We start from the raw sequence: 144,179 nt of genomic DNA, 5'->3' as shown, positions 1-144,179 counted from the left end.
CAGAAAAAATATTTATCTTGCTACTTGCTGCACATGCAGCACATTTTATATAGGCAAGACTAAGAATAGTTTGAAACAACAAATATATCAGCATAAATATAGCATAAGAAGGGGGGGGCAAGAGAATTGCATTGGCAAGGCATGCTGCATGTTGTCAAAACTTCAATAAGTGTTTTTTTTTTTTTATACTTGAACAAATTACAACACCATTTTCAGGAGACTGGGAGAACATTTTATTGCACAGGGAAATGTGGCAGATTAGGTTAGATGCAACTAACCCACCACGGTTAAATGAACACATTTCAATTTCAAGTGAATTGAAAAAACGTTCACTTATATTTTAAAGTATATGAAGCATCTATTATATTCAGTAACTGAATCTATTATAATCTATTATAATTATAATTATTATAATATATATATATAATTATTATTATATAATTATTATTAATCTATTATATTCAGTAGCTGTAACATCTAGTTACTGTTGCTTTATTTCTGTTTGCTATGTTTAATTGGTTGGTTGGTTCTATTGAAGGTTTCAAATGGATGTGTCTTTGTATTATATTTAAAAGTTCACTATTTGTCTTGGTTCTGAGGATGTCTTAATGTAGATGAAAGCGCTTAACCAAGTGGATTTGTTACTTTCAAGATTTTTAGATTAAAACTGTGTTTTGGCCTTCTTGCTGGCTTCATCATCTTTATTATTGGAATTGTTTCGCAGCCTGGATACTTGTGAATTATTTCGGATAACATGTTTTTACATATAGGTACATATTTAGTTTAAAAAGAATAAGTTTTCTGTGGAAAATATTTTTGTTGGCTGGCTGTAAAATGTTTTAAACAATATGAATGTTTTAAACAACATAATTAATTTAATACATTTATAATGGATTTGTAATCAAATAAGTTTTTTTATTTTAAATATGTAATGAGTAGGTCACCTGATCTTTTTAGAGCTGTATTTAAATACACGAATTTTAAATTTCATTTTATCTGAGGAAGTCCAACGATTCAGTTGGACAAAAAGCGTTTAATAATAAAGTGTGTTGCAGAGTTCGTACAGCTTGGTGGATTTTTATTCCATTGTTTGTTCTTGAGTTTTTTGTCATTTTGGAAGTGAGTTTGGTGCTCCGCCATGGCTAATAACACTCTGAATTCCACAGCTGAACTGTTTGTAGATTCCACTACTGAATCTGAAGCAGTGGGGAGGTTAACAGCACTTATTCAACTTTTATCACAAAAGGTTGAAACGTTGAACAACCGCTTAGATGTAGTGACATCCAGCCAGCAGCAACATCAAGGTACCACACCCTTACAACAACCGAGCCAGAATGTTCAAGCAGGTACCCCTCCTGATGAAAGGAGAATGTTTAATGTACAACAAAACCAGCCTAAAGAACCCAATTCAACACAGACTTTCACTACTATTGTTGCGAACAATTGGGAAGGTTCAGTGGATACAAGTCGGGTGCCCGAATTACAGCAGGATGTACAACAGAATAGCCACTCAAGGCTTATGGGGTCACCAGTATTAAAAGACTGGCTTGAATCTCCAGTTGGTCTTTTTACTTCTAATGTCATTCAAGGGGCAGGTAACCCGGCCAGAGTTAATACATCACTTGCTGATTCTTTAAATCAATTTGAGAAGAACATGTTCAAATATAAAAAGCTTCACTTGGAAGTTGAATACTTCCAAGAGTGCATTAGGCTGGAAATGGTGCCGAAAGGGTTAAGGATGTGGCAGTATCCTACTGGATTAATTCCAGATTCAGATTTCCACATGGAATTAGTTAACTTATTCAATCAACAGGGTTTACAATTACTACAAGTCATTGTGAAACATTACAACTTAATGTTAGAAGAACTTATGGTTATAATTGCAAGACTGGATAACCAAGTCAAATCTCACTTGGACTTTGAAAGATACAAGTATGATTATAATCGTATCTTTCAAAGTATAGATCAGCATTTGACAAAAATTAGATTAACTAAATTTAAAAGGCTAAACAGAGACAGTCTCCAGTATCAAACGGGTGTAGCGTATCCACAGCCACCACCATCTCAAGCATGGGTTTCTAAACAGCAAAGCAACAAGCCCGAATCGGCTACTGCCAATGATGACATCAACACATCAGCATCTGCTATGCCCCCTTCTTTTTCCGCAGAGGACTAGAAATGAAACGAGCAATTTTTCCGACAACCAGGAGGTAGAAAATGTAAGGAGAATTGATCGTATTAGAGACCATAATGGAAATTCTAATAATAATAAACAACTAAATAACCAGCAGCAAGCAGCAGCACAGTCTTCAAGGCAGGATTTTACCAGGGGCAGGCCTCGCAATTATTACAACAAGCGGAGGAGGAGGAACAACAGGAGATAACCACTGCTAACTTGCTTAAAAAGGACCTGTGTGTTATTAAAAACATAGAGAAGGATTTTTCTATCTATAACTATTTTTCGTTTAAAGTTTCTGAGGATTTAGTTAATATTCTGGTTAAAGGTTTGTCATTTATTCCTACAAATAGAATGAATACAGCACAACTAATTTGTGACCTTAAAATGTTTGTCAGAAAACTAAATCTGCATCAGCTTTTGGGTGCACAGGGTAGCACTGTTAATGAATTTAAAGTATCTAGTTGCTTTAATCCACCACTACATAATTTATCCATTTTTGAAAAAATGTGTGAGTTGGATTTTAGATAACTGAGCAAATCAGAAGCTGATTTTAAGTTTAATTTAAGTAAGGAGGAAAAAGATTTATTTAATTTATGTTCTGCAAAAGTCCGTGTAATGAAACCGGACAAAGGAGGCAGACTTGTTTTTATGGATATTCATCATTATATGAAAATCCAAACTATTTTGGAGTCTGATGCATAATCAGAAGCCTCCTTAAATGAATGGAATATAGCAAATCAGCATATTAGAATTTATCTGAATGATTTATTTATAGAAGGTAGAATAGACATGCACATATACAACTACCTACAAACACTTTCACCAAGGACCCCTTATATGTTTGGAGTCCCTAAACTTCATAAAGACATAAAGGACCCCCCCCCCCCACTTAGACCAATAGTGGATGGGAGGGCTTCATCTACATATGCTTGTACTAAGTTCGTGGATTCTATAATGAAAAAATATGTTACAACAGAGGAAGTTATTTCTAAGGATTCCTGGTCATTTTTAGACAAGTTAAACACCTTAGATTATAGAATTGGGTATAATTTCCTAACGATAGATGTTAGAGACCTTTATACCAGTATCCCTCACAAACAGGGTATCGAGTGGGCTAGTATGAGAATGCGAGAGAAGGGTGCCCCAGAGCAAGAAATTTCATTAGTAGCAGAACTATTGCACATTATATTAACTAATAATTTTATATTTTTTAAGAAGAAGAAGTTTGTCTTTCGGCTTTTCCCGGTTAGGGGTCGCCACAGCGGAATTCCGGTCTGCTAATGATTGGCAGTTGGTTTTTATGGTGTCGAGTTGCCAGCCCGACGCCCAACCTTCAACGAAGGCACGCCCATCCAACACATGTCTTTTGAATGCCCACTCGACCACGGGGAGGACATGCAGACTCCACACAGAAGGCACTCCCAACCCAAGACGAGAATTGAACGGGAGAACCTCTTGCTGTGAGGCAACAACGCCACCGTTGCGCCACCACGGAAGTCCAAACTAAGGGAGTAGCAATGGGTTCCCCATGTGGCTTCAGCTACACAAATCTAGTGAAGTCACACTGGGAACATATATATATTCTAGGGAACCAGGAACGTCAAAATATTATTAAATTTTACACAAGATACCTGGCTGATATCTTTATGTTAATAGATGGAAACGAGAACACAGCAAATAGTTTAATCCAATGGTTAAATACTACATCAGACTTTCTGTATTTTACATATGCTTTAGAAGAACATTCCATACCTTATTTAGATGTTGAATTAAATAAAAACAGGGAACATAACAACTTGGAAGCTAAGATTTTTAGAAAATTTTATTCCAACACCTTCCTGCACTACACAAGTGCACATCCTTTTCATCAGAAGCGTTCTGTAGTGAAGGGTCAATTAGTGCGAGCTGAAAGAATGACCACCACTGAACAGGACTTCTTTGATGAATGCATTAATTTAAAAAGGATGTTTTTAAGAAGAGCATACCCTGTTAAATTGTTAGATGACTTAATAGAGGAAGTCAAACTTAAAAGAAGTATTGGACAATACAACCCCATATTAAAACAGAATAGACAAATAAATAATGTTGATAATAATTTGGTTATAACATCAACTGAAGAACAAAATAAAGGGGTAAACTTTAATTTGGCATGCATTTTGACCTTTTTTCTGGATATTAGAAATATTAAAAACATTATTATCAAAAATTGGAGTATATTTAAAGAAGACATGTTTTTGGCATCCAAAATGGGTGATACTCCTAATTTTGTGTTAAGAAGAGGGTTAAATTTCAAGAACCTGTTAGAGAAGCAGAAAAAGACATCCACTTCCAAGATAGGTATGACCCAGTGTGGCAACTGTCCCTACTGCAACATAATGGAGCAAGGAATTAGTGCAAACATCAATGGTCAAAAAATAGCTAGTAAATGTAAATTTAATTGCAACTCTAAGGGAGTGGTTTATGTGGCAAAATGCCAAGTTTGTCCATCATTCTATATTGGGAAAACAGATCGTAAATTAAGAGAGAGAGTGTATGAACACTTGTACAGCATAAATAAACACAAAGAGGAAAGTGCTTTAGCAAGGCACATATCTGTTTTCCCAGATCATAAATTCAAGTTTAAGGTCATAGATCAGATTAATATTGACCGTAGGGGTGGCCCTCATTCTCTATTATTAGAGAAATTAGAATTAATTTGGCAAATAAAGCTTAATGCCTACACATACTCTGGCCTTAATGATAAATGTTCTATTATGTGCTTACTAAAATTAAAAAGTTTAGAGAGGTGAATTGTATATTTATACATAAGTATATGTGCATGTAAGTATACTGATTTTCTATTTTTTGTATATATACATATACATCTTCCTTTTCATTGTGCATTGTTATTTTGTATAAAGGTATGCATGATAAGTAGTTAGAGGGTAGAGTATATATATATTTATCTGACCAGAATCAAAATAGTTCAGATGCTTAAAACATAGAATATCTAGTCTTGTATATGTTTAGATTCACAAAGTCATATTCCATAAACATATTTTTATATTTATATGTTTACATAACATGTTTCTACATATAGGTACATATTTAGTTTAAAAATAATAAGTTTTCTGTGGAAAATATTTTTGTTGGCTGGCTGTAAAACGTTTTAAACAATATAAATGTTTTAAACAACATAATTAATTTAATACATTTATAATGGATTTGTAATCAAATAAGTTTTTTATTTTAAATATGTAATGAGTAGGTCACCTGATCTTTTTAGAGCTGTATTTAAATCCATGAATTTAAAATTTCATTTTATTTGAGGAATTCCAATGATTCAGTTGGACGAAAAGTGCTTAATAATAAAGTGTGTTGCAGAGTTCATACAGCTTGGTGGATTTTTATTCCATTACATATCATTTGTGTTATAGTTCCATCTGGAATAGCCAACTACTGTTTAGAGCCTAGTATTCAGAAGGGAACATAGCCAGCCAATTTCTTCAGAACATGGTACCAACAGATGATGCGGAAATATGCTTATTGTATTTGAGTGTAAGGCTGAAAAACAGGAACATTTAAGAACTGTGTGTGTCAGCCTAATGGCCTCATTCCTCACAGAGAACTGCAGAAGGCATACAAGCACCTCACTGCTGTTTACTCCAGCAATTACACAAAACTACAGAATGAAATGTTGTCTCACCCTGGGGATAAATACCATAATTAGAACTCATTGTATGCATATGTCGACTTTCTCAAATAAGAAAACAGTACAATCCCAACTACATGACCTGTTTTATCTGGTCAAGAAGCAACTGCATTCCAAGAACATTTCAGCTAGTCATGTATTAGAAGTGCTGGTTATAGAAACCTTTTTTTGCAGAGACTACCTAATCGTTTCAAGAGATTGGTTAGTAGCCAAGCTGCTATTTCTAAGGAAGGGATAGGAGAATGTAGCGTAAGCTACAGAAAGGCAAGTTCGTTTGGCAATTCCAGCCAATCAAGAGAGCAAAGGCAGATGGAGTAATGAATCTGATATTTTGATTGAAGGCTGAGATTTGCAGTTTTACTGTATACAATGCTATTTTTTTATAAGAGCTTTGGATAGTATCTCATCATTGTGGAAGGAAACTGGAAACCCCATTGAAACACAGCTCCATACAAAGTGTACCCAGCTAAGGATCACACTGGATAACCAATAGCTGCGGGGCAGCAACTTATACATAGGTTCATAGGTAGGTACTAGGCTTTGCCATGACCCTACCTAGTCTTCCTTCCCTTTATGTACCCTCAAAAGGACCATACTTAGTACCTCATTACACCTCTCTCTCCAATGTGTCTACTATGCATTTGCATAATTTTATACAAACAAAATTTTTTTATTGTTGACCTACTGAACTATATCAATGTAAAATTGTTACTTAGCTTCTTTTTAATACAACTTTAACTTTATGCATGTAACCCAACATATGTGAATCTTTTTGCTATAACTGCTATTATATCAATATTGTTTAAAATTGTACTTGTTTTAAAATGTATTACTGGAGCTTTTCTCCTCGGGTTTCCACTGAAAATAGGCCACAAGCCCAGTTGGACAAACCCGGTTAACAAATGTCAATAACTAAATAAATAAATATTAGCCCTACGGCCTATATAGGCCTATTCAAAAAGGTAACCTGGCTTTTGCCACCCAAGAAAATGATTTTCCTGTGCCCCTGTCGAGCAGAGCCACAGAAGTGATCCCCGGGGTGAATTTCCTATCTCCCATCCAATCATCAAGATTTTTCTTGAAGAGTGCTAATGAGGAGCTTTGTTTGATATAGACAGGTAGTTTGTTCCAGAGTATGGGAAGTCTCTGGGACAGGAATCTATCCCTCCAGCATGTTCTTTTAATTGTGGTGACAAGGTTTAGGTCCCTAGAGTGTGTAGCTCAGAGGGATTGGGATTTCTTTAAGTGGAGCCTGTCCAACAGCTCTGGGTTTGACATAGCTTTGCATGTTAGGCAGAGATCGCCTCTGAGTAGGCGATATGTGACGGAGTAAAGAAAGAGTTTTTTGAGACGGTCTGCGCAGGGCATCTGTTTGAGGCTGGTAATCCTCTTTGTGAGGTTTTTCTGCGGCCTTTCCAGTTGTTGTAGATGTCTTGTGAGGTACATACCAAAAGGGGTGCTGTATTCTATAATGGGTCTAATGAGTGACGAGTAGAGGGGAACAATGACCTCTTTTTTCCTGGATGAAAAATCTTTTGTGAAGAGGTGTGCCACATAGAAGGATTTCCTGACTACTGTGGCAATGTGATCGTCAAAGGAGAGACTACTGTCCACCTGTGTCCCAAGGTCGCATCGCATTTTTGGTGTTAAGTAGACTACCGCCTATGTGGTAGTTCATGGGTACATAATTTTTACCAAAAGGGAGGACAATGCACTTTTTGGCATTGAGCTTGAGGCCATGGCTTTGACACCAGGCATCTGTCTCAGTGAGGCCCTTTTGTAGGATGTCCACATCATTAGGAGTTTCGATTATAGCTCCTAGTTTGCAGTCATCTGCAAACTTCATTAGCCAAAGACCTTTTGTGTTAGCCTGTGCTTCAGAGAAGTAGATACCAAACAGGACAGGACCCAGGACTGAACCCTGTGGTACTCCACTTGTCACCAGTCTGAAGTTGGATTTGGAGTCTGCTACTTTCACAGTGTGGGTTTTGTTAGTGAGCCAGTAGGCAACCCATCTTGTGACATAGGAATTTATAGCTAGTTTAGTGAATTTATCTATAATTCCAGAGTGGGCATGGTGTCACCAAAGCTTTGGCGAGATCTAGATAGGCTGTGTGAACCACCATACCCTCATCTACAGCTTTGGTGACTGCTTAAAAGAAGTTTATCAGGTTTAGCAGACATTATCTGCCCTTTACAAACTTGTACTGGGTGAGTTCCAGAGTTTGGAGATTACCAATGTCATTGTTTATAAGTTCCATGATGATATGTTCCATAGCCTTGCAGACCAGGCTTGTCAGGCTAATGGGGCGGTAGTTCCCGGGGTCCATGGTGGCTCCCACTCCACGTGGGATAACCGTCACTGTGCGCCATTAAGTGGGCACAAAGCCTGAGGTGAGGCTATGATTGAACATGGTGTTTAGGTGGGGTGCCAGTTCGTTCTGTAGTTCATATAGAATGCAGCCTGGGATGTTGTCAGGTCCCATGGATGCTGTGTTCTTGGCTTTGGAGAGTGTGTTTTTTACCTGTGCAGCCATGATTACAGGAACTTTGCATTCTTCCGGTATAGAGATGGGCCCCTTAGGGGGTGAGAGGGGGGTAAAGTTAGCACTGAACCTATGTGCCAGGATGTTGGCAATATCAGTTGCTTCTGTATATTTAGTGCCATTGTGCTGTAACTCAGAGCAGATCTGAGTGTTGCCATTGAGATTCTTGACATAGCTATAGAATGCTTTGTGGTTGTCTTTAGAATCAGTGGTGATTTTGTTTTCGTAACTAGCTTTGGAGGATTTTATGAGGGATCTCAGCTTCTTACTGAGGCTGACCAGGGAGTTCCTCCAATCATGGGATTTTACTCTTTTTTTGTAAGTTTCTTTCTTCTGTTGTAGAGTTTGTTTATTGCAGGGGACCACCAGATTGGCTTCCTTTTTTTGGAGGATAGCATCTTGGTTCTGTTAGGGACTGCACAATCCATGCACTCGTGGAAGTGCATTTAAGTGCTTATAAAGTGCATCTGTGTAGGATTCAGCAGTCGTACCTCTATTGTCCGTCTGCATGGGTTTCGTGAAGTTTAACACTTCCGTCTTAAGAAGTGTGAAGTTGGCTTTGGAGAAATTTTTTATGGTGGTTTCCCTAATGGGGGGTGGGGGCGGGATGTGGATGTCTAGGGTGATTAGCTTGTGGTCGGATCTGACCAACGAGGAATTGACTTCTGGTGTGGAACACCAGTTGCCCATGTTGGTAATGACCAAGTCTAGGATATTGCTGCCCCTGGTGGGGGTGTGGATAAGTTGATCCAAGGGTTGGAATTTATGAATTCCAGAAAATGTTGAGCAAAAGCGTTGGTACATGAGTAGTTTTCCCAGTTAATGGTGGGGTAGTTGAAATCGCCCATTAGTAGGATATTAGGTTGTACCCTAATATTTTCCAGTGTATCAAGAAATGAGGAGTGGGAATCCTGGGGCATGGTGGGGGATCTGTAGCAAGCTACAATTTGGATTGTGGTCTTGCCCAGAATTAGTTGCACTTGGATAATCTCGGCTGCATTATGCTGAGTAACTAGCCTGGAGGTGTGGATATCCGTAATGAATATAGACACACCTCCACCTTTAGTGTTTCGGTCCAGGTTAGGTGACCGAAAGGTGTGGTAAGGATTATAGCCTGGTAATGCAGGGGTGCTCTCTGGTGCCTTGAACCACGTCTCTGTCACTGCACAGATGTAGATGTTCTCAATTTTAAGGAGTGCCTCGAATGAGTGCATTTTGAGGTTTAGACTTCTAGCATTGAGTAGCATTACCCTCAGATTTTGCTTGCTTGTACCCGTTACAGTGGTGAATTTGTCATTTGAACCTTGCCTAAAAAAAGGCACTATAGGGGTGGCAAGAGCCTTAGCCAGTATCCAGAATCCCAGGGGCGACAGGTGCAGGCCATCTCTGGCAAAGCATCGTGGTCTGTCGATCATGTCATCCCAGACAGACAGATACTGGATCCCCTTAGAATGACACCAGAAACTTAGCCAATCATTTTGTCCTTGTACTGTGGTGTCATTCTGGGTGATGGCAGGATGCTACTCAGGGCTAGGGTCATACCTGACTGGGCTACAAGATCGGACAGCTCCTCCATGTCTCTTTTCATGTAGTCCAGGGAAGTATGTCTCAGGTCATTCACACCACCATGGACAGTGACAGAGTCATATTTGTACTTGTTGTGGAGTGACTTGAGTGGGTGCGTTATGTGGCGGATCCTGGCACCCGACAGGCAGCTGACAGTAACTTTCTCCTTGTTTAGCCTGGTGAGTGGAACATCAATGTGCCTGACTATAGAGTCACCTATGACTAGAGTGTTGGGTACGTTGTTATGCCTTATGGGCTGTGGTTGAGTGTCACACTGATTTTTGTGGGCTATGTGTCATTTAGGTTGTGTTGGAGGGTGGAGGTTGCTTGCGTATCTGCTTTGGAGGTCCCTGTTGCTTGGGCAGATGTTTATTGAGAGCCTCCGTGAATGTAGGTGTGTGTTTTGTGTTTCTGTGTGTGTGTTTTGGTGGTGTAGGTTTTGAGGGACTATGTGATGAGTGTGGTGTGGTGCAAGTGTTTACCTTGTCCTCTTGATTGTCTAGTCCAGTCTTGGGTGAAGAGAGCTTTGCTTCCAGTTTGGCCATATAAGTGCATCTCTCACAGGTTGTAGTATAGGGTGGTAGGAGGAGAAGGTTATCTGTGTACATGAGGCAATTGCTGCATTGCCCCAAGATGCCCAGATTCATCAGGTAGACAGGAGAAAACACCGGGAGATGACCCCTTAGACATGCCTGGATGTGTGCCTATTTATTAAGTACTAAAAACTGTTTTCCTCTAGACAAGTGAGGAAAGTCAAGTGCTGTAGTAATTTGTAGCTTATTTAGTTCTTACGAGTTCTGAGCAAGTGCTGAGCTCAAAGAAACAGATTTGATTGCTAAAACTAAAAAACTGGCTAATTCTAAGGGAAAATTCTAAGAGCAGACTTTATGGCGCCAGGAATCTTTTAACCCTAGCTAAGCGGCGATGCATAACGTGTTTTTTTTTTTTTTTTTTTAGATAAGCTACCTAGTGCTTACCACTCCCAGTGATAAGCTAGAAGGCTTCCCTCCAACACAGAAAGGCTTGGGGGCTCAGAAACTTACAAACAGTCCTGGATACAGTAAATCTGTATCTGGACTAGACTACTTACAGGAAAGGCAGGAAACAAACTTAGAATTTTTTTTTGTGAAGTGGAAAGGGAGAAAGGAGGAGCAGAAGATAATCCAAGGTTAAGAAACTAAGTGGGTTGGCCTTCTCAAATGTTCTCTCTGTATTAGGTAGAATGAGGTAATGACACTAGACTGGAAAGTGTGTCCCAGATCAAATTTAAAATAGGGGTGGGCAACTGCAAAGCCACCAAGTATAAGAACAGGATACCAATAGAGAGGGAGGGTGGAAACATCAGAACAAATTGAAACAGATGCTTAACAAATGTAGAAAATTTCCAGTTAATACCTCACACATAGTGAAACTAGCTAGAAAAGTATTCAGCAGACAATAAAAGTGCTATAAATAACTCGTAAAAATAAGCAAAAAACAGGATACTTAATGTTATATATCACAGATCAGTTTTCTCAGTGCCCTTCCTCTGATTAGCTCAGTGTGAAATGGCAGAAACACTCACAAGTTAACTTCTTAAAGGGGCACTGGCTCAGATTTTTTGCTAGAGGAGTTTGTTTACATTTTAGTACTCTGTAAGTCACATGTTCAGCTAGAGGCAAGGTTTTCAAATAGCCTTTTTAGCATACTGCAATTCAGATTACACAAACTCTCAGAGGGGTTTTTTAGAGGAAATGCTTAGAACTTGCAGCTGCAGTTTGTCCTTTTTTATTTTCCTTCCCCCACTCATGAGCAATTAGTTTAGCTGAATGACTGGATTTTACTCAGCTAGAGATGCTATCTTCTTGTCACACATAGATCTGGAGCCTCTTTAGCAATGAAGTGATAGCTACTTTACTATGTACTTGCTTTTGCAAATAAGTATTCAAGCCTAGGCAATAGTATTTTTCATGCTTGTTGCTACAAATGTTTTTCCCTCCACTATCAATTATTTTTCATACAGTGTGTTCTTAGTGTTGCTTGTTTGTGTGTGTGTGTGTGTGTGTGTGTGTGTGTGTGTGTGTGTGTGTGTGTGTGTGTGTGATGATGTAGGTGCACTTTTATAGTCATACATATTTCCCTCATTTTGCAGCACAGCATTGCTTTGGACAGTTGTGCCTTGCAAAGAAACACGTTGACTAACAAATGTCCAAATATTCTAAAATAATAAAATGTTTTGCATCTTTTCTATAAAAATGTCATGCAGCTTTGGAACTGAATCTAATCACTGCTCTAAAAGTATTTTCTCATTAACTGATGCTCTATGTTGTCCTTCAGAAATCACACCATAACTATTTGTCTAATAGTGATTCCATCCTACTGGTTTTCTTTTCTCACTTTTTTTTATCATTCATTGTGGTAAAATGTTTTCAGCTTTCACATCTTTCCTGCCTGTTTGACTGAAGTACAGTTAATTTGCACTGATTAGCATTTGAAAGCTGAAGCAAATGCAGTCTACACATTTCCCCATATACTTTTCAGTACCATTCCTAGTATATTATAGTAGGTAATTGCAGGGGTACTTTTACTAAGGCAGTAAAAAGTAAGTGCTGCAACCAAAAATCTCATGCCATCTATAACCTTATATTTTGACAAATAGCTACTTTTCTATGTATGTATGCATGCATGCATGTATGTAACACAATCTACATTTATATTCATGTGGTTTGAAAATAACATCCTCTTCGTGTGTTACTGACATACTTGAAATTCTAGGCATTTTTGAATGTCTATAAATTTTAGATATGATACATATCTAATAATGCAGATCGCAGTTCACAGACCTATTAATCACGTCTGTACATCGGTTACATGATAGCATCACATAACACACTGTTTAGTACAGAGAAGTAACAAAACCTAAAAACTTATACAGATGCAGTACTGTCATCTTGGAAGACTTGGCAGGACATGAGTGAGCAACAACATTTACATAAGGCCTGCCAGTACACTTCTAGATGACCCAAACCATACAAACACACCCCAGGCCTGAATGAGAAATATTCTACTGACACAAAGTGTATTGTCTAGACAGCTAGACTGCATATCTCATGCCAGTGACAGAACAGTGTTCCCACTCAGTATGTCACCTCTGGTGATGCTCTCATTGCTATGCATTGATGATAAGCCCTACAGTGCTATACCCCAAACCTGAATGCATCAAATGAAAACAAGGACATGTTGTCTCAGTCCAAGGATAGGACTGCCATCACCTTGTCAAATGTCCGCAACAGTACACACAAGGTATGGTCAGTGTGTTGATGTCACATTTTAGGTCTATGCAAATGTCTGACATAATGCTGAGGGTCAGTTGAACATTAAAGGGTAATGTAGCCATAGTGACGTATTATGGAGTACAATAATATTATGCCAGGTAGTACAACATTCATACACTGTTTACATAGTTTTCTGTCATTTCACTTTCTCAACAATACAAACAGTTCTGCTGTTATCCTACAATGTGGAATTATACTTTTAGTACATCTGGGTGCTGACTAGCCTGCATCACATTACTGTACTGTCCTACTCTGTTATCCACACCCTCATTTGTGTAACTACCTCTAAATGTAATCAATAATGTGTTCTGAGCATATATATATTGGGCATAATACACAAACACTACAGATATAGCCAACCTACTGGCAGGCAGGTTCAGTGAAAACTTCACCCCCCTTTCCCCCATCAGTAAACCAGGGCATCCCCAGCACCTGCCCTCTCAAATGCAAAAAGTATGGTCTCCATGGGACCCGATAACATCCCTGGCTGCATCCTGCATGAACTCAGGCATGAGATCTCAGCTCCATTAGACACCCTATTCAACCAAAGCCTGAGCACCAGCTTCATCCCAGCTGAATGGAGGATAGCAACTGTCATCCCTCTACACAAAGGTGGAGCTTCCACTGACCCAGGCAATTATAGGCCCATCAGCCTAACTAGCCTGATCTGCAAGGCCATGGAACGCATCATCATGGACCTTATAAACAAGGACATTGGCAAGTTCCAAAAGCTTGACCCCACACAGTTTTATTTTGTCAAAGGGAGATCATGCCTGTTAAATTTGGTTAACTTCTTTGAAACAGTCACCAAAGACATGGATGAGGGGAAGACGGTGCACAGCACCTACGTTGACCTCGCCAAAGCCTTTGACACTATTCCTCACTTGGGCATAATAGATAAACTCTCCCAGCTAGGCATCAACCTGTATGTTACCAGATGGGTAGCTAACTGGCTCACTGATAGAACCCACTCAGTCAAAGTAGGGAAAGCCACCTCTAGTAGACTAGTAATGAGCATTGTACCCCAAGGATCGGTCTTGGGGCCTCTTCTGATTGGGATATACTTTTCTGAGGTGCAAGCCAAAACCAGTGGTCTGTGGCTGACCAGGTTTGCAGATGACTGCAAGCTGGGTACTGTCTTAAATTCCCCTAGTGATGTGAACATCCTCCAAGAGGGCATTACCCAAACTAATGACTGCTGTCAGAAGTATGGCCTCAAACTGAATGCCAAGAAATGCATCATTATCCTCTTTGCAGAAAATGTCATCCCTACTAATTATCAGATTAATAACAATGTATTAAGCATGCAATCAGTTGTGAAGGACTTAGGCACACAGGTTGATAGCAACCTGACTTTTGACCATGACATTGCCTCTGTTATACGGAAGGCTTTCTATATGGCTCACCTCATAAATAAGGGTGTTTCATCCAGGAACAAGTTGGTCAAAACATCCCTGTACTCCTCCCTTATCAGACCCATTATCGAGTACAATGCCCCCTTTGGCATGTACCCTGACAAGCACATGCAGCAGTTTGAGAAACAACAGAGGTTCCTGACCAGGAAAATCCAGGGTCTAAACACCTATCCTATATAGATAGGCTAAAACTCCTGTCGCTCTACTCAGTCTCATACAGACTGCTCAGAGGTGACCTGTGTCTGGCATACAAGGCCATTTCAGACCCAGCCTTGACGGAGTTCCTGCATACCCATAAGACAAACTCCACTCATGCAACTCAAAAGCAATGCCTTAACCTGGTCTGTAACATTAATAGAACTTGTTGGTGGGATAGATTTGTGTCCCAAAGACCCCCCCATCTGTGGACTAGACTTCCACTCAATGTTAAGCAGAGTACCTCTCTAGCCCTCTTTAAAAGGAACCAGGATGACTGGATGGGAAACAGAAAATATACCCCTGGGATCCCAACTGTGTCCCTGCTGGACAGGGGAAACAGGTGTTGACTTAGAGAGAACATGGGTGAAATTCTTAGCTAGACTTATAAATGCCTCTGGGCCAATAGCCTAGTATCAACCTATGATAGAAAATTATATACATCTACAGTATATCCATCTCTCTATATATATATATATATGTACACACACACACACACACACACACACACACACACACACACACACACACATACGATGTGGCAGGACTGAAAACCTACAAACTAACAAATTGTGTAGAATGTAAAATATATTCCCCAACACAACAAATAAATACATTAAATACATTTACAAAATGTTATTCAGAACAGTTTTGGTTGCACTAAGGTGGTGAGAAATTTTGCTAATAATATCCCGTTAACTTTGATGCTGAAATTAAATTAAATTACATTGAAAAATAAATACGCACATTGGACACAAAGTACAGGGATGAAGTAGAATTAGAAACAATAACCTGAGAACACTTTGGCATGGAATGACAGTATCACTGTATTTGTTATTCACTAGGTTGTTAAAGTATGAGGACAGGACACTGTCACCCATCGACATGTTGCAACTAGAGGGTCAGCCTGGCCCTCCTACTCAGCCCCCACCACAGCCACCTTCGGAGCTGTGAAGGTGCAGTGGTGACTGCACGTGGGTGGGGTCCTCAGTCCCACTGTATCCACTATGAGGCTCATGGGATTCCAATTTCCAAACACCCCTCCCCATCAAGGTGTTTACCCCCCACATGTCATATACCACCCTTGTATGCTGTCTTGTCTCTCTTGTCTGTTATCCTACCCAACCTACCTCCCCAAATATACCTACTATCCCTCCCCAACATCCCACTCTCACCGGAAAAAATAAAGGGCAATCTGTTCCAAAAAAAAAAAATTTCGCCCCATACATAGTTGTCCATTTCACACATGTCCACTGGATACATGTAATCTGGTCTAACTGGCTTCACAGCATATTGTTGTCCTCACTCCTCTCTCAGGGGTTTGAGTGTACAAATCTATCTCAAAATTCAGTGTATATGCACAGCTGTTGCTGTAGAAGAAATGGGCAGCTGAACTTCCCTACACCCGTCCTGCATATCCCTAGCTATTTTCCCTACTGTCTTTCTCTCTTTGCGACCCTTTTTCACCACTATCCTATCAACCCTTTTTCATTTCTTTTAAAGAAATTAGCACGGGGGTAAGCGGAAGTAAGCACTTTTAAGCAGCAGTAAGTGGGTTTAAGCCTGTTTGCGCGGGGGTAAGCAATGCCAACACAGGTTAAGCAATTGAGAAGCTACATCAGTATAAAAAACTGTAACCAGATGTTAGCAGTGCTTACCTACATGCAAACCCTCTTTCAACTGCTTAAAACTACCTTAATCACTGCCTATATATATATATATATATATATATATATATATATATATATATATACACATATGCATACATCTATAGATATGTATGTCTACATATATATATATATATATATATATATATATATACATACATACATATATATATGTAATTACCTGTATTATATACAGATATATATCTATAGATATAAAAGAGAACAAAACAAATACATATATGATCAAAGTCAGCGTTAATGGGACTGAGGGGGCCCAAGCTAAATACGTTTTGTAAGTATTGATATCACCCCTCCCCACAGCAAAACGCATCTACCCTGCAATACAATACCAAGTGTTGCAAGTCCCATACCCAGGATCCGACACAACATGGGCACAAGACGTTAACAGTAATCCATCCAACCTGTATGATGTCAGGATGGTATCAATGACATATCATGCAGTACACTCTGACCATAGGGAATGTACAATGTGGAAGCAATAAACATTCCAAAGATACATACACACACACACACACACACACACACACACACACATATATGCATATATATATATATATAGATAGATATATATGTAACTACACATACACACACATAGATATATATATATAGGAAGCTACATATTTAGAGGGTGCACACCATACTGAACAGCCAGTATTCCTACAGTTGCCACCTTATCAAATGGACAGTGTATGAGTCACCCATACAAAAGACAATTGTTGCCTGAAACATATACCCACAGAGAAGTCAAAGGATATGTCACCACACACAGGTTTGCATACATAGGGAAGTTTTATTTGTCTACTGTCACATTTGTATATGCCATGTCATATGGCTGTTTATACTTTGAAATGCATACAAACAGATTAATGCAACTCTCAAGCAGATCATTTAATACCGTAATCTGAAAGCATGCCATATAACTTTTAGTTATGTACTCACCATAACTTCAGATGTTTGGGATCCATCTCGCCTACATTCTGAATGATGGGTTCGGAGCCGATCCCTCGGCTCCGACTCGGCACGCTTATGCCAAAGAGCGAAGTCTCTTATTGGCTGAGCTTACTATATCCCAGGATGCACCACCAACAGTCCCCCAGATCTAGTTTGTCCGCATACATGCACACATGCATACCCTGCTTATATAACATCGTCAGATGAAACAAGATAAAAACAGTGGAGCTCAAAACCGTTCTATCTCTTCTGATCTGCAAGGCAGGGGGAAGGAGGGTGGGTATCAGGAATGTAGGCGAGATGGATCCCAAACATCTGAAGTTATGGTGAGTACATAACTAAAAGATGTTATGTGATCCTATCTCGCCTACATTCTGAATGATGGGACAGCGTCCCTAGCACCTGAATCCTGGGTGGCTCACTGGAAAACACTCCTGAGTACCGTGGAACCAAATGAAGCTCGTCCTTTAGATGCCACATCCAATTTGTAGTGGGAAATGAAAGTGTGCGGGTTGGACCAGGTAGCCGCAGCACAAATTTCCGAAATAGCGAGCTTGGAATGAAAAGCTATAGAAGTAGCCATAGCTCTGGTAGAATGAGCTTTGATAGATGATCTTGAGTTGCTTATTTGAAGAAGAATAGGCCTGAGTTATGCAATCTCTGATCCATTTTGAAATTGTAGCTTTTGTGATGGTTTGGCCCAATTTATTATCTGAGAAGGACACAAACAACTGGTCTGACTTACGAAGTTGCTGGGTCCTGTCTAAATAGAAGCGTAATTGCCTGTGAACATCCAATTTATGGAGGGTGTATTCTGCCTCATTAGAGAATTTTGGAAAGAAAACTGGTAGTTCTAGAGATTGTTGAAGACAGAAACTAGAGCAGACCTTTGGGACAAAGGATGGATTAGGCCTAAGAGATACTCTATCTTTGTGAAAAATAAGATATGGTGGTTTAATAGACAGGGCTTGAAGCTCTGAGACTCTTCTTGCTGAAGTAATAGCCACTAAGAATGCCGTTTTCCATGACAGATATTTTAATTCGCAAGTAGCAGCCGGTTCAAAGGGGGGAGATGTTAATGCGCGAAGCACTAAATCAAGATCCCACGGAGGTGCAGGATGAAATACTGGTGGTCTTAACAGACTCGCACCTTTAATGAATGTTTTGCATAGCCTGCTGCTCATCAAAGGGGGATCCGTGGATTCATGGAATTTAGAGATAGCAGCTAGTTGAACTTTAATAGTTGAGACAGAAGATCCCTGATTAAATAGGGATGTTAAGAATTTCAAAACCTCTGGGACAGGAGCAGTGATAGGGTCTAAGCCCTTGAGTTGAGCCCAGATAGCAAACCTCTTCCACTTACTGAGGTACAATTTGTTAGTGGTGGGTTTATGGGCCGAAGACAAAATGTGAACAACTTCCGGGTCTAGTGTGTGGCTTCTGACTAAGGTCGGAAGTGGAGGAGCCAAGCTGTCAATTTCAGAGATTGAAGGGACTGATGCCAATGTCCCGACTGATGGATTAGCAAATCCGGGATCAGGTCTAAGGTCCACGGATCGTCCACCGCATGCTTTTTCAGGTAAGGAAACCATATCTGACGAGGCCAGTATGGGGCAATCAGAATCATTGAAGATCTTAGCTGAAAAGCTTTTTGAATGACTTTGGGAAGGAGTGGGATTGGAGGAAAAGCATAAAGCAACCCTGTTGGCCAGGGTTGAGCTAGAGCATCCATGGCGGTACTTCCTGATGTGGAATCAAGGAGAAGAACCTTTGGCACTTGGTGTTTTGTGGAGTCGCAAATAGGTCGCAGCACGTCCCCCATCTCTTGAAAACCTGGGCTGCTACCGTGCGGTTTAGAGACCATTCGTGAGGAGAGAGAATTGTCCTGCTTAATTTGTCCGCCAATACATTTGACTTTCCCGGGATGTGGGTCGCTACCAAGAAGCGGTTGGTAGCTACAGCCCATTCCCACACTCTCATGGCCTCTCTGCAAAGGGGATACGATCTGGTCCCCTTGTTTGTTCAGATACCAAACCACCGACATGTTGTCTGTGTGGATGGCGATGATACCCTGAGGAAGGAACTTGTGTAAGGCCTGTAGGGATAGAAGTACAGCCCTCATCTCCAACACGTTGATGTGGAGAAGAGCTTCGTCCGGGAGCCAGGAGCCCTGAACTAGCCTGCCCAGACAATGCCCCCCCCACCCTATCTGGGAGGCATCTGTCGTCAGGGTAACCGCTGGAGGGGGGAGAACAAAGGGTTTGCCCTGATCTAAGTTGGATGTCTGAATCCACCAGCGCAGGTCCCTTTTGCATATTTCCGTAATCATGATGTGATGATTGAGGGGGAGATCTTGAAAGGACCATTGAGTTGATAAGAGCCACTGAAGAATCCTCATGTGTAACCTTGCTAGAGGAACTAAAAGTACCGTGGCAGACATTGAGCCTAGAACCTGTAGGACCATCCTGGCTGGGGCTTTGGATCTCGAGATCAGAGCTTGAACTTGGCCCTGTAAGGTTCGGATCCTGTCGGCCGGAAGAAAGACACGCATCAATCTTGAGTCTATCTCTGCTCCTATAAACTTTATGCGCTGAGAGGGCAGCAAGACAGACTTTGACCAATTGAATGTAATCCCCAGGGAAACACCCAGGAGGCGGTGGCTTTGAGGTTGTCCATAAGTAGATGCCTGGTGGTGGCAGTCAGGAGCCAGTCGTCGAGATAGGGAAACACTTGGAATCCAAGGCTCCTCAGGTGAGCCGTCACTACTGCCAAACACTTGGTGAACACCCTGGGGGCTGTGGTGAGACCAAAGGGCAGAGCACAAAATTGGTAATGACTGGCTCCCAGGCTGAAGCGCAGATACCTCCTGGACGCCTGATGTATCGGTATGTGATAATAGGCGTCCTTGAGGTCTATGGAGCACATCCAGACATCCTTCTCCAACAACGGGAGAATGGATTGCAACGTGACCATTGAATTTGGATTTCGTAGCGGATAGGTTCAGTCTGCTGAGATCCAATATTGGTCTCAGGTCCCCTGTCTTTTGGCACTAAAAGAACCTGGAGTAATTTCCTGATCCGATTTGGTCTGTGGGGACGGTTGGATGACTCCTTTTGTAGCAGCTTTGAAGCTTCTGGCTGCTATTTCCCTTTGACTGGGTGGTGGGTCCGGGATTCTCTTGGATGGAGGGGAGTATTTGAATGGGATGGTGTAACCTCCGGCAATTATCGAAGCACCCATCTGTCCTGAGTGATTGACTCCCAGGCTTTTAGGTGCTTGGCAAAGCGACACCCGACTGGCTCGAGCAGCACAGCCGGGCAATCCCTCATGTCGTGTGGGAGGCTGAAGAGCCACGAAAGGACTCGCGGTCTCCAGAATTGCGGGGCCCTCTGCCGCCTCTGGGGCGGCGTCTCCCTGAAAAATTTCACCGGCCTCTGCCTCTGGACGGGGAATCTTCCTGCTGTTGGGAGAAAGACTTGCGAGATCTTCGGAACCACATTTTCCCCCTCCTTTGGCCTTGGGGTAAGGCCGAAGGGAGTGGAATAACGGGCCCCTCGGCAGATGGCGTTTTCCCTCTTGCACACAGCGGGTAAGGGTGTCTTTCACCTTGGGCCCAAACAATGAGGACCCATCAAAGGGAGCGTCGGCGAAGGAAGACTTGAAAGCCTCCATAAACTGACACAAGCGGAGCCAGGCCTGTCTCGTGAGCCACGCCTGTGCCTGCCGCTCTACCGCCCTTCGGCCGCATAGGATATGAGCCTCATGGACGAGTTAGCAATTGGCGTCAGGATAGCCAACTGAGAGCTAACGGACTGGGCTAGCTGCTCAGGTAGGTTACCGAGAGGGAGTCTGACAACTCCTTGACCAGATCCCTCTGAAGCCTAGTAAAATGTGCCAAATAATTCAGAGACCTTAAGGTAAAGGCCGCTGAAGTCAGGGTGCGCTTCCGTACCTATCCATACTCCTAGACTCCTTATTAGGAGGATGGATGGACGTTGAAGCCTCTGCCACGTCCTGCTGTGTAGCAGATGCCACCACCATGGCATCTACAGCCACGCCTTTAGTAAGGAACTCCTTCTCGGGGGGAGCAGATAAGAATTTGTTCGGACGAGAAGGGACTGGTTCCACAGTATCCGGGTGTTCCCACGCCCTTGAAAAAACTAAATCCAAAAGCTCGTCGAAGGGCGGAGACACCCAGGAGGCGGAGGGCTGAGCCCCAAAGGCCTTGAGGAGCACTGATTCGTCCGCAGAGGGGGTTTGGACATCCAGCCGCCTCGTTGTTTGAGGATCTCTAAGATGTCTGCAAAGGAGACATCATCAGAGGACGACTTAGGGGACCCCTCTGCATCATCCATATCCGTGTCGATGTGATAGACTCGGGGGAGTCCACGTGCTTCCTCTTGCACGATCTCTTCCTTGGGGTTCCTCTGGAGATGACTCGAAAAACCCTCAGGAAGAGGGAACCCCAATGGGGTAACCTCAGGCCTCGGGGCTCCGCTGGCCACAGACAGGGAACTACCAAAGACCCAGTCTCCACGCCCAGGAAGGTGCTGGTAAAACCGGAGAGATGGCGAAGAGGATTTGGCCAAGGCACTCCTCATGGCTCTGAAAGCGGACCTCCAGAATCCTGGGGCGTCCAGTCTCGGGCCATGATAGTAGAGCGGAAGTCCCGCGAAGCACCGAGAGGAGGCTCGGAACCGAAAGCATCGGTCCCGAAACATCACCCTCGGGTCCAGCCGAAGAAGTCAGCGTACCAAACTCGGACCCGAGGGCCCGGGTTGGAGTAAGGGTCGGAGCCGACCCTGAGATCTCCACCGGCTCCAAGAGCACCTGCTCCGGCGGAGCGAAGCAGTCGGAGGAGGAATAGCAATGGGATGGGTCATGGCCATCGGCTCCGAAGCCAACTGGGTCGGAGCGAAACAAATTTTGGAAGACTGGGGACTGGAAAAGTCTTTGGAGCACCCTGTCTATATCAGAATCCGACATTCTCAGACCGAGAGGAAACAGAGCGGGTTCGAAGACCTCCTCGGCCCCAAGGGACTAGGGGACCCGGCTCGGCGACTCGATGAGAATCGGCGCCGAGGAAACACACACCAGATTCCATCGGTGCCGAGGTAGACTTGGCCGAGGAGGAAGTGTCTGGCGGGTGACCCTTGTCGGCTCCGAGAGCAGTGGAGCCGGCGAAGGTGACCCGCCTCGATGCCCCAGCAATCGGCTCCGAAGTCGAGTCGATGCTGGAGGCATCGAGGCAGACCGTTCGACCTCGGCTCCGAAGTCTTTGGAGCGAAGGAGAGGCCTGCCTAGGTCTCTTGGCAGTCGGATCCGACGGACTGGTCGGAGCGAAGCCCTTTTCTTTTTGGCAGGAGTCGGAGCGGAAGACAAGGCTTCTTCAAAAGAGGGTTTAATCAACCCTTTAAGAATTAATTTATTTTTCCTCTCCTGGAGGACCCTAGAGGAAAAAGCGTGACATACGCTACATGACTCCTGCAAGTGCTTAGCCCCTAAACAATAAACACAAAGTAGATGGTCATCAGTAACAGACATCTTAAAAGCACATTTAGTACATTTCTTAAAGCCCGAAGGCCTAGGGGCTTGAGACATAATGTTAGCAATTCCTGACAGGAAATTTAACCACTGTAGAATCGGTTAGACAAAAAAAACCGAAGGCTTACATAAACTGTGTAAACACAACCTTAGGTGTACAAACCGGGAACTTTAACACAGTAAAAAGTTCAGTTATAGAGTTTAACCGAAAAGGCCCTGGATTGAAAGGGGCGCCAAAACAAACTCTACCCAATCACACACAATAAGTCCAGTACTCAATCGAACACAGCAATAGCAATAGCAAAGCAATAGCAAAGCAATAGCCGTTAAAACGGCTTTTGTGAAATATAAGCACAAAACTGACAGAAAAAGTAGTAATAAAAGCTACTCAGCCCAGCCAGCTCGAGACCACGTCCTTGCAGTTAAGCGGCAAACGAGATCTGGGGGACTGTTGGTGGTGCATCCTGGGATATAGTAAGCTCAGCCAATAAGAGACTTCGCTCTTTGGCATAAGCGTGCCGAGTCGGAGCCGAGGGATCGGCTCCGAACCCATCATTCAGAATGTAGGCGAGATAGGATCACATAACATCATATGTTGCTGTCTAGGCCAAGGCCTGCAAAAGTACGACTGTAAAGACAGACTGGGCCACAAGTTAACAATCAATCAACAGTAAGTAATGCAGATGTATAGTCCAGCACTCTGTATGCAATCCTTAGGAGGAAAAGACATAAGTTGACACAATGGAACGTATCTGTTACATAACAATGCATAACTGAAACCATCACAATCACACTGACAAACAGAACAGTCTGTATGGCAGTACGCAGTAGGCCAGCAATTTTCCCAGAGTGTAATGTGTGATAATGTACACCCAGATACCTTAAGGCAGCTTATTCCTGATATCCCTCACATGTTGTAACAGCCTAGGTTATTTATTGTGCATACCCCCCCCCATAGACTGACTTACAGGGGCATATAACACTGTTACATACACTGACCTCTGGACTGCAGAAGGGCACTCATGTTTTGATCAGATGAAGCCCAGATATATATGAACCCAACCCCACAATATGTGTGGGAGCCACAACAGCACTGGAATGATGGCAGGAATGGCAGCATGACATAATCACAGGCCACTACATAACAACCCCTGACTGAATGTCATATGGACAAAGCCTGGTATGTAGGTGTAGGATAGTGGCCACAACACAGGCCCATATGTGAAATAGTGTTGTCATACACTGAGCAAATTGCTGTTGTTACAGGATAATGTTAAGTTGTCATTCTCGCCTTCATTCTTGCTGGATGGGTTCGGAGCCGATCCTCGGCTCCGACTCGGGCTATACTATAGCTCGAGAGCTATTTTTTTACCAGCTTGAGGCAGCCCTATATCCCACAATACCATGCGCTAACTCCCCAGATCTCGTTTGCCGCTTCGCTACGAGGTTGTCTTTTTTTACCGGCTCAGGTCAGTAAGGAGATTTACTTAATTAAACTAGTTATTTCAGGTAGTTTTTCCAGTAATTATCATTGTCTATGTCCCTACTAATTACCTTATTATTGAATTCCCTTTTTTTTGTAGCCCTTCTTCCCTTCTTTAGTTAATTTTTTATCTTGGGCCTACAGGCTTTACCTCAGTTTCCCCACCCCTTCCTATCTGTGTGTGTGGGTTTAGTCAGTTCCCTTAACTATTGTTATATTTATATTTAAATTGACTGTGTGTGTGTGGACTGACTGTGTTTTTTTACTGTGGTCAGGACTATGTCCAAAGACACTAAGGTCTCGGGATTCAAGAAGTGTGACTCGTGCTGTCAGAAAATGTCTCTGACAGATGGTCACACTTCTTGTGTCTATTGCTTGGGGCCTTTACACCTGCAGGACTCTTGTTCCGTTTGTCACAGATTTAGTTCAAGGGTCCTGCAGGAGAGGTGTAACAAGCTTATTCTAAGGGGCTTGTTAAAGCCTGATGACTCCCCGTCCAAGTCTGGTTCGGGGAAGTCATCAAAAACCGCCAAACCCTCGGCTCCAGCTTCTGAGTCGAGGGCTGGCGTTATCGAGGTGGCTCCGACCTCGGTTCCGGCTGGCTCCGAGGCGAGCAAAGTGGTTTCCGCTCCGAAACCATCATCGGAGCCGACCCCAGCGTGCAAGCGTTCTAGGTCCCCCTCCTTAGAGTTTGTTAGATCGGCTCCGAGATCCCCTCTCTTATCGGAGCGGAGTCATAGGACTCATTCATCGAGGTCATCTAGGCTTTCTGACCATGACATCAAGAGGGTGGTCAGTAGACTCATAAAATTTCAGGCACTGGCCCAAATGCTCCAGAGCCCATCTCACCAGACTGTGGCTCCTTCAATACAATTATCTCTTCCTCCTCCGACTCATCACTCAAGCTCGGAGCCGGAGTTTCTCGGAACCGTGACCTTGCCTACGTCAGAGCCAATACTTCCTCCTTCGGCTCCGGTGTCGTCGGCTCCGACCTTTTCATTGGTTCCGTCCGTGGAGAGGTCCGGGCACCGAGACTCCATTGTCGGCTCCAAGGGGGCGAGTGGCATCGGACCCTTGTCCGACCCCGCTCTCCCTCTCGGAGCTTCGGCTCTGGTTAGTTCGGCCCCGACATCATTCTCGGAGCCTTCTCTGTCGGCTCCGGGGGTGGTTCCGGTCTCTTCGGAGCCGGTGCTACCTTTGGTGTCTGATGGGGGAGCCTTCAAGGTGATGAGGAGTGTGCTGGACCCAGTGTCCACTCCAAGGTTAAGTTCTGTGGCTCCTCCCTCCATAGTGCCTGTTACGGTCTCTGGCCATTCTCTTGCACCTGTCAGCAGAGATCCAAAGCATGGGGTACCCACTTTGGGTGTCTCCTCCTCTTCCGAGGGCTCCCCTGAAGTTTTAGGGGAACCCCCTAGGAAAAGAAAGTGCAAGAGGAAGCACATAGACTCCCCTGAGTCTGTCACGTCGGACACCGACTTGGATTAGTCGGAAGGTTCCCCCAGGTCCCCCTCTGAGGATGTCTCCTTTTCAGACATCCTGGAAATCCTAAGACAGAGGGGAAATTGGTCCACTCTCAAACCTTCTGAGGACGAGTCGGTTTACCTTGACGCTTTTGGATCTCGCCCTTCCACCTCCTGGGTGTCTCCCCCTTTCGACCCACTAATGGAGGTAGTGGCTAGAAAGGCGTGGGCAGCTCCTGATTCAATGGAACCTACCCCTAGGAGGCCTTCCAAATTTATTTCTGCACCAGATGATAAATCCTTTCTCACCAAAGGTGTTTCAGTTGATGCTATGGTGGTAGCAGCAGCCACTAAGAAGGAATTGGCTGATCCTTCTGTATCTGTTCATCCTCCTAACAAAGAGTCCAGGACCATGGATAGGTACGGCAAGTGGACCTTTGCTTCAGCGACCTTTTCTATGCGATCGCTGAACTATTTATGTCATTTCACCCGCCTTCAAAGAGACTTGCTCAAAGAGCTGGGTGAAACGGTACAGGATCCTTCTGCTGCGGGGTTTAAGGACAAAATAAACTCTCAGCTGGTTACCCTGAACTCCATTGTTAACTCCTCCATGCGGCTAATTTCTTATGCAGCTGATGGAGCGAGTAGGGCCGCTGGTACAGGCGTTGCGTTAAGACGTCACGCTTGGATGCGACTCTGTAACTTTGCCGATCCCTTCAAGGCGTCCTTCACTAACACCCCCTTTGACGGTTCGGAATTGTTCGGACCTCAGGTTCATAGGTTCATAGGTTCATAGGTTCATACTAGGCTATCTGCCCAAGGGCATTTATAAGCCTAGCCCATAGTTATGTGGCTTTCGCCACCCCTTTAGTTTGAATAAAAACTATGCCTATCATTTTGCTGTGCCTCTGTCAAGCAGTGATACTGAAGTAATCCCTGGGGTGTATCTGCAATCTCCCATCCATTGGTCAAGATTCCTCTTGAACAAGGCCAGAGAGGTGCTCTGCCTCACATGTAGGTGAAGAATACCCTCACCAGATGCGAGCAAGATGGTAAAACTTTCTCTGCCGTGGGAGTCCGTTTTTCCACGCCTTCTAGACCTTATCCTAAGGGACAGAAGGGGGGAAAGATGTGATTCCACAAACCCCAGGGAGTCGCACCTGCCGCACGTGGTGATTTTCCCCCTAGAGGCAGAGGGGGAAATAACAACAGACGCCGCCCCAGGGGCAGAGGGGGTCCTCAGAACCAGGGTTCTAGGGAATCTTTTCCTGATCAACCCTTTCAGCATCCCTGAGAAGCTGCCCGACTGTCCACCTTCGGAGGCAGTCAGGGGAAGATTATCTCTGTACCCGGAAGCCTGGCAATCCCTCTCCCAAGACACATGGGTACAGAAGATCATATTCGAGGGTTACAAAATCCCCTTTATCATCCCCCCGGTACAACCGCCAAAACCCCTACCAGATGTACCACCCGCACAAAGGGGTCAGGCTCAGCTAGAAATAGAAAAGCTATTAGCAAAAAGAGTCATCCAGGCAGTCCCAGCAGATCAGCTAGGGTCCGGAATTTACTCCAGGTTCTTTTTGGTACCAAAAAAGACAGGAGACTGGAGACCTATTTTGGATCTCAGCAGGTTAAACAAATCTGTGCTAAAGACAAAATTTCGGATGGTAACACTGCAGTCCATTCTACCCTTTTTGGGCAGAGACAACTGGATGCGCTCGTTAGACCTCCAGGACGCATACTACCACAAAGATACACAGGCGCTCCAGGAGGTTTCTCCGCTTCTGGCTGGGAGTCAGTCATTTTCAATTCAGAGCCCTGCCCTTTGGTCTCACCACAGCCCCCTGGGTGTTCACCAAATGTTTGGCAGTGGTCACGGCTCACTTGAGACAGAAAGGATTCCAGGTGTTTCCATACATAGACGACTGGCTCATTTCCGCTACCACCAAACAGGATCTCATAATGGCCAGGGATTACACTATTCAGCTTTGCAACAGTCTGGGTATTTCTATAAATTTTGCAAAGTCCTCCTTGTTGCCTTGTCAATGTATAAACTTTATAGGCGCCGTATTAAACACCACAGAAATGTCTGCAACACTACCACCCCAGAGAGTGGCAGACATAAGGCGGAATGTTCAGACCCTGTTTCAGCCCAACAAAGTCCAGGTCAACCGAGTACTGAAAGTATTGGGCCTCATGGCGGTGGCGATTCTTCTACTTCCATTAGCCTGCTTCCACATGAGGCTCCTTCAGTGGATGCTCTTTTCTCAGTGGTCTTTTCAACAGCTACCAATGACCCACAACATTTGTATAACCCCATCTTGCAAGAAACATCTCTCCTGGTGGATGGTTTCACCTCTGCTTTTTCAGGGCAGACCCTTCGTTCTCCCCCTTCCAGTTGCCACTGTCACAACGGATGCCTCCCTGATTGGGTGGGGGGGCATTATCAGGGCAGGACGGTCCAGGGCACTTGGCAACAGTCAGAATGCCACCTGCACATAAATGTCCTGGAGATGAGGGCGGTGCTTTTGACTTTGCAAGCCCTTCAGAGCTCTCTTCCCATGGGGACTATAGCAATTCAGACGGACAATATGTCTGTGGTGTGGTACATAAACAAGCAGGGTGGAACAAAGTCCTATCCCCTCTGTCGAGAAGCACTCAGACTTTGGCAATGGGCGATTTCATCTCAACGGTTTCTGATAGCAACGCACATCCCCGGGAAGTCCAACGTCATAGCAGACAGATTGAGCAGAACTATCCTCATGCCTCACAAGTGGTCTCTAAATCAAGCGGTAGCAGATGGAATCTTTCAGAAGTGGGGCCAGCCTTGCTGCGACCTTTTCGCAACTCCCCAAAACAGCAAGTGCCTCGACTTCTTCACACTTTTTCCTCTGCCAGGCCAACCCCTCAGAGACGCTCTTGTTCACGTTTGGCCCCGGGGTCTTCTCTATGCTTTTCCTCCTTTTCCTTTGATCCCACAATTAATTCAGAAAGCAATCGCATTGAGATCCAAAATGATCCTCATTGCCCCGTATTGGCCTCGACAAGTTTGGTTCCCGTTCCTGCACAAATACCTACTGAAACAGCCTTGGCATCTGGAACCCCTTCCGGATCTATTGACCCACCTCACGGGCAAGCTGCATCAGTCTCTACATTCCATCAACCTCACAGCTTGGTCGCTCCACTTCCAGCCATAGCCAGGCTTCCCCTCATCTCTCCTCCTGTCCGTGATATCATTCTGGCCTCCAATAAGTCCAATACTAGGAAGACTTATGCTAGTAAATGGAAGCGTTTTTCATTCTGGGCGCAAAATAGGTCCTTAGATCCTTTTCATGCACCCATTCATGAGGTCATTATTACATAATCCAAAAACCCCTGAAAAAAAGGGCCTTTTGACCCTTTTTTTTTTCCCCCCAAAACCTCCCCCCGGGGTTTTTTTTGGGTTTTTTTTGGGGGGGCCCCCCAAAAAAGGGTTAAAAAATTTAAAAAATTTTCCCCGGGAAAAAACCCCCTTTTTTAAAAATTTTTTTTCCCCACCCCGGGGGGAAAGGGGGAAAAATTTGGGGGAAAACCCCACCCCCCCTTTCAAATCCCCCAAAAAATTTTTTTGGGGGGGGGTTTTGGGGCCCCCCTTTTAAAAAACCCCTTTTTTTTTTTTTTTTCCCCCCCCCCCCCCCCCGGGGGGCCCCCCCTTCTTTTTTTTTTTTTTTTAATAAATTTTTTAAAATTTTTTTTAAAAAAAACCCCCCCCCTTTTCCCCTTTTTGGGGCCCCCCCCAAAAACCCCGGGCCCCAAAAAGGGCCCCCTTTTTTGAAAAAAGGGGGGTTTTCCCCCCCAAAAAAACCCCCCCCTTTTGGTTTTTCCACCCCCTTCCCGGCCCCCCCCCCCCTTTTTTTTGGGGCCTTCCCCCCCCCTTTTTTTTTTTTTGGGGTTTTGTTTTTTTTTTTTCCCCCCCTTTTTTTTTTCCCCCCAAAAAAAACCCCCTTTTAAACCCCGGTTTTAAACCCCCGGGGGAAAACCCTTTTTCCCCCCCCCTTTTTTTTCCCCCCCCCGGGCCCCCCTTTTTTTTTTTTTAAAAAAAAACCCAAAAAATTTTTTAAAAAAAGGGGTTTTTGGGTTTCCCCCAAAAACCCCCTTTTTTTTTTTTTGGGGGGGTTTTTTCGGTTTTTCCCCCCCAATTTTTTAAAAAAAATTTTTTTTCCCCCCCTTTTTAAACCCCCAAAAAAAAATTTTCCCCTTTTTCCCCCAGAAAACCCCCCCAAAAAAATTAATTTTTTTTTTAAAAACCCCCCCTTTTAAAAACCCCCCCCCAAAAAATTTTTTTTAAAATTTTTGGGGGGAAAAAACCCCCGGGGTTTAAACCCCCCCGGGGGCCGCCCCCCTTTTTTTTTTAAAAAAGGGGGCCCCCAAAAAAACCCCCTTTTTTTTTTAAAAAAGGGAAAAAAAAAAAAAATTTTTTCAAAATTCCCAACCCCCTTTTAAAAAAGGGCCCAAAAACTTTCTTTTTGTTCTTTAAAAAGGTTTCCTAAAAAAAAATTTTTTGGGCCCCCCCCCCAAAAAAGGGGGAAAAGGGGGGGGGGGCCCCCCCCAAAAAAAAAAAAAAAAGGGGGTTTTTTTTTTTAAAATTTTTTTTTCCCCCCTTTTTTTCCCCCCCTTTTCCCCCAAATTAAAAATTTTTTTTTTTTAAATACTTTTCTCTTTTTTTTTTTTAAAATAAAATTTTTTGGGGGAAAATTTTTAAAAAAAAGGGAAAAGGTTTTTTTGGGGGGGGGTTTTTAAAAACCCTGGCCCTTTAAAATTGTTTCCTTTTTTTTCCCCCCCGGGCCCCCGGGCCCCAACCCAAAAAACCCGGGGAAAAAATTTGGTTTTTAAAAAAAATTTTTATTTAAAACCCAAATAAAAAAATTAAAATTTAAAAAAAGGATTTTTTTAAAAAAGTTTCCCCCCCCCCGGGGGGTTTTGGGTTTTGGGGGGGGGGCCCCCAAAAAAAGGGGGGAAAAAAAAAGGGGGGGGCCTGCCCCCCCAAAAAAATAGGAAAAAACCCCAAAAAAAAAACATAAAAAAAAAACCCTTTAAAAAAAAACCCCCAAAAAAAAATGGGGGGGGGTTTTTTAAAAAAACCCCCGGGGGCCCCCCCCGGGGGGAAAAAACCAAAAAGGAAAAAGGGAAACCCCCCAATTAGGGTTTTAAAGGGGGCCCCAAAAAAAAGGGGGGAAAAAAAACCCCCCTTTTAAAGGAAGGAAAAAAAAAATTTTTTTTTCCCCCCAAAAACCCCCAAACCCCTTTTTTTTTCCCATTTCTGGGGGGGGGAAAAAAAAAAAACCCCCAAAAAGGAAAGGGGGCCCCCCCCCCAAAAAAAAAAAAAAAATTTTTCCCAAAAAAACCCCCAAAAAGGGGGGGGGTTTTTGAAAATGGGGGGAAAAAGGGAAAGGGGGGAAAAAAAAAATTTTTTTTTTGGAATTTTCCATTTAAAAGGGGGGGGGGGGGGGAAAAAAAAAAATTAAAAAAAAGGGGAAACCTAAAGGAAAAGGGAAAAAATTTTTTTTAAAAATAAAAAAAATTTTTTCCCCCCAAAAAGGGGGTTTTTTTTTAAAAAAAATTTTTTTTGGGGGGGGAAAAAAAAATTTTAAAAAAAAAAAAAGGAAACCTGCTTTTTAAAATTTTCCCCTTTGGGTTGGGGGGGCCCCCCCCGGGGGGGAAAAAAAATTTTTTGGGGGGGGGGGGGGGTTTTTTTCGGGGAAAAAATTTTAAAAAAAATTTTTTTAAAAAATTTTTTTAAAAAAAACCCGGGGGTTTAAAAAAAAATTTTTTAAAAAATTTTTTTAAAGGTTTTTCCCCCCAAAAAACCCCCAAAAAGAGGGAAACCCTTTGGGGGGTTTTGGCAAAAGGGGGGGAAGGAAGGGGGGGGGGGGGGAAAAAGGAAAAAAAAATTTTTTTTTAAAAATTTATAAAAAACCCGAAAGGGGAAAAAAATTTTTTTTTTTTTAAAAAAAATTTTTGGCGGGGAAAAGGGGTTTTTTTTTGGGGGGGGGGGAAAAAAAGGGGGTTTTTTAAAAAAAGGGGGAAGGGGTTTGGGGGAAAAAAAGGGGAAATGGGGGAAAAGGGTGGGAAAGGGGGTTTAAAAGGGGAAAACTTTAAAAGGGGGGGGAATGGGAAAAAAAATTTTGGATTTTTGGGAAAGGGGAGGGGGGAAAAAGGGGGGGGGTTTTGGAGGGGTTTAAAAGGGTTTTTTGGGGAAAAAGGGGGAAAAAAGGGGGGTTTTTAAATTTTAAAGGGGTTTTGGGGGGGAAAAGGTTTGGTTTTTAAAAAAAAACGGGGTTTTTTTTTTTTAAAAAGGGGGTTTTCCCCCAAAAATTGGGGGAAAGGGAAAAAAAAAATTTTTTTAAAGGGGGAAAGGGGGGGTTTTGGGGGGGGGGGGGTTTTTTAAAAATTTTGGGGGGAAAAGGGGGGGGGAAAAAAAGGGGGGGGGGGGGGGGAAAAAGGGGAAAAGGGGGTTTTTTAAAGGGGGGTTTTGGGGGGGGTTTTTTAAAAAGGGGGGGGGGGGTTAAAAAAAAGGGGTTAAACAGGGGAAAAAAGGGGGGGGGGGTTTTTTTGGGGGTTTGGGAGGGGAAAGGGTGCCCGGGGAAATGGGGTTGGGGGAAAGGGGGGGGGGGGGTTTTTAAAAAAGGGGGGGGGGAAAGGGGGGGAAAAAAGGGAAAAGGGGAAAAAAGGGGGAAAAGGGGGGGGTTAAGGGGGTTAAGGGGGGGGGGGAAAAAAAAACCCCAAAAAAAAAAAATTTTGGGGGGCAAAAAGGGGGGCCCCCAAAAAGGGGGGAAAAGGTGGGGAAATGGGGGAAAAAAAAAGGGGGAAAATTTTGGGAAAAAAAGGGGGTTTTGGGGGATGAAAAAGGGAAAAGGAGGGGGGGAAAGGGGGAAGGAAAAAAGGGGGGGAAAAGGAAAATTTTAAAAAAGGGGAATTAAAAAAAAGGGGGAAAATAAAGGGGGCCCTTCCCAAAAAAAGGGGGGAAATTTTGGGGAAAAGGGGGGGTTTTTTTAAAAAATTTTTTAAAAAAAAAAAAAGGTGGGGGGGGGAAAAAATTTTTTTTTTTTAAAAAAAAGGGGGGGAAAAAAAAGGGGGTTAAAGGGTTTCCCCCCAAAAAAGGGAAAGGGGGAAAGAAAGGAAAAAAGGGGGGAAAAATGAAAAGGGGAAAGGGGGGGGGAAAAAAAAAAAAGGGGGTTTTGGTTAAAGGGGGGGGGCCAAAAATTTTAAAAATTTAAAGGGGGAAAAGGGGGAAAAAAAGGGTTTTTTAAAGGGTTTTTTTTTTTGGGGGGGGTTTTTTAAAAAAAAAAATTTTTTTGGGGGGGAAAAAAAAATTTTTGGGGCAAAAAAGGGGGGAAATTTTTTAAAAAGGGGGTTTTTTCAGGGAGTTTCTTTTTGGGGGGGGTTGGGGTTAAAGGAAAGCAAAAAAAGGGGGGGGTTTTTTTGAAAAAAAATTTTTTTGGGGGGAAAAAGCGGGGGGGAAAGGGGAAAGGAGGAAAGAAAAAAAAAGGGGTTTGGGGAAAAAAAAAAATTTTTTGGGGGGGGGGGGGGGAAGGGGGGGGGTGTTTTAAAAGGGGGAAAAATTTTTTTAAATTGGGGGGGGGTTTTAAAAAGGGGAAAAAAGGAGTGGGGGGAAAAAAAAATTTTTTTTTTTTTTAAAGGAAAAAAAAAGGAGGGGGGGGTTAAGGGGGGGGGGAAAAAAAAATTAAAAAAAAAATTTTTTGGGGGGGGGGTAAAAAAAAGGGGGGGGCCGGGGGAGGGGGTTTAAAAGGGGAAAATTTAAAAAGGGGGGGGGGGGTTTTGGGGAAAAACCAAAAGGGGGGTTTTTTTGGGGGGGGGGGGGGGGGGAATTAAAAAGGAAAGGGGGGCTCCCAAGGGGGGGAAAAGGGGTTTAAAAAAAAGGGGGGTAAAAAAGGGGTTTTTGGGGGGGGAAAAAAAAAAAAAAAAGGGGGGGGAAAGGGGGGGGGGGTTTTTAAAAAAAAATTTTTTTTTTTTTAAAAAAAGGGGAAAAAAATTTTTTTTTTTAAAAAAAAAAAAATTTTTTAAAAAAATTTTTAAAAATTCCCAAAAAAAAAATTTAAAAATTTATAAAAAAAAAAAAAATTTTTTGGTGTGGGGGGGGAAAAAAAAAAATTTTAAAAGGGAAAATTTTAAAAAAAAAAAAAAAACAAATTTAAAATATTTAATAAAAAAAAAATTTTTAAAATACAAAAATTATAAAAAAAAAGGGTTTAAATTTTTTTTTTTAAAAAAAAATTTTTTTTTGGGGGGAAAAATTTTAAAAATAAAATTTTTTTAAAAAAAAGGGGGGCCCTTGGGGGTTTTAAAAGGGGGGGTTAAAATTTTAAATTTTTTTGGGTGGGGGGGGGGGGAAAAAAAAACCCCCCAACCCCAAAAAAACCCCCCCCAAAAAGGGGGTTTCCCCCAAAAGGGGCCCTGGGGGGGGGGCCCCCCGGGGGGGCCAACCCCCTTTTAAACCCCCTTTTAAAATTTTCCCCCCCGGGGGGTTTTTTTGGGGGGCCCCCGGGGGGGCCCCCCCCCGGGGGGGTTTTAAGGAAGGGGGGGTTTGGGGGCCCCAAGGGGGCCCCAAAATTGGGGGGGGAGAAAAAAAGGGGGGGGGGGGGGGGTTTTTTTCCCAAAAATTTTTTCCAAAAAATTGGGGGGGAAAAAAAACCCCCCCCCCCATAATAAACCAAAAAAAAAAGGGGGAATCAAAAAAAAAAACCCCCCCCGGGGGTTTTTTTAAAAAAAAGGGGTTTTTTCCCCCCAAAAAGGGGCCCCCGGGAAAAAAAAAAAAATTTAAAATTTTTTAAATTGGGGGGAAAAATTTTTGGAACTTTTTTTTATGGGGGGAGCCCTTTTTTTAAAGGGAAATTGTTTTAGGGGAACCCAAAATTTAAGCCCCCCCCGGGGGGGGGTTTTTTTTAAAAAAAAAAAAACCCCCCCCGGGAAAAACCCCGGGGGGTTTTAAAAAACCCAAAACCCCGGGGACCCCTGGGGGGGGCCCAAAAAGGCCGCCCCCCCCAAAAACTTAAAGGGCTTCCCCAACCCCCCCCCCCCAAAAAGGGGCCCCCCCCCGGGGGGGGTTTACCCCCAAAAAATTTTTTTTGGGGGCCCCCAAATTTTTTTAAAAAAAAAGGGGGGTTTAAAAGGGGGTTTTTTTTTCCCCCGGGTTTAAAACCCCCCCGGGGGGGCCTTTTCCCCTTTTCCCTTTTGGAAAAACCCTTTTTAAAGGTTTTTTTGGGGTTTTGTTTTTTTTTAAACCCCAAAAAATTTTTCCCCCCCCCCCCTTTTTTTTAAAAGGGGTAAAAAATTTTTCCCCAAACTGGGATTTTTTTTTTTAAAATTTAATTTTTGGAAAAATTTTCCCTTAAAAAATTTGGGGTTTTTTTTGGGGGGCCCCCCAAAACAGGGGCCCCCTTTTAAATTTTAAAAAAAAAAAAAAACCCCTTTAAGAAAACCCCAAAATTTTGGGGAAAAAAGGGGGGCCCAAAAAAAAAAAGGTTAAAATTTTCCAAATTTCCCAAAACCCTTTTAAGCCCCCCAAAAAAAAAAGGGGAAAAAAGGGGCCCCCCGGGAAATTTGGGGGGGTTTTGGAAAAAGGGAAAAAAATTTTTTTTAAAAAAAGGAACAAATGGGGCCACCCCCCAAAAAAAAGGGTAAAAACCCTTTTTTTTCCCCCTTTTAAATGGAAAAAACCCCGGAAAAACCCCCCCAAAAATGGGGTTTCCTGTAAATTTTTGGCCAAAAGGGGCCCCCCCCAAAAAAGGGGGGGCCAAACTTTTAACCCCCCCCCAAAAAATTGGAAACCCAATTCCCTTTTTCCCTTTTTTTTGGGCCATTTTTTTTTTGGGGGAAAAAAAAAACCCCCAAAAAAAGGAAAAGGGGCCATTTTTTAAAAAAGGGGGGCCCCCCCAAAAACCCGGGGGGGAAAAAAGGGTTCCCCCAAAATTTGGAAATTTTTTTTTTAAAGGGGGGAAAAATTTTGGGAAAAAGGAAAATAAAAAAAAAGGGGAGGGGCCCCAAAAACCCCCCAAAAAAAAGGGGGGGAAGGGGAAAAAACCCTTTAAAAAAAAAATTTTTTTTTCCCCCCCCCCCCCCCCGGGGGCCCCCCCCAAAAACCCCCAAAACCCGGGGTTTTTTTAAAAAAAAAGGGGAAAAACCCCCCCCCCGGGGGGGGGAACCAAAAAAACCAAGGGAAAAAAAAAATTGGGGGGGGCCCCCCCCCCCCAAAAAAACCCCCCCCCCGGGCCTTTTTTTTTTAAAAGGGGAAAGGGGGGGTTTTTGGGGGGGGGAAGGGGGAAACCCGGGGGTTCCCTTGGAAAAACCCAAAAAAGGGGGGGGGGGGGGCCCCAAAAATTTTGGCAAAAAGGGCCCTTTTCCCGGGCCGGGGGGTTTTTTCAAAAAAAAAAACCCCCAAAAAAAATTTTCCCCCCCGGGGGCCACCCCCCAAAAATTTTTAAACAAAAACCCCAAAAGGAAAAACCCCCCTTTTTTCCCCTTCCCAAAAAAAAAAAAAATTAAAAAATTTTAAAAGGGAAAATTTCCCCCCTTTTTAAAAAAGGTTTTAAAACCCCCCTTTTTTAAACCTTTTTTAAAAAAAAAAAAACCCCCCCATTTTTTAAAAAAACCGGGGGGAAAAAAGGGGGGGAAAAAAATTTTAACCCCCAAAAAAAAAGGGGGTTTTTAAAAAATTTTTTGGGGGGGGAAAAAGGCCCGGGGGGGGGGAAAAAACCCCAAAAAGGGGAAACCCCCCAAAACCCCAGGTTTTTCCCAAAAAGGGGGGGGTTTTAAGGAGAAAAATTTTTCCCCTTTAAATTTTTTGGGGGGGGGGCCTTTTTAATTTTAAAAAACCCCCCGGGGGGGGGGGGTTTTTTGGGGGGGAAAAAATTTAAAAATTTTTTTGGGAATTTTGGGGGGGTTTTTTGGGGGTTTTGGGGGTTTGGTTTTTTTTTTAAAGGGGGGTGGGGGGTTTTTTACCTTTTTTTTTGGGGGGGGTTTTGGGGGGTTTGGGGGGGGGGGGTTTTTTTTAAAAAAGGAAAGGGTTGTTTTAAAAAAGGTTTTTGGGGGGTTTGGGGGGGGGGGTTTTTTTTTTTGGGGGGGGGAAAAAAAAAAAATTTTTTTTTTTTTTTTAAAAAGTAAAGGGGGGAAAAAAAATTTTTTGAAAATTTTTTGGGGGAAAAAGTTTTTGGCTTGGGGAAAAATTTGGGAAAAAAAAAGGGAAAAAAACCCCTTTAAAAAAGGGGGAAAACCCCAAAAATTTTTCCGGGGAAAAAAACCCAAAAAAAAAAATTTTTTTTTCCCCGGGTTTTTTTTTTGGGGGGTTTTTAAAATAAAATTTTTTAAACCCGGGGTTTGAAAGGGGGGGGGGGTTAAAAAAGGGGTTTTTAAAAACCCCGGGGGGGGGTTTTGGGGGGGGGGTTTTTTTTTAAAAATTTAAAAAAATTTTTTTTTTGGGGGGGGGGGGGGGTTTTTTTTTTTTGGGGGGAAACCCAAACTTTTTTTTTAGGGGGGGGGGTGTTTTTTTTTTTTTTTTTTTTTGGGAAATTGGCCCCTAAAATTTTTTCCCCCAAAAAAAATTTGGGGGGGGGAAAAAATTTTTTAAAAACCCGGGCCCCCCCCCCCCAAAACCCCCCCCCCCCCCCCAAAAATCCCCCCCCGGGGGGGGTTTGGGGCCCGGGGGTTTTTGGGGGTCCCCCGGGGGTTTTCCCCCGGGGGGGGCCAAACCCCAGGAAAAAAAAGGGGGAAAAAAACCCCCCGGGGGGGGGGGCCCCTTTTTCCCCCTTTAAAAACCCAAATTCCCCCAAATTTTTTTAAAGGGGGCCCAAGGGGGGGAAAAAAAGGGTTTGGGGGTTGGGGGGGGGCCCCCCAAAAAACAAAAAAAAAAAAAAACCCCCCCCCCCCCGGGGGGCCCTTTAAAAACCCCCCCGGGCCTTCCCCCCAAGGGGGTTGGGGGGAAAGGGCCCGGGGGGGGAAAAAAAACCCAAAAAAAAAAAAGGGGAAAAACCCCTTTTTGGGGCCCCCCCCCAAAACCCCCGGCCCCGGGCCCCGGGGGGGCCCCCTTTGGGGGGCCCCCAAAGGGGGAAAAACCCCCCCTTAAAAAAAAAACCCCCCCCCCCCCTTCCCCCCAAAAAAAAAAACCCCCCCCCCAAATTTTTTGGGGGTTTGGGAAAAAAAAAACCCCCCCCCCTTTTTTTCCCCCCCCCCCCCCCCCCAAAAAAAAAAATTTTTTCCCCCGGTAAATTAAACCACCCCCCCAAAAAAAAATTTCCCCCCTTTTTTAAAAAAAACAAAAAAAAATTTTTTCCCCCCCCCAAAAAAAAGGGGGAAAAATTTTTTTTAAAATAAAAATGTTTTCCCCCCCTTTTTTGGGGGGGGTTTTTTTAAATTTTTTTAAAAAAAATAAAAAATAAAAAACAAAATTTTTTCCCCTTTAAATTTTTTTTTAAATTTTTTAACCCAAATTTTAAAAATTTTTTAAATCCATTTAAAAAAAAAAATTAAAAAAAAAAAAATTTTTTTCCAATCCCAAAAACTTGAAAAAATTTTTTAAAAAAAATTTTTTTTTTTTAAAAAAAAAAATTTTTTTTAAAATTTTCCCCCCTTTTTTTTTTTTGAAACCACCTAAAAAACCCCTTTTTTTTAAAAAAAAAAAAAAAAAATTTAAAAAAAAAAATTTAAAAAAAAAAATTTTTTTTTTTTAAAAAAAAAAATTTTTTTAAAAATTTTTTGGAAAAACTTTCCCCCTTTTGGGTTTTTAAAATTTTTTTTTGGGGTTTTTTTAAAAAAAATTTTTAAAAAAAAAAAAAAAAATTTTTTTTTTTTAAATAAAATTTTTTAAAAAAAATCTTTTTTTAAAAAAAAATTAAAAAAATTTTTTTTTTATTTTTTTTTAAAAAAATAAAAGGGGGTAAATTTTTTTAAAAATTTTTTTTAAAAAAACCCCCTTTTTAAAAATGTTTTTTCAAAAAATTTTAAAAAAAAGGGGGGAAAAAAAAAAAAAATTTTTTAAAATTTTTTTTTTTAAAAAAAATTTTTTTCAACCGGTTTTTTTTTAAAAAAAATTTTTTTTTTCCTTTTAAATTTTTTTTTGGGGGTTTTTTTGGGGGAAAAAATTTTTTTTTTTTTTAAAAAAAAGCTTTTTTTTTTTCCCCCAAAAAAATTTTTTTAAAAAAAGGGGTTTTTTTCCCCAAATTTTTTTTTAAAAAGGGGGGTTTTTTCCCAAAGGGTTTCCATTTTTTAAAGGGAATGCCGGGGGTTTTTTTTTCCCCCCTTTTAACCCCCCCCCTTTTTTCCGGGAAAAGGGGAACATTTTTGGGGAAAACCCCCCCCCCTTTTCCCCCCCCCCTTTTAAACCGGGGCCCCCCCCCCCCCCTTTTTTTTTTTGGTGGGAAAAAAAAAAATTTTTTTTTGGGTTTTTTTTTGGGGGTTTGGGTTTTTTTTTTTGGGGGGGGGGGTTTTTTTGGGGGGGGAAAAATTTTAAATTTTAAAAAAAAAGGGGGAAAACCCCAAAAAAAAAAAAAACCCCCAAAAAAACCCCTTTTCCCGGGTTTTGGGGCCCCCCCCTTTTGAAAAGGGGGTTTTCCCCCCCCTTTTTTTTGGGGGGTTTTTTTTTTTTTTTTGGGGGGGTTTTTTGGGGGTCCAAAACAGGGAAAAAACGCCCCCCAGGTAAAAAAAACCCCCCCCCACAACCCCCAAAAAAATTTCCCCCAAATTTTTTTAAAAAAAAATTAAAGGTTTTTTTAAAAAACCCAAAAAAATTTAAAAATTTTTTAAACCCCTTTTTTTTTAAAAAAAATTTTTGGTTTTCCCCAAAAATTTTTAAAATTTTTTTTCCCTCCTTTCCCCGGGGGGCCCCCCAAAAATTTTTTGGGGGGGGGGGAAAAAAAAATTATTTTTTTAAAAAAAAATTTTTTTTAAAAAAATTTTTTTTAAATTTGGGGTTTTAAATAAAAGGGGGAAAAAGGGAAAAAAAGGAAAAAAAATTTTAAATTTTTTTTAAAACCCGGTTTTTTTTAAAAGGTTTTTTTGGGTTTTGGAAAAAAAAATTTTTTTAAAAAAAAAAAAATTTTTAAAAATTTTCCCCTTTTAAAAAATTAACCCCAAAAAAAAAAATTTAAAAAAAATTTAAAAAAAAAATTTTAAAAAATTTTTAAAAAAAATTTTTTTTTTTAAAAAAACCCCAAATTTTTTTTTTGGGGTTTTAAATTTTTTTAAAAAAATTTTTTAAGAAAATAAAAAAAAAAAAAAAGGGGGAAAAAAAAAGGGGGGTTTGGGAAAAAAGGGAAAAAAGGCCCCCCCAAAAAAACCCCCCCCCCTTTTTTTTTTAAACCATTTTAAAGGTTTGGCTTTTTTAAAAAAAGGTTTTGGCGGGGGGTTTTGTGTGTGTGTGTGTGTGTGTTTTTTTTTTTTTAAAAAAAAAAATTTTTTTTTTTGGGGGAAAAAAATTTTTTTTGGGAAAATTTAAAAAAAAAAAAAAAATTTTTCCAAAAAAAAAAAACCCCTTTTGGTTTTCCCCCCTTTAAAAGGGGGGGGTTTTTTAAAAGGGGGGGCCCCCCAAAAATTTTCCCGGGGGAAAAAAAAAGGGGGGTTTTTTTTGGGGGAAAAATTTTCCCCGGGGGGGTTTTTTCCCCTTTGGAAAAACCCCGGGTTTTTTCCCCCCCCCTTTTTTTTAAAAAACCCCCCCCCAAAAAATTTTCCCAAAAGGGGGGGAAAAGGGGGTGGGGTTTGGGGGGGGGTTTTTTTTTTTTCCCCCTTTTTTTTAAAAAAAAGGGGAATTTAAACAAATTTGGGGTTTTTTTAAATTTTTAAAGGAAAATTTTAAAAAATTTAAATTTTTGGGGGGGTTTTAGGGGGGGGGGTTTTTTTAAAAAAAAAAAAATAGAAATTTTTTTTTTAAAAAAAAAAAAAAAAGGGGGGGGTGGGGAAAATTTGGGTTTAAAACCCCCTTTTTAAATGGGGGGGAAAAAAATTTTTTTTTTAAAAAAAAAAAAGGGAGGGTTTTGGGGGGGGGGGGGGGCCCCGGGAAAAAATTTTTTTAAAAAAATTTTTTTTTTGTTTTTTGGGGTTTTTTTTAATTTTAAAAAGGGGGCCCAAAGTTTTAAAAAAAATTTTTTTTTTTTTTTTTGGCCCCGGGAAAAAGGGAAAAAAAAAAACCCCCGGGGAATAAAAACCCCAAATTTGGGGGGGGTTTTTTAAAAATTTTTTTGGGTTTTTTAAAAATTGCTGAAAGGATACAAGGAAAACTAAAGCTGATCAGCAACAGTGAATTTCTTTCCTTCATCATAATTTCTGTTCAAGCCATTATTGGATGTAAAGGTTGTGTAAAAAGAAAAAAAAAGAAAATGCATTTCAAAGCATGTAGAAAGTTATGGCTTCCTGAAAAAGCTGAGAGTAAGGCCACATGTGAGAAAAGGAAGAAAAGCGTAATGTGCATGGTATGGGGAGCCCAAAATGGGGGGTGTGTGTGCGAGGGGTGTTGAAACAGTAGGCCTAGTCATCACTTCATTTAAGTCCAGACCTTTACATACAGTTGTTGTAATATATCATTGTTACAACTAAATTCCAGTAACTGTAAGTGTCCCTTTGTTAGACAGGTCAACAAAGTGTGGTATATAGGCCTGTTGTAATTTAAGAGCTTGTAGCTACAGGTCTGTCTGTGCGTACTACTCCTAAAAGTCTGCAACACAAACTAAAAGGTTTCTTAGGAGGTGGGGCATTCACAGGATGATACTTGTACTGGAACATTTGCTGGGGGCCCCCAAAATGCTAACACCGACCCAGATAACCAAAATCAGTTATAGTGGAATGTAGGAAAAGGTAGGAGTCTGATTAGCACCAAGCTTCTCTTTAAATAAGGCACACCTTACTTGGGCTAAGACATGCTTGTGTGATTACATTCTATGTAGCTGTATGGAGTGCATCTACATTACATTTATGCAATGTCATGCTATTTACTTTCGAGTGCATGGGCATTTTCCTAATGTGGTTTGGCCAGTCTAATATTCTTCCCTGTATAGAGATGTTGCATTATTCTTTTAACTAGATTACCCCTCAGAGCTCAACAATATTTTAGGCAGTCTTGGTGTGCAAGCTCCTGACATGACAAGCTTATGGTCACAAAATTGAAAATGACAATAGCTGGGAACAGATTAAGCTTCTGGAATGCAACTGAAATAAGGCAAAATTAAATTGCTGCCTGTGGCAAGATTCCTAGATATTGTGCATACTGCATTGGGGCAGTAGACAGGGAGTAGCCATTAAAACCACATACATACCCATCTATAAATATAGTGACATTATAATTTAAATTCGTAAGTATACTTATAAAGGTGGTATATTTTCAGTCAACCGAGAACTCCTATCACTGCAGTGTTATAGGAATCAGTGGTGCACTAAATTCCAAATCAGATGACATACGTATATACAAAGACATTCAGCTATAGCTTTGAAACCTCAGTACTATACTAGGCTTTGAGAGCAACCACCATTATATCATATCCTCATGAAGAACTAGATGGGCACCATGTAGAACGGTCACTCCAAGGCCCCAAATAACATCCCAGGAGGTTTTACTAGTGCTGTACAATATTCTCTACTATAGGGTTTGTTTACCAGCTATGACAACTATCCAAAGTGGTTCCTATTCAAATGGAGGGTCTACTGCTTCCTTTGGGAAGTACCAAACCATTAGTGTAATCAGTAAAATGTGCAAGGTAGAAGAGGAAAATTGTACTTGTTCATGTAGGCATGGGTGGCCTTTTGCATCCGGATAATAATCATTATGTAATTATGAAATAATATGTCACTGGAAAAAATGGTATCATGGCATATCAATAAATACACATTAATGACAATAAAAAATGTGAATGAAACCAGACAGTGAAATGAGCAATGACATTTGGTCATTACCAATATGGGTCAGTTTTGCACCCCACCAACTTTAAGGTCCTCTATCCTCAAATCAGACCACAAGTCATAATTCTTAAAATCTTAGTGCAAGAAATCAGAGCAAAGCCTAAAATGTGTAACAACAGCATATAAATGTGGATTGTATTTTAAATTTTGCAATTATAAATTTAGAAAAGGTTTCTCGTCCATGAAAAAAGAGGTTATTGTTCTCCTCTACTCGTCACTCATTAGACCCCATTATAGTGTACAATGCCCCTTTTGGTATGTATCTCATAAGACATCTACAACAACTGGAAAGGCCACAGAAATACCTCACAAAGAGGATTACTGGCCTCAAACAGATGCCCTACGTAGACCGTCTCAAAAATCTCCAGCTTTACTCCGTCGCATATTGCCTACTCAGAGATGATCTCTGCCTAACATACAAAGCTATGTCAAACCCAGAGCTGTTGGACATGCTCCATTTAGGGAAATCCCAATCCCTCTGAGCAACACGCTCCAGGGACCTAAACCTTGTCACCACAATAAACAGAACATGCTGGAGGGATAGATTCTTTTCCCAGAGACTTTCGGTGATTGGATGGGAAATAGGAAATTAACCCCTGGGATCACGTCTGGGGGCTCTACTCGACAGGGGCACAGGAAAAAAATTTTCTTGGGTGGTGATTTTTTTGGCTAGGCTTATATAGCTTATAATTTAAGGAATATATATGATATGATATGATTATATATATATATATATATATATATATATATATATATATATATATATATATATATACACATACATACATCTATAGATAAGTATGTCTACATATATATGTATGTATGTATATATATATATATATATATATATATATATATATATATATATATATATATATATATAATATAGTTACATTCATATGGCTTATATGGGCCCTAGGGCTAATTAGCCTAGTACCTACCTATGAACCTACGAACTAAATGCAATCTTGGGTAATGACTAGTACCTCTACTGTATTACACTGGGTTTAAACGGCTAGGTCAAAAATGACCTCCGGGGCAATAGTCTAGTAATCGCTTATGATCTCCTATGATTCTATGATTATGCCGACCAGGGGCACAAACGCACCAGATCTTGTCCTCACTAATATGGGAGAATGCTGCAAATCACTTAGTGTAATGTCCTCTGTGGAATGGTCAAACCACAAGATGGTCTCCTTTAAAGTAAAAATATAACCCAGAAACCCATCTAATCCTAGAATGTTCAGGCACTATTCTAAGGCTCACAGGCCCATACATGCTGTTACCTGATAATGTGACAACATTTCAAGCCCCTCACAAACCCTGAGAACTCTGCTGCCTCTGGACAACTGTTCACAGAAACATTATACAGGTATGCTAACAGCTGCATAGAGAAAGCTGTACCCACCAAGTATAAGTACAGAAGTAACTTAAAAAAAAAGCCACTATGGTGGAATCACAACATTGGGATGCTCTATAACAGAAGGAAGAAAATCATGGCAAAAATTAAGAGGTGTACTACCCAGCAGGATAAAAGCACTCTCGACTTAAACTACCCAGTGTAAAAATAATGTCTACTAAATACAAATTTGAGGTAAAGTTGGCCTCCCAGACCAAGGGCAACCACAAGACATACTGTAGCTTTATCGGTAACCTGAAAGACAATACACAAATGTGTGCAGAGCTCATTGTTAATGCAGCCACATATACGGAGCGAGTAGATATAAAAAACTATTGGCAGACAAATTCAGGTCTAATTTTGGCCCTCTCTCCTTCTAAAAAATATCAAATATAACTGCCATGCTATCACTAGGAACAGGTCTTCAATGAATGCTGTAAGGCCAAGAACAATGCATTGATGGGCCCAGGCATGAAACATGATGTATCAGGCCCTCTGGATTGCTGTTTAAAATGTAGCCACCAAAAAGGCTTCATGCCTAATGAATGCTGAGTAGCAATAGTCATCCCTCTGTCCAAAGGTGGGCCATCTACAGACCCTCAAAACTATAGCCCCATAATCTCACTAGTCTCATATGCAAATCCATGGAAATAATTATCATGGAAATGATCAATAATGACACAGGAAACCTATAGACATTAGACCTAAGCCAGGTGGGTTTCGTCAAATGCAGCTCTTGCTTACTCAACCTGGTGGACTTCTTTGAGAAGGTCACCAAAACAATGGATGAGGGCAAAATGTTTCACACTGCCTACCTTGATCTGGCCAAGGCATTTGACACAATACCCCACTCAAGCATTGTTTGACAAACACAAGATGTTAGATGTAAACCTTTATGTTATCAGGTGGATACCCAGCTGGAGCAAACGAAGACCATTTTTAAGCACCTACATGCATGTGTGTGTGTATGTGTATTTTACATATAATATACACATGTACACACACACACACACACACATGCATATATATATATATATATATATATATATATATATTATATATATATATATATATATATATATATATATATATATATATGCATACATGTACATACACACACACACAAGTGTACATACACACTGCCCCATACAGTACTGATGGACAGATGCAGCTCCTAAATGCTTTATCCTAGGCATGGCCCAATTCAAATTATCTATGGTATGATCCCAGTCATTCTCATTAGGGGTACTATGTAATTATCAACCATGGGACATGTAAGGGCAGTCTATAACCAAATGGGATAGATGATTTCAAACACAAAAAAGAAAACCACCCATGTTCTTGTGTGAAGTGCACCATTGTTTCCTTTGAGCCAGCAGGAAAACCTGCGCAGTATCTGAGCAATAAAACATGGTCAATATCACTTTCACATACAGCACCAGGAGGTAAAGTGACAACTCTGTTTTCACAACCCCTCAACAAAACTAATTCTAAACTTATTGTCACTATCCACAAAAGTAAAAGACAATAAATATTGTATAAAAGTACATAACTAATAAGCCACACTAACCTTAAGAAATTAATATATATTCTTAGTAGGGCTTAAACCCTGCAGAGCAAAGCAAAAAGATCAAGGTAAACCTCCTAGAAAACCATACCACCAAGCAATCAGTTGAAAAATAGCCAGTAAGCAACGGAGATAACACTCCTTCATTAACACAAACACACAGTGAAATTACTGCACTCATAGTGCAGGAAAACTAGCAACCTGTAAAGAACTCAACCTATAATACAAAGCTTTACACTATTTAAACCATGCAACATGGAAACAAAAAGTACATCACATACTGCCAACTTAAATTTCTCCAGTAATGAAACCAAACATGAGATGTCATCAATAACACACAGTTTAAATCTGAATTTCCCAAACATAGAAATGTTCACTTACCTGTAATGTACAAGTGTGAAGTCTTAAGTCCCATTAATTCTTCAAACAGCCATCTCCCTAAGTTAACTGCTTCTCCAGATGGCTTACATAGACTTTAAAGAACAGCTTAACCAGCAATGTTAAGTTGTCATTCTCGCCTTCATTCTTGCTGAATGGGTTTTGGAGCCGATCCTCGGCTGTCTTCACTCGCCTATACTATAGCTCGAGAGCTATTTTTACCGCTCGAGGCAGCCCTATATCCCACAATACCATGTGCTAACTCCCCAGATCTAGTTTGCCGCCACTGAGGTTGTCTTTACCGGCTCAGGTCAGTAAGGAGATTTGCTTAATTAAACTAGTTATTTCAGGTAGTCTTTCCAGTAATTATCATTGTCTAGGTCCCTACTAATTACCTTATTATTGAATTCCCTTTTTTTGTAGCCCTTCTTCCCTTCTTTAGTTATTTTATCTTGGGCCTACGGCTTTACCCTCAGTTTCCCCCCCTTACTATCTGTGTGTGTGGTTTAGTCAGTTCCCTTAACTATTGTTATATTTATATTTAAATTGACTGTGTGTGTGTGGACTGACTGTGTTTTTACTGTGGTCAGGACTATGTCCAAAGACACTAAGGTCTGGATTCAAGGTGTGACTTGTGGTTGTCAGAAAGTAAATGTAGCTTGAGCGGTCACACTTCTTCAACCTCTGACAGACGGGTCACACTTCTTGTGTCTGTTGCTTGTTCTTGGTGTCTGTTGCTTGTTTTACACCTGCAGGACTCTTGTTCCGTTTGTCATATCGGATTTAGTTCAAGTGTCCTGCAGGAGAGGTGTAACAAGGTTATTCTAAGGGGCTTGTTAAAGCCTGATGACTCCCCGTCCAAGTCTGGTTCGGGAAGTCATCTAAAACCGCCAAACCCTCTGCCTCCAGCTTCTGGAGAGTCGAGGGCTGGCGATTACGCTCGAGGTGGCTCCGACCTTGGTTCCGCTGGCTCCGGAGGCGATAGCAAAGTGGTTTCAGCTCGAAACCATCATCAGAGCCGCACCCAGCGCACACAAGCGCTTCTAGGTCCCCCCTCCCTAGAGGGTCACTGCTAGATCGTTCGAGCATCCCCTCTCTTATCACCCGGAGAAAGCCAGAGTCATAGGAATCGTTCATGGCTGAGGTCATCTAGGCTTTCTGACCATGACATTGAGAGGGTGGTCAGTAGACTCATAAAATCTCAGGCACTGGCCCAAATGCTCCAGAGCCCATCTCACCAGACTGGGTGGCTCTTCTATACAATTATCTATTCCTCCTCCGGCTCATCACTGAGGCTCGGATCGGAGTTTTCTCGGAACCGTGACCTTGCCTTTTACGCCGGAGCCGATACATCTCCTCCTTCGGCTCTGGTGTCATCCGATGGAGAGGTCCGGGCGCTGCGGACTCTACTTCGCTGGCTCCGAGCATGGCGAGTGGCATCCGGACTCCTTGTCTGACCTCTCGCTTTCTCCCTCTCAGAGCTTCGCTCTGGTTAGTTAAACGCCGGTCTAACAACATCATTCTCGGAGCCTTCTCTGTCGGGTTCGGGGTGGTTGCGGGATCTCAGAGCCGTGGGTGCTACTCTTTGATAGTGCCCGATGGGGAGCCTTCTTCGAGGTGATGAGGAGTGTGCTGGACCCAGTGTTCACCCAAGGTTAAGTTCTGCCCTCCTCCATAGTGCCTGTTACGTCTCTGGGCCATTCTCTTGCACCTGCACAGCAAGAGATCTGTGGCAAGCATGGGGTACACCCACTTTGGGTAAGTCTCCTCTCTCCTCTTCCCGAGGGCTCCCCTGAAGTTTTAGGGGAACCCTTGGAAAAGAAAGTGCAAGAGGAAGCACATAGACTCCCCCAAGTCTGTCACTGGACACTGACTTGGGATGAGTCGGAAGGTTCCCCCCAGGTCCCCTCTCTGAGGATGTCTCCTTCAGACATCCTGAAATCCTAAGACAGAGGAAACTTGGTCCACTCTCAAACCTTCCGAGGATGAGTTGGTTTTACCTTTGACGCTTTTGATCCTCTCGCCTCTTCCACCTCCTCCTGGTGTCTCCCTTCACCCAACCTTTTTTGGAAGTAAATTTCTAAAAGGTGTTTCCTTTATTTTGGAACCACCCTAAAAGGAAGGCCCTTTCCTTTTATTTTCTCCCCAAAAAATCCCCAAACCCAAAGGTGGCAAATTGGGGCCCTTTTTTAGCGACCACTAAAAAAATTGGGTGAACCCTTTTATTTTTTCACCCCCTTCAAAGAGTTCCAAAAAACCTGGGGGAAAAGGGACGGGAATCCTTTTGCTTTAAAGGGCCAAAAAATTTTTATGGAACCCTGAACTATTTTTTTAATTTTCCCCGCCAAAACTTTGCCCAAAGGAGGGTGGGTTAAACGGGACGGGGTCCTTTTGCTCCTTTAAGGGACAAAATTAAACCTCAGGTGGTTTCCCTAATCCAAAAGGGAAAACCCCCTCCTGGGGCCTTTTCCCCCTTTGCCACCAAAAAACAGAAAGGGGGATGGGTTCCCCAAAACCCAGGGTCACCTGGGGAATTTTCCCCCTTAAAGGGGTTAAAAACAAACCCCTTTTGGGCGAAGGGGGTTTGGGCCCAGGGTTTAAGGGGAAAACCCTTTAACCCCAGATCCCAGAAGTGGAAAAATTCCGGGGGAGTCCGGGGGTTTTTTTCCCAAGCCTTCAACCCTTTCCCAAAAAGGGACAGAAGGGGAAAGAGGGTTCCCCAAAACCCCAGGGGGCAAACCGCCAAACCCCCCGTGGGGACCCCGGGAGGCCCGAGGGAAAATAACAAAAAAGTCCTCCCGGGGGGAAGGGCCCAGAACCAGGGGTTTCTAGGGTTTTTTTTCCGACAAACCCTTTTTGGATCCCCCAGAAGGTTCCCCCCTGTGCTAAAAACAAATTTTGGGGAAATTATCCTTTACCCGGGAAGCCTTTTGGCCAATCCCCTCCCAAAAAAACACAGGGTCAGGGGGTTTTTTCTGGGGTTCAAAAAATTTTAATTTAACCCCCCCGGGCCCCAAAACCCCTTTTCCAAATGTTTGGGAAAAGGGGGCAGGCTCACCCGAAAAGAAAAAATTAGGGCCCAAAAGAGGTCATTTTTTGGGACCCCAAAAAAGGGTCCTAAGGGCCAGAATTTTCCCATTCCTTTTTTCCCAAAAAACGGGACTAAAATTTTGGAAAACCCCCGGGTTCCTTGTCAAAGAAAAATTTTAAGGTTTTAAAACCCAGTCCACTACCCCCCAGAGACAACTAAGTGTTTAGACCCTTTTTGGCCCAAAAAGTCCAGGCCCCAGGAAAAAATTTTGGGGCCCTGGGGCGATTTTCAATTCCCAAACCCGCCCTTTTGGGGGCCCAAGCCCCGGGTTTTTTAAAACCAAATGTTTGGATTAAACCCCCCCTTTAAAGAAAATTTCCGGGGGGGTTTCCCCTTCTTTTTGGGGGGACCCTTTTTTCTCCCCCCCGTTCCACCAAAAGGATCCCCCCTAAAGGGGGGGATTACACTTTCAGGGCCCTTTTTAACAGTCGGGATTTTTTAAAAAATTTTGGAAAGGGGGGGCCCTTTTGCCTTGCAAGTTAAACCCCTTTATGGGGGTTAAACAAAACAAAATGTCTTTTTTCCAAACAAAAAAACCACCCCCAGAAAATCAGACTTTTTAATGGGTTTTAACCCGGGTTTTTTAAACCCCAAAAAATCCCAAGGGCCCAACCGTTTTTGAAAGATTGGGCCCCCATTGGGGGCCCCGATTCTTTTAAATTCCCAAACCCCCCTACAGAGGTCCTTTTAAATGGGGATTTCTCCCCTTTTTTCCAAATGGCTTTTCAAAACTTTTTTTGCCCCAACCCTTTTTAAACCCCTCTTGCAAGTTTCCCGGGTTTATGGTTTTTCCCCCTTTTCCAGACCCTTTTTCCTCCCCTTTCCCATTGCCCCAATTGGTCACAATTTTGGTTCCCTGCTGGGGGGGAAAAATTTTCAGGGCAGGAATTTTGGGCATTGGCCCCCCCTCAGGGGAATGCCCCCGCCTAAATTCCTAATAAGGGGGGTTTCTTTTACAAAAGCCCGGCCCCCCCCAACTCTTTCCCCTGGGGATATAGGCCCCCAATTCCAAACGGAAATTTTGCTGTTTGGAACATTTTCAACGGGCGAAAAAGGGCCTTAAACCCCCTTTTTAGAACCCCCTTTAGATTTGGAATTTTTGGGCTTTTTATTCCGGTTTCGGATACCCAAACAATTCCCCGGAATTCCAACGTTATTCCCGAACAAATTTAGCCCCCAAAAATTTAAAAACCCCAAGGGTCTTTTTTAAATCCGGGAAAAGATAATCCCAATGGGGACCTTTGAATTTTTCAATCCTCACTTTTTTCCCCTTTTCCCTGCCCGGGCCCCCCTCAAACTCTTTTTATGTTTTGGCCCGGGGTCTTCCAAGCCTTTTTCCTCCTTTTATTTGGTTTTTAATTTAAAGAAAGGGGAATCCAGAACCCAAAATTTCCTTTTTCCCCCCAAAAGGGTTTGAACAAATTTTTTCCCGTTCCTGCCCCCAAATACCAAAAGAAACAAAATTCATTTTTGGAATTTTTCCCCAAATTTTTACCCAACCCCCGGGCAAAAAAATTGAAAACAGTCCCCTTTAATTTTTTATCAATAAAAGGGGTTGGTTTGTTCCCTTTTCCCGAAAAGGGGCCCCTTTATTCCTTTTTTGGTTCCGGGAATTCCCTTTTGGCCTCCCATTAAAGGGGGCCAAAAACAAAGCTTTAAGCAAGGTTTAAAAAGGGGCCCTTTTTTTTTCTGGGCCCCCAAAATCCTTTTTTTGTCTTTTTTAATTTCACCCCAAAATGAGGCTGGGTTTTTTGGGTTTTTTTTCTGGATCTTTTAATTGGGCCCCCCAGGGGTAAATTAGGGGGGCCTTCCCAAAACCCCGTTTGGGTTAAACAAATTTTTATGTCCCAAAACTTCCTGTTGCTTTTCCCCGGGGGTTTTTTTTCCCCCCTCCTGCCCCTACCTGGGACTTGAATTTAGTTCCCTTTCCTTTTAAATAAATTTGCCCCTTTTTGGAACCTTAGGTTTCTTGGGTTTTTCCCTTAAAATTTTTTTTTTAAAAAGTTTTTTTATAGCTTTTTAAAAAATCTGGGAAAAAGGGTGGGGAATAAGCCCTTGTTGGCCGGGCCCCAATTTTTTTTTCCCAAAAAGAACAGGGTAACTCTTAGGAAACAAACCCCTTCCCTTTTAAAATGCCTTTTTTGAAAAATTTTAAATTTAAAATTTAATTACCCTTTCCTGTCTTTTTTCCCAAATTACCAACCCGAAAATGAAAAAATTTAAAATTCAATTTTAAAAAGTTCTGCCAATTCGGGAATTCCCTTTTGACGGACAAAACAACAGAAAAAAAGAAGCCCCAAAATTTTTAATAAAAAGGGGTTCCCCCCAAAAAAAAACCCCTTTTTCCCAGATGGCCCCGACAAAACTTATTTTACCCTTGGCTAAAGAAAATTTACACGGCAACCCCTTTTAGGTAAAACTCATTAAAGGGCCATAAACATTTTTTCGCTTTTAAACAATTTAAATGCCCATTTGTGAAAATCAATGGGGGCCCAAAACCAAAACTTTTTTTGCCCCCATTCAAGGTTGACCTTTTTCCTCCGAAAAAGGACCCATTTTTTCCCGTATTCCCGGGGTCGTTTAAAGAAAACCAAGGATGATGTAGGGAAATTTTTAATTCCCGCAAAAAATTTAAGGAAACAAAATTAAAATTAAGTTATTTTTAATAAAATTTTAAAGTTTTTGTTTTTTCTCTGTTTTTCAAGGGGTTCCCCCCCCGCCCCCTAAATTAAAAAACTTCAGTTGAAAACCCTTCCCTTTTGGGGAACAATGGGGCGTTTTTTCCTGGAAAACCAGGGGACCCACAAATAAACTTCCCCCAAAAAAGGGAAAAAATAATAAGGAAAAAATTTTTAAAACATGTTTATTAAACGGACGGGGGGAACTGGTTTTTTAAAAAGGGGTGCTTGAAGCAATATAGGATAGCCAGGAAAAGGTTGAACCCTTTCCCCAAGGGGGGCAGAAGAAACAATAAACATGGGAACGTTAAAAGGTTGAATAACTTCCCTTTTATAAGGAAAATTTGGGGAAAATTAAATTAAATTCAATCCCTGTGAAACAGTCCCCCAGTAAAAACCCCCTGGGGCCCAACCCGTAGTTTAAAATTTAAAAACTTCCCTTTTTTAAAGAAAGGGTGAAACCCTTGAAATGACTGGGAGTTTTACAACAAACAGGGTTCTTAGGGCCACACCTTTTAAAAAGGAAAAAATTAAGGAAAAAACCCGTTGTCCCCCAGGGGGCACCAGGGTTCTTGTTTTACTACTTTTAAAGAATTGGCCCCAAAAAAAACCTGGCTAAAAAATTCAGGGTTTAAAAACATTAAAATTGAAATTTCATTTAAAACATTTTCTGGCCAACATTTAAAATGGGCCTTAATTAATGAAAAAAGGTCAATTTTCCCCCCCGGGAAACCCTTTATTAGCCCCCTCACAAAGGTTTTGAATTGGGGCCAATTTTCAACCCTCTTTTGGCCCCCCATTGTTTAAAACCCTATGTCCCCAAATTTAAAAATTTTAACCCGGAAAAAAAAGGATTTTCTTTTCCCCTTATTTGGAATAAATTAACAAAGCCCCAATTTTGACCCCACTTCCTTCAACAAAATGGGGAAAAAAGTAACCCCAAAAAAATTAAAAAATTTTTAATGGGAAGTAAAAAATCCCAAAAATAATTTTTGCAATGCCAATTGACATTTTGCCCAAAATGTTAAACCCCCTTTAAATTTCATTGAAGAAAAACCCAAAAGGGTTTTAACCCCACATGGAACCCAAATAAAAAATTTTAAAGAAAATCAGGGACCTTCAAAAAACCCAAAACTGCCCAAGAAGGGAAAGCCCCCAAGAAACAGAGGATACTGGGGCCCTTTTTTCAAGACAAACTTTATAAAAAGGGGGGGAAATTGGGAAAAAAATGGGGGGACTTAATGGGCCTATCAAGGGGGACAGAATAAAGGTTTGACGATGCCGGGTAACATGGGGGTTTTTGGGGCCCCGGGGAAGAATACAATAGAACCCTATAGAATTCGTCTTGGGAAAAGGCTTGATTTTGTTAGGGTTTTTTATTTGGAAAAAAATTTTTGGGACAATCAGGCTTTAAAATTTGGGGAAAACCCCAGTAAACCCCGAACCCACAAATAAAAACAATTTTTGCCACATCAAATTTTGGGAAAAAGTGGTCAAACAAGGTTTTTTGGGTTCAACCCCAAAAAGGTTTGGGCCAGAAAATACTTGGAAAAAGAAATCACAACAGGGGGCAACTTTTCCTTAAAGGGGCTTCCCGGATAAGAAAGGAAAGGAAAAAGGTTGAAAAGGACCAAATGTTTGTTCCCCCAGGGTTTAGCCAAAAGGGGTTTTAAAATTTTTATCTCTTTTTAATGACCAAATTTAAGGCCCAACACAAAAAAAGGGATTGGTGGAAAAAAAAAATTTCCCGGGCATAAAATTTAAAACTAAAAAACCCCTAAGGGAATTTGGAAACCTTTCAAAGGCCCCAAAATTTTAGACCAAAGACGGTTTTCAGGAAAAGGCCTTTAAAAAACAATGGGGCCCCCAAAATGTTTTTCAATCAAAAAACCCCCAAAGAAAACCCAAATTCCGGGGGAAAACTTGGGGGGTGGGAGTCCATGGGAAACCCAAAATTTTAACAAAAATCCAAAAGAGGTTTTCATAACCCTTTTTACCCCCCATTGGGCCCCTTAGTGGAAAAAATTTCTAAAGTTTTGGGAACCCCATTACAAAAAATTTTTTGGGAAAAAAAGGGCTTTTCTCCCTCCTTTTTCCCCCTATTTAGGCCAATCATTAAAACAATGCCCCAATTTTCATGCCCCCCACCAAAATTTTTTCAAAAACTGGGAAAAAGGCTGCAAAAGGGGACCCCCACTTAAAAATTCCAGGTTAAATTTTCCCAAAAAATGGAAGAACTTTAAAAAAAACCCAAAATTCTTGTTAAAATTTTTGCCTTTTTTAGAGGCTTTTCTGTTTTTTTCAAAGGCCATGGTTTAAAACCCCCCCTTTGGAAATGGGTAATCCCGAAGAAACCCCAAAAAAACCCCTTCCCCCCAAAACATTTTAGAACCTTTAACCTTAAACCACAATCAACCCAAAAATTCCTTTTTTGGGGGGGCCCCGGGTTATAACCCGGACCTTTTTTCCCCATGTAAAGGAAAAAGTCTTATACATTCCAAAAAGGGCAAACCCCAATGGTTTTTTCAAAAAAACTTTTAAAATTTTTTGGGAAAAGAAAATTTCCAACCCCTTTTTGGGGACACCCCCCATTCCCCTTTCTTTCCACAGGGAAATTAAAACAAAGGTTTTTTGGGGCAGCCCGATGCCCCAGGGAATTTTCATGGGGTAAGGCCCCTTTTGTTTCCCCCAGGTTTCAAAACCAGACACCCCCTTGAAACCCCAAAGATATCCTCTTCAACAAGAACTTGGGGTTTTTCTGGACAAAAGGTTTCCTCCCAAGGAAATTTTATTTTGGGGAAAAATTCCCAGGGTTCAAAAACCCGGGGCTTTTTCCAGTAATACCCCAAATCAAGAAAACATAAATTTTTTTGGGTTTCAGGGGCTTTTTGAATTTTAAATTAAATGTTAAATTTTTTGGTTTGGGGATCTCAACGGTTTTTGGAAAATGTTGCCTTTTATCCCCAAGAATTTTGGGGGGAAAATTTCTTAAAGAACAAGTGCAGGTGGGATTAAATTTTGCCAAAAAAAAACTGGGGTTTTTGGTTATCCCAAAGGGCCAATCTCCAATTTAATTGGAAAATAGTTTAGTTTAACACAGAATTTTTTTCCCAAAAAGGGGTAAAGGGGGAAAATAATTTAAAAATTTTAAAAAGGTTTTTCCCGTTAAAAAACCAAATTTTTTGACTTAAAAAGAAAAAAACAACAGATTGGGGTTTTATTCCCAAATTTAAAAAAAACGTGGACTTAAATAACCCGAATAAACCCACCCTCCAAAAAAGGAAATTTGGATCTTACCAAGGGAATAAACGGTTTGGAAAAATTAAAAATGAATTTTGCGTTGTATCTCCAAAAACCCGAAAAACTGGGGACCCCCGTACCTGTTAAACTCTTTAAACCCCAAATAACCCGCATAAACCCGGGAACTTCAAAAACCTGAAGAAACTGGGGATAAAATACCGTGCCTTTTACCTCCAAAAATAAAAAATTTTTAATTCCAAAATAATACAACGTTGTTTTTCCCAAAAACCCGTTGTTTTAACCCGCCCCTTTTGGGCTTGCTGGTCAAAAAGGGGAAAAACTAAGAAAAAGGGGCCAAATTTTTAAAAGAATTTTTTTGAAGAACCATTTGGCTCTTTCCCTTTTCGGGGAAAATTGGGGTGTTGGTAATTATTTAAAAACCCAAAACTGTTACAATTTTTTGCCCCCCACCAATTTTTTTAAAACTTTTCTTAAAAGCATTTTTCTGGGGGCCCTGGGCCTTTCTTTAAAGGGGGGGTTTTACTGAAGAAAAAGTTGGGGTAATTTTAACCCCTTTCCCAAAAAAAAACCAAAAAAACTTGTTTTTTCCCCCTTTTTTAAATTTAAAAATTATTTCAGAGCTTTTTCGTTTGAGTTTTTAAAGGCCCTTTTTTTGGGTAAATAAGTTTGGAAGTGGAAATGATCTTGAAAAAAGCCCGTCCCCTTTTTACCCTTAAAAATTTTTTCCTTTTTATTTCCCAAACCCCGGGGGGGCCCCCCTTTTAAAACCTGATTCCCATTTTTTGTTTTTACTTTTTGGGCTTTTTGAAAACCCCCCGGAGGGGCTCTTAAGGAAAGGAAACAATTTGTTTTTCTTTAATTAAATTTTTTAATTTTTCCCTGATTTTTTTTTTTTTTTTTTTTTTTTTTTTTTTTTTACTTTTCTTTTTTTTTTTTTTTTTTTTTATTTTTCTCTTTTCTTCTTTTTTTTTTTTTTTTTTTTTTTTTTCTTTTTTTTTTTTTCTTTTTTTTTTTTTTTTTTTTTTTTTTTTTTTTTTTTTTTTTTTTTTTTTTTTTTTTTTTTTTTTTTTTTTTTTTTTTTTTTTTTTTTTTTTTTTTTTTTTTTTTTTTTTTTTTTTTTTTTTTTTTTTTTTTTTTTTTTTTTTTTTTTTTTTTTTTTTTTTTTTTTTTTTTTTTTTTTTTTTTTTTTTTTTTTTTTTTTTTTTTTTTTTTTTTTTTTTTTTCCCCCCCCCCCCCCCCCCCCCCCCCCCCCCCCCCCCCCCCCCCCCCCCCCCCCCCCCCCCCCCCCCCCCCCCCCCCCCCCCCCCCCCCCCCCCCCCCCCCCCCCCCCCCCCCCCCCCCCCCCCCCCCCCCCCCCCCCCCCCCCCCCCCCCCCCCCCCCCCCCCCCCCCCCCCCCCCCCCCCCCCCCCCCCCCCCCCCCCCCCCCCCCCCCCCCCCCTACTTTTGAGCATTTTCTGGCTTGTTAAACTACACAACCTAGAGCTGATTACTGAATTTCCTGCCTGCACTTATTTTTAAAATTTTTTTTTGTTTTTTTCCCCCTTAAAAACCTAACCTTTAAGACACACAATGCACCTTCCAACATTACCTTTTGTTGACTGGAGCTTCGTGCATGTTTGATCACCTGGTACCTTGTTGGTGCTCTTCCATGTGAATGGAAACACACATCTTATACATCACCTCCGGAACCATGGTGACATTACCTATAATGTATTCTGATACAAAAGGTATAACATGTAAAATTTGTGTTAAAGCCCAGATTATGAGATTTACACTGAAGCCGCACAGTTTGCTGAGCTGTACACCCTTCCATAATCCTTACTGTTGCCTATTCATGGTGATACTTACACCAAGGGTTCAAATGGCATTTTTGACATGTGCAGTTCTTTCTCTGTATGCCATTCTTCAGCAGGCAGAGTGCTGTTCATCAGTAGGGTACATGGCCCATTTCACCCTGCTTGACCTCTTACAGCTCTGCAAAACAGACACCACCTTGAACACACACAACAAAGACTATAACCTCTTACAGACACAGAACTGGAACATGCTGGCACAAAAGATTTCCATCCCAAGGAATCCTATACTTATTGAAAAGACTTCCTATGCATGTCAAGCAATACTACACAAGGTCTGCATTCAGTAATATTCTAAATGCATAGCCAGGAAATCATAAATCTTCTTTGGCATATATAACATGGTGCTTCTTGACCATGGAGCTTAACTCATTCAACAGTGCTCAGGATTAGCTGGTTATGCATCTCAACGGTCTTTTGAACTGCTTGCCTAGTATATACCTATGACTTTATCAGCCAAGTATACAATTACCAAGTACCTTACACATGTGCATGCTGCATATAGAATATATATGCAGACAAATACATCTGTTTATTGATGAATGTATCCCTATAAGCCATCTCTCTTGAATGTCATTGTTACATAGTTTAGTTTATACACAGTATTATTTTTTCTTTCAGAATATCCCCCACTGTGTTTTTTGTCCTGTAAGGGTACCAAATATATACACACATAACAAGGTACCAGTAAGCAAGCATTTAACTGTTTACTTCAAGAAGTAAAGAAAACAACAAATAGATGTGCGTTGTACTCTCCAAAGTACCATGAATGAAACTGTGTTGTACTCTCCAAAGTACCATGAATGAAACTGCGTTGTACTCTCCAAAGTACCAAGAATGAAACTGCGTTGTACTCTCCAAAGTACCAAGAATGAAACTGCGTTGTACTCTCCAAAGTACCATGAATGAAACTGCGTTGTACTCTCCAAAGTACCATGAATGAAACTGTGTTGTACTCTCCAAAGTACCATGAATGAAACTGCATTGTACTCTCCAAAGTACCATGAATGAAACTGCGTTGTACTCTCTAAAGTACCATGAATGAAACTGCGTTGTACTCCAAAGTACCATGAATGAAACTGCATTTTACTCTCCAAAGTACCATGAATGAAACTGGGTTGTACTCTCCAAAGTACCATGAGTGCAACTGCGTTGTAGTCTCCAAAGTACCATGAATAAAACTGCTTTGTACTTTTTCAGACTTGATGGCTGCTGGTGAAGCACCCACCAAGAGGAGAAAACGCTGAGAGAAGAAAGGAGCCACTTTTGAGATTTTAAGTATTTTGCTTCAGATTATTTGTTAAGTTTTTCTGCATTGCCGTCTACTTTTGAGCATTTTCTGGCTTGTTAAACTTGATTTCTGTGTTGGTAACTGTATTTAGAACACAACCTAGAGCTGATTACTGAATTTCCTGCCTGCACTTATTTTTAAAATCGTTTTTTTCTTAAAACTTGCATTTTATCTGTCTCTGGCCTAGCACTCAAGTGTGGGGTCATTTACTGCACTGTTCTAACTTGTTGATACTTGTGAACCTCTGCTTTCCTTAAAAAACAAAAAAACAAAAAAATCTTGCTTTTTCCCACTTTTCTGAGATTTAAAAAAGTTCAGTTACAGATTTGCTGTTCTGAACTGTTTGTAAGTTTCTTGGAGGCCATTGTTTGCTTGGGCTAAAGGGAAGTCTCTGTGTTCATCAGTGGCAGTGATAAACATTGAGCAGCCTGCCTGCCCCTGTGGGAGTGGTTACTGCCTTGAAACTGTAGTTTTATTGGCCATTTTGGGTCAGTTCCAAACTCCTTGATCTCCCTCTCTTAAAACCCGATTGCCTCGTGGTTTTGGCGTCTTTTCGGACTTGTTGGCTGTTGGTGAAGCACACATCAAGAGGAGAAAACACTGAGAGAAGAAAGGAGCCACTTTTGAGATTTTAAGTATTTTGCTTCAGATTATTTGTTAAGTTTTTCTGCACTGCCGCTTACTTTTGAGCATTTTCTGTCTTGTTAAACTTGATTTCTGTGTTGGTAACTGTATTTAGAACCCAACCTAGAGCTGATTACTAAATTTCCTGCCTGCACTTATTTTTAAAATCATTTTTTTTCTTAAAACTTGCATTTTATCTGTCTCTGGCCTAGCACTCAAGTGTGGGGTCATTTACTGCACTGTTGTAACTTGTTGATACTTGTGAACCTCTGCTTTCCTTAAAAAAACAAAAAATCTTGCTGTTTTCCCACTTTTCTGAGATTTAAAAAAGTTCAGTTACAGATTTGCTGTTCTGAACTGTTTGTAAGTTTCTTGGAGGCCATTGTTTTCTTGGGCTAAAGGGAAGTCTCTGTGTTCATCAGTGGCAGTGATAAACATTGAGCAGCCTGCCTGCCCCTGTGGGAGTGGTTACTGCCTTGAAACTGTAGTTTTATTGGCCATTTTGGGTCAATTCCAAACTCCTTGATCTCCCTCTCTTAAAACCCGATTGCCTCATGGTTTTGGCGTCTTTTCAGACTTGTTGGTTGTTGGTGAAGCACCCACCAAGAGGAGAAAACGCTGAGAGAAGAAAGGAGCCACTTTTGAGATTTTAAGTATTTTGCTTCAGATTATTTGTTAAGTTTTTCTGCATTGCTGCCTATGTTTGAGTATTTTCTGGCTTGCTAAACTTGATTTCTGTGTTGGTAACTGTATTTAGAACACAACCTAGAGCTGATTACTGAATTTCCTGCCTGCACTTATTTTTAAAATAATTTTTTTTCTTAAAACTTGCATTTTATCTGTCTCTGGCCTAGCACTCAAGTGTGGGGTCATTTACTGCACTGTTCTAACTTGTTGATACTTGTGAACCTCTGCTTTCCTTAAAAAAAACAAAAAAAATCTTGCTTTTTCTCACTTTTCTGAGATTTAAAAAAGTTCAGTTACAGGTTTGCTGTTCTGAACTGTTTGTAAGTTTCTTGGAGGCCATTGTTTGCTTGGGCTAATGGTAAGTCTCTGTGTTCATCAGTGGCAGTGATAAACATTGAGCAGCCTGCCTGCCCCTGTGGGAGTGGTTACTGCCTTGAAACTGTAGTTTTATTGGCCATTTTGGGTCAATTCCAAACTCCTTGATCTCCCTCTCTTAAAACCCGATTGCCTCATGGTTTTGGTGTCTTTTCGGACTTGTTGGCTGTTGGTGAAGCACCCACCAGGAGGAGAAAATGCTGAGAGAAGAAAGGAGCCACTTTTGACATTTTAAGTATTTTGCTTCAGATTATTTGTTAAGTTTTTCTGCATTGCCACCTACTTTTGAGCATTTTCTGGCTTGTTAAACTATACAACCTAGAGCTGATTACTGAATTTCCTGCCTGCACTTATTTTTAAAATTGTTTTTTTTTCTTAAAACTTGCATTTTATCTGTCTCTGGCCTAGCACTCAAGTGTGGGGTCATTTACTGCACTGTTCTAACTTGTTGATACTTGTGAACCTCTGCTTTCCTTAAAAAAACAAAAAAATTTTGCTTTTTCCCACTTTTCTGAGATTTAAAAAAGTTCAGTTACAGATTTGCTGTTCTGAACTGTTTGTAAGTTTCTTGGAGGCCATTGTTTGCTTGGACTAAAGGGAAGTCACTGTGTTCATCAGTGGCAGTGATAAACATTGAGCAGCCTGCCTGCCCCTGTGGGAGTGGTTACTGCCTTGAAACTGTAGTTTTATTGGCCATTTTGGGTCAGTTCCAAACTCCTTGATCTCCCTCTCTTAAAACCCGATTGCCTCGTGGTTTTGGCATCTTTTCGGACTTGTTGGCTGTTGGTGAAGCACCCACCAAGAGGAGAAAACGCTGAGAGAAGAAAGGAGCCACTTTTGAGATTTTAAGTATTTTGCTTCAGATTATTTGTTAAGTTTTTCTGCATTGCCGCCTACTTTTGAGCATTTTCTGGCTTGTTAAACTACACAACCTAGAGCTGATTACTGAATTTCCTGCCTGCACTTATTTTTAAAATAGTTTTATTTCTTAAAACTTGCATTTTATCTGTCTCTGGCCTAGCACTCAAGTGTGGGGTCATTTACTGCACTGTTCTAACTTGTTGATACTTGTGAACCTCTGCTTTCCTTAAAAAAAAAAAAAAAAATCTTGCTTTTTTCCCCACTTTTCTGAGATTTAAAAAAGTTCAGTTACAGATTTGCTGTTCTGAACTGTTTGTAAGTTTCTTGGAGGCCATTGTTTGCTTGGGCTAAAGGGAAGTCTCTGTGTTCATCAGTGGCAGTGATAAACATTGAGCAGCCTGCCTGCCCCTGTGGGAGTGGTTACTGCCTTGAAACTGTAGTTTTATTGGCCATTTTGGGTCAGTTCCAAACTCCTTGATCTCCCTCTCTTAAAACCTGATTGCCTCGTGGTTTTGGCATCTTTTCGGACTTGTTGGCTGTTGGTGAAGCATCCACCAAGAGGAGAAAATGCTGAGAGAAGAAAGGAGACACTTTTGAGATTTTAAGTATTTTGCTTCAGATTATTTGTTAAGTTTTTCTGCATTGCCGCCTACTTTTGAGCATTTTCTGGCTTGTTAAACTTGATTTCTGTGTTGGTAACTGTATTTAGAACACAACCTAGAGCTGATTACTGAATTTCCTGTCTGCACTTATTTTTAAAATCGTTTTTTTTTCTTAAAACTTGTATTTTATCTGTCTCTGGCCTAGCACTCAAGTGTGGGGTCATTTACTGCACTGTTCTAACTTGTTGATACTTGTGAACCTCTGCTTTCCTTTAAAAAACAAAAAAACAAAGAAATCTTGCTTTTTTCCCACTTTTCTGAGATTTAAAAACGTTCAGTTACAGATTTGCTGTTCTGAACTGTTTGCAAGTTTCTTGGAGGCCATTGTTTTCTTGGGCTAAAGGGAAGTCTCTGTGTTCATCAGTGGCAGTGATAAACATTGAGCAGCCTGCCTGCCCCTGTGGGAGTGGTTACTGCCTTGAAACTGTAGTTTTATTGGCCATTTTGGGTCAATTCCAAACTCCTTGATCTCCCTCTCTTAAAACCCTCTTCTGCGCAACATCGGGCAGCGCCGCCTAATTGGGTTTAAACTATTCCTGGCTCCACAAAGTCTGCTCTTCACTTTTTCCCTTAGAACTGCTCTATCTCTCAAATAATTAAACACCATATTCTCATTCTAAGGCCCCTCACTGGTCCAAATAAGTAATCTTACAAGTTAGCACTAATAAACCATAAACACTATTTACTCTTATACTCTCTACGATTACCTTGTCCCCCATTGGTCCGTTTTAATTCAGTTCCCTATATTACTCTAGCATGTCCAAAGGTCAGTCACTGGTTTCCTCTCCAGTCCAGCTGGTGAATCTGGGAATTTTGAGGCAATGTTACAACTGTCTCATGTACACGGACAACCCTCTCCTCCTCCAAACATGTTCAGATATATGTGAGAGATGCAACCATATAGCCAAACTGGAGGCTGAGCTCTCTCATCTCAAAACTGGTGTAACCAGTTAGGAGGAGAAGGTAACCTCACAAAACACAATTCCAGTATCACATAGTCCCACCACAACAGCGAACCAAACACATAAAAACACAAAAACATACTCGGAGGCTCTAAATAAAAATCTACCTAGCAACGGAGACCTCCAAAGCAGACATCCAAGCAAACGCTACCCCAAAACAAAACACGTACAACACATAGCACACAAAGTCAGTGTGCCAAGCAGTCACAGCCCTTAAGGCTGAATAACACACCTGATACTCTTGTAATAGGTGACTCTATTGTCAGACACACTGACGTCCTGCTCACCAGGCTGAATAAAGAGAAGTTCACAGTGAGCTGCCTGTCGGGCGCTAGGATCCGCCACATAACGCAAGCACTCAGGTCACTCCAAAGCAAATACAAATATGACTCAGTCATTGTACATGCTGGCGTGAATGACCTGAGACGTACCTCCCTCGACTACATGAAAAGAGACAAAGAGGAGCTCTCTGATCATGTAGCCCAGGCCGGTATGACCCTGACCTTGAGCAGCATCTTACCCTCACCTAGAATGATGCCACAGTATAAAGACAAAATGATCGATTTTAACAATTGGCTAAAATTTTGGTGTCATTCAAAGGGGATCCAGTGTCTGTCAGCCTGGGATGACATGCTCGACAAGCCACGTTGCTTCACTAGGGACGGCTTGCACCTGTCACTCCTGGGCTTTCGGATATTGGCAAAGGCTCTTGCCACCCCATAGTGCCTTTTTTAGGCAAGGCTCAAAAGTCAAACCCACCTCCATAGACAGCACAAGGAACAAGAAACTAAGGGTAATGCTGCTAAACGCCAGAAGTCTTAACCTCAAGATGCATGCACTCGAAGCTCTCCTCAGTATGGAGAACATCGATATCTGTGCAGTGACAGAAACCTGGTTCAAGGCTCCAGAGAGCACCCCAGCACTACCAGGTTATACCTCATATCATGCTTTTTGGCCCCAAAACCCGGACTGAACCACAAAAGGAGGGGGAGTTTCCATATTTATCAAGGATATCCACACCTCCAGGTTAGTGGCATTGCACAAAGTATTGGAGACCATCCATGTGCAACTGACAGTGGGCAAGACTGCTTTTCAGTTTATAGCATCCTACAGACCACCCTCTCAAAGTCAGGAATCCCACTCGGCTTTCCTGAAAACATTGGAGAACATGAAGATCTCTCCAAACACCATTATACTGGGCAACTTCAACTACCCAAACATAGACTGGGAGCATTACTCAAGCCCCAGCACCTTAGCCCAAAGGTTCCTGGAATTTATAAACTCAAATGCTATGGAACAACTAGTCACCACTCCCACAAGAGGGGAAAACATACTAGACCTGATCATTACCAACATGGGGACTCTATGCTCCATACCAGAAGTATATCACTCATTGGTAAGATCAGACCATAAATTAATTTCACTGGATATCCACATCCCGACCCCACCCCCAGCCCAGAAAACCACAGTGAACAACTTCTCAAAAGCGAACTTCACACTTCTCAAAACCGAAGTGGAATCCTTCAAGGCCCCAGGGCCAGTGGAAACTACGGCCCAAACTGCAGAATCCTATATAAACGCATTCTACGGACATCTCTAGGAATGCATGGATCATGCTATCCCAAACAAAATCAAGACCCAATCATCCAAAGGCAGGCGTCCAGTCTGGTGGACCCCAGCCATAAATAAACTGTACAACAGAAGGAGGAAGCTACTACATGATAGAGCAAAATCCCTAAAAGGGAAGGCATCTCTGATCAGTACTAGCAAAAAATTACGATCCCTCATAAAATCCTCCAAGGCCAGCTTCGAGAGAAAAATTGCACAGGACACTAAAGACAATCATAAGGCTTTTTTCAGTTATGTTAGGAACCTGGGATGCAACTCCCAGACTTGTTCTGAGCTGATTCTAAACGACAAAAAATACACTGAACCCATAGACATCGCCAATATCCTGGCAGACAGGTTCAGTGCAAACTTCTCCACCCCTTCCCTCCCAAAAGAGCAAGTATCTATCCCGGCAGAGTGCAGCCTCCCAAACATCTCTGATGCTCAGGTGAAGGCCGTCCTCTCCAAAGCAAAAAACACTGCTTCCATGGGACCAGATGGCGTCCCGGGTTGCGTCCTACATGAACTCCAAGAAGAACTAATCCCTCAAGTAAAACTGCTGTACAATCTCAGCCTCACTACAGGATATGTGCCCAAAGAATGGCGTACAGCAACAGTGGTCCCACTCCACAAAGGTGGCGCCTCTGCGGACCCTGGAAACTATCACCCCATAAGCCTGACTAGCCTAGTCTGCAAGGCTATGGAGAGGATCATCATGGAACTCATAAACAAAGACATTAGGGACCTACAGACACTAGATCCTACCCAATTTGGCTTCGTCAAGGGCAGATCCTGCCTTTTGAACCTGGTCGACTTCTTTGAAACAGTCACCAAGGCCATAGATGAAGGGAAGGTAGTCCACACAGCCTATCTGGACCTCGCAAAGGCATTTGACACAATACCCCACTCGGGCATCATAGATAAGCTATCCAGCCTAAATATAAACCCCTATGTCACAAGATGGGTCGCAAACTGGCTCAAAGACAGAACCCACGGAGTCAGAGTTGCTAGAGCCATGTCAGACTCGAAACCGGTCACAAGTGGCATCCCACAAGGTTCTGTCCTGGGACCTCTCTTGTTTGGTATTTACTTTTCTGAGGTACAGGCCAACATGGGAGGACCATGGCTCACCAAGTTTGCAGATGACTGCAAACTGGGCGCCATAATCGACTCTCCAGCTGACACAAACATCCTTCAAAAAGGTCTCGCAGAGACGGATAACTGGTGCCAGAGCCACGGTCTAAAGCTAAATGCCAAAAAGTGTATAGTCATACCCTTTGGCAAAAACAATGTGCCTACAAATTACCACATAGGTGGTAACCCATTAAGTACAGAGAAAGTAATTAGGGATCTGGGGACCCAAGTTGATAGCAATCTCTCCTTTGACAACCACATTGCCAAAGTGGTTAGAAAGACCTTCTACATAGCCCACCTCATCATGAAAGGATTCACATCTAGATCAAGAGAGGTAATCGTGCCCCTTTATTCATCCCTCATCAGGCCCATCATAGAATACAATGCCCCTTTGGGATGTACCTTACCCAACTCCTGCAGCAATTAGAAAGACCCCAAAAGTACCTCACCAGGAGGATCAAGGGACTCAAACAGATGCCATATGCTGCTCGGTTAAAAAAACTCCAGCTCTACTCAGTTGTATACCGCCTACTTGAGGCGATCTATGCCTGACATATAAAGCTATGTCCAACCCAGAATTAATGGACATGCTCCACCTCAGTAAATCTAAATCCCTTAGAGCCACGCGCTCGAGGGACTTGAACCTCAGCACAGAAATAAATAGAAAATGCTGGAGGGACAGATTCATAACCCAGAGGCTCCCTTCGCTCTGGAATAGAATTCCAATTCATGTTAGGCAGAGCACCTCACTGACTCTCTTCAAGAAGAATCTTGATGAGTGGATGGGGGATCGTAGGTTTGTCCCGGGGATTACTTCCGTGTCACTATTAGACAGAGGCACAGTAAACTAAACTTTAAAAAGGGCACAGTATACTCAAATCAAGGGGTGGCGTAAGCCAAACACAATCGGGCTAGGCTTATACATGCCCCAGGGCAGATAGCCTAGTATGAACCTATGAATGAAACTGCGTTGTACTCTCCAAAGTACCATGAATGAAACTGCGTTGTACTCTCCAAAGTACCATGAGTGAAACTGTGTTGTAGTCTCCAAAGTACCATGAATGAAACTGCGTTGTACTCTCCAAAGTACCATGAATGAAACTGTGTTGTACTCTCCAAAGTACCATGAATGAAACTGCATTGTACTCTCCAAAGTACCATGAATGAAACTGCGTTGTACTCTCCAAAGTACCAAGAATGAAACTGCGTTGTACTCTCCAAAGTACCATGAATGAAACTGCGTTGTACTCTCCAAATTACCATGAATTAAACTTTCCCTGTTTCAAATCATTTAATTCATTCCCCTTACTGCTTTATTTAACTATTTGTTTATCTGCTTGTTTACTTATTAATTTCAGTTTGATAACGATGTAAGTGGGAGTTAGACAGACCCTTTTGAATCACAACCTGAGCTCCATGGTATAAGACACAAACAGAAAATTGTAAACAGAATAAAGAATTATACCACTTTCTAAAAAATGTCAAACAGTTTGGCAAAATGCAGAAGTGAAATGCAAGCAAGATGATAGTTGAAAAAATATAAGAAATGGAAATGAGGTCAAATTATAACTACTAGTTTGCATGTAAGAATGGCATTATTGCTCACACCTGAAATATTTGTATGTATGTACATATGTAAAATGTATAAATATAAATAAGCTGTTTAACAGAGTGGCTATGTTAAGTATAGACGGATCTCTCCATTTTTATTTTTTTAGTTTTATGTGCAATGGTGTTCTTTAAACTAATGAATGTGTATTACAGATGTCTTGCATTGTTATGATTCATAGGCAAATTCTCTCTTTGCAACAAAATATCACACTTGCTTTTATTTGAAATTGACACTGTTTCACTGTAAACCTGTTAAATTATATCTATCTATGCCTAGATATGATAGTTATATAACAGTCAAATAAAACCATGACTTCATGTGGAACGTGTGTGTCTGTTTGCTTCTTTATTTTGTGAAATAAATGACACTACAATTTCACATGGAATATGTGTGTCTGTTTACTTATTTATGTATATATAAAGTCGTACTGGCTAGTCCTAATTAGAAACAAAAAGGTCTGTCTAGTGTATAGGAATATTCATGCAATAAAAGCCATTGATTTCTTGTGATTTCATGACATTTCAGTTATAATTTAAGGCATGCCTCTCAACCTTATAGTGCAGAGAGAAAAGCCTCGCCAGAAACATTTAATTGACTAAAGTAGTTACCGAGTAAAGGACAGTGACTTTACTCAAAAGTATTACACGACAGTAATAAGGTACAAGCAGAAGACACGAGTCCATATGACTCAAAGATTACTATTTACTCCCCATAAAATACCCTCTACCACTTAGCCCCCACTGTTACTAAAGCACAGGTTCTCACTGCATTCACCAGAGCTAAACACACTACAGCAATGAGCCTTGATAACATCCAGGGATAACTCCATTTTAGTTTGAGAATTGACTCCTCGGGCTCACTAGAATGTCTATTCAGCCACAGCCTACAGCCAGGCTTCGTCTCTAGGAAATGCAGGACCAATCATCCCTCTATATAAAGGTGGACCATCAACAGACCCAGGAAACTACAGACCCATAAGTTGGACTAGTATTATATACAAGGCCATGGAAAAAGTTATAATGGCTCTAATAACTACATAGGAAATCTTCAAACACTGGACACATCCTAGTTTGGGTTTGTCAAGGGTAGATCACACCTACTAAACCCAGTGCACTCCCTTGAGAAGACTACTTGAGCCATGGATGATGGGCAAAAAAAGTGCATGCTGCCTACCTCGACCTGGTAAAGGCATTCAACACACTACCTCACTTAGGTATTACGGACAAACTCCAAAATTTAGACATAAATCCCTGCATAACCCGATGGATAGTCAAATGGCTCATGGATAGGACACATGAAGTTAGGGTGGGGGAATACACCCCCACTAATAGGCCTGTCAATAGAGTGGTGTTCCACAGGACTCAGCACTTGCACCTCTCCTGTTTGGAAAAAACTTCTCTGAAGTCATAGCAAATACAGAGGGTCTTTGGGTGATGAAATCTGCAGATGATTGCAAGTTGGGTGCAATGACTTATTCCTCCAGAGATGTAGATATCCTTGAGGAGGTTGTGAGAGACAAGTAAGTGGTGCCAGAAACATAGCCTAATGCTCAATGCCAAAAAATGCACATTCATACCCTCTTATCAGCTACTAAGGCCCTTACCAAAGGGTGTCCAGTCTTACTGTGCAATATTACTATTATCCAAATATTTTATTATTTTTATTTAATTGCTTTCCTTACAAATTTGTGTAACAATAACATGTTGGAATCCAGAAATCAATATAATAAACCAATATCAGATATAGTGGAATATAGGAAAGGGTAGGATACTGGTTAGCAATGAGCTTTTCTTTAAATAAGCTATACTTTACTGGGTATGACACTGCTGTATACAACATACAGTATTTTATATAGCATATGTCATGGGCGGAATAAGGTTAAAACAATAAAAAAGACACCTGGGTACACAAGACCCAGGATAAAAAAAATGCCTGATCCTCATATGCTCACTGTTTCCGGGACTGGAAAAACTGACAGGGTAGAATCTTCAAGACACAGAAACATTCCATAATTGGGTTAGACTAGGCTCAGTGGAGGATGCCCCCACTGTAGAAGGAAATAGTAGTCCACAAAAACTGATAGGCCAGAAAAGAGCCATAAATATGATAGAAGATGATTTGCCATAAAAATCCAGAAAACCACAAATGTTATGAGGAACAGACCAAAAATAAGAGGCAAAAATCTGGAAATCTCTGACAATCTAGACAGTTGAGAGGTATGTCTTTCATACAGAGACACATAAAGTGATAAAATACCACAATTTACAGGTGGAAATGAAGGTAATGTGAAGTAAGCACACCCAGACAGTTCCAACAGTGTTAAGAGCAATGAGTCTTATAAAAAACATGCCAAACAGGGCATTATATGCAAATTTGAGCCAGATTAGTGCCAAGTATTATAGACTGAGTATAATCTCTTTTGCTCTTGAGACGATACCTTTAATCAAATGTGCTACATAGAAAGTCTTCCTTAAAACAGTAGGCACATGGTGGTCGAAGTTAAGGCTGTAGTCAACTTGTGATCCCAAGTCAGGTATTGTTGTTGATTTGATAGTGTAATGGGACATTGCTTGTGCAGAAGGGAATGATGATGCATGTCTTTGCTTTCAGGTTGAGACTGTGACTGATATACCAGTCACTGGTCTGCATGAGACTCTCCTCGAGTATGCTGACAATCATTTGGGGATTCAATGATTGCACTTAGTTTGCAGTCATCTGCAAACTTTGTCAGCCACAACCCCCTTAGTTTTGACCTGAACTTTTGATATTCAAAACTTCTAGCAAAGACAACAGCAAACAAATGATTTGTGTGTTAATCATGGGTTACCTTCAGTGCCTTGAAATGCAGCATAGTTTATGTTGATAAAGCTTATATCTCTACCAGTTAGCTTATATCTGTACCACTCAGTCTGGCACAGTCACCAGGTACTTGGGTCTCTGTAGGTTCATAGAATAGTAGCAGGCTAACTGCCCTTGTGGGCCATTTTAAGCCTAGCCAATTACCCCATGTGAGAATCCAACACTGCACCTTATGTTTGTCAGGTAAAAACCTTAACCATTATGTCAACCTCCCACAAAGTTTACCCCCTTTCCAAGTATTGAGCCCAGGACCATGTCAACTACAGCATAATATGTTAGCCCACTAGGCCAACTCAGCTTGAAATAATCACCCCTTCCAAGTCTCAAACCCAGGACCCTCTGAACAACAGCATTGTGTATTAGCCCACTAGGCCAACCTTGCCTAATGCATTCCATATTTGTGAAATGGGTTGACTTTACATATCAAGCACAGTACTTATCTTGCAACCTTTATAACAAGTTTGGACAATTGTAAGAGATCAGTACACAACTAATAAAAAGAGCAAATACATTTTATTAAAAATGTGCTGTTTTACACTCACAAAAGAAAAGTAAATATTATTTTCTTTCAGTCTTTTGTGGATGAAATAAGTTTCATTTTTCTGACCTTGTTATATCTACCAGCAGGGAAAACTACTAATTGGAGTCTGGGTATGTTATGTACTGCCTGATTAACATACCAAACAAACAAATAAATAAAGAATAAAAATGTATTACTTAGGTCAGCTATAGTTCATAACACATTTTCATCAGCCAGTTTAGGTCCAAGTCATTTACTCACAAAACATATTCATACCCAAATTTGTCTCAGCATTAATAAGCAATCTCATTCAATGACAAAGAAGAACAATCACAACTAGTTATCATTAAATATGTGCAAACTGGTCCCTCTGCAATGCAAACACAAGCTATTAACACATCATTTTAGCTTTTATCTACCATCACCAGTAGCTACAACACAAAAAGACAGCCAGCGTGGGGGATTCACAGCTGGGTTTCTGTGAAGATACTGAATACCATTAGTAACCCCCCTGCATCTTGTTATTAAAGCCTTGCTACTAAATATTTCATTTATGTATGTATGTGTGTGTACATAGGTATGCGTATATGTATTTATTTAATTTACTGAAACCAAAAACATATTCAGTTTTCAGTCATAAACCATAAAGGTCAAATACACATACAGATACACACACACACACCTTGCAGCTCTCCAGAATGTAGGTGAACACATCACATTTGTTCTCATAGGTTCATAGGTGTGTACTAGGCTAATGGCCCTGGAGCCTTTACATGCCTAGCCCATAGGATTACTCTGGCATCGTGCCACCTGACCTTAGTTCCCAGTGCTTTTGTCGAGTAGAGCCACTGGAGTGATCCCCGGTGTGAGTTTTCTATTTCCCATCCACTCATCAAGATTTGTCTTGAAGAGGGCCAGTGAGGTGCTCTGTTTGACATGTATGGGAAGTCTATTCCATAGCATGGGCAGTCACTGGGTTATGAACCTGTCCCTCCAGCACACTCTGTTGATTGTGGTAATGAGGTTAAGGTCTCTGGAGCATGTGGTGCGGAGGGATTGGGATTTCTTTAGATGTAGCATTTCTAAAAGAGCTGGGTCAGACATGGCTTTGTAAGTCAAGCAGAGATCGCCTCTAAGTAGGCGATATGAGACAGAGAATAGCTGGAGTTTTTTCAGTCTGTCCATACAGGACAAGTGTTTAAGGCCTAGGATCCTCTTTGTGAAGTACTTTTGCGGCCTCTGCAGTTGTTGCAGGTGTCCAGTGAGGTACATGCCAAATGAGGCATTGTACTCTATGATTGGCCTAATGAGAGAAGAGAAGTGGGAGACAATGACCTGTTTCTTCCTGGATGCAAAACACTTAATAACGAGATGTGGCACATAGAAGGACTTTCTGATCACAGTGGCAATGTGGTGGTCAAAAGAGAGGTTGCTGTCAACCTGTGTTCCCAGATCTCTTATAACACCTTCTGTGTTCAGTGGACTACCATCGATGTGGTAATTCATGGGAACCGTGTTTTTCCCAAAGGAGGTGATGACACATTTTTTGGCATTGAGCTTAATGCCATGGTTCTGACACCAGTTGTTGGTTTCAGTGAGGCCTTTCTGTAGGATGTCAACATCACCTGGGGAGTAAATAATAGCTCCCAACTTGCAATCATCTGTGAACTTTGTCAGCCAGAGTCCCTTCGTGTTGGCCTGGACTTCAGAGAAGTAGATACCAAACAGGAGAGGACCCAGGACCAAACCCTGTGGGACTCCACTCGTGACTGGTCGGCAGTCTGACTTGGACTCAGAACCCACAGGGTGAAAGTAGCTATCTGTGAGCCAGTTTGTAACCCACCTAATGATATAGGGGTTGATGCCTAGCTTAGTGAGTTTTTGTATGATTCCTGAGTGGGAAATGGTATCAAAGGCCATGGCCAGATCAAGGTAGGCCGTATGAACCACCTTGTCTTCATCCACAGCTCTGGTGACTGACTCAAAGAAGTTGACCAAGTTGAGCAGGCTTGATCTACCCTTCACAAAACCAAACTGTGTGGGATCCAGAATTTGGAGATTCCCTGTATCCTTGTTTATTAGGTCCATGATGATGTGTTCCATAGCTTTGTATATAAGACTCATGAGGCTAATGGGGTCATACTTCCCAGGATCTGTAGTCACTCCTCCTTTGTGGAGAGGGGATGACTGTAGCAGTGCACCATTCAGTAAGGACAAAGCCTGATGTGAGGCTGTGATTGAACAGGGCAGACAGGTGAGGTGCCAGTTCACTCTGTAGTTCATGTAGAACACAGCCAGGGGATATTGTCAGGTCCCACAGAAGCTGTATTCTTGGCCTTGGACAGTGCTGTTTTAACCTGTGCAGCAGTAATACTGGGTGCCTGGCAATCTACTGGTATTGCGATTGGTCCTTTGGGGGGGGGGTAAAGTTGGCACTGAATCTGTCGGCCAGTATATTGGCAAAATCTATCAGCAACAAAAGAGCAGAGCCAAACCACCATGACTGTTCAGGATAAACACAATAATGCTTCGATGAAAATGCAGAAAATCTTTACTGAAGAGCTCAAGGTAAGCGCTTTCACGACCTCTGTGGTCGCTTCATCAGACTACATCCAAACCAACAGTTTCTCAGCTTAAATGCATGAGTCAGTTAGCACATTGTAAATTAATCATGGCAAAATCTGTTGGCTCGTTATAGGAGGTATCATTGTGCATTAGCTCAGAGCAAATCTGGGTATTGTCGTGGAGATTCTTTACATAACTATAGAAGGCCTTGTGGCTGTCTTTACTATCTGCTGCAATTCTGTTTTCATAGATAACTTTAGAGGGTTTGATGAGGGATCTCAACTTTTTGTTGAGGCTGATAAGGGAGTTTTTCTAGTCCTGGGACTTCACCTTATTCCGTATCAGTTTCTTCCTTCTGTTGTAGAGTTTGTTTATGGCAGGGGACCACCAGATTGGCTTCCTTTTTTGGGGGGAAGAGTGTCTTGATTCTATTGGGTATGGCGAGATCCATGCATTTGTGCACGTGTTCATACAGTGCACTGGTCTATGATTCGGTGGTCATGCAACTATTCTCCATTTGCATGGATGCCGTGAAGTTCGCCACCTCTGTTTTTAGGACCCCAAAGTTATCTTTGGAGAAGTTTTTCATGGTGGCTACCTTTGCGGGGGGGTGGATTTCCAAGGTGATTAGTTTGTGGTTGGATCTAACCAGGGAGGAGTTGACTATTGGTGTAGAGCAGCGGTCACCCATGTTAGTAATGACCAGGTCAAGGATATTGCTACCTGTAGTGGGGGCAAGAATGAGCTGATCCAGGGCATTGGAATTAATGAATTCCAGCAAACTTTGGGCAAGTTGATTGGTACACGAGTAGTTTTTGCCAGTTAATGGATGGATAGTTGAAGTCACCCAGTATGAGAGTGTTCGGTTGGACCCTAATATTCTCAAGGGTGCTTAGAAACATGGATTGTGAGTCTTGGAACATGGTTGAGGACCTATAGCAGGCTGTGACCTGAATCGCTGTCTTACCCAAATAGGATATATTACTGTGTAGCTAAATTAATAACTAATAAAGTTCTACCACAAGAACACTGGGTAGTGAGGGAAAGGAAGGGGAGAAACCGAATACCATCATGGATATATCAACTAGAGAAAACTATAAAGCAATTAAGGCAAGAAGTGTCACTGTTAGAAGAGTATAGAAGAGGGAATAGATCAACAAATACTAAGAAAGATAGATGTGATTAAAACAATGCACAGTGTTAGAATAGACCGAGATCTATCATGCACTATCGCAAATAAACAAAAAATTTCAGCACAGGCAGAAAAATACACATATAAATATAAGGGAAAAGTACATAATAAGCAATTTATTGATGACCCAAAAAAGTTTTATAGAGAAATGGGAAATAAGGTGAAAGGAATTGAAAGACCGCCAAAAAAAAAAAAAAAAAAGGAAGTAGATACATTATGGAGAAGTATTTATGAAGATCCTGTGGAACATAACAAAGATGCTAAACAGATAGAAGAAGTAAAAGAAAGAATAAGAAGTTTAAAGGTACGGGGTATGAAATAGGATGAAGTAACAGCCAGAGAGATTGAAACAAAGTTAAGAAAAGCTTCTAATTGGAAAACCCCAGGCCTAGATGCAGTACCTAACTTTTGGTTAAAAGTATTAACATCTTTGCATGAGGATTTAGCCATGAGTAATAATTATTTATATGCACACCCCTAACAGACACCAACCTGGCTAACAACAGAAAAAAACAATGCTCCTACTTAAGAGTGAACCTGCAAGCTACGCTAAAAATTATAGACCTGTAACTTGCCTTCTGACGACATATAAACTATACATGAGAATTGACGCTAACAGAGTTTATAGTCATTTAGAAGAAAACTCAATTATGGCAATAGAACAAAAGGGCAATAAAAGAAAGTCATATGGAACAAAGGATCATTTGTTGTTAAATAAAGATATAGTGGAGAACTGTAAAAAGGGAAAGAATTAAGTATGGCATGGATTGACTACAAAAAAGCATTTGATAGTATCCCACATTCATGGATAAAAGAGTGCTTAAAATGTATAAGATACACCCTACACTGATTGACTACATTACAGTAACCATGAAAGAGTGGCAGACCACTTTGCAATTAAGCCATGATAAAGAACAGATTATTATCCCAGGGATAAAAAAATCAAAGGGGGATATTCCAGGATGACTCTCTGTCACCATTGCTATTCTGCCTTGCCATTAACCAGTTAAGCTGTTTACTTAACAGTTTAGGCCATGGCTATAATTTGGCTCCTAGAAAACAACAAAGTCTAAAGACCTATCATCCTCTCTTCGTTGATGATTTAAAACTGTATAGCTCATCAGATGAGGAACTGAAAGCACAGCTGCAGGTTGGCAAAACTTTTTCAGATGATATAAGAATGTCATTTGGTCTTGATAAATGTGCAAAAGCAACCTTTAAAGCAGGAAAACTGCAGCACCAGGAAAACACCAGGTTGTGACACAAATGTGATATAAAAGAACTTGAGCAAGAGGGAGTGTATAACTACTTGGGACCTGATGAAGGATCAGCAATAAAAAAATGAACAAATGCGAATAAACAAATGCAAATAAAACTCTGCAAGGAATATTTCAGAAGACTTAAATTAATCCTGAGAACAGTGTTGACATCTAGGAACAAGATCCAAGATATAAACCAGTTTTCTCTTCCTGTCCTAACTTACAGCTTTGGAGTGAGTGAGTGACTGGCCCCAAAAAGAGTTGGATATATTAGATATTAAAACAAGAAGGAGGCTCCATGCTTACTAAATGATGTATAAAAATCACTGTATACCAATAATATATATTCCCCTTTCCAAAGGAAGGATGGACCTCCTTGAAATTGATTACAGGTATAGATCTGCAATCGTGGAACTCCACACATATCTACTGACTTCACAGTATCCAAATGTAGTGAAAGTTTTGAAAAATGACGAAAATAAATATAAGATGACTTCTCTGCTTAATTTAGCAGAAGCATTTCAATGTCAAGCAGGAATGGAAATCAAACCAGAAGTAGATAAAAATCAGGCAGCAAGTGAATGTGCCAAAAAAATAAAAGAAAGAATATAAGGTGAAGGACCAGATGAGAAGGCAAGAAATGTGGAAAAAGCATAAATATAATTGCAAGTACAGAAAACTTCTGGAAGAATCTCATGTTGATCAGGAATGAACACAGGAAGGGTTAAGGAGAGGCGAATTCAAACCAAGTGATGAAAGGTTAAAATTGGCAGCCCAAGATAGTGGGCTACATACACGCTGGTTTACAAAGTCCATTGAACATGTGGGAGAAACAGACAAATGTAGGTTTAACAGTTGCACACCTAGTTGCGACACAGTAATAGTAGAAGGACTGTTACTGAAATGCATAATAATGTGGCAAGACTGTTGCACTGGGGATTGTGCAAACATTATGGTATTGAAGTGGCTGCAAAACACTGGAAACATGAGCCACAAAGCATGATATAAAATGATGAAGTTTATATCACATGGGATCACCCATTACCAACAGTTCAAAAGACAGATGCTAGGAAACTGGATATAGTGGTCCAAGAAAAGAAGACAAAAGTAGCATTGATCATTGAAATCGCCACAACCAGTGACTACAGTGTCCTGCATACACAGAGAGACACAAGTCATAAAATACCAAGATCTGCAGGCAGAAATGAGAGCAATGTGGAAGAAAGATACCCAAACAGTTCCAATAGTAGTAGGAGCAATTGGTCTTATAAGAAAGAATCTACAATCATATTTTGACATGTCAACAATCCACATAAACCTGTACGAATTGCAGGAGTCATTAATGGGCACAGTGCGGGTGCTGCAAAGAACACTTCTGGCTGACATCAAAGATTGAAACAATACTAATTTCATGAACTTTAATCGTACTTTGACTTAGGAATGGGGTCCATTCTCGTCATGGTATTAGAATCAAAAAAGATTTGGAGAAATTAAACAAAATAAATTAAGGCAGATATCTAATTGCCACTGCACCCCCTTTGCCACCTGCAAGACCTAGGCCGACCTGTCCAGACAACTTTCAGAAGACTAGCTTTTACTCCCTCCTGAGAAATGGCCACAAAGGGCACTAGTGACCCATCCAGGTAGCCTCAGGTGTCCCAGCAACAAGGCAACGGGTGTTGCAGCCTGAAGGTAATGGTGGCCCCAACACCAGTTCTTGGCCTCACCACCACTTCTTCCACAACCTTCTCAGCAAAAGCATGGCACAATAGGAAAAATCATTGCATGGTTTTGCTACAAACACAAACACAGCTGTATAGTGGGCTGGAAAAGTTATCATGCACATTTCACTTCTGACAGTGTCCCTTCCTCCTTCTGTGTTATCAAGTCTTGTTAAACTGTCAATCCTAGGTATATAAGTAAAGGAGAGAAGACAGTAGAAGAAGACAATACAAAAGATATTTACACTACATGCTTAGCTCAGTCTCTGTAACCACTTCCCAATGACAAAATATGTCAAAGTATTGCTACCTTAGATCACTGTACCAGAGCTGGCAGTGCTTACTAAAATGGGTAATGCAAATGGCACTGCTCACTATCCTAGGAAGCTCTTGTCAGATGTCTACTTTATGCAAGGAAGCATCTTACTGCCTTAGCATGGGCTTTTCAAATTTCCTTAACAGAAAGAACAATAAAACCTTGCACACCATGCTGAACCCTGCATTCAGATCTACCTGAAGTATCCATGGCTACTCACTCAGATCCACCTGTAGATCAATACGAAAGCCCATTGAGCAGATATGTTTGTGGCTCACAGGCTGAGCAACGCAGAGCTGCATAACAGAAATACTATACATCCCTAGTGCTGCACCACAGCACTAAGAAAGGATATAGCACTGCATCGTGGTGATGCAGGTGTATACATGCAGTATATACAAACAATCTCACATGCTTTGTGATCACAGTACCATGTATGTCTGCTTATAGCATATATTGGAAACAGAATTGCTATTGCATTATTTAGAAACAGTGACAATGGGTAGCTTCATTAGCATAAATACCATATTAATTGGCCCTTATTAGACCACTCAGCATTAGCAGGCATTTTCGTTTCATTCTGTGATTACAGTTGGGAGGTACGCTAAGCAAAATAGGCAAACATGATAGGTAGTAAGGTGTTGAATTTATCAAAACATACTCCAGAAAAAAACAGACCCGAAAGAAAATAATGACGTGACCGACCGGCAATTTAAGTGCGCTGTGTAGGACCGGTACAAGGATTTACATTTTTCATATTATATTCAACAGTAAAGCTTTGGATAGATCCAACAGATGTTGTTTCCCTTGCCATTCCGTAAGTGTCAGTTTTTTTTTTGCTTTATGCAACCTTTATTGTGATCATGTTTACTAACACGAAGGGAACGCAATATCTGTAGATATCCGAAGCTTTGCTGTTGAAAATTTGAGCAAATGTAAATCCAGAAGTGGCCCAGCACATCCCACAATTGACATGCACTGGCTCATAATGTAAAATGATGCGTGCTAGTAGTTATGAAGTGCAATTGTCTTGCATGCAACAGCATGTGAAAATATAGAGCTTTAAAAATATACATGACCCTATATAATGCCGTATAACAAGAGTACTGGTATGAAGGAGCAGAAAATGCTGTTTCTGTAAAGATGCTTGCTGTTCCCATGGCTGCCACATTTTGTCAACCGCATTTGGCTACTAACAAAATGTTACACTTTTCCACATTTGAAGGTACTGCTTAAAATAGTATTTACTTCAAAAAACAATATCAAAACAAATATAGAGCATCATGTGAAAGCAGGGAACTGACGAGCTGAGTGCCTTATTGCTGAGGGAAGTAAAACAGGACTGGAATACAAGTTTTTAACATTTTTGAAGAAGCTCAATGCCGTGGGTAGGGTTTGTTAGGACGTCATTATTGATGTCACAAACTGGGAGGTGATTTGCTAAGTGGGTGGCAGTGTTTCAGCTTCAGTCCAAAGCAGAAATAGGATTTTAGAAAGGAGATAGTGGCCCCTTTAATTGGAAAACCCCAGGCTCAGATGCAGTACCTAGCTTTTGGCTGAAAGTATTAATATCTTTGCATGAAGATTTAGCTATGATTAAGAACTATTTATATGTGCACCCTGAACAGACACCAACCTGCTTAACAACAGGAGAAACAATGCTCCTACTTAAGAGTGAACCTGCAAGCTACCCTAAAAATTATAGATGAATAACTTGCCTTCTGACGACGTGTAAGCTATACACTGGAATTGATGCCGACAGAGTTTATAGTCATTTAGAAGAAAAATCAATTATGGTAGTAGAACAAAAGGGCAATAAAAGAAAGTCCTATGGAACAAAGGATCATTTGTTGTTAAATAAAGTCATAGTGGAGAACTGTAAAAAGGGAAATAATTAAGTATGGCATGGATTGACTACAAAAAAGCATTTGATAGTATCCCACATTCATAGATAAAATAGTGCTTAAAATGTATAAAATACACCCTAGGCTGATCGACTACATTACAGTGACCATGAAGCAGTGACAGACCACTTTGCAATTAAGCCATGATAAAAGACAAATTGTTATCCTAGGGATAAAAATTCAAATGTAGATATTCCAGGTCGACTCTTTGTCACCGCTGCTATTCTGCCTTACCCTTAACCCATTAAGCTGTCTACTTAACAGCTTAGGCCATGGCTATAATTTGGCTCCTAGAAAACAACAAAGTGTAAAGACTTCTCATCTTCTCTTTGTTGATGATTTAAAACTGTACAGCTCATCAGATGAGGAACTGAAAGCACAACTGCAAGTTGTCAAAACTTTTTCAGATGACAAAAGAATTTCATTTGGTCTTGATAAATGTGCAAAAGCAACTTTTAAATCAGGAAAACTGCAGCATCAGGAAAACATCAGTTTGGGACAAGAATGTAATATAAAAGATCTTGAGGAAGAAGGAGTGTATAAATATTTGGGAATTGATGAAGGATCAACAATAAAACATGAACAAATGCGAATAAAACTTAGTAAGGAATAGTTTAGAAGGCTTAAATTAATTCTGAAAACAGCACTGACATCTAGGAACAAAATCCAAGCTATAAACCAATTTTTTCTTCCTGTCCTAACTTTCAGTTTTGGAGTGATTGACTGGCCCCAAAACGTGTTTGGATAGATTAGATAGGAAAACAAGGATGCTTCATGCTCACCAAATCTCTTTTGGCTTCTCCTGGTCAGGGATCGCCACAGTGGATCACCGGTCCGCTAATGATTGGCAGTGGATTTTTACGGTGTCAAGTTGCCAGCCTGGTGCCCAACCTTCAGAGAAGGCACACCCATGCACCTACCTGCATGTCTTTTAAAGTTCACTTGACCATGAGGAGGACATGCAGACTTCGCAAAGAAGGTGCTCCAGCTGAGAATCAAACCGGAGAACCTTTTGCTGTGAGGCGACAATGCTAACCACTGCACCACCATGGCCAATTACCAAGATTATATATTCCCCATTCCGAAGGAGGGATGGGCCTCCTTGAAATTGATTACATGTATATATCTGCAATTGTGGGACTCCACACATATCTGCTGACCTCACAAGACCCAAATGTAGTGAAAGTTTTAAAACAAGAGGAGAATAAATCTAAGATGACTTCTCTGCTTAATCTGGCAGAAGCATATCGTCAAGCATGAATGGAAATCATACCTAAAGTAGATAAAAATCAGGCAGCAACTGAATGTGCCAAAAAACAAAAGAAAGAATATAAGGGACAGGACCAGATGAGAAGGCAAGAAATGTGGAAGAAGCATAAATATAGTTGGAAGTATAGAAAACTTCTGGAAGAATCTCATGTTGATCAGGAACAAATGTAGGAATGGTTAAGGAGAGATGAATTCAAACCAAGAGATAAAAAGTTAATTTTGGCAGCCCAAGACAGTGGGCTACGGCCACATTGGTTTACAAAGTCCATTGAACATATGGGAGAAACAGACAAACATAGGTTTTGTAAAACTGAATTAGAAACAGTTGCACACCTTGTTGCTGGTTGTGACATACTAACGGCAGAAGGACTGCATACTGAAAGGCATAATAATGTGGCAAGACTGTTGCACTGGGGATTGTGCAAACATTATGGTTTTGAAGTGGCTGAAAAACACTGGAAACATAAGCCACAAAGCATCATAGAAAATGATGAAGTTTAAATCACATCAGATCACTCATTGCCAACTGTTCAAAAGATAGATGCTAGAAAACTGGATCTAGTGGTCCAAGAAAAGAGGACAAAAGTAGCATTGATCATTGAAATTGCCACAACCAGTGACTACAGTGTCTTGTATACACAGACACACAAAGTCATAAAATATCAGGATTTGCAGGCAAAAACGAGAACAATGTGGAAGAAAGATACCCAGATAGTTCCAATAGTAGTAGGAGCAACGGGTCTTATAAAAAAAGAGTCTACAATCATATTTAAATACACTACCAATACATGTAAATCCATACGAATAGCAGAAGGAGTCATTACTGTGCATATTGTGGGTGAGAGCATTTCTGGCTGACATCAAAGAGTTAAACAATACTAATATCATGAACTTTAATCGTAGTTTGACTTAGAAATGGGGTCCATTCCTGTCATGGTATTAGAAACCCAAGAGACTTGGAGAAATTAAAGAAGACTAAATAATGAGAGACATTTGAGTTTCAGGCATATATCCTTCATAAAAATGCCTGCAATTGCATAACCTATTATTCTATCAAAGATGACCAGAAATAGATAAAAAATAAAACACGGAAAATATGTTTGGAACTGTAGCAAGCCCATTTTATATTTCTGGCAAAAGGTCTACATTTATATTATGATCCATTGGATACAGTAAACACAAGAGATTCTTACATGATCGCAAATGTAAAAAATAAATAAAAAGAAGGAGAAAAAATTGTTTGAAACTTTAGCAAGCCCTTTGCCAGAAATGTAAAATGAGCTTGCTACAATTAGATTCCAACACTGTAAGCCTTTCAGTGTAATTGACATGACCAGATTACCTCTTAACCATGCAGATTTTCACCTCATATGTGTGGTCTCTTTCTCATACAATTATTGGTTTTCTAGCAAATCAAGGAATATTGAAGGGACTAAATAATAACAGACATCTGGACTTCAGGCTGCACACCCTTTGTAAAAAGGAATACTAATACATAACCTGTTATTCAGAATGACCAGAAATGGTTAAAAAAAGAAAGGAAACAGAAAAGATCTGTTTGTAACTGTAGCAAGCCCATTTTACATGTCTTGCAAAGGGCTTGCTACAGCTATGCTCTGACACATTAATGCAGAGCTTTAGCGCTTCTTACACGAATGCAAATATTAAAAAAATGGAAATGATCTGTTTGTAACTTTAGCAAGCCCTTTGCCAGAAATGTAAAATGGACTTGCTATAGTTACATTCCAAAACTGTAAGCACTTCTGGCATGACCAGATTACATCTCAACTGTCCAGATTTTCTTCTCATATGTGTGGTCTCTTCTTGGTAAAACTGTTTGTTTTCTGGCAAATCAACTAGCAATGTTGTTGTCTTTCGGCTTTTCCCGGTTAGGGGTCGCCACAGCGGAACTCCGGTCCGCTAATGATTGGCAGTAGATTTGGATGAATGCCAAGGTGCCAGCTCAATGTTCAACCTTCAACTAAGGCACGCCCATTTACGGATGTCTTTCGAATGCCCACCCAACTGCGGGGAGGACATGCAGACTCCACAAAGAAGGCACCCCCGCACTCCAGCCGAGAATCGAACGGGAGAACCTCTTGCTGTGAGACAACAACGCTACCGCTGCACCACCGCGGATGTCAGCAAATCAAGGGACTAAATAATCACAGACATTTGAGTCACAAGCTGCACACCCATCATAAGAATGCATGCTAATTCAACATAAATGGATAAAAATGCAGTTATCTGTGTACAACTGTAGCAAGCCTGTTTTACATTTCTGGCAAAGGGCTTGCTACAGTTCCATTCTGATACATTGGATAAGTAATTATTTTGGAGCTTCTGCGCCTCTTACGTGACCGCAAATATTGAAATAAAAAAGAATGAAACGATCATTTTGTAACTGTAGCAGAACATTTTATATTGGTGGCAAAAGGCTTGTTACAGTTACGTTTTGATACATTGGATACAGTAAGCACTTTAGCGCTTCTTACACGAATGCAAATGCTAAACAGAAGATGGTAACAATCTGTAACTGTAGCAATCCCTTTGCTAGAAATGTAAAATGACTTGCTACAGTTACATTGCGATTTCAGTGCTTCTGACATTAACTCAAAGGTGGGAAAAGTATATTTTATAACTGTTGTGACTCAACAGAAATGTATCAAGTCGAACTGGAGTGCTGCAGATGTACTCATATGGTGAAAGCCTGGGACTTAAAAACACTCTTAGTTCTTACTGAAAATCAGTAGGAACTATAACAACAAAGTCTACATTTATGCACGGGAAACAAAACAGGAATGGAAGAGGGTATACAAAGTAAAGTAATACATGGGTTGTACCTGACTGTGATGTCACAAAATGGGAGTCATTTACAAAAGTGGGTGGCAACATTTACATTTCGGATCCGAAGCAAGGAACACAGTTTAGAAATGAACCAGTGCCCCTTTAAGAGTGAAGTTCTAGTTTATTTGTCTGTGTAGTAGGAATGGGACCCGGGTTATGGTGAATGTGACTGTGCAAGTTTAGGTCCATGAAACAATGTCTAACTGTTTTAGGAGTTTAAAGTAATTTGGATATTTGTATTAGTTTTACATTGTATTGGTTGGTATTGAGGATTTTGGGGTAGGAATAGAAGAAGATCCGTATACAGATCAGTGTTGTGGTTATTTGGGAAAAGCTTTCCACCCCGAGGTCAGTTTATAGGTCAATTTATAACTGACAGAAATCACATTATAGCCAGAACAAAGCAATTAACAAACAGATGCAATTAAAACAAGTTTTCTGTCATTTCCTGAGACTAAATACCTGGCATATGCAGTATAGTCTACTGGTCAAGCTAAAGGAGACAGTGGCCAACTTAGTAAAGGGTCCTACTTTTTCACCAGCCTTTCAATCACAGAGCAGGCATGTATTTAACTGATTAAAGTTAATAAGCAGAAACATTCTTCTTGATAAATATGCTTACATGCAGATGTAGGACTTTGTGACAGAGCTCCTGCAATATCGTGGTCAGATTTACTGACCAGAGGCTATGAAACAATGGGATAGAAACAAAAAGTAAAAGTAGGCTGCCATTTATTGGAGAAAACCGGCAAAGTAACCAAGGTATTGGGAGCAAATAACTAGACAGGGAAAGGTAATAGAATGGGAAGAGGCCTTTAATTTATTTGGACTGCAGGTTAGAGATTGCCTTTCTTACCAAGGATTGATATCAGAGTATAGGCAAAGAGAAAGAAATAGGAGGGTCCTAAATGAAAGACCAACACTGGTAGAGTTTTTAGTAGAATATAGAACAGAAGCTGCCATTAAAAAATGTGTAATTAGTAGAACATATAAAATATTGCATGATAACTATAAGACTCAGAGGAGGTTATAAAGGATTGGGAAGAGAGAATGGATAAGCAATTCACAAAGAAAGAATGGGAGGATATATGTATGTCTCCCAAATATGCAGCAAAATCTAGATGATTTACAATTTTTGCTTGGAAATGTTTAAATAGATAATTTTAAACCCAAACTGGACTCCAGATAATTTTTCTCAGGTAGACAGCAAATGTTGGAGGTGTGACAGGGAAGAAAGAGGTACTTGGGAACATATTTTTTTGGGAGTGCAGTGGGTTGGTGGACTTTCTGTGGGAGGCACTGTCAGAGATGCTGGGTAGGTGGATTGGTGTGATGAGGGAGATGATTTTTCTTAGCTATAATATGGAATCAGAATTGCCTAGACATGGCTAGGCCTTGCTGTGTCTAATTATAGTGGCTGACAAAAAAGCAATTACTAGAAAATGGAAATCAGAATTTAAACCAACTATATTAGAAGTAGTGAATATAGTAACAGAGATAAAACAACTGGAGTTGAGATCATTAGAAAAGGGTAGGAGCAAACTACATACAAAAAATGGAAATTGTGGGAACAATACACAGAGGAAAGGAATGAGGTTTAAAAGAAGGCTGGACTTAAATGAGCTATGTAATGGACTGAAAATGACTGGGTAGATTGTAAGTGATATATAATGTTTGCAACTGAGAGTGTGTCAGTATGGTTGGTTATGCAAAATACTTGCAACTAGGATTGTGTCAGTGTGGTTTGTTTTCATTTATAAAAATGTATGATTGCTTATGTCGTGATGGTTTAATAAAGATGTTTGTTGTTTTCAAGAAAAGGGGCAGGAATTAAATAATTTATGTAATGTTGCTATATAATAATGCTAATTTGTTAGTACCATTTGATTACTTTTGTAATAAAGTAAAATTGCCTATGTCACAAGTGATAATTCAATAAAGGTGTATTAAAAAAAAGTCTGAATAAACTTGAAGATGTAGGGTTTTGTGCCAGAGCTCCTGCAATATCTGGGTCAGACCTAGTGACTACAGGTTATGAAACAATGATAAAAGTCTCAGTAAATTTGTAGGTATAGGGCTTTGTGACATATCTCCTGCAATATCGGGGTCAGATGTAGTAACTGCAGGTTATGAGATAATGACAAAAGTCTCAATAAGTTTGTAGGTGTAAGGCTATGTGACAGAGCTCTTTCAATATCCATAGGCTCTGTTCTGTGAAGGAAGATAGTGACTGAGTGTAAGAAGAGACAACACTAAACAAACTGACAGTGGAAGTAAATAATACTATCTGCAGAAGGGTGAGTATACACACCTCTACCACTCTATTGATCTATCTATTCTACTCTCACAACCCTTTGTAAAGTCATGACAGTAACAACTTTAGATCTATAGCAAAACTACCCCCTCTACAGAATACTTGAAAAATAAATTGAAAAACAAATGCTAAACTATCTCCTGCAGGAAGAACTCATAATCACTGCGCATGCCTTTCGTCTTTCCCATAGTACTAACACTGCACTTCTAACCGATAGAGTAAATGAACAAAAAAAAAATGCTTCTGGAAAGACCAGCAAAAGGGAAGAGGCTGAAGATCATGAGTTCAAGTTGAATAATAAACCACTTCATTTCAGTAAAATCAAATTACAATTTACTGTCAATAAAACAAAGATAATGGCAAAGTAGTCTTGTGCGGTGGTGGTGCTGCGGTAGCGTTGTCGCCTCACAGTAAGACGTTGTCCTGTTTGATTCTCAGCTAGAGCGTCTTCTGTGTGGAGACATGCGTGAATGGGCGTACCTTTGTTGAAGGTTGTGCATCAGGGCCGGCAACTCGGCACATAAAAATCTACTGCCAATCATTAGCGGACCAAAGTTCTAACCGGGAAAAGCCAAAAGACACAACAACAACAACAAGTCTTGTGCTTATTCATACACAGACTTGTCTAAAGCCTTCTACAGTTTGTCACAGTAAATGTTTACTTAAAATGTCCTCATTAGGTCTCTCTCAGCCCAACTTTCTACAGTTCAAAAGTAACCTGCCTAATAGGTATCAGTCATTAAAATGGCACTCCACCCTCTCTCCATACCTCAAAGTCATCACCTGTTTACCACAAGGCTCTATCCTGGTCCCTGTTCACAAAGATCAAAACTTATGAAAAGCTATAACAAAGTAGCTACATTTGCAGCAAATACCCTTTCAGAAACCAGACACTGTATAGCACTCAAAAGCCTAAAGTGATCAGAACTTCCCCATCAGCTAGCATATACACAGCTTCATACCACTTATAAAATTATCCAGAATCCATCGACTTGTTGTGCAATAACTAACATTCTACACAACTATGTTCCTAGTCGGTCATTATGAACTGATGACCAAAAACTCCTGTCTGTCTGCAAACCAATCAAATCTGCTGGGCATTGTCTGTATTTATACCATGTTGCTAAAGCCTGAAACTCCTTATCTCTATCCATCAGGTCAATACCATCACTCTCATCCTCCACAACCACTATGAAAGACTACCTAGCCAAAAGCTGGGTCTGTTCTCACTCAACACCAGGATAAACTATATCTCTGAATGTGGAGAAATACCAATTCATACTTTACATCTCCTTACTCTCCCTTATTCACTCACTTCCTTAAGTCTGTCAGTTTCTCTACCCAGGCTCTTTCTCCAAATATACCATAAGCCTGCTTTTCTCTCACTTCATATTGCAATTCATATTTGAATTATGCTAACTTACCTTAAATTTCTCTATAAACTTGCTAAAAATTTTGAAAGTATTAAATGATTGTCATAAAGCTTGTATCCATTCTTAACCAAGGTTTTGATAGTATGTCATATTTGGTATAATAATGTAAAGTATATTTGTTTTTGTATTACTGTTAAAGACTGTAAAACCATTATTCTTATAATGTTTTGTAACACTTAGGCACTTTTCCCCCCAGCCCTCAGCTGAAAATGGGTTCCAACCCAGTTGGACATTCCTTGTAAGCAAATGCCAATAAATAAAACATCCACAATTAAGTACTACACAACAGCAAACAAGCCAACAAAAAAGTCCTGATAAATGAATCTGTCTATTGTCATTCCAAGAATACCTCCTCATAACTGAACCAAAAACAGCAGCCATAGAACAAGAATCTGCCACTTCTTATTTATATTTAATAGAATGATGAATGACTTGAAAGGAAATCCTTAGCAAGGGAAGAACAGAAGTTTTACCCTCAGAGTTTGGAAAATCAAAAATAAGTTGACAGGCCTGAGAAAGAAGAGTCAAAACATGCCTAGATATATGGGTCTGGAAATTAATAGCCCTAAAAGTTGGGTAGCAGAAGTGTAAACCTTTTTGCCCAGCCTGTCCAAAGTTTTTCTGTCCTTGTTAGAAGGCAATAACTTGGGTGACAGAAGCAACTGAGATGACTTATCAGAGGCTGCATACACTACCAAGGGGTCAGCAGATGGACATTTATATAAAAAAAAACAATCCTCAGGAACCCTACAAACCCTATCAGGCTTGTTGGGAGCATGGGGGGGGGGGGTAATCAGGCCCCTGACAGGCATTGGAGAAAACATCCAGCAAAGGAGCCAATACAGCCTTAGGAAGTCACTAGAGAACGAAAATGCATTCAACAAGCAGAAAATGGGCACAGGTAAACAGACCAATCGTGTAAAAGATACGTTCAGACTGGCGGCAAAGAAGATCTGTTTTGGTAGGCCTGAACATCACCTTTACACCCTACATTATGAGTGAGCATATGGTGACATTTGGCATACATTTTAAATTCAGGAGTCTTTGGAAGACTGGCCGGGCATTGAGCTTCACGGCAGGGAATCCCAATATGGTTAAGAATACTGCAGCAGTGAATGCAAGGGCATTACATACACACACACACACATATATATATATATATATATATATATATATATATATATATATATATATGCAAATATATATATATATACATATATATATATATATATATATATATATATATATATATATATATATATATATATATGTGTACATAACACACACACACACACACACAGATTTGTATAAACCAGAGAATAAATGAACCAGAAGCTGCAAAACTTAAAAGTACAGCACTGTAGAAAATAAGTGTATGTCCAACAAAGAACCAATTCGATCACCACAGCTCTATACATAAAATGTATTTATTCAATGAATCATAAATAAAAATGTATAAAAAATGAGCACTTTCGGGTGGCTTCCTCCCTTCTTCAGATTATACAAATTGTAGTAATTGAAAAACTTTTAAATTCATCTTAACCAATCAAAATAAGATCCAAAATACGTATATGATAACTCTGTAACTAATTTGGATATAACCGAAACGTAACTCTAGAATCATTTAAAACATACTATCATCTCCCCCAGTCAGAACCATCTCTGAATCTACTAATTACCTCACAGGGGAAATATATATATATATATATATATATATATATATATATATATATATATATATATACACACACACACACACACACACACACACACACACACACACACACACACACACACACACAGTGACAAAGCAGATGGCATTGTTGTCTAACAGAGCAGGTTTCTTGGTTCGATTCTTTGTTAGGGGTGCTTTCTGTGCTGAGTCTGAAGAGTCAGTGTGCAGCATCTGCTTGCTTGGGTTTCCTCTAGGTGCTTCAATTTTCTCCCACATTCCAGAGATTTGTAGTAAGTCAATTGGACACTCAGTATTGGCCATTAGTGGTAGCATGTGTGCAAGTGTGTGGAATGGAAGAACAGCCACAGAAGGACTCCCAAGTGATAACTCAATCCTAAGGGGAAAAATGGGAAAAAGGGTTGTGGGTGGACAGATAGACATGCGCACACACGCACACACACACACACACACACACAAAATGAAAATAAATATGTTAAAATGTGAATGAAGAATGTTTTATGACAATTATTTTTAAATAAATTGCATATAAAGGTTAACATTAAATGAAAAGCTTTGAAGGAAAGATTATGACATGCATAAGGCTATACTATAAAAAAAACTACAGTGATTCTGAATGAAAATAAGAGACGTCTTTCTTGATGCTAAGTTACCGGATATAACAAAGCACTTTTTTTTGCATATGGTGACTATAAGTGCATATGGAATACAATCACAGGAAAGGCTGGAATTTTCATAGCTTGTTTCTAACACCTTTGGAAGGAAAATTGTGATAATATATTATATAGTAGAAGTTGGGATTTGACTGAAATATTAAATGATGGAGTGTTGTTGAGTTAGGCATTAATTTCAAATATCTATAATATGTAAATAGTGTATTCAATATGTGCATTTTTGAAAATAGTTTTTGTACAAAAATAAAGAACCTCTGCACTCATTTCTTTCATAGGATCTTTATCATTCATCTAAGCTATGACCAGCTTCGGCAAATTGGCCATCTGTTTAATAATAATTAATCTAAAAGATGGCATATCAGGAATGCAGCACCCCAGTAAGGGTGTACTGCTTTGTCAGTACTGGAAAACATATCCAAACACCTCATGTGAGAATAGAACCACCAGCCTTCTAGTCTTACATAAGTCAAAGCTGAGTGTGCAGTCTGCTGCTGAGCTACTGACACTGAAAGTGACCATTTTCTGCATGTATATTTTCTTCCTGTATAATGTGAAATGTTTTTTATTTGCTTGGCTGATTGTTTGCTCCTTGGATGCGTAGGGAGGATGGCCCAATGATCTATTTTGGTAATTATAAGCACCAAAGTCCAAACAGATACAAGTAAGATAAAATCATTACAGAGAAACATCTTAATGGCATAGATTTGAACTTTCATAAACACATTATTCATAATATTATGACATTATTTGTGCAGGGGATGAGCCTTCCCTATACCATCTATGTGGGGAAGCTTACCCAACCAATTACCTATAAATGTAAAAACTTAGAAAAACCGTTGCAACTAAACACCCAAAATAGCTGCGAGAAAACAGGATGAGCATTACTTTCCTTTTCTTATTCGCTCAAACGTGCACTACTTCGTGTTTCTTCAATACGATTGATTTATTCCAAATGTTTGGAATAAATCAATCTTATTGAAGAAACACAAAGTAGTGTATTTGAGTGAATAAGAAAAGGAAAGTACTGCTCGTCCTGTTTTCTCGCTGCTATTTTGGGTGTTTAAATGTAAAAACTTCTCAGCAAGCAAAAGGGAAACAGTTTGCCACACAAACTAACATCGTATGCTGACATTATAAGAATAGGAATCAAAGGAATAAAACAGCATCAGCGTATTAGGTTCAGGAAAATTATACCCAATCAGCTGGAGTTCACAGAGATGTAGGGATACACACAGGATATTCTGTGTTTATTATTATGGAATAATAGCATGGTTTGTCTGCAAGTGAAATACCGGCTTTTAAAAGCCGGTATGACATTCATTCATTCAGGAGAGATCGTGATCGGCTGGTCCGAGGCTGTGAGGAGCTCTCAACTGTCCAGATTCTTGCCTCCTATAAAAAAATAGAAAAATAGCGTATTTATACATTTAAACTGCAGCAAACTGTTTTCTAACAACAGTTGCTGCAGTTAAAACCAAACACAGAAATAGCTCCATTGCTGAGGTTTGACTGCAAGTGAAATACTGGCTTTTAAAAGCCGGTATGACGTTTAGGAGACATCGGGATCGGCTGGTGCAGTGCTGTGAGCTCTCAACTGTTCAGATTCTTGCCTCCTAAAAAAACAGAAAAATAGTGTATTTATAGATTTAAATTGCAGCAAACTGTTTTCTAGCAACAGTTGCTGCAGTTAAAACCAAACACAGAGATAGCTCCATTGCTGAGGTTTGACTGCAAGTGAAATACCGGCTTTTAAAAGCCGGTATGATGTTTAGGAGACATCGGGATCGGCTGGTCTAGGGCTATGAGCTCTCAACTGTCCAGATTCTTGCCTTCTATAAAAAAAAAAAAAATAGTGCATTTATACTTTTAAACTGCAGCAAACTGTCTTCCAGCAACAGTTGCTACAGTTAAGACCAGACAGAGAGAGCTACTGTACCGACGTTTGGCTGCAAGTGAAAACCGGCTTTTAAAAGCCGTTTTTTCATTCAAGAGAGATTGGGATCGGCTGGTCCCGGGCTATGCAGACCTCCAAACTGTCCAGATTTTTAGCTCATATTTTTGGTCCGTTCTTCATTAATTTGGGGTTTTGATGGCAAATCACCCAGAGCTGCAGCCAATAAATAATAACAGGATTAGTGATGGCGTGTTTTTTTTCTGAAGCATATGCTTCAGAAAAAAAACACGTCATCACTAATCCTGTTATTCTAACAATGTTCTAAGTTTATTGGGTCCATGTTTCCCTGATTACTGTGCTAAAAGTTTACGAGGTATACTGTTGCTGCCCTTACCTTGTCAGTGTGCTTTTTTACAATTGCCCTTGGATCAGTCTTTTAAAATGTAGGAACTAGATAGATAGTCTTGCAGTTTACACAGGGAAAAAACTGCAATGGGAATAGGATATAAAGTGATTGCTGGGCAGGGACTTACTGTGATCTCACAAAAAAGGAGAATGCTAACAAGGTGGGTGGGATTGTTAGGACGTCATTACTGATGTCACAAACAGGGAGGTGATTAGCTTAGGGGGTGGTAGTGTTTTCAGCTTCGGTCCGAGGCAGAAGTGTGATTTTTAGAAATGAGCCAGTGCCCCTTTAAGTAACAGAAAGTTGAAACTTGAAACAACTTTAAAAAAGCTTGAAAGAACCAATGAGGTGGTTACTACAAGCCATAGTCCAGGTAACCGCAATCAGCCAATGACCACAAACACTTCCCTCTCACTGAAATGCAAGAATGGTTTTGGCTAAACTAAGATGGCCTGGAACATGTGATCAGACAAACAGCCTCTACAAACAAACAACTAGGCCCAAAACACAAGCCTGAATAAGGACAATGCTACAACTACCCACACTACTTAGGCAGAAAAAAACTGCAGAAATGTTTATCACAGCAGAAAAGCAGCAGTGTGCCTTTAAAGTTTTAAACAGATAAAGGAGCAAGGAGACTATAAAGAATGCTTTTAACTGCAAAAAATAAGTTATATGATACACTCCTTGGCAGGAAATCAGAACAAACAAACCCAAACAGATGCTTAACAAATGTAGAAAATTTCCAGTAAATACCTCACACACAGTGAAACTAGCTAGAAAAGTATGCAGCAGACAATAAAAGTGCTATAAATAACTCGTAAAAATAAGCAAAAAACAGGATACTTAATGTTATATATCACAGATCAGTTTGCTCAGTACCCTTCCTCCGATTAGCTCAGTGTGAAATGGCAGAAACACTCACAAGTTAACTTCTTAAGTAACAGAAAGCTGAAACCTGAAACAACTTTAAAAAAGCTTGAAAGAACCAATGAGGTGCTTACTCCAAGCCATAGTCCAGAGTACAGATAATCTTGCTAACAGTTTGTGTGGACCATTAATGTAACAGTAGTAGCGCAACAACAAAGATGAATTAGGTAGTATTAATGCAGTAATCCAGACAGTTTCAGCTCATTGTGTAATAATTAGCAATGACAAAGAATGTCAGTGTAACAGAGTACTGTCACTGGGAGAGTGACACTGACGTAGAATGAAAAAACACAGTTGTTATTTCGGGGTGAGAACATAGGGACTGGATGGTGAGTAAATAGTAGGCAGGGCAAAAAAGAGAAACACTTGCTTAGAGTACAAGGGTGTTTACAGCATACTTCAGTAAAAGGAGCAGATGGTTGGAGCAACAGTCGGGGGGGGGCAAGAAATAGGTTAATGAGATCCTTGTTTCACCTTCTTACAAACTCTTAGATCAGGTAGTAGAAACAAGTTTTCATCTAATAAAATTTTTAGAGACAGGACAGATGAAAGCTCTGAAGGTTTTTTTTTTTTTTTTCAATCTGAATTCCTAGGTACTTTTTTTTGCATTTCTGAATTCTGTCTATGTATGTACAAAAGTCAATGAAAATAATTTTAGAAATGGATTTTGGTTTCTAAACGTTAACAGCAGGGGGCACTGCTAACCTTTCTGTAGTAAATGGGAACTAAGTAAAAGATCAGCTTTCTAACAGTTTAAGTAATATATAAATTACTGTTACAGTCATTCTAACAAATACATTTTCAGAAAAGCTCTTAAGTGTTCATTAAAACATGTAGGAATTGCAACACCATAAGTGCTGTCATATGACTGTTTCAGAGTAGAACATGGAACCCACAAGTTTCCTTGCAGAAGTGCATGTGCATGCCACTTGAATTGTGTTTGTGTGTGCATGTGTTTTTGTATTTCGGGCATCATTAAAGAGTTGGAAGTTTTAATGAAGTCATATTTTGTTTAACAGTAGGATGTTAAAGGCCATGAGGCATCTCTTGTAAGTGAGCTTCTGACACTGAAGTAAATAATGTCTCATATGCACAATTAGCATTATTTGGTCCCTCTTTCAAGGCCATTCATCTAGAAAAGCCTTGTCACTTTACACAGGATGAACTCCTGTGGTAGACAAACTAGAAATGATAAAAGCAAACAGAATTGAGACCAGATCAGCTACTATCTCATGCAGCATGTTTTTGCCAATGTGACAAATATGTTAAAGTCAAATTTGGTAAAGGATTGATACTGTAGATGGTCAGACATAACTCTCAGAATTCTCCCATAACATCTTCTACCTGTCCATCTGAGCTGATACTCACCTGTCATCACTGATGTTTACTGACCTGGTTTCTGTTATTATGATTTGCAACTTCACTGAGTTAAGACATAGACAGACAGCTGTTATGGCTTTATCATCCAAAGTAAAATTCCACAGAACTGTTTTCAGAAAGTTTATTTTTCTTCACTGATGTGAAGCATCCATAATTTCAGTAATGACTAGATAGAAAGGACTGTTGCGCGTACATAATGCTAGGATCTGCCACTGATTAACCTTTTATGATAATACATTAAACATAAACTCTCCATTTTCAGGTGTGACACACAAGATCATAGAAGACTGTTACAGCTATTTTATGCTATTAACAATAACCTTGGGCAGTGATGGACAAGAATGTGATAGAATGATGCTTGGATTCAGGATGCAGAGTAAGGGCAAGAGCTGAAAAACTGATGGCTGGGTTACAATGTAAATTCAGAAGGGGACAAAGTGCACCATGGAATGGAAAGGAAAGGAAAGAGTGACTATACTACACAGATCACAAAATACAACAAGAAATGATGACAAGCAGGCTGAAAAGCAAGATTCAGGCTGAGCAATGAGAAAGAGAATCGTGCTAAAGGGGATCTCTTACTTTTCCAGTGCTGGACGGAAAGGTGCATGCATACATGTGGAACAGGGAATTGATGGAAATAGACATTTAGGTCAGAAATGGATTCAAGTAGAAAATGAAATCCCTGCCAAGTTCACACCCCAGTAATGATTTATTTTTTAAAGGCAAGGCCAAAAGTAAATACAGTAGTGATGTTGAATGAATGATATGAACAGTATTCCATTGTTTAAATTTATAATTTTAATTTAAACTCATGTTAATGTTGCTGTTCACTTTGCAGTCTGTATTTTATTTACTTAAAATGTGATTAATGATTTAAATTCTGTTTGCATTTCTCTTGCACTATGTATGCATTTCTGCATACAAGTAGGTGGTATTTGGATTTGATTATTTTACATTGGAGAGGATATTTTCACCCACCTTAATCTGTCTCTGTTGTATTAATATTCCATCAATTAGTAATATACATCTTATTTTGATCTTATTTTATTATCTGTTGTTCACCATTCTCACTGCTGCAGTAGCCTATGGGTTGAATCCTGCCAAGGATGCAGCACCCGGCCAGCTTCCCAAAGCTGTAGCCCCCCCCTCCTACATACTCATTCAGGCTGCCTATAGGCTAATCCTTTTAGAGAGAACTATAAAATCAGTCAGACTGAGTAAAAGTCTTCAGTACTTTCTTGCCACCTTGTGCAAATCGATCTCTGATGCTTCTGTGAAGCAGCAGTAAGCCATTGCTTCCTGTCAGACAGATAACACCCCTTTTGGGGACCCCCTCCATACATATAGTTAATAATTTTATTACATTTCATTGTATTTTTATTGTTTACTCTGTTTCTGATGAAAATTGCATTATATCCATTATATCACTTTACGAATAGCGGCTTTTCGGGCATATCCACCTATACTCCCACTCGCACACTCCACACCTCTAACCAGCAACTCCTAGACATCTACTAACCAAGGTAAACTACTGTATAAATCCACTGTATCCCAAGCTTGGAATAAACTTCCTTCACGCATACAGTCTATTTTCCACCCAATTCACTTTAAGAAAGAATTCAGACTTCACTTACTTAATGCCAAAACTTGTACCTGTCATGACCCTACCTAATCTGTTATCCTAATCTTCTACAACTTTTTCCCTCATATTACCTTAGCATCTTACTCTACCTCCTGATACTCCTTCCTCCTTATACAAGCATTCTCATCTTTCACACCTCACAATTTGTATTGTTCCTAAAATACTACTACTTACTATACACAATACTCTACCACTTCAGAACTGTTATTGATACTATAACAAAAAAAAAAAAAAAAACGGGAGGGGTTTTACTACTATATCTACCGATCTGATTTACCTAATTAATTTTCTTATCTAATCACTATGAATTTCTATGTATTTGTACGGTAAACTGCAATTTTATGTATTATAAACTGAATTTCTATGTATTGTAAACCAAACTTTTATGTAAAGTATACTGTCTGAAACTGGAGCTTTTCTCCTCTGGTCTCTACTGAAAATGTGTCTCTGGCCCAGCTGGACAAACATGGTTAACAAATGTCACTAAATAAAATAAATAAATAAATATCAGTTGGCATTCCTCTATAACCATTATTTTGTCTCCAAGAACTGTTTTATAGCAATAGACTATCGTTTTGTGCCGTAGGGTTTATTCTATGTTTATTTACATTTATTTTAATATTTTAGACAAGCATTCTCATCTCTCACACCTCACAATTTGTATTGTTCCTAAAATACTACTACTTACTATACAAAAAGCCGAAAGACACAAACAAACAAACAAAACTATACACAGTACTCCACCACCTCAACAAAACAAAACAAAAAAACAGGAGGGGTTTTACTACTATTATGTATATAAAGTATTTTTCTAGAGGAAAAGTGGTTCCTTATGTGAATGCTTGCGTGTTCCTTGTGTTTATTTATTCATTTATTTTGATTTACAGGGCAGCTCATTTTTGAAAATCTGTGACTATTTTGACAGAAGAATTTTAAAATGCTGCTTGTGTAACATAGTTTTTGTCAATTTATTATATTTATGGAAGGACTGTCTTCTTCCCTGGTTACAACATGGACACTTGCCCTCGTCTTGTTGGTCCTTCTCCAAACATACCTAATTATTAACATAAATAAATAAATAATGAGTCCTTGACTTCAGTGCAGGATTTTTCACAAAGCCTCAAACAACTGAAGGTGACTCTGTAGTGCCTACTTCTGGTTTCTCAGACTTCTTATTTGTTTCCTCAAATCCCTCTGATGTACCATTGCCAGCCACTAGGGACCAGGAGTCAGATAAATCCTCTGCAGCTGTTCTAGTACCCAGCTTGGGCATGGGTGAACTTACATTTTGTGTACAGGAGGTACTTCGGGAGGATATTCTCAAGGTGTCTGGGGAAAGACACCTCTTGCTCAGGATAATATGCTAGCCCCTTGCCACTCTCCTATGAGGACTGTCCGTAGAAAAAAAAAACAGAAAGTTAATCGCATAGAAATTAAGTAGATGGTTTTGGTTTATAAAAATGATGTTACTACCTTGGCCAGGAGTTTATTGCAGTCAGTCATTGCTGGGTGCCACATGCCTCCACTTACTATATGTATTCCTTCTTCTAAAGAAGAGGCTGTCTGTTCTGATGATTCTGTTGTTGACAGAAGCTGGGTTTTTGTCACCTGAAGGTTCTTTAGCAAAGTACTCTAATTCTTCAGACAGTAAGCCTGAGGGTGTACAGATAGATGCTTTCTTATTTTCTGAGACTATTTCCAGATTGAGAGATGTATTTTCTTTCTTTCCTCCTGAGGTGGAAAGACATGATGACTTACTTCAACAAGAAGCCACAGACCCTAATACTGCACCCATTCCTCCTATTTTGCCAGCACTGGGGGATGCCTTAAAATGTGCCTGTAATGCTCCTGATTCTCTCTTTCTCTCTCTCTCTATCATCAGTTACAAAAATAGCACATAAAATGTATAGAGTTTCTCAAGTGAATAAATATATTTACTCTCATCTTAGTGCTGATACATCTGCGGTGGTACAGCAGTAGCATTGTTACCTCAAAGCAAGAGGTTCTCCTGTTCGATTCTCAGCTGGAGTGCCTTCTGTGTGGAGTCTGCATGTCCTCCCCACAGTCGAGTGGTCTCCGAAAGACATGCGTGAATGGGCATGCCTTCACTGAAGGATGGGTGTTGAGCTGGCAACTCAGCACCATAAAAAGCGACTGCCAATCATTAGCGGACCGGAGTTCCACTGTGGTGACCCCTAACCGGGAAAAGCCGAAAAGACAAACAACAACTCTCATCTTAGAGCTGACCTAGCTACCATTACACCAAAACTTCTTTCTACCTCTAGCCCATTTCCTGGGGATAAGAAGGGTAAGTGGTTAGACAGAGAGGGTAATGGAATGTTTTTCTTCTTTGGTTCTAGCCTTCAGAAAACCTTAATCACCTAAGCTATATGTGGAAGTTTATTTTGAAATGTGCCAGTAGTTTGAGACATTGTTCTGTTTCCCTGACCCAGAGGGTAGGGCTTATGTGAATCAGATGGTATCTAACCTCTCTCATGTCCCTAAACATAGTTTCATAGATTCATAGTATAGTACTAGGCTATCTGCCCTGGGGCATTTGTAAGCCTAGCCATAGTGATGTGGCTTTTGCCACCCCATGAAATGGTGCAAAAATGTACAGAATAAATCTAGAATACTATGCCTCTGTCTAGTAGTGATACAGTGAAGGTCCCCTTATGTAATAGAATTAGTTTACTGTGCCCCTGTCTAGCAGTGACATAGATGTGACCCCTGGGGTAAACTTACGATCTCCCATCCACTCATCAAGATTTCTCTTGAAGAGAGTCAGTGAGGGGCTCTGCCTAATACGAACTGGGATCCTGTTCCAAAGCATGGGAAGCCTCTGGGTTATGAATCTATCCCTCCAGCATGTCCTATTCATACTTGTGCCGAGGTTTAAATCTTTAGCTCTCGTGGTCCTGATGGATTTGGATTTTTTGAGGTGGAGCATGTCCATCAGATCCTGATTGGACATGGCCTTGTACATCAGGCAGAGATCACCTCTGAGCAGGCGGTATGCTACTGAATAGAGCTGAAGTTTCTTTAGTCTGGCAGAATAAGACATATGTTGGAGACCCTTGATCCTTTTGGTGAGGTACTTTTGTGGTCTCTCCAGCTGTTGCAAGTGCCGGGTGAGGTACATACCAAATGGGGCATTGTACTCAATCATGGGTCTGATGAGGGAGGAATATAGGGGTACAATGACATCCTTGGATCTGGATGTGAAACCCTTCATGAAGAGGTGTGCAAGGTAGAATGTTTTTCTAACCACTTTGGCAACGTGGGTGTCAAATGAGAGGTCGCTGTCTACTTGGGTCCCTAGGTCTCTGATTACTTTTGCCATACTCAGTGGGTTGCTGTCTATGTGATAATTTGTGGGTACTTTGTTTTTTCCAAAAGGGATGACTATACATTTTTTGGCATTTAGTTTAAGGCCGTGACTATGGCACCAGTTGTCCGTTTCAGTGAGGCCTTTTTGTAGGATGTGTGTATCTGCTGGTGTATCGACTATGGCGCCTAGTTTGCAGTCATCTGCGAACTTTGTCAGCCACAGCCCTCCCATGTTTGCTTTAACATCTGAGAAATAAATGCCGAACAAGAGGGGTCCCAGGACAGATCCCTGTGGGACACCACTTGTGACTGGCTTTGAGTCTGACATTGCTCCAGCGATTTTAACTTTATGGGTTCTGTCCTTTAGCCAGTTTGCAACCCATCTAGTGACATAAGGGTTTACTTTTAAGCTGTTTAGCTTATCTATGATGCCTGAGTGGGGTATTGTGTCGAAGGCCTTAGCCAAGTCCAGGTATGCTGTATGGACTGCTTTGCCCTCATCAATGGCTCTAGTGACTGTTTCGAAAAAGTCAACCAGGTTTAAAAGGCAGGATCTGCCCTTTACAAAGCCGAACTGGGTGGGGTCAGGCATCTGTAGGTCCCCCATGTCTCCGTTTATGAGTTCCATAATGATTCTTTCCATAGCTTTGCAGACCAGGCTAGTCAAGCTTATGGGGCGGTAGTTTCCAGGGTCTGCAGAGGCACCCCCCTTGTGGAGTGGGACCACTGTTGCTGTACACCAGTGTTCAGGTACATATCCCGAAGTAAGGCTAAGGTTAAATAGCATTTTTATGTGTGGGTTTAGCTCCTCTTTGAGTTCACGTAACACGCACCCCGGGATACCGTCAGGTCCCATTGATGCTGTGTTTTTTGCTTTGTTTAGGGCGGTTCTCACTTGGACATCTGAGATGACAGGGAGATTACATTCAGCTGGGATAAGTATTTCTTCTTTTGGGGGTGAAGGAGGCGAGAAATTTGCACTGAACCTGTCAGCCAGAATGTTAGCAATATCTGTGGGTTCAGTGTATTTTTTGTTGTTGTGAACCAACTCTGAGCATATCTGAGGATTTCCGCCCAGGTTTCTAACATAGCTGAAGAAGGCTTTGTGGTTATCTTTAGTGCCCTTAGCGATTTTTCTCTCAAAGTTTGCCTTGGATGTTTTTATGAGAGAACGTAGTTTTCTGCTAATGTTGATCAGAGATGTCTTCCCTTCATGGGATTTCGCTCTGACGTGCAGTAGCTTCCTTCTTTTGTTATACAATTTGTTTATGGCTGAGGTCCACCAGACAGGATGCCTACATTTGGTGGAGAGGGACTTGGATTTGTTTGGGATTGCATGATCCATGCATTCTTGGAGATGTCCATAGAAAGCATTTGTGAAGGATTCGGCATTGTGGGATGTGGTATCCACTGGCACAGTGGGCTTAAAGGATACCATCTCAGTCTTAAGAAGAGTGAAGTCTGCTTTTGAGAAGTTTTTCACTGTGGTCTTTTGTGCTGGGGGTGGAGGTGGGATATGTATATCCAGGGTGATTAGTTTGTGGTCAGATATCACTAGTGAGGGGTATACTTCCGGTGTGGAGCATTTTGTCCCCATGTTTGTGATGATCAGGTCTAGTATATTATCTCCCCTAGTGGGAGAGGTGACTAGTTGTTCCAGTGCATTTCAATTTATGAATTCCAGGAACCTTTGGGCTAGGGTATTAGGGCTAGAATAATGTACCCAATCTATGTTTGGGTAGTTGAAGTCTCCCAGTATGATGGTATTTTGTGATACATTCATATCCTCCAATGTCTTCAGGAAGGCTGAGTGGGGTTCTTGAGATTGGGAGGGTGGTCTGTAACATGCTACCAGTTGTATAGCAGTTTTGCCTATGGTTAGTTGCACCTGTATGGTTGCTGATGCTTTATGTGTTGCTACTAACCTGGAGGTGTGGGTGTCCTTTATGAATATGGACACTCCCCCTCCCTTTGTGGTTCGGCCTGGGTTTTGGGGCCGAAAAGCATGATACGAGGTATAGCCTGGTAGCGCTGGGGTGCTCTCAGGAGCCTTGAACCAGGTTTCAGTTACTGCACAGACGTCGATGTTCTCCATGCTGAGGAGTGCATCAAGTGCCTGCATCTTGAGATTTAGACTTCTGGCATTGAGCAGCATTACCCTTAGCTTTTTTCCATTTTGTTTTCTAAGGAGGTGGGTTTGTCTTTTGAGCCTTGCCTAAAAAGGCACTATGGGGGTGGCAAGAGCCTTAGCCAATATCCGGAAGCCCAGTGGTGACAGGTGTAAGCCATCCCTTGTGAAGCAGCATGGCTTGTCCAACATATCATCCCAGGCAGACAGACATTGGATCCCCTTAGAATGACACCAGTACTTGAGCCAATTGTTAAAGCTGATCATCTTGTCTTTGTATTGTGGTATCATTCTTGGTGAGGGCAAGATGCTGCTCAGGGTCAGGGTCATACCAGCCTGGGCTACATAATTGGAGAGCTCCTCTATGTCTCTTTTCATGTAGTCCAGGGAGGTACGTCTCAGGTCATTCACACCAGCATGGACAATGACGGAGTCATATTTGTACTTGCTTTGGAGTGACCTGAGTTTGTGTGTTATGTGGTGGATCCTAGCTCCCAATAGACAGCTCACAGTCACCTTCTCCTTGTTCAGCCTGGTCAGTGGGACATCAGTGTGTCTGACTATGGAGTCACCTATTACTAGTGTATCAGGCAAGGTCTTTGGCCTTAAGGGCTGCAATTGGTCAACACACTGATTTATTGAAGTATGTGTTGCATGTGTTTTGTTTTGAGGTGGTGGATTTTTGGATGTCTGCTTTGGGAGCCTCTGTTGTTTTGGTAAGTTTTTTATTAGAGCCTCCGAGTATGTCTTTGTGTTTTTATGTGTTTGGTTTGCAGTTGTGGTAGGTCTATGTGGGACTGGGATTGTTGTGTGTGTGGTTGCCATCTCCTCCTGTCTGGTCATGCCAGCCCTGAGTTGAGAGAGTTCAGCCTCCAGTTTGGCTATATAGTTGCATCTCTCACATGTATTTGTGTTTGTTGGGAGGAGGAGAGGGTTGTCTGTGTACATGAGACAATTGTAGCATTGTCTCAAGATGCCCAGATTGACCAGCTGAACTGGAGACGCCAGTAATCTACCACTCGACATGCTAGAACAGTATAAGGGAGTGGTATACCTTTAAGGGAAGTGGGTATTCACAGGGGTGGTAAGTAGATGTAGTGCTTTACTTAGTACAAGAGTGCTTACTTAGTAGAGAAGTATTGAGAACAAGTACTAGGCTTATAATACAGTGAGTAGTCTGGTTATACTAAGAGTAGAGCTTCCTTAAGGGAAAATTTGAAGAACAGACTTGGCAGAGCCAGAGAAAGTTTAACCTTGTTTAACTGGCGCGCTATGCGTCTGACAGCATAAAGCCGCATAAACGCTGATTTTAAACAGTGAACTACAAAAGAGCTGGAAATGGTCCCAAACAACCAATTACTACAGCTTCTTGTGCTGAGGTCACTTCCCCCAAGGACAGGTAGGCTGCTCAAGGCTCCCCACTCCCACTGGTGAGCAAAGAAACTTCCTTCTATCCAAGTAAGGTAATGGACAACACAGGAACTACACCACAGCCCAGAATACAGCAATGCCTGTAAACTGGTCTAAACTAGTCAAGGAAGGCGGGAAAACAAGGATTATTTTTTTGTTTTTTTTGGTAGAAACACATAGAAAATGCAGAAACAGTGATAAATTAGTTACACAGGCTAGCACACTTTAGTGGGCAGCCTCCACAGTTAAATTAAACAAACATGCAAACTTTAGATCAAATTCGACTAAAATGTAACTTTAAGTGCAGATTTTAAAATAATGCAGCAATCAGTTAAAAAACAGTTCACGCTAGTTCAAGGTAAGCTACAGAAGCTATTTCAAGTGAAAAAAAAATCAAAGATACTTAAATCCAGAAGGTAGTCGCTTTTCTGAGTTCCCTGCTGCTAGGAGCACTCTGTAAACCCACGTGGAGCTTGTCTGAGCAGTATAGCCAGAAAAAAATGCCCAGAGGTGGATTTTAAACAGTGAACTACAAAAGAGCTGGAAATGGTCCCAAACAACCAATTACTACAGCTTCTTGTGCTGAGGTCACTTCCCCCAAGGACAGGTAGGCTGCTCAAGGCTCCCCACTCCCACTGGTGAGCAAAGAAACTTCCTTCTATCCAAGTAAGGTAATGGACAACACAGGAACTACACCACAGCCTAGAATACAGCAATGCCTGTAAACTGGTCTAAACTAGTCGAGGAAGGCGGGAAAACAAGGATTATTTTTGTTTTTGTTTTTGGTAGAAACACACAGAAAATGCAGAAACAGTGATAAATTAGTTACACAGGCTAGCACACTTTAGTGGGCAGCCTCCACAGTTAAATTAAACAAACAAACAAGCAAACTTTCGATCAAATTTGACTAAAATGTAACTTTAAGTGCAGATTTTAAAAAAATGCAGCAATCAGTCAAAAAACAGTTCAGGCTAGTTCAAGGTAAGCTACAGAAGCTATTTCAAGTGAAAAAAAGCAAAGATACTTAAATCCAGAAGGTAGTCGCTTTTCTGAGTTCCCTGCTGCTAGGACCACTCTGTAAACCCACGTGGAGCTTGTCTGAGCAGTATAGCCAGAAAAAAACGCCCAGAGGCGGATTTTAAACAGTGAACTACAAAAGAGCTGGAAATGGTCCCAAACAACCAATTACTACAGTTTCTTGTGCTGAGGTCACTTCCCCCAAGGACAAGTAGGCTGCTCAAGGCTCCCCACTCCCACTGGTGAGCAAAGAAACTTCCTTCTATCCAAGTAAGGTAATGGACAACACAGGAACTACACCACAGCCCAGAATACAGCAATGTCTGTAAATATGCATTAAAAGTGTGTATGATTGTGCTGATACTGTTTCCAGGGCTTTTGCTTTAGCTACTGTTTTGAGATTTGTTTGGGTATGTACCCAGAACTTTTCAGATGAGTTAATTTCAGAAATTGTACATTCTCAAGAATCAGAAGTTTTTATTTGGGCCTTCTGCTACACATGTTCTCAAACAATGGGATGAAAGAGGTAAATTAATGCAGGGAGTTTCAAGGATTTTCCTGGTCCTGATATTCTTCCCTTCCAAACCCTCTACCTCTTTCAAAACAGGCAAACATCAACAGCCTAATAACAGGCAAGCTCTAAGAAGAATGGCAAATTCAAAAAAAACAAGGAACTTTCCCCAAAAAATACATTAAACACCAGCCTCTGCATGACTAAGCAGGAGACCTGGTCACCTTCCTTCCTTCTCCTCATCCCCCTATTTCCCTTCCACCTTCTCAGTATCTGATCCTCAGTACCCCAGCTTGTTGTCAGATAGTTTCAGACAAATGGGTTTTGAAGGCGATTGTTAAGAGAAAAAGTTTTAAAAACATACTGTTATTTGTCTTTTTCCTCTTCTTGCAAAGTTAACATGTTATTTGTTGGGATATGCTTATCAAAAATGGGCCTCATCTGTGAGCAAAATGCAGCATTACTTATGAACCTGAATAATAACTGTTTTCTGCTTTTCAGAATAAAGAGACTTGGTTATAGCTTAGTGAAGCCTGGGATAAGGACGCACGGCTGAGTAAGAGTTAATTTACTGAAGCAGGCTGTGTGTCCTGGAAAATTTGAGCTACCATTTTTGAACTGAACATTCTGTACTTCTTGAGCATTCTGTACTAACTGTTGGTTTGAGGTGATTTATGATAAACATGTTTATCACAGGTGTTTTTCATAGCCAACTGTCAACGGTCAGAAATGTAACAAAAAGTTGTTTTGCTTGCAGTATAAAAGTTGATGTCAGTAAACAAGTTGACCAGAGGAGGAGATCATCTTGGCCAACATGCTGTGTAATCTGGTTAGCTGCTAATAAAGAAGTTTTTCATCACCTGAGGCAGATGTGACTCGTTTGAATTTTTCTTCTGACATTTTGGTCCTTCGGACCGGAAACCTCTACGAAGATACGGATCAGACCGACAGAGAGACCGAAAAACCTGTGCAGGTGAGGGTTTCTCATCTTAAGATTCCCTCGACTGAAAGCCCTCCGACTGATTTGTCGTTGAAAGGAGGCCGGCCACTCCCTGATCCCTATCTGAGGGACGGTTTCTGAATGAAAAGGGGAAATGGAGTCTCATCTGGTTCAGGTAGGATGAAAACTAAATTTTCTTTTAATTTAATTTAATCTTGTCAACAAGGGTTTTACTTTTAGTTAAGGGTGGGTAGGATTACTTGTTAAGATTCTTTTGTTAAGATCACCCATTAAGATAGCCCCATTTTATAGAAAGCCCTGTAAAATAACTTTGATACAGTCCTAAAATAAGAAATCTAGGGGAAACATGGGTTCGAGTCGCTGCAAGTGTGAGAGTGATGTCTGTTTAAATGTTGATGCTAAGTATATGAAAGGCTTAAACAAAAATAATGTTAAATTTTTGAAAAAGTGGAAGTTGAAATATGATTTTGATGGTACCCTGAATAAGAATGCCTGTGCAAAATTGGTTAGAGATTTGAAAAGAGATGCAGGAACTAGAACTAAAAAGCAAAGACACTTGGGATTTCCCCAAGCACAAAAATGGTTAGAAGAAGCAAATAAACATGCTATAAAAGAAAAACAGTGCCAGGAAAAAGAAAAAAATAAATCAAAATGGATCACTGGTGCTAAGTGGAAAAGTAGCTTTATTTTTAGATAAGGAGGATGAGCATACAGTTTGTGTGGTACAAAGGCAGGCAACTGCCCCACCGTATGGGGAAATTGCTGCTGCCGTACCAGCGGAACCTCTTCAATATCAGTCTGAAGATGTGGGATCTGTACAGCAGGGTGGGTTATTGGCTGCTCAAGGAAGCGTTGTGACCCCTCCAATTTACTTGCAAATTCCCGTAGTACCCAAGGTTGCTTTGCAACAGGTAGACCAACCTATGCAGTTAAGGTCAGGACCAGCAGGGCAAGGATGTTGGGCCATTAAACTTTCTGACTACTCAGAAGCTCTTCCCTTAATACAAGTTGCAAATCCACAAGCAGGGGATGTTGGACAAGAGCCAATTATTTTAGTTTATCGTCCCTGGGCTAGAGAGGATATAAAACAAGCTACAGATGGTATTCCTCCTCCCAAGGTTAATTTTCAAAAGTTTTCTGAGGACGTAGTTGGTATGCGTTTAAGTTATCATCTAAATGGTTTGGAAGTAGAACAAGTAGTGCGACAAATCCTGGGTCCAGATTGGCACTTAGTTTGTGTTACTTGGACATGTAAGGCAGATGACGGCACTACATTAAAGCATAATTCTGGGGTGTTAGACATACGAGTCACTGATCTGTTAAAGAGAATTTCTGATAAGTGGCGTCCAAGAGCAGATTGGACAGTAATAAATCAGTACATCCAAAATGATGATGAATCTGTAGATCACTATATTGTAAGATTGACAGAAGTGTTCAATAACCATTGTGGAATGATGATTCCGCAGGATCAGACCAATGATAGTCCGTATGAACAGCAATTGAAAAATTCTTTTCTTAAGGGTTGTAGGGCTCCGATAAGTAGTTTTATAACTAAGCATATGGTAGATCATAGAATATGTAGACTGCAACCTTTGTTTGAATATGCACGGCATGCTGAGCGACATTTCAATTTAAAAAAGAAAAAGAAAGTACAAGTGTTAGCAGTAGGGGATGATGGTGGTATATTCTTGGTACAGGACCAAAGGGGGCAAGGGTGCCGTGGTGGCGTAAAAAAACGTGGGGGCCCGAAATGGGACACGTTAAATAAACTGGGTGGACATTCAGACCAATATGAGGGGAGGTTAAAATGTGGAGAATGTTTTAAATGCGGTAGACGTGGGCACTTTGCTGCCGACTGTGAAGAGTGGCAACATCCCCCACAGGTTACGAACAAGGGCTCTGCATGACTATATGATAGTAAAGGAAGGCGCCAAATTCATTATTGTGATTATTGTAGAGAAGAAGAAAGTGAGAATGACTGTGATGATGATGAGGCAGACACTCTCTGCGATGAATGTCAGAACACTCATAAGGAAGGACGGGATTGTGACTGTGAAGTCATAAACCTGGCAAATTTGGGTATTGCTATGCATCTACATCAAAAACCCATGATAGAGTTTTTGGTTGAGGGACAGAAAGTGGAGTTTTTATGTGATTCAGGTGCATCGCGTACACTTTTGGGTCCAGCAGTTCTGCCTCCGAACTGCGAAACAGATGAGTTTGTCCTTGTGAAAGCGGCAAACAGAAAAATCTATAAGGAACCACTGTCTCATCCTCTATTGTTCACGGATCCGCAAACAAACCAAACTGTTAGGTGTAGGGTAATTATATTGAAAGTTTGTCCAGTTAATGTGCTGGGAAGAGATTTGATGCATCTGTTTGGAATAGCGGCAATTCCCACACCTAAAGGCATTGAAGCGAAAAGGTTAGCGGATGGCTTGGTGGTACAGGGAGTACAAGACTTGTTTTACTGGTATAGCCAGGACTTGATTTCAAATGGGCCGGGGAGGGTTGATACAGATTTGATCAACCTAGCTTTAAGTAAATCTAGGAGTGGGTCACCGCAGGTTGCAGCACACTTACATTGTACAATGTTCTACAGAAAGGCCCCTGGACCGGATAAAGAATTTGAAAAATAATTCTTTAAGCACAAATGTGCAAGGATAATTTTGAATGATATGTTTTGGGATATGCAAGGTAATACAGTAGTGACCTGTACTTTGACCAAGGAAATGAGTTATTTATATCGCTCAGGTTATAGCCCACATACTTCAATTACTAAAGCGGTGGGGACACATTGGGTAGATTTGGCGAAAAAGGTAACAAATTGGGAAACAATGTCCGAAAGTCAATTGAAAGATCAACAGATCCAGGTACAAAGATTAAATTTGGTGACCTGGGCACAACCAAGTGTGCACCTCAGGGATGACAAAACAGAAATGGCATGACAAATCCTCCTAACTCAAGAGGAAGATAGTGCGTTAAGTGCCTTACTTGTAGATTTATGGTCGAAAGGTAAAGGGGATATGGGACTGATGAAAACAGCAGGTGAAGTTTGTATAACTCCAAAGTCAGGTTTTAGACCTCGTAAGCACCAATACCCGCTAAGTAAACAAGCAGAGGAAGGAATTAAGCCAGTTATTGAGCAGCTAAAACAGGTAGGAATTCTTGTTGAATGTCCAGATTCGCCCTGCAATACTCCGTTGTTTCCTGTAAAGAAACTGGATGGGTCATGGAGGTTGGTTCAGGATTTACAAGCAGTTAATTTGGCTGTGATACCAAGAGCACCGGTGGTCCCTGACCCCTATACATTACTTAATGATTTACTACCTCAGCACAGATATTTTTCTGTCATAGATATAAGCAATGCTTTTTTCTCCATACCACTACATAAGGAGAGTAGATTTTGGTTTGCATTCACTTATCAAGGTAAAAGATACATCTACACCAGATTGCCACAGGGTTATTGTGAGAGTCCGACAATATTCGCACAAGAAATGGCTGCGAATTTAGCTCAATTTGTTCCCCCAGAGGGAAGCCAGGTTCTGTTGTATGTAGATGATATTTTGTTAGCCTCACCCACGCAGGAAAGTTGTAGAAGGGATACCCTTGCCCTTCTTAGTTTTTTAGCTGAGCAAGGACATAAGGTAAATAAAGAAAAATTACAATTGTGGAAAACACAAGTAAAGTACATGGGTTATTTAATTTCGCAGGCAGGTAGACAATTGGAGAACAAAAGAAAACAAGCAATTCTTGAGGCACCTATGCCCACGACAAAGCGGGAGATGATGTCCTTTTTAGGTGTGACTAATTTTTGTAGAAGTTGGATCCCTAACTATGCTGAGGAAGTAGGGCCATTGACCACACTGATCTATGACACTCCCATGGCAGCTAAGAATAATATACAGTGGACAAATAAGGCAATAGAGGCATTTAATAGAATTAAGCAATTGATAGCAGGATCCTCTGTTTTGGGTTTTCCGAACTATTCTAAGCCGTTTATACAAATGGTTGATTGTAAGGGAGGATATATGACTTCGGTTCTGGTACAAGTACATGGGGATAAACAGAGACCGATAGCTTTCTACTCCTCCAGATTAGATCCTGTTGCAAGGGCATTGCTGCATTGTGTTCAAGCTGTAGTAGCAGCCACCATGGCTGTACAAGCCTCAGCATCATTAGTTTTGTTTCACCCATTACAATTGCGGGTTCCACATTCAGTAGCTACTATACTTTTGCAAGATAAGATAACCTTTTTATCTCCTAGTCGACATTTGTCATGTATGACAGTGCTGCTAACAAAGCCTCATATGACCATAGAAAGATGTACTACTCTTAATCCGGTGACACTTTTGCCGACTCCAGAAGAAGGTACTCCACACGTTTGTTTAGAGAGTATTCATGACAAAGTGCTTCCCCGACCAGATTTAATGGATATTCCGTTGATAGATTCTGATCTCGTTTTGTTTGTAGACGGATCAGCAAAGAAGGACACTGTAGGAAAAACACTAGTAGGGTATGCTGTCACCACAGAAACTGAAGTTTTGGAGGCAAAAAGATTGTCAAACATTTATTCTGCACAAGCAGCTGAGTTGGTGGCTTTGACTCGAGCTTGTACCTTAGGGGAGGGTAAAAAAGTGACAATTTATACAGATAGTCAATATGCTTTCTCCACTGTGCATGTTTTCACTCAACAATGGAAGAATAGGGGAATGGTTACTGCGACAGGCAAACCGATAAATCACAGAGATTTAATTTTACAGTTGTTAGATGCAGTGCAACTACCACTTCAGATAGCGATATGTAAATGTTCCGCACATACCAACAGAAAAGATCCTGTCTCCAGGGGAAATGCCCTTGCTGATATGGCTGCAAAAAGGCAGCTCAAGAAAATGATTTGCTTTTACATGACAATGATTTAGAGCCCAGACACCTCTTAGACTTAGAGACACTAAAAGTAATGCAAACATTGACAACACAGAAGGAAAAATGTAGTTGGGTAAAATATGGTATCACTCAACAGGATGGGTTGTATAGGGCATCAGATGGCAAAATGGTATTGCCCTCAAACCTTTTTAGGTATGCGGCATTGGTTAGCCATGGACCTGCCCATGTAGGAGTACAGACGATGACTCAAATAGTGTCTAAGGTGTTTTGGTGTAAGGGGTTTTCAACTTATGCAAAGCAATTCTGTTTATCTTGTTTATTATGTGCAAAGTATCATGCTCAGGGGGGAGTTAAAAAGTCTCAGCAGGCATTCCCCACCCCTCCATATCCATTCCACACACTCTGTATGGACTTTATTGAATTGACACCCTCAGAGGGAAAAAGGTTCTGTTTAGTCATTATTGATGCTTTTTCTAAATGGGTAGAAGCTTTTCCAGTAAAGCACCCGAATGCACAAACAGTAGCAAAGCTTTTGACTACAGAAATAATTCCCCGATTTGGTTTACCAAGACGCATTTACAGTGATAATGGGTCTCATTTTGTTAACCAGATTGTTCAGAAGTTGGGTCAAGTGTTTCAAATTGATCTTAAGTACCATTGTGCTTCCCATCCCCAGTCAGCTGGACTGGTGGAAAGACACAACGGTGCCTTGAAGAGTAAGCTCCGCAAACTGATGGCAGAAACACATAGATCATGGACTGCGTGCCTTCCTTTGGCACTCCTGTATATGTGAATCTCACCCTCCTACAAAGGACTTACACCATTTGAACTTTTGTTTGGGAGACCATATTACGTCCCGCAGTGGCAAGGATTGTTGCCAGCGGAACGTGAGGGGGGTGAGGATCTAGCGGATTATATGAAGAAGCTGCTAAATGCCAAATCTCTTGTAACCAATGACTCCTTTGCAGATTCCAGAAATGAAACCTTGTTAAGCGTGGCACCCGGGGACTGGGTGTGGATCCAAATTGTGAAGAGAAAGACTTGGTCATCCCCCAGGTGGGAAGGCCCATACCAGGTGCTTATCTCGAAACCTACGGCTGTAAAGATCGCTGAGAGGACTTTGTGGATTCATATCACCCACTGTAAAAAACTCAAGACTTTTCCTTCTACCATTGATGTTGGTCAAACTCCACCGGACCTCTGAGCGCAAAGTCTGGCTACAAAGGGGGATTAGCCCAATAGGGGTTAGTTCGTCTCAAACCCAGAGAAGAAACCAATGGCACGACGTAGTCCTTAGGGAGGATGGCCACGTTCAACTGGTACTTGAACTGTTACATGATGATTTTGGTGGCGAAAGTAAATATGTCCATACGAGAAGGAACAGTTGCAAGAGAAAAAGGAATGGTGGTGCTGCAAGCGCATACAGGTGTTACTACTGTGTTTAAGGTGAAACTTTGTGAAGGAATTTTGGACTGTTCTAAATGGAACAATGATAATTTCTTGACTCGTGCAAAATACTTGTGCAATAGAGACTGTACGTCCTGGTCAAATGTTTGGTGGTCAACAGATGTGAATGGATGGGAAACAAGTGGTGCAGTGATACCAGAGAAAGATAAAAGCAGGCAACAAAGAATAAAAATTGCGCATTTCCAAGGTACCGAAGTAATTGCTATAACCATTGTGTCACCACAAGAAAGTGATTCAGGAGTTTATGGAATCGGAGTGTCTCTTCCAATTGGAACTGATCCTTTGGGGACCCTCCAACTTAAAGTACAAAGCCTTAAAAATGCTACAAGTAAAGCAGATTTTGCCTTCACAGAAGAAGAACAATTGTTACTCGAGACGGGATTCGTACACCATAATGAATGGTTGTCTTGGGTTAGATATAGTACCCGAGAGGCACATCGTGAGAACTGTGTTTCTTGTGCTGAAGGTAAACAGCAACTAGCGACAGTCCCATAGATGTGAGATGAAGGTAACCTAACGTGTCTGTTAAAATTATTCTTCAACAGAACTGAAGATAAATGCAAAAATGAAACTCCGCGTTTTCCAGTCATAAGCAAAGTTGAGAAACCGCCTGCAGCAATTTCCTATCCAGGTTCGTATATGTGCATTTCCAGAGATGGCACAGGGAAGAATTATGGCAATATGGGACAGAACTATTGCAATGTTACTGTGAATGGCAATGAGAATCCATTTCTCGAGAACCAAACTCATAGTTTAGCAGACGTATGGTGGTTATGTGGAGACAACAAACTCAGATCAAGGCTTACGATTCCCTGGAAGGGAACTTGTGCACTTGTAAAGTTAATTCTGCCATTCTACATTTTCCCAGTTCCAGCAAGCAATTTCATAAGAGAACTTGAAATAAAGCCGAAGTGGTTGAGTAGGAGAAAAAGAGAGTCACCGAAGCAATCCTTCGATAACGGTGTCTACATCGATAGCATTGGCGTACCAAGAGGCGTACCTGATGAATACAAAGCAATAAACCAAATAGCAGCTGGTTTTACATCCGTCTTTGTCTGGATTCAACCTAATAAGAATGTGGACTGGATCAACTACATTTACTATAACCAGCAGCGTTTTGTGAACTATACCAAAGATGCATTGAAAGGAATTGCTGAACAACTGGAGGCCACTTCGCAGGTGGCATGGCAGAATCGAATTGCGTTGGATATGCTCCTGGCCAAAGAAGGAGGAGTTTGCAGGATATTTGGGACTTTCTGTTGTACATATATTCCAAACTACACTCTGCCTGATGGAAGTATCACTCGAGCTTTGAAAGGTTTGGAAATGTTATCCGAAGAATTGGCAGAGAACTCTGGGGTAAGTAATCCCTTTACAGACTTTCTACAAGCGTGGTTTGGAAAATGGAGTCATCTCATCAGCAGTTTCCTGGTGTCCATTGGAGTCACTGTGGCTATCGTGGTGGTATGTGGTTGTTGTTGTATACCCTGTATCAGAGGTCTTCTACAAAGACTGGTTGATACTGCTGTTACGAAGACGATGTACCAGCAATTGTAACAGACTGGTGAAAGTGAATACATTGAAATGTGACTTTTTGCAAATGTTTTTGAAGTTTAAAAGTTTGTCTTGCCAATGAAGTAATGTATGCAAAGAAAAACTTAGTTTTTACCATATATTGCTGAAATAAAAAGACAAATAAAAAGTGTTTTCAGGGGGGGAAATGTTAAGAGAAAAAGTTTTAAAAACATACTGTTATTTGTCTTTTTCCTCTTCTTGCAAAGTGAACATGTTATTTGTTGGGATATGCTTATCAAAAATGGGCCTCATCTGTGAACAAAATGCAGCATTACTTATGAACCTGAATAATAACTGATGTTATGTGATCCTATCTCGCCTACATTCTGACTGATGGGTTCGGAGCCGATCCCTCGGCTCCGACTCGGCACACTTATGCTATAGAGCGAGGCCTCTAATTGGCTGAGCTATCTTTATCCCAGGATGCACCACCACTAATCCCCCAGATCTCGTTTGCCACTTACAGAGCTTGGACGTGGTCTCAACATTGGCTGGGCTAAGTACTATATATTAGTCTTTTTTCCTGTCAGTATTTGCTTCATTCAAACCCAAAAGCTGTTTTAATGGCTATTCTTTGTGTACGAGTGTGTTTCTAGTAGTTTGATTGAAATTTTCGTATATTTTCCTGTCAGAGAAGGTTCCGTTTAAGTTAGAGGGGCCTTCCCCTGTGGTTACTACTTCTTTAGTGGTTGTGTGTGGGTCAAGTACCCGTTTGAGTTAGAGGGTCTTGACCCTCCTTGTTTCCCCTTTCTCTTCTCATTCTTGTGTGTATAAAAAAAAAAAAAAAAAAAAAAAGTTCTTTAGTTTAAATATTTCCTGAGTTTCTGGCATACATATTTGTTCCTGTGTGTCAAACCCTTAAGTTTACTGTTGTTGTCTGCTTTTTGTAGGATTATGTCTAAAGAACATAAACCCTCCGGGTTTAAAAAGTGCACGAGGTGTGGGTTCAAAATGTCCATAACGGACGACCACTCCTCGTGCGTCTATTGTCTTGGCGCTAAACATCTGCAGGAATCATGCAGTGTATGCCATGCGTTTTCCTCCAGAGTCCTCCAGGAGAGGAAAAACAAATTAATCCTCAAAGGATTAATCAAGCCTTCCTTCGAGGAGGCTTTATCTTCCTCTCCGTCTCCTTCTAAAAAGAGGAAAGCGCCGGCTCCGACCAGTCAGTCGGAACCGACGGCTAAGAAAACGAAGCAGACTTCTCCATCGGCTCCACGGACTTCGGAGCCGAGGTCGGAACGGTCTGCCTCGATGCCTCCAGCCTCGACCCTCTGGTTTCGGAGCCGAGGTCTGGGGCATCGAGAGGTGGGTTACCCTCATCGGCTCCACTGATATTGGAGCCGATAAGGGTCATCGGCTCAGACACTTCCCCCTCGGAGCCGAAGTCCTTATTGGCACCGAGGGAAATTTCCTTGAAGGTTTCCTCGGAGCCGATAATTGTTGAGTCTTTTCGGAGCCGGTCCCCGAGCCCTTCGGAGCCGATGGAGAAATCGGTTCGGGCCCGATCGGTATCCTTGAGATCATCCAAGATGTCTGATTCGGACATCGACAGGGTGCTCCTTCGACTCTTCCAGTCTCCGGTGTTCCAAAAGATGGTTTCGGCTCCAGCCCATTTGGCTTCGGAGCCGATGGTCCACTCCCCTACTGTACTTCCTCCTCCAACAGCTTCGGCACCGTTGGAGCAGGTGTTGGTGGAACCAGTGGAGGTGTTAGGGTCAGGCCCGACACTTGCTCCGACTCCGGCTCTTGGGTCGGAGTTCAGTGCACGGACTTCTTCCTTCGGCCCTGGGGGGGAGGCTTCGGGATTGATGCTTTCGGTCCCAAGTCTCCCTCTTGGTGCATCGGCGGCGGGAGTACCGTCCACTGTCGTGGCCACGGAGGGGGGACCTTCCCAGGATTCTGGTGGTCCCGCCTTCAGGGCTATGAGGAGTGCTCTAGCCAAATCTTCACTGGCTACCTCCACAATTTCCCCAGCTCCTTCCCTACATTTGGAGACTGGGTCATTGGCAGTCCCCCTGTCCGTAGACAGCGGAGCCCCTGGGCCTCAGGTTACCCCCACTGGGGTTTCTCCCCCTCCTGGAGGTCCTTCTGAAGCCTCTTCAGAAGAACCTCCCAGGAAGAGAACGTGCAAGAGGAAGCACGTTGACTCCCCTGACGAGTCTTTGACATCTGATACCGATCTCGATGATGCAGAGGGGTCCCCCAAGTCGTCCTCGGATGATGTCTCCTTTGCAGACATCCTGGAAGCCCTAAAACAATGAGGCGGCTGGCAGTCCAAACCTCCCTCTGCTGATGAGTCGGTGTTCCTGAAGGCCTTCGGGGCTCAGCCCTCCGCCTCCTGGGTGTCTCCGCCCTTCGACGAGCTCTTGGATTTGATCTGTCGAAGGGCGTGGGAACACCCAGACTCTGTGGAACCGGTGCCCGCTCGTCCAAACAAATTTCTCTCGGCGCCCCCAGATAGAGAGTTCCTTACAAAAGGCGTGGCTGTGGATGCTATGGTGGTGGCATCTGCTACCCAGCAAGATGTAGCAGAGGCTTCTATGTCCGTCCATCCTCCTAATAAGGAGTCTAGGAGCATGGATCGGTACGGTAAGTGCACCCTTAGTTCAGCGGCCTTTACTCTGAGGTCTTTGAACTACCTGACGCACTTTACGAGATTTCAGAGGGATCTGATTAAGGAGCTATCCGATACCCTCTTAGGTAACCTGCCTGAGGAGCTGGCCCAGACGGTTGGATCTCAGCTGGCTACAATGTCTTCCATTTCGAACTCGTCCATGAGGCTCATTTCGTATGCGGCCGAAGGCGAGTAGAGCGGCACAGGCATTGCTCTACGGAGACAAGCCTGGCTCCGCCTGTGTCATTTTGTGGAGGCCTTCAAGTCTTCATTTGCCGACGCCCCCTTTGATGGGTCCTCCCTGTTTGGGCCCAAGGTAAAAGACACACTTACCCGCTGTGAACAGGAGGGTAAGACTCTGACTGCCGAGGGGCACGATTTTCCACTCCCTTCGGCCTTATCCCAAGGCTAAAAGAGGAGGGAAGATGTGATTCCGTGATCTCAGAAGTCTTACCCCTCTCAGCAGGAAGGTTCCCCTCCAGAGGCAGAGGAGGGGAAATTCATCAGGAAGACGCCGTCCCAGAGGCGGCAGAGGCCCTCGCAACACTGGAGACCGCGAGTCCTTTCGTGGCTCTTCAGCTTTTCATAGTCCCTGAGGGATTGCCCAACTGTGCTGCTCCGGAGCCAGTCGGGGGTCGTTTTTTGAAGCACCTGAAGGCCTGGGAAGGGATCACTCAGGACCGATGGGTGCTTCGAATTATCGCCGGAGGTTACTCCATCCCATTCTGTTGCCCCCTCAGTCCGGACCCGCCACCCAGTCAACGGGATACCGCAGCCTCAGAAATTTCAAAGCTGCTGCAAAAAGGAGTCATCCAACCGGTCCCCGCAGACCAGATCGGATTAGGGACTTACTCAAGATTCTTTTTGGTGCCAAAAAAGACCGGGGACTTGAGGCCCATTTTGGACCTAAGCAACCTAAACCGTTCAGTCAAGAAGTCCAAGTTCCGAATGGTCACTTTACAAACCATTCTCCCATTGTTGGAGAAAGGTGTTTGGATGTGCTCCATAGACCTCAAGGACGGGTATTACCATATCAAAATACATCAAACGTCCAGGAGACACTTGTGCTTCAGCCTAGGAGGCAGTCATTTTCAGTTCCATGCGCTGCCCTTTGGTCTCACCACAGCCCCCAGGGTGTTAACCAAATGCTTGGCAGTAGTGACTGCTCACTTGAGAAGTCTAGGATTCCAGGTGTTTCCGTACCTAGACGACTGGCTCCTAACTGCCACCTCCAAGCATCTACTTCTACGGAGCCTGCAAGCCACAATATCACTGGGCAATTCCCTTGGAATCACCTTCACTTGGCCAAAGTCTGTGTTACGGCCATCTCAAAGAATAAGATTCATAGGGGTAGAGATAGATTCAAACCAGATGCGGGTCTATCTACCTGCAGACAGAATTCAGACCATTCAAAATCAGGTTCAAGCCTTACTCCCCAGGTCCAAAGCCCCAGCCAGAATGGTCCTACAGCTATTGGGATCGATGTCTGCCACAGTTCTGCTAGTTCCCTTGGCAAGGTTACACATGAGAATCCTCCAGTGGCTTCTTTCAACTCAGTGGTCCTTTCAGGAACTCCCTCTCAATCATCTAATATGGATCACAGAATCTTGCAAACGGGACCTTCGCTGGTGGCTAGTGTCCTCCAATATGGATCAGGGACGACCCTTTGTTCTTCCTCCTCCGGTGGCCACTTTGACCACGGACACCTCCCAGATGGGGTGGGGGGGGGCATTCCCTGGGCAGGTCAGTCCAAGGTAAATGGCACCCGGAAGAGACCCCTCTCCACATCAACATCCTAGAAATGAGGGCAGTACTCCTGTCCCTTCAAGCCCTTCACGATTACCTCCCTCAGGGTATAATTGCTGTTCACTCAGACAACATGTCAGTTGTCTGGTACCTGAACAAACAGGGAGGGACCAGATCCTATCCTCTTTGCAGAGAAGCGATGAGAGTTTGGGAATGGGCAGTCTCGACCAAACGCTTCCTAGTGGCTACTCACATACCGGGCAAGTCCAATGTCATAGCCGACAGGTTGAGCAGAACCATCCTCTCTCCTCACGAATGGTCTCTGAATATGACAGTTACAAGGCAGATTTTCAGCGAATGGGGAGTTCCGTGTTGCAACCTCTTCGCGACTCCTCTGAATGCGAAGTGCAAAGAATTTTTCTCCCTAACCCGGCTCCGGGAAGAGCCCTATGGACGCATTAGTCCATCCTTGGCCCACCGGCCTGCTTTATGCCTTCCTCCAGTTCCTCTCCTCCCCAGGGTGATTCAAAAGGCATCTCTTAGGGAGCAAGATGATCTTAATTGCTCCTTACTGGCCTCGTCAAGTGTGGTTTCCTATCTTCGGAAACATGCTCTGGAAGGTCCATGGTTCCTGGACCAGGTCCCAGACCTACTGATTCATCAGTCGGGACTACTACACCAGTCCCTACACACATTAAAATTGACGGCCTGGCTCCTCCTCTTCCGACTATAGTCAGGAGACATGCACTGGATCCAGATGTGGTGCACATATTATCTTCAGCCCACAAGTCTGCTACGAAGAAACTGTATTCTAGCAAATGGAAAAGGTTTGCTATTTGGGCTCAACTCCGGGCCTGGACCCCATTTCTACTCCCGTGGCAGAAGTACTCAAATTCCTGACCTCTCTTTTCAATCAAGGCTCTTCAGTTTCTACCATCAAAGTACAATTGGCAGCGATTTCTAATTTTCATGAATCCATAGACCCACCTTTAATGAGCAACAGGTTGTGTAAGACCTTCTTGAAAGGTGTTGCTCTATTAAGACCTCCGATTTCTCATCCTGCACCTCCATGGGATCTCGATATAGTATTACGTGCCTTGACTTCTTTTCCCTTTGAACCGGCAGCTACCTGTGATCTAAAGTTTCTATCATGGAAGACAGCCTTTCTAGTGGCGATTACTTCAGCCAGAAGGGTTTCAGAACTTCAAGCTTTGTCAGTGAAACCCCCGTATTTGGTTTTTCATACAGACAGGGTATCCCTCAGACCAAATCCTTCTTTTGTTCCTAAAGTCTGTTCTACTTTATGCTTGCAACAGTCGTTAGAGCTCCCAGTTTTTTTCCCAAAATACTCCAATAAAGCAGAGTTTATTTTCCACACACTAGATGTCCACAGGCAGTTACGTTTTTATTTAGATAGGACCAAACAATCAAGGAAAACAGATCAGTCGTTTGTATCCTTTGCAGAAAACAAATTGGGCAATGCTGTCACAAAGGTCACTATTGCCAAATGGATCAGGGACTGTATTACTCAAGCTTATATTTATTCTAACAAAGAGCTTACCACCTCTGTCAAAGCTCTTTCTACAAGGGCTATGGCTACTTCGGTAGCATTTCATTCTAAGCTTGCTATTGGTGACATTTGTGCTGCGGCTACATGGTCTTCCCCGCACACTTTCATTTCTCACTACAAATTAGATGTGGCATCTAGAGGACGAGCTTCATTTGGTTCCACAGTGCTCAGGAGTGTTTTCCAATGAGCCACCCGGGATTTAGATGCTAGGGACGCTGTCCCATCAGTCAGAATGTAGGCGAGATAGGATCACATAACATCTTTTAGTTATGTACTCACCATAACTTCAGATGTTTGGGATCCATCTCTACATTCTAATAACCCACCCTCCTTCCCCTTCCTTGGAGATCAGAGGATATCAGAAGGTCCGAATCCTGTTGTTTCATCTTGAAACATCTAACAATGTTATATAAACAAGCTGTGCATGTGTGCATGAATGCGGACAAACAAGATCTGGGGGATTAGTGGTGGTGCATCCTGGGATAAAGATAGCTCAGCCAATTAGAGGCCTCGCTCTATAGCATAAGCGTGCCGAGTCGGAGCCGAGGGATCGGCTCCGAACCCATCAGTCAGAATGTAGGCGAGATGGATCCCAAACATCTGAAGTTATGGTGAGTACATAACTAAAAGTTTTCTGCTTTTCAGAATAAAGAGATTTGGTTATAGCTTAGTGAAGCCTGGGATAAGGACGCACGGCCGAGTAAGAGTTAATTTACTGAAGCAGGCTGTGTGTCCTGGAAAATTTGAGCTACCATTGTTGAACTGAACATTCTGTACTTCTTGAGCATTCTGTACTAACTGTTGGTTTGAGGTGAATTATGATAAACATGTTTATCACAGGTGTTTTTCATAGCCAACTGTCAATGGTCAGAAATGTAACAAAAAGTTATTTTGCTTGCAGTATAAATGTTGATGTCAGTAAACAAGTTGACCAGAGGAGGAGATCATCTTGGCCAACATGCTGTGTAATCTGGTTAGCTGCTAATAAAGAAGTTTTTCATCACCTGAGGCAGATGTGACTCGTTTAAAATTTTCTTCTGACAGTGATCCAGGAGGGTTACTGCTGGCAATAGGGATACCCCCCACACACACACACTTCAGAAGAATCCCATGCCTTCCCTCCCAACCAAACAGAATTGTTTCTCTAAGTGCTCCAACATGTCTTACAGTCAGGGTCATAGAACAAATCCACATGGAAAACATAGGAAAGGGCTTTTATTCCAGAATGTTTCTGGTCTCAAAGAAGGGGGGGACACAGAGACCAGTTTTGCATATCTCCTTTCTCAATCTGTTTGTTAAAGGTCCACAATTAAAGATGTTTATCTCTCAGTGTGTATTAGCACTTCTTTTAGATAATTGTGTTATATTAACAGTAAACCTCAAAGATGCTTGCCATCTCATTGAGATTGCAACAACTTCTGTATGTATCTAACATTTTGTGTATCTGGACCACAGTATCAGTTCTCTACATTATGTTTTGGAATGTCTACTGCACCAAGAGTGTTTACAAAGTTACTAGCCCCAGTGGTGGCCCATTGCAGAATCCAGGGTATCCACAATTTCCTTATATAGACAACTTGCTTACATGTGCAGAGTCTTTAACCAGATGCCAGGAGTCTTTAACAAAGCTTTCTTCCCTACTTACTCATCTGGGATTTCAGATAAAATTGCAAAAATCCTCCTTGACTCTGTCACACATGATTGTATTTTTACGGTGGCTTGTAGACACTCACATGCAAAAACCCTTTCTACCTCAGGACAAGGCAAACAGCTCCCTACCGAAATTTCAGCATTTGAAATGCAGACTGCCAAAAAAAAAAAATAAGAAAAAGAAAAGACCAAAAACACAGGAGAAGAGCAAATCTTGAAAAAATGCTCCTCCTTAAAACTTCTTTTTGTTGGGGAGTGGAGGTGCAAGCCCCCCACATACCCCAAACACATATATACATATATATATATATATATATATATATATATATATATATATATATATATATATATATATATATATTATATATACCAACTCTGACTTCACCATACCTCTGAGAAATACATTCGGTCTCCATGTTTCGGGTCTCGATATTTCAAATGGTTAGCAAGGTAGACTCATACCAAAAAATATTCCCGAACTTCACTCTTCTATACCAGGCTTCAGTCAAAGAATTTTTCAGTATTCTAGGCCTTATAGCTTCTATTTTTCCCCATGATACCACTTGCAAGAATGCACATGAGAAAGTTTCAGAGGCACCTGAAAAACATGTGGACACATCAATTTCAATCCCTCAAGTTTTAAATTCCAGTAATGAGCTTTATAAAAGTATAAATACTGTGGTGCAGGAATCAGATGAATTTCAGTACCAGACTCCCTTTTTCTATTTCAACCACAACAAAATCTTCCCTGATGGACTCCTCGGGTTTTGCTTTGGGTGTAGTTCCTATGGGAGAAAACATGCAGGATCTGTGGGACAATTTGGACAGATCAAAGCACATACATATCAAGGAACTGCTGGTTGTAATCCATGCCATAAAGGCTCTATATTATCTTTGGAAACTAAGCCCTCTACAGGTGCTTACAGAAAACACTGCAGTGATGTGGTACTTGAACAAAGGGGTACCAGATCATACCTGCTGTGCTGGATCGCAATGATTGCTTGGGAGTTAGCTCTTCAGCACTCCCTAACTCTTCAGGCTTCATACATACCATCAGAGCAAAGCAGAGTGGCAGACAAACTAATCAGATCTTAGACAGACCTTCACAAGTGAATGCTCAATTCAGAGGTATTCTAGGAATCGGTCCAGATGTGTGGAACACCTCAAGTACATTTGTTTGCTTCCTTTCATAACAGATGTACCTGCAATCCTTGCAGCCAAGACTGGAGAGCAGATTTTTTTCATTCCTATGGCTGAGGATGTTCCTATATGATTTCTACCCTTTTCAATAATTTCCAAGGTACTTCTGAAGATTAAGACAGATTTACCAAAGATCACTGTGGTGACTCCTTTTTGGCCCAGGCAAAATGGTTCTTCCTTCTTATAGAATTGGCCAAGAGCAATTTCCACAAGTTTCCTCAAAGAGAGGATCTACTCACGTATGACAACAGGAGTTTGATACACCCTGACATCAACAAACTTCAACTAACTGCCTGGGTGATTCAGTTTTGATACCTTTTAGGCAACTTCTTCATGAGGGCATGCAGCAGGTACTAAAGGAGGCAAGAAGGCCCGCTACTAGAGAGTCCTATATTGGCAAATGGAAAATACTTTCTAGTTGGTTTCTTGCCAAAAAACAGGGTCCTGTTGGGGATTTTGCACCCCTTGTGCTCAAATATTTGTGTGAGTTACTATCTTCTGGCCTTTCTTATGCCTCTACCAAGGTTTAACTTTGGGCCATTTCAGCTTGTATGCCCATGGATCCTCCTCCTACTTCTCTGTTAATAGTTAGTTTCTAAAAGGGGTGCTGCATATGACACCAGTTTGTTTCTCAAAGGGGTGTTGCACATGAGACCCCCTCATAAATAAATTCCACCATCATGGGATCTCAGTTTTGTGCTGGAAAAAATGACTTTGCTATCTTTCAAACATTCCTTTTTGGCTGATTTGAGGTTCACTACTTGGAAAACTGTCTTAACGTGTTGTTCTAACACCTGCAAGATATGTATCTCAGTTTCAGACTTTTATGGTGGGGAATGCTGTAACCCCTCATTCATGCCAAAAGTTGTCTCAGAGTTCACTTTGAATCAAACCATGAATCTACCAGTTTCTGTCCGGACCAACTTAACAAGGATGAAAAGATTATTCATACCTTAGATGTACATAGACAACACAGGTACTATCTTGATAAAAAACAAGTCATTTGAGGAATCTGACCAGCCATTTATTTCCTATACTGGGACTAAGCACATATCTAAACAGACCGTTTCAAGATGGTTGTCCTCAGCGACTGTGTTTTGTTACTCCAGCCAGAGCAAATCTATTCCAGGCAGGATTAAAGCCCATTCCACTAGGGCCTTATCTTCTTCTATGGATTACTGGAAAGGTGTGGACTCAAAGTTTTCTAGAGGCAGAAACTTCCTCCTCCATTCCAATATTTACAAAGTACTACAAACTAGATTCCTTTTTCAGGTCCAAAGTAGGCTTTGCAAGGACCAGGGGCTGCTGGACCCTTATTCTTCCTCATCTAAGGTTAGATAAACAATGGTAATCTAACCATAGGTTACTGCAGCAGTGAGAATGGTGAACATGATACAGTTGTGTAAGTTGCACTTACCCATAACAGCAGATATTCAAATTTTTCACTATTGCAGTAGTCGTACCCACCCACCACCCCCTTGCTGAACATAGTTAGAGTGGATTACAACTTTTGCTATTATTTTTGTTTCTAATTGGTGCTGCTGCTATTGTTGTTTGGTTCAGGATGAATTTCCTGTTTTACACTTAGGGGCAAGAAAGTCCTGAAGATTTTTAGTCAATCCAGATGCTTTTATAGTTCCCTGCAAAAGGGATTATCTTATAGGCAGCCAGACTATGTGGTTGGGGGTTAAAATTTTTGGAAGCTGGTTGGGTGCTGTATTATTGGCAGGACACAACCCCATAGGTTACTGCAGCAGTCAAGCATTCAAACATCTAATGTTATGGATAAGTGCGAATTACACAACTGTACCTTACTATGTATGTTGCATTCATTTAATCATGTAACAGGGTAGTGGCTTTAAATGGCCTCCTAGGGTCATATTCTCCTAATTGCTTAATTAACTAATTAAATCATCAGATCACATCTTCACAAATATGGCTATGTTTTACACATCTCCATATGCATCATCCTGCCTTGTTAAATCATATCATAAATTAGTGACATTTTCCTTTAAAAATGGTGAAACTTCCAATGTAAATACCTCTGTATTAAGGGGGATTAATGTCAAAGACATTAGGCAGATCTATATGGGTGTGCAAGAAGTACCCATTTTCGTGAGGAATTGATCAAGGATCCTAGGATGCATATTTGGGATGGTTAACTCTTTGTAATTAATCAAGTGAATTATCACTTGTGACAAAGGCAAACGTACATTTATATAAAAATAATCAAACCATATTAACAAGATCACATTTACGAATATTATACATCCTGATAAAACTCCAGTTGAAATAGCCACCCTCTTCAACACATATTTTATCAACACCATATCCAATCTCACTGCCACTTTTCTTCAAACTCAACTCATTTCCTTCACAGCAGTCTTCAAAAAAACCTCTTCACCTATTTTTTCCTTCTCCCCAATACCCACTGCTACTATAACTAAACTTCTTCTCAAGCTTAAACCTGACAGTAATGCTCCTGGCAACCTACCCCCTGAATACCTTCAAATGTCAGCTAAAGCTATTACTCATCCTATTAGCATAGTTCTAAATGGAGCTATCCAACAGTCCTATGTACCCTCCATCTGGAAAAAAAAGCATATATTCTCACCCTGCACAAAGGCGGTAACAACACAGACATTTCTAATTTTCATCCCATTATCATACTCTCCCCATCTCTAAAATCCTGGAAAAATGTATACATACCCAACTTATAAGTTATCTATTCCAAAACCAACTTCTTTCCCCTACTCAGGACGGTTTTTGGCCTGGCCATAGCACAACAACTATTGCTCTACTATCCTTCATGGAGACAGTTAATTAAGGTCAAAATACAGGTAAAATTGTATCCTCACTCTTTCTAGACCTCTCAAAGACCTTTGATACAGTTTCCAATTCTTTATTTCTCACAAAACTGTCTAAACCTGGTATCACTCCCTCCAACACTAGATTGGTTCACTAACTACCTCACAAATAGTCAACAAGGGTTCAACCAAACACTCTAATAATGAGTGACTTCAACTAACCCACCATTAACTGGGAAAAATACTCATGTACCAACTCGTTAGCTCAATGCTTTTTGGAATTCATAAACTCCAATGCCCTGGATCAACTTATCCACACCCCCACCAGGAGCAACAATATCCTAGACCTACTCATTACCAACATGAGTGACTGGTGTTCCACACCTGAAGTCAACTCCTCGTTGGTCCGATCCGACCATAAGCTAATCACCCATGATATCTACATCTTGCCCCCACCCCCCATTAAGAAAACCACAGTAAAAAATTTCTCCAAAGTCAACTTCATGCTTCTTAAGACAGAAGTGGTGAACTTCATGACACCCATGCAGATGGACAATATAGTTACAACTGCTGAGTCCTACACAAATGCACTCTATAAGCACTTACACGAGTGCATGGATCGTACTATCCCAAACAGAACCAAGACGCTATCCTCCAAAAAAAGGAAGCCAATCTGGTGGTCCCCTGCCATAAACAAACTGTACAACAGAAGGAAGAAACTGTTGCAAAAGAGAGTAAAATCCCATGAGTGGAGGTGCTCCCGGGTCAGCCTCAGTAAGAAGCTGAGATCCCTTATAAGATCCTCCAAAGTTAGCTACGAAAACAAAATCACCACTAATTCTAAGGACAACCACAAAGCATTCTATAGCTATGTCAAGAATCTCGATGGCAACACCCAGATCTGCTCTGAGTTACAGCACAACGGCATGAAAATTACAGAGCCAACTGATATTGCCAACATCCTGGCAGATAGGTTCAGTGCTAACTTTACCCCCCCACCCCCTAAAGGGCCCATATCTATACAGGAAAAATGCAGAGTCCCTGTAATCACAACTACCCAGGTAAAAGCTGCACTCTCTAAAGCTAAAAACACAGCATCCTGGGACAACATCCCAGGCTGCGTTTTACATGAACTTTAGAACGAACTGGCTCCCCACTTAAGCACCATGTTCAGTAATATCCTCACATCAGGCTTTGTGTCCACTGAATGGTGCACAGCAACAGTTATCCCACTCCACAAAGGGGGAGCCATCACTGATCCCGGGAACTATCGACCTATTAGCCTGACGAGCCCAGTCTGCAAGGCCATGGAATGTATCATCATGGAACTCATAAACAAAGATATTGGTATCCTCCAAACTCTGGATCCCACCCAGTTTGGGTTTGTGAAAGGCAGATCATGCCTCCTGAACCTGATTGACTTCTTTGAGACAGTCACCAAAGCCATAGATGAGGGTAAGGTGGTTCACACAGCCTATCTTGACCTCTCCAAGGCTTTTGACACCATCCCCCATTCTGGAATTATAGCTAAACTTACTAAACTAGGTATAGATCCGTACGTCAAAAGATGGGTTGCCAACTGGCTCACTGATAGAACCCACAATGTAAAAGTTGCAGACTCCAAATCTGACCTCAAAGCAGTGACAAGTGGAGTACCACAGGGTTCCGTCCTGGGACTTCTCCTGTTTGGTATCTACTTCTCTGAAGTACAGGCTAACACAGAAGGCCTCTGGCTAACGAAGTTCAGAGATGACTGCAAACTAGGAGCCATAGTCAAGTCCCCGAATGATGTGGACATCCTACAGAAGGGCCTTGCTGAGACAGATGCCTGGTGTCCGAGCCATGGCCTCAAGCTCAATGCCAAAAAGTGCAGTGTCATCCTCTTTGGTAAAAACTCTGTACCCATGAACTACCACATAGACAGCAATCTACTTAACACCAAATGTGTGATAAGAGACCTTGGGACCCAGGTGGACAGTAGTCTCTCCTTTGATAGTCACATTGACACAGTAGTCAGGAAGTCCTTCTACGTGGCACACCTCATCAGAAAAGGGTTCTTATCCAGGAAAAAAGAGGTCATTGTTCCCCTCTACTCGACACTCATTAGACCCATTATAGAGTACAATGCCCCTTTTGGAATGTACCTCACAAGACATCTGCAGCAGCTGGAAAGGCCACAGAAGTACCTCACAAAGAGGATTACTGGCCTCAAACAAATGCCCTACACTGACCGCCTCAAAAAACTCCAGCTTTACTCTGTAGCATATCGCCTACTCCGAGGTGATCTCTGCCTAACATATAAAGCTATGTCAAACCCAGAGCTGTTGGACGTGCTACACCTAAAGAAATCCCAATCCCTCCGAGCTACACTCTCTAGGGACCTAAACCTTGTCACCACAATAAACAGGACATGCTGGAGGGATAGATTCCTGTCCCAGAGACTTCCCATACTCTGGAACAGGCTACCCATCTATGTCAAGCAAAGTTCTTCATTAGCACTCTTCAAGAAAAATCTTGATGAGTGGATGGGAAATAGGAAATACACCCAGGGCATCACGTCTGTGTCTCTGCTCGACAATGGCACAGGAAAATAACATTCTTGTATGGCATAAGCCAGGGAACCTTGTTGGCTAGGCTTACATAGGCCCTTGGGCAGATAGCCTAGTACCTACCTATGAACCTATAAATGGCATAACTTTTTCTCACCATTTCGAGCCACTTCCAAAGGCATTCCTCAGGGCTCCGTACTACAGCCTCTCCTTTTAAGCATTTTCATTAAAAACTTCCACTCCTCTCTTGCTCAGGGATCTGTAATACAATATGCAGATGATTCTACTATAATCTACACTGCTGACTCTGCATCTGAACTTATGTCATTGATGCAAAATGCCTTCTCATCCACTGAAACTTGGATGACCAACAACCACCTTGCCCTTAACTTCAATAAAACCAAACTGCTACTGTTCACCCCTAAGAAAACTATCCTCATAAATAAGTCTGAATTCAATAGATATTCTCAAAACAAAGCTATCATAAAAGTTGTCCCCCATACAAAGTTACTAGGTATTACCTTAGACAAAAACATAACATTTGCCTGCATGTTCACAACAGTGTTAAAAAACTCCTCAAAAATTGGGCACCCTTTACAGACATAAACACTTTCTTAACCACTCTACAAAAAGTACAGTTGTGTACACTTAGCATAAATGTAGATGTTTGAGTGTATTCACTATTGCAGTCATCACACTTGGGATATCTGCCTGCAGGTAGCCCTCAGTCAGCCAGAATACCAGAGTTTTGGGATTTCTGCTTCGGAGGCTGTCACTTCTTCCATGACGTCAGGTCGTCAGGGGTATAAAATATGCAGCCGACACCATTACATCAGTTTTTCTTGCCCCAGATGTCAGGAGCCCCCAAAATAGGAAGCAATTACATGGTGTGGAACAAACCAATAAAAAGTAAACACCATTGTTATAACATATGGCTAAAAAAAGGACAAGTAGAAAGTATAGAGAAGTCAGGGGGCTGGAGGGAGGGTAACCAGGACTGCAACAGTGAATACACTCAAACATCTATATTTATGGTACGTGTACACAACTGTACTATGTTCTTCATGTTTCACTGTTGCAGTCATCACACTTGGGTTGATTCCCAAAGCTGAGGAAGGGTGGAGGCAGTCAAGAAGCATTAGGGCTGGCTAGCAGGTCTTGTAAGACTGCTGTGGCAAATCCAGCTCTGGATTTAGAAAAGATAGGTAAGTGGTAATGCTTGGTGAAGGTCTGTACAGAACTCCAGGTTGCAGATTCGAGGATGTCCCTGGTAGGGACTCCCTTGAGAAATGCTGTAGAGGTTGAAGTAGCCCTAGTGGAATGAGTTCTGATCCCCTGTGGGGTAGGTTTCTCGTGGTGTTTGTAGCAGAAATGGATGCAGTGTGCTCTCCATTTAGAAATGGTCTTGCCCTCTGCCCCTGTAGCAAAGCTGACTAGTAGCTGGTCAGATTTTCTGAAAGGTTTAGTCCTGTCCAGGTAGAACCTAAGCTGCCTGTGCACATCCAGGATCCTTTCCCCTTTATTCTGAGGATTAGGGAAAAAGGTTGGCAAATTAATGGATTGGTTTAAAGCCACACTTGATACCACCTTGGGCATAAATGATAGGTTAGTCCTGAGGGAAACCCTGTCCACATGGAAGATAATGAAGGGTTCCACGGCCATAAGGGCCTGCAATTCAGACACTCTTCTTGCTGAAGTGATGGCTAGAAGTAAGGCTGTTTTCCAAGAGAGGAATTTTAACTCTGCTGTAGCTGCAGGTTCTAAGGGAGGAAGTGTGAGCTTCTCCAGTACAAAGTTAAGGTCCCAGGCTGGAGTGGGAGCTCTCCTGGGGGAGGGTCTAAAATTTTTGGCTCTTCTCAGGAACTGTTTGACCAGTGGGTGAGAGAAGATGGGTGGCTCAGTATTGTAATGAGCTGAGATGGTACAGGCATGAATCTTAATTGAAGAGAAGGATAGGCCTTTGTGGAGCAGTTATGTCAGGCAATTTAGTATTTGAGGTAAGTTGGGCATGGTTGTGTCCATTCCCTGAGACTGGCTCCAAGAACAGTATCTTTTCCACTTTTCTGAATAGGATTCCCTAGTACTACACCTCCTTGCCTCAAGGACGACATCCAGCACCTGTTTACTGAGGGTTTCTGGTGATGTGTTCAGGGGATGAGCCAGGCTGCTAGGTTCAGGGTTTGCAGCTGAGGATGCAAAATCTGGCCCTCATGCTGGGACAGCAGGGAAGGGGTACGAGGTAGGTGCCATGGTGGCACTACTGTCAGACTGTGCAAAAGTGGGTACCAGTGCTGCTGTAGCCAGTCTGGTGCAATCAGGATTGTCCTGTCTGATCTTTAGTAAAACCTTTGAGAGGAGGGGCAGAGGGGGAAAGGCATAGAGTGAGAGGTTTTCCCATGTAAAGGACAGGGCATCCACTTTCCATGCTTGGCTGCGGGGAGCTCTGGTGCAATATTTGCTCAATTGATAGTTCTTTGGGGAAGCAAAGAGGTCTACCTTTGGTGCCCCCCACCTGTGGATCAGAAGGTTGAATGATGTGGGTTCCAGTTTCCACTTGTGTGGGTCCATTAGATTTCTGCTTAGGTCGTCTGCCATAGAATTTAGTTTGCCTGGCAGGAATTGAGCTTGCAGGCGCACTTGATTGCTCAATGTTGTGTTCCACAGAGCCATGGCTAACCAGCAGCGTGGGTAGGAATAGGTTCCCCCCTGCTTGTTTATGTACCACATAACTGTGGTGTTGTCTGCCTTTATCAAAAGTTGCCCTGGAAGAATAAGGTATTTGAAGGCTGTCAGAGCATTCTGTACAGCTAACATTTCTTTATGATTGGTATGCAGGTGCATTTGTTTTGGGATCCATTTGTCTTGAATGCATTTTCCTGCCATGTGAGCCCCCCATGCATAGTTTGATGTGTCTGTTGTTAGGGTTTGTACGGCGGGGGGGGGAGGGGGGTTGATTGAAAGGGAGTCCCTTGTTGTGGTAGCAAGCCTCTACCCACCAAAGGAACTCTTTCCTTAGGCAAGGAATGATAGGAATCATTGTTTCCAGGTCCTGAGAATGTTGACACCAGAGACTTTTTAAGTACCATTGACGTTTCCTCATATGCAGTCTTGCATACAGAATTAGTAGAATGCAAGAGGCCATGAACCCCAGGGCTTGCAGTATTTTTCTTTCAGACAGCCAGGTTTGGGTGGCCAGTAGATTGAAGTAGTTTGTCAAATAAATCTGTTTTTCTGGAGTGAAGAATGCCATCTGCGAAGTTGTGTTCAAGCTTGCTCCCAGGAATACAATCTTTTGGCTGGGTACCAGATGTGATTTCTTTTGGTTGATGGTAAACCCCAGTGAAGTTAGAAGTCTCTTTACAAATGTTAGGTGCTGAAGTAGCAATTCCTGACTGTCCGCCTGAATCAGGTAATCTCCAAGTATGGGTAACTTTGAATTTTTCTCTGCCTGCAATATGCAATGGCTGGAGCTAGGCATTTTGTGAATACCCTGGGCACAGCAGATAAGCCAAAGGGAAGTTCAGAGAACTGATAGTGCATAGAGCCTGCTCTGAAACACAGATATTTCCTGCAAGATTCCCTTATGGGGATGTGCAGATAAGCTTCTTTTAAGTCTAGGGTGGTTAGCCAAGAGTCCTTGGCTAGCATAGGAAGCAGCTGTTGGAGAGTAAGCATTTTGAATCCTGGAACCACCAGGAAGGTGTTGAGAATAGATAGATCCAGGATAGGGCGCCAAGAGTTTTCTTTTCTGGGTACCAGAAACAGTCTGGAGTAAAACACTTGTCCCCTTTGCTCTGCTGGGACAGGTTGAATAGCCTTGATACTGAGAAGAGAAAGTACTTCCTTTTGGGGGGAGGTTTGGCCATTCGCTTAGGGTTGGCTGTGAATGAAAGTAGAATCTGTACCCTAGGGATACAGTGTTCAAGACCCATCTGTCCTGGGTAATATACTCCCAGTTTTTTGTGTGCAGGGCTAGTTTTCCTCCTAAGAGTGCAAGTACTTGGGCAAGGCTTGGAAGAATGAAGGACAAGTCATTGTGAACTTTTCCCATAGGATGGTGTCTTACTACTCCCTGTTTATGAGGTGGGAGCACTCTATTGTTTAGATCTGTGCATACTCTGAGACTGTAGTCTTGGTGGTCTGCTGCCCCTTGGTTTGTACTGAGAAGGTCTGGGAGGGACTGGAAAAGACCAGTTTTTAGAAGGCCAATGCCTATTGAATCTAGGTTGCTGTACCTGTAGGAAATATTTAACAGTTTGCATAGATTTAGCTTTTTCCTCCATCATTTTGAGGACTTCTGCTTTAGTGCCAAACAGATATTCATGGTTTAATGGAGCATCTAGTAATTTTGCTTTGACATGGTCTGGCAAGATTTGCTCCTTAAGCCAAGCATGCCTTCTAAGAACAGACCCAGTGACAGCAGCCCTGCAAGATGCTGCTAAGGCATCAAAACCACATTGCAAAGTATGTTTTCCAACTTGTTTAGCAGAATGCATTAACTCTTGTAAATCTTTATGTTCTGCACAATCAGGAATCAACATCATTTTTTGTTTAATTAGTTCCATGATAAGTTGCTGCTACTTTAACATGTTAAACTGGCAATTTAAAGCCCTGATGGCAAGAGTAGCAAAGGTATATACCTTCTTACCCCATCTGTCTAAAGCCCTATAATCCCTGCCCGAAAGGGTAGGGTTTTTGGCTGTAGTAGCCTTAATGCCTTTAGGTCCCTGGGAAATGGTCTCTGGATCCGCAGTAGGATTCTTAAATAAGAATTTGAGAGAGTCAGGTACTCTGTAGTACCTGTCAGGTTTCCTGGGAGCTGGTGGCAAAGTATCAAGGGTAAGACTGGATTCCATGAAGACATCATCTACAATTTCCAGAACAGGAGGGATAGCTAGATGCCTGTGCTGAGGCAAGTTTAAAAATTCCCTGAGTCTCTTTTTGCATGTGGGTAGCCCTGGCACTCCCAGCGGAAATGCTCTCTGAGAGTATGCAGGGTTTCACCGAAAGAAAAATCCTCTGGTGGGGAAGCAGAGGGAATGGAATCCTCTGCATCAGAATCCTCATAGGTAGATAAAGGTATGTCCTGGTAATCAGAAGGATCAGAGTCATCAGACTCATGATCTGAAGAATCAGAAGGAAAATCCATTCTCAGTCTTTTGGAGGGGGAAGGCTGGCTTCCCCTAATTAAGGTAATAAGGTCTTCAGCCATTCTAAGTATTTGTTTCTGTGGCATGGGGGCCTGAGAATGCGCTTCGCTCATCGGTTTCCTTGGCGTACTGCAAACTCTGGGCCTGAGAAATTCGGTATTTTTGGTTTGAAACAAAGTAGTCAGTTTAATATGAACATCAGAAGGTCTGAATACACCCTCAGAAGCCGGTGCCTGCACAGCGACTCTGGACCCATCCAAGGTAGAGACATCCACAGGTTACATAGTCGAAGAAGCATCTCGTGACATACCAGACTCTGAATGGATCTCCGTAGAGGCCTGCGAATCTGTAGAAGTGGGTATCAGAAGCTGCAAAAGCGCCTCACTGAGTACCGGCAGACTGGCGACTAGCTTAGCGGAAGTGTCGGCAGTTTTGGACCTATGCGGTCTGTCTTTATCCTTATGCTTTTTTGGAAGATCGGTAGTTGGATGGCTTATCAAAGTCATTTCGGAATACAGAGAAAGAGAGCGAAAGAATTTAGCGATAAAAATAGCCCGTTCGGACATTGAACAGGGCACAAAACCAACAGCAAGGAACGTCATGGTCTGGGCCTAAAGAGGTGATGCAGTAAGAATGAAAATTTCTGTGAGGTATTTGTTTTCCACAGGCAAGACAATTATTAAATTTTTCTGACATCAGTTAGAGCAAGAAAAAAGGATCCCCAACGAGGTGCTTATCTTTTACAAGACATCAGGTCTGAAACTCGAAAAACGAAAATTTTAGGAGGCTACTGACCGGCACCTGTGAACTGCTTCTGCTTTGGGCTCCGCTTGGCAAGAAAAGCTGATGTAATGGCATCGGCCGCATGTTTTATACCCCTGACAACCAGACATCATGGAAGAAGCAACAGCATCCGATGCAGAAATCCCAAGACTCTGGTATTCGGGCCAAGTGTGATGACTGCAACAGTGAAACACGAAAAACATCAAATCTTTGCCTCAACATTTCTTCCACCTTCTGTCCTTTATGGCACTCCCCTTTTTACCAATATACAGTCCTCTCTGAAAACAAAAATCAAGGCCTGTTATAATAAAACTGATAAGTCTGTAGCTAACGCAAAATACTCCTCCCATCCCTGCTCCTCAGTACACTTACTGAATTGGCTTGAACTCCCACACTAACTCATGCATTTACACTTAACTACGGCACACAAAATTATCTATAAACCATCAGACTGTCCAGCCCTTACTTCTCTAATAACTCTTTATAAACCAAACAGACCTCTCAGATCTGAAAATCAATTTCTGTTGCAAGTAGAAAAAACAAAACCTCCTGCCGGCCAATTGCTCTACTCTTTCTATTGCCAAACTCTGGAATGCACTCCCATCATCAATCAGGACCACTAGCAATGCTTCCTCTTTCAAAAAGTCCCTATGTATACATCTCTTAACTCTCATGCTTCAGGTATCAGCTTCAGTTATCCTGATTCCCTAACACAAATCTAGGTCACCTTTCAACTCATACTGTTCTGACCCCTAATATATGCAACTAAAGAATTTTCAGTAAGGACTACTCAAACAGTACTACTAACTTAATAACTCATAGACACTCTCATTCTCATGTTAAACTCTGCAGATTAAATGTATATTACTACAACTGTTTCTTAGTAAACCTAGCTGAGATACCTCAAAAGCATATTTATCTACATATATTATATTACTTACTGTTTACTTCCAATATTGAACTTCTACTTATGCTTAACTGTGTCTTTGCACTATTTTTGGTTACCTAACAAATGCATTCTTTATTTAACTATGTCTGAAAATGTTGACTAAATGTAAATTTTGATTGTAAATTGCAAATTGTAAATTCTATTTTATGCATATCTTTATGTGGAGCTTTTCTCCCCAGGCCTCACTGAAAATGGGCTCACTTTGTCCCTATGGACTTTCCTGGTGAACAAATGCAAATAAATAAATATATTGTTATATAGCCAATAATTTAAACAATATTACATAAATTATTCAATCCCTGCTTTCTCTAACATCATTCCTCCTCCAAAACATTTTCTGCCATGTGTTTCTCACAATTCCCATTTTTTTTTCTATGTAATTTGCTCCTACCCTTTTCTAAAGATCCTACCTCCTGTTCTTTTATCTCTGTTACAATATTTACTAGTTCAAGTACAGTTGGTTTAGATTTTGATTTCTATTTTCTAATAATTGCTTTTTTGGCCACCAGAATTAAACTTAACAAGGCCTTATATGTCTAGGCAATTTGTATCCTGTATCATAGCTCAAAAAAACATTCCTTATTTACACTCATTTGCTCACCCAGTAATTCCAACACAGTACCCTGTAGGGAATTTATAAAGTCTGCCAACTCATTACACTCCCAAAACACATGTTCTCAGTCACCTCTTTCTTCTTTCACAGCTCCAACATTTGCCATCTGCCTGAGGAAAACATCTTTGGAGTCTGCTTGGGGTATAAAAGTTATCTATGCAAATACTTACAGACAAAAATCCTACATCTTTTAGACTTTGCTGCATATTTGGGAGCCATACATATGTTTTCCCATTGTTTGTAAACTACATATCTAATCTCTCTTCCCAAACATTTTGGAACTCTTCTGATTGAGTCCTATAATTATCATGCAATATTTTATACGCCCTACTAATTATCCCTTTTTTTAAACAGCAGCTTCTGTTCTAGATTCAATTAAAAACTCAGCCATACCAGTTTTTCATTTAATATTCCCCTGCCCCTTTCTCTTTGTCTACACTCTGATATCATTCCCTGACAAGGAAGGCAATCACTAGCCTGCAATTCAAATGTCTTATTGGCCTCTTCACATTCTGTTACTTTTCCTTTTCTAGTTATTTGTACCCAGTATCTTGGTTTCTTTGACCTCTTCCTCCAGTAAATTCCAGCCCCATTTTGTCTATTTTCTATAACCCTAACTGCAGTCTTACCTGTCAGCAACATCTCTTTTTCTCTATTCCCATATTGGTTTAGCTCTTAATATACTTTCTATTATTGTTATTTTCCTTAAGGATCTGCATCCAAAATCCCATTCTTTCATTATTTCTTAAATTACCTCCCTGCTTTTCATTGTCATCCCTTTCCACTTTGAATTGTAGGTTTCTGCTTATGTCATGTATATGAGCCTTGACTTTGTATCTGTAAAATATCCCTTCAGATTGGGTAATTCTAAACCTCCTTGTTAGGTTGGGAGGTGTGACGGTAGGAGGTACTAGTCGTCATGCCAGGAGAAGTAGGGCAGTGCTGGTGTAACATATGCCAGCACAGCTAGCTGGAAGTTAGTAAAGAATTATATATGTCATTTGTGTTTCATACTGATTTATACAGCTGTTGGTGTTTAAAAATGTATTTGTAAAGTTGTTTGTGTTAAAATTTATCAACAGTGTTTTCTGCTGGACATAAAAGAAATGTAACTGCATTATTGTAACTGTTTAAATGTATACATTGTAACAGTATAAACTGGAAGGAAAGAGGATAATTCACTTGACTTTGAAAAATATTCTTGAAATTAAATTATATTATGGGTTAAACCATAACGATTTTATCACACAGTTTTGAAGAGAGCCAGAGACGCAATGTTTGTGTTAAAAGTATGGTTTATTAGCTCCTGTAGGAAGAAGGAAAGTGCTTTATAATTTTATGACTTCCAGGAGCTGCAGCAGATCTGAGCAAAGCTCTGTGTGCATAGCAACATATAGGTGCTAAAATCCTGACAGCTTCTAGTGATAGGGAATAGTGCGGGAAACAAAGTCAGATAACCAGATGTGTGAGATGTCATTCTGTACAGAAATACTGTTTTAATATTAGAGGAGACTGAAGTCAAGTCTGTTCTTGGAAACCTGACTAGAAAAACCCTCACCCACATCATCTTCCCTTGCAGTAGTAACTTAACTAGGGAACAGTAATTATTCTAGTCAATCAAGAATAGATAGTGAGACTAGCTAAATACTGTTTTTTGCATCTGTGTGAAACTTTCCATCTGTGTTAATTTTAATATTTCCTTTGTCTAAAATTCTGATGTTTACTTTAAATAGATATTTAGTATTTTCTTGTACTTTTATTTATTATTAAACATATTTACACTTTTCATTGTGGCTGGTCCATTTTAGAAAATATTTAAGCATTGAGAGTATTTGCACATATTTGTTTGGTAATAACTCTGGTCACTCCTGAAAGCCTGGATGTTTGGTCAACATTACCATTTGTATTAATATTAACTTCACTCAGCATAACTGGATGCCCTTTTAAGAGCCTTATAGTAACTGACTGGTGGCAGTGAATCTACCTTATAGTCTGGGCAAAGTTGGCAGAGCGGATAGTCTGTGCCAGCTCTTCCCAGGTGTATGTGAAAATTAAATTTTAAAGAGTGTGTGTGTCAGCTACAAGAAACACTTGTTTCAGAGAGGGTGTTGGAGGACTTGGCTTGGACACTCGGCTGAGGACCTAAGCCTACAGCTGTACCAGTGGGGAGTCTAACTGGGGGAAGTCTTATTGGGGACCTGGAGGGAGACAGATGGAGAAATCCAGACGCTGACCTAACAGTGTTTCCTGTGTGCTCTTAAGGGAAATAGTGCTTGATACAGAGAGGTCTGCATCTGGAAATACTGAGTGTATCCATTTTGTTCCAAGTGAAAGTCCCTCTTCAGTGTCACTGGTGAGGATTCAGACTCCTTGATTACTGGCCCAGAGTGGAGGACATCACATATTGGTGGGATATTGAACTTCTGTAACCTGTAAACAGTTGTCACTAAAGGTATTCTGAAGCAGCCACAAGGTAAACATATAGAGTTTCATTTTCACAACAGTTTTTATTTAGTTATTGTTAGTTTAGTTTAGTCAGGGAAAGCAGGCAAGGATGTCAGCAGAGGATTATGGCAAGCTGACAAAGAACCAGTTGGCCAAAGTGTGTGAAGCCAAAGGACTGGTGCATGCCAACCTGACTAAATAGGAAATGATTACAGCCTTAGTTGTAGCTCGGACTAGCAACCAGGAAAATAACCAGACTGGTGATGGGGAATTGCAGCCCACAGAAACAGGACAGTTCACCTTTTCCTCAGAGGACATAAAAATCCCTCTGGAGTTAAAGAGACTTGAACTGGAGGCCAAACATTTGATATTAGAATCTGCAGAGAGACTGTGGCATTTGGAGGCTGAAGAAAAGGAGAAAGAGATGGAATTAGAATCAGCAGGGAGACTGCGGCATTTGGAAGCCGAAGAAAAAGAGGCGCAGCTTCAACATTAGAGAGAAATGCTGACTCTTTGCCAGGGTCATGGAGGTAATGGGGAAGGGAATAGCCAAACCCCAGAGGGAATAAAGGTTAGTAAATATGTTTCACAATTTACAGAGAGTGAAAATTGTGATAGTTTTATTCATATATTTGAAAGAGTATGTAAACAGTATAATGCTGACCAAGGGCTCTGGGTACGGTTCCTGACTCCCTAACTCCATGGTAAAGCTGTAACTGCTGTTTTTAAATTGTCTGATATTGATTGTTTAAATTATGATAAAGTCAGACATTGTTAACTTGAATGCTTTAAGTTAACACCTGAAGCTTACAGAAAAAAAAGTTTAATGAGTATAGCCGTAAGGCAGATGAATGTGTGTCTAATTATAATGCTGAGTTAAGCACTTATTTTCATAGGTGGGTCAGTGGGTGTCAGGTCACCACTTTTGAAAGGCTGGCAGAACTTTTGGTGAGGGAACAAGCCCTTAGCCCTTTGCCTGAGGGGATCTACTTCAGTAGATCGAACATTTAAATGCTCAAAGCTCATATGGCCGAGACCATAACATCAAACATTTAAAAGTTCAAACACTGAAGTACAAAAAAAAAACTAAACTAAATGTTTGTAGCAGGGGGCAAGCCCCCATGCACCCCTTCACCCCTCTCTACTTAAATATACCAACTCCAAGATCGCACTACATTGCAGAAAAGGGAAATCTTTCTATTCCGCACTGTACAGGGATCTCCATTCAGTCCGTAAGAACTTTTAAAAGTTCAATCATATGGTCTCAGCCATATGAGGTTCGAACGTTTAAAAGTTTGATCTACTGAAGGGGACCCGCCTGAGGACATGAGAATCTGGTTGGCAAACCAAGATTGTAACTCTGCAGATGAACTGGGCAAGAAAGGGGATCTCTTCTTAGCAAGCAGGGCATCACTGCACAAGAAAGGGATACTCAGTGCTGCACATGAATATAAGGGAGCCCAAGATGGGCAGCCTAAACCACCCGAACAGAGCCCACCAGTAACAGGTGAAGCTACTAGTTCAGGTACTCAGCCATGATCAAGGGGTAAATGTTTTTAATGTATCCGGTGGGGCCATGTATTATACAGAAGTCCACAGAGGTAAGGCTGGGAGCAAAAGTTGGGGGAGCCAGCAAGTGGGAATGACAGTATGCTAGTGGTAAGTTGTCTAGAGACAACAGGGGTACCAAACTATCACAAGAGGTTATATCCTATCTTAGTGGATGCAAAACAGGCCACTGCTAAGAGAGAAACAGCCTCTGACATAACCATTCTGAAGCCTGCAGTGGTTAAAGAGGAGCAGTATTTCCTTGGGCAGTGCATTTCAGTCAGAGCTCTAGGAGGGACCCCATTCCTAGTGCCTTTGGCCAGGGTTTACCATGACTGGGAGGGTGGAAAAGGAAGCAAGCAAGAAGGTGTGTTTGAGGATATCCCTGCAGATTTCCTGATAGGGAATGACTTTGATAATGCAGTAACTTGCATGCATGCAGTTACATGCAGTCAGGCTTGGAGACAGACATATGAGTCTGGTAGCCTGGGGGAGACCCAGACAGACACCACACCTGAAGCCAGGGCTGGTGGTGTGGCTATTTCACAGAAGGAGCTACCCTGTAGCAGTGATCCTGTAGGTGAGCCACAGCTGCTGGTAAGTACTGTTCTCTTGGACAGAGTAACTGCAAGGGCAGAGATGAGTGGTAGTACCCAAGCTTAGAGCAAGGCATCACTGTCAGAGGATACCAGACTTCCTGTGGAAGGGGAGCTGGGGACAGTCACAAAAGTAGAGCTGAGAAAGGCTCAGCTCTAAGACCCTACACTAAGAGGCTTGAGGGAGGTAGCTAGGGAGGTACCTGATTCTCAAGGAAAAGGGGAGTCTGTATAATGGAACAAAGGGTTACTGTATAGAGACTGGACCCCTGAGGGAGGGCTAGAGGGTGAGGTAATACACCAGTTGGTAATGCCTAGAGCCTACAGTCTGAGACTTCTAGTCATAGCCAATGACATTCCTTTTGCAGGTCATATGGGCATAAAAATGTATCAAGAGATGTTTTATGCAGAACCTTTATTAGCCTGGGATTGCAAGGGATGTTACAGGGTACTGCAGGATGGATTACCTTTACTTGGTTGACTTAACAGAAGAACGAAGACTATATCCCAGAGATGAAAAGACCAGAGACCTGTATTTAACGAAACTCCCAAGTACCAAAATCTGAAATGCTGAACAAGCAATTCTGCGGGTCTCAAACCACTGTTGTGACTGCAGATCATGCTGCAGTCATCAGAATACATTCTACAGGAAAACCAAGGATGGGAAACACCTGGAATAGAGTCTGCATTACAGTGAGGATTGGGAAATGTACCCATTAGGTTAGTTACTACTTTTGGGAGCAACACCTACAGATTCAAAAATATCATTAATAACCATTGGGATATTTTGTTAGACAATGACAAATTGGGTGAATTGCTCAACTCAAAATGTCTATTAATTCATATCTAACCAACTATAAACACTACACTTTACCCATCAGTCAACAGAGAAACCTATTTGGAGATATATTATTAGGATGTGTTGCTTGTGGTCATTGTAGTGCATGCACACATGTATCTCAAACCAAGGAATTTACTAGTAGCAACACATCAAAAATTTATGATATAAGATGTTACGGAAATTGCAATAGCGATTGGATTGTTTATCTGGCCACCTGCTTTTGTTCTTCCTTTTATGTTGGGCGAACGTCGAGACCCTTCAGACATAGAATCGGTGAACATTTAAGTGAAATAAGAAATAAAAGGGTTTCCAATACCCTTTATAAACACACTTTAACACACAAAACTGCCAAATTTACTTTTACTATAATAGATAAAATCCAAAGGAACAGGTCATGTAAAGCTGGACGGCACACTATACTAAACCAGAAAGAATCTTCTTGGATTATCAGGCTAGGGGCTTTATTTAAATCTGGCTTGAATGAGTTAAGTTAATTTTGGTTTGAACCAATTGTTGGATGACTTCAATAAGTGATCATGCCTTTTGGCATATATATATATATATATATATATATATATATATATATATATGTGTGTAGTAACCTGTGTCTGCCTTAAGAACACTTTTTGATGCACTGAAGAAGGCTTAAAATTTTTTAGCTGAAACCGGTTTGCTTTTATTTTTGTGTTAATGGGGTTTGCCACAATAAATTCTAAGAACTGTCATCTTCCCCTTGCGCTGGATTTCTTTTTTGGATCTACTACTATATTGGTTTGATCCATGCACTTTGTCTTCCCTGCGTATATTTGGTTTTGTCTGTAAATGTACCCTTGTCCCCACTGTAGTGCGATCTCTGAGTTAGTATATTTAATGTGCAGGGGGTTTGGGGGTGCAGGGGGCTTGACCCCCTTCAAAAGCTTTGGTGAAGGAATATTTTTGTTTGGTTGGTTTTCCTGTAGAATGCATTGTTTTGACTGCTGTGAGATATGCAGTCATAAGAGTGGCTTGGAACTTGCACAATTGATTGTTCGGAATTTCAGGTTTTGGTGCTTTGGAGTTTTGTTAAATACAGGTTTCCAGTCTTTTCATCTCGCAGATATGGTCTTCACTCTTCTGATAAATTGACCAAGTAAAGGTAATCCCTGCAGGACCTGCAAGCAGTGCCAAAAAGTAGGCAAGGCAGGAGGAAAGGTCAAAGCTCCTTTGACGGAGCCGTTTCAGAGGGTAGCTATAATATTGTAGGGCCTCAAGTACCCCAAGTTCCACAGGGAAGAAGTATATCCTGGTGGTAGTAGATTATGCTACTAGATACCCTGAGGCAGTAGCTCTGACTTCCATTAAGGCAGAAAAGGTGGCAAATGCTTTGTGAGAGATTTTCAGCAGGGTAGGTTTCCCCACAGAAATATTGACTAATAGAGGTGCCAATTTCATGTCAAACCTATTTGCTCATCTGTGGAAGCACTGTGGGGGGAAGCACTTAAAAGACCACCCCTACCATCCCCAGACAACTGGTCTTCTGGAGAGATTAAACTTTACACTAAAGACCATGCTACTGACATTTGCAGACCAGTTTAAGAGAGAGTGGGACAAATATTTTCCCCATCTGCTGTTTGCTTACACAGAGGTACCCCAGGAATCCACAAGTTTTTCACTCACTGAGTTGCTGTATGGGCATAGGTTGAGGGGATCTTTAGATTTAATTTGTGATGACTGGCAGGGTTAGTGTGAATCCCAGAATGAGTCTGTTGTGGCATATCTCCTAAACCTCAGGACAAGGCTCAGGCGTCTCATGGGATTGGCCCAGGAGAACCTGGTAGGAACACAACAGCAGAACAAAGTCTGGTATGACAGGAATACTTGAGCCAGAGAGTATGCTCGGGGACAGCATGTGATGGTTCTCATTCCTGAGACAAAATAAGCTGCAGGCCGCTTGGGAGGGATTCTTCAAAATGGTAAGGAAGGTCAGTGATAACTACATGGTAGAACTGCTAAGCTGGAGGGAGAAGCACAAATTGTACAATGTTAACATGATGAAACCTTACCATGATAGGGAGGCCATTGTGCTAAGTATTTGCAATAGGAGGCAGGTGGAGTCTGAGGGGGATCTATGGCTACAGCGAGCCAGCCAGCAAAATGCCAAGTTATTATGGTGGAGCCCAGGGTTGCAGGCATATGATATGACAAGGCAGCACTGTAGTGAGGTCAGCAATGCCAAGACAGATGGGATCTCAAGACATGGTATGGGATAATGTAATCCCAAATAAGCTAATTTCTCTCAAGCAACGTTTTTCAAGGGTCACTTGAAAAACTAGCTTGAGTCTTCAAAGGGGGAGAGGTGTGATGATAGGAGGTACTGCCAGCCATGACAAAAGAAGTAGGGCAGTGGATGTGTAACATATGCCACCACAGCTAGCTGGAATTTAGTAAATAATTATATGTCATTCTGTATCAAACTGGTTTGTACAGATGCTTGTGTTTAAAAGTTTATTTGTAAAGTTGCTTGTGTTAAAATGTATCAACAGTGTTTCCTGCTGGACAGAAAAGAAATGTACATGCATTATTGTAACTGTTTAAATGTATACATTGTAACAGCATATACTGGAAGGGAAGATGTTATTCCACCTGACTTTGAAAAATATTCTTGAAATTAAATTACTTTATGGGTTAAGCCATAAATATGTTATCCCACAGTTTTGTAGGGAGCAGAGATGCAATGTCTGTGCTAGAGTATGGTTTATTAGCTCCAGTAGGAAGAATTGAAGTGGTTTATGGTTTTATGATTTCCAGGAGCTACAGCAGATTTGAGCAAAGCTCTGTCTGTGTGTATGATAACACATAGGTGCTAAAACCATTTGATCTTCTAGTAATGAGGGACAGTGTGGGAAACAGAGTCAGATGACCAGATGTATGAGATGTCATTCTATACAGAAATAGTGGTTTAATATTAGAGGAGACTGAAGTCTCAAGGGCAGTCTGTCCTTGGAAACCTGACTAGAAAGAGCCTCACCCACATCATTCTGCCTTGCATAACTTAACTAGGGAACAATAATTCTTTTAGTCAGTCCAGAATAGATAGTGAGACTAGCTAAATACCATTTTCCTGTATCTGTGTAAAACTTTTTATTGGTGTTATTTTTACTATTTCCTGTGGCTGAAACTCTGGTGTTTACTGAAAATAAATATTTAGCATGCTCTTATTCTATTATTTATTATTAGATATATTTTTAAACTCTTCATTGTGCCTGGTCCTTTTTCAAAAATATTTAAGCTTTGAGAGTATTTGCACATATTTATTTGATGATAACTTTGGCCACTCCTGACAGTCTGGCTGTTTGGTCAGCATTACCATTTGTATTAATATTAAATTCACTCATAGCATAACTGGATACTCTTTTAAGAGACTTATAGTAACTGACTGGTGACAGTGACTCTACCTTATAGTCTGAGAAAATATGGTAGAGCGGGTAATCTGTGCCAGCCTTTCCTAGGTGTGTGTGTGTGTGTGTGTGTGTGTGTGTGTGTATGTGAAAATTAAATCTCAAACCGTGTGTGTGTGTGTGTGTGTCAGCTACTTGGGGCAGGGACATGCACTAGTTTAACAGACAGGGTGCTGGGGTAGGCTTGGCTTCAACACTCGTGTGAGGACCTAAGCCTACAGCTGTACCAATGGAGAGTCTTATTGGGGACCTGGAGGAAGACAGAGAAATCCAGACCCCGGACTGAGTGTTTTTCTTTTGTGTTCTTAAGGGAAATTGTACTTGATGTAGAGAGGTCAACATCAGGAAATACTGAGCGTATCCACTTTTGTTCTAAGTGGACATCCCTCTCCAGTGTCAGTGGCAAGGATTCAGGCTCCTTGATTACTGGCCCAGAGTGGGGGACATCACAGGAGGTCTAACGAAGCTGAATCAGATGTGTCTATACCGTCTTTAGGTATTACAGCCACCACAGCTTTTTTCCAGAATGTTGGTGCCTCCTTTTAAAATACTGTTAAACA

The sequence above is a fragment of the Protopterus annectens genome, chromosome 16.part0, assembly GCF_019279795.1.
Source record: "Protopterus annectens isolate FY-2018-M chromosome 16.part0, PAN1.0, whole genome shotgun sequence".
Taxonomy (NCBI): domain Eukaryota; kingdom Metazoa; phylum Chordata; order Ceratodontiformes; family Protopteridae; genus Protopterus; species Protopterus annectens.
This window is presented reverse-complemented; position numbering follows the sequence as displayed.